Genomic DNA, 144,179 nt, shown 5'->3' on the forward strand with positions numbered 1-144,179 from the left:
TAAAACACATTGTCAATCCTGAGACAAAAGAGAAAAAAAGCAATTACAGGGCAGAGACACGAGATACCAGTTGGGGCAATGAGCGGTCTTGAACCCTACCAGGATGGGGCTCGCGGTGCAGCAGAGTACAGCGGAGCTGCTCGGGAGAGAGTATGGCTCGGACATAAAGTTCGCAATGTACCCCTTACTTACAGAACAAGACTCAAAGAGTTCTTGAAATATTTATGTGACAAACAGGTTATTCAACCTTTTGAGTCATCATGATTGGTTTCACGTGTTGTAATTTCTTTTAAGCATTCAGGTGAGCTTAGATTATCGGTAGATCTTAGAAACCTTAATAATCAAATATGGATAGATAGATATCTATTACAGAATTTGCTTGAGTTAGTTTCCAGGTTATCTTGATCTATTTGTTTTCCACTTTAGAACTTGGCAGTGCTTATCATCAAGTTGAGTTGGATGAGGAGTCCAGACATTTTACAGCTTTTGTAACTCCTCAAGACATGTTTCAATTAATGGAATGCATTTTGGGTTAGCCAGTGCAACATCTGTTTTCAGACAGTCAAGGAAATAAAATTTAGGAGGCATTGATGGTGCCATTGCATTTCAGGATGATATTTTAGTATTTGATAAGAGTTTGGAACAGAATGGCTTAACTCTCAAAGAGTCGAAGTGTCAATTTAAATGTGAAGAGGTGGAATATTTAGAGGATTATATCGCCAGAAATGGGATAAAACCTAAGCACAACCATGTACAGGAAGTGGCAGATGCTCCTGTGCCACAAATCAGAGTACAGTCACTATCATTTCTGGGTTTAACAGAATTTTATTCAAAGTTCATTGACAATTATGCTGCCAAAGTAGAACCTTTAGGATGCTTGATGAAGAAAACAAAATTAATTTGTATTGGGTGTAGAACAACATAATTCTGTCATTGATCTTAAAACTGAATTGGTAAATGTCCCATTTCTTAGATCTTTTTAATTTGACAAAGAATGTATTGTTGTGGTGGATGCAAGTGGATGTGGTCTAGAAGCAATTTTGTTACAGAGAGATACGTCTAAAGAATGGATGGTATCTTATGCTTCAAGGACAGTCTGAAATAAACTATTTTGTCATAGTGAAGGAATTTCTCAAATGTACTTGGACAGCTGATAATTTTTGACAATTCTTATGGGGTACCCGGTTTGTTTGAAGACCAGACCATAAACTGCATGTGTATGTTCTTTCTCCAGGAGGGGGGAGGTGTTTGACTGCTAGATTCGCTCTTTTGGCAGCAAAACTTCAATCTTATCACTTTAAGATTGAATGTGTGCCAGGGAGAGTTAATGAGCATGCTGATTTATGTCACATTTGCCGGTGGCATTGAAGTTGGATGAGGAGGATGTGGTGGAAGAATGTGAAATGGCATATACTGTGGATGACATCAATGGTTGGAATAACATGGATAATGAATCAAGTGTGGTTTCTAAGGATATGTGGTTGAGTCAAATGGATAAGGATGTTGAGATGAACTTGGTTTGTGATTCCTGTGGTTGGCCAGAAGAGAGGAAGTTGAGTGGAGAGGTAGCTGTGTTTTGTTAAGTTTAGGATGAAATTATGTATGATGGGTTCTGTCTGTTTCATAGTGACAAGGTTGTGCCACCTGTCAGTGTGAGAAGGAGAGTTTTTGCTATTGGTCATGATGGCCATTTTAGGATGTGGCAACTAAGAGGTGACTACGTGAAATGTACTGATAGCCTGATATTGACAGGATGGTTGATGAGTGGGTGAGAAATTGTAGTTTCTGTTCTAATAGTGACAAAACAGCTAAACCTTTTGCAACCACATGATTGCCAATTGAGTTTGCTTTGGGTCCATGGAATAAAATGGAGATAGATATTTTAGGTTCATTTTAATTATTCCCAGTAAATAAACTTTTGCTATAGTGTTAATTGATTATGTTTCTAAGTGGCTTGAAGTTACAATGACAGAGAAAGTGAATTCTAAAGTTGTGATTGAATTTTTTGAAAATGTATTCTGAAGAGAAGGTTAGCCTGAGGTGATGGTATCTGATAATGAGCCTTGGTTTGTGAGTAAGAGGTTTGAGGCGTGCCTATTGAGATGTGGTATTAGACAGAAGAATACTGCTAATTATTATCCCCAATTTAATGGCCAAGTTGAGAGGTTTAATTGAGTGGCCAGAGAATTAATTCAGTTAGCTGTAAAGGATGGATTATCTTGGAGAAAAGCTTTACCGAGGCCACTTTGCTGTCATATTGCACCATGCTTAAAATGGTTACTGGATGTTCTCCATTTGAATTGCTCTGTGGAAGGAAGCCTGGTACCAAATTGGCTCCTTGGTGGTTAAACAAAAGTGGTGGAGAGTCTGCGGTTGTTGGTTACAAATAGATTTTTAAAAAGTGTAGAACATTATCAAGAGAAGATGAAAGAGATGATGAACAGGAGAAGAGGAACAACTTCAAAATTAAGATAAATCCTGGAGATTGGGCTTTTATTGAAAAAAACAGGGGTGTCAGGTAAAGAGTTACCTCAATGGTCTGATCCTATGAAAGTGGTAGGAGTTTATGGTAGATCGGTGAAAGCCATTGGAGGGAAAATTCAGAAGATAAGAAAAATTTCTGTTGGCAGAGGTTCTGAAGGTGGTAAGTTAAATTAAGTTGACCATCCTATAGTTTCAGATATTGACGAGAGAAAAGTATTCTTGGACGTTCCTGTGCTAGAGCAATTGTGTAAGCCAGATGTTAGTGGTAAATATGAGTCTACTCCTGAGAGTGTGGATGATTCTGCAAATGCTGGTGAAGGTTTGAGAAGAAGTTCATGTCTGAAAGGTTCACCTGTACAATTTCAGGATTACATGAAACATTGGCTGTATTCTATGTATTGCAGGTAAAGTGTCTTCAGTTCAATTCTATGGTATTTTTATAATTAATATTGTTATTATTACAATTGTTTAATTTTTATATTTTGTTTTAGTTTTTCCAACAAAAGGAGATGTGTTGTACTATGGCTTAACGAGAGTGCGGGGAAACGGTTGGTAGAATGATGGGGGGAAGTTGGTAAGATTCCAGGAATGTCAGTTGGAGTCAGAGGTTGCTTGGCAGAGGTTGAACTTTTGTCTGCTCCTGATTTATTTGGAATAAAGATTTACTTATAGCAGAGTACGGCGTCCAGCAATTATTTCACCTTTGATGGTTAGACTAAAAGGGGATAAGGAATTAAGAAAACAATTCAGAAGTAAGTATTCATATCTATTTCTGTTATTTCTTCATCTGTTTATGATGGAAAACCTTAATATTGATCTGCTAAAAAGGAAAAGAAGTAGTGTACGTGCACAGTCATCCGTTTCTGAATGAACATCTTCAAAGAAACAGCTTACAATCAATGTTCCATTTTGTAATGCTAAGAGCATTAAACAAGACCTTCCATCACCAGTTAATTATGCAGCTGGTTAGCTCTGGAAATATTACTTCTGGAAATATCTTCTTTAAAACATTTTATGGAAGAAACCAATGCACATACTACAAGTAATTAATCATCAATAGTTTTTGATGGATAAACAAATCCCTGAATTTAAGCATAGTGTCATAAATGGTGAAGATTTGGCCCAAAGAGTTACTGCTTTGGAAAAAGAGCATGCTCTTCTTAAAACCCATGCCGAAGATTTAGAAAACAGAAATTGTAGAAACAATCTCAGAATTTATAGCATCCCAGACGGGGACAACATTATATCCTTTCCAGGTATAATTTCTTCTGTACAAGATTTGGTCACCCAGACCTAGCTAATGTTAACATACAGATAACTGGGCAGAAAAACGTATTCCATGGAGAAGATTAATCAACTTAAATGAATGATTGTTCTTTTTTAAGAATATACTTATGAAATAATTGTTGTGTCTAAAGATCAAAGATCATATTATTTACCTCTCTCAAGGTGTATCAAGAACCACATCAATTAAGATAAAAGAATTGTTGGATTTTCTTTCTACTCTGAGATATTTGAATTCTGTCAAGACCTTTATGTCTTTGTTCATTAAAGTGACTCATAATAACTAAAAAGTTACTATAGTTATTCACCTAAACTTAAAACTTACATTTTCTGACAAAGAAATAAAAAATAAGAATATTTATAGTGGATACTTCTTTTTTAGTCTGTGCATTGGTATGAGCATGTTTTTGATATTATAATAGTCTCTATTTGCTCTAAATTATTTTGTTCTTTTTCTACAGAATTGGCTTTATGTATCCTTGATAATGAATGTCCAACTTGTATTATGTAACTGTTTTTATCTGCCATAGTAGGGAAGTACATGGAGAGCGGGATTCAGAAAACTTACATTTTTGTGTAAATTTTGTATTGTTTGCTATTCTCAAAGGTATTTTACTAGTAGTATCTTTACAACTGCGGAATCTCCACACATAAAAAGATAGGACAGTCCTAAAGATGCTACTAGTAAAATACCTTTGTGATTAGGAGTTAATTGTAAACTTACACAATAGTGTAAGTTTACCTCAGGTGATTCGTTGTCTTCATGAAGCTCCTACCACTTTTCTATTCCTATCTCTTCTTAACTGTTAACTATTATCTCCTTTTTAAGCTCTTAATGTAGTTTCCCTCTTGTCTACAGACCTTTTTCTTTATGTCTCTATATTCTTATGTCCTTGTTACGTAACTTATTTCTTTTTCATGGTGTTTGGATGTTTGTTTATGTCTCATTCCAATGTTATGTGTAATTTTGCAAAATCTGTAGTGATTAAATTATTAGAATGTAGAATGTTTTGTCTTATCTAAAAATACCAAAGGGCAGTAAAATAAAGCTTTTTATGAATCTCATTGATCAGGCAGAGAAGCTCTGAAATTTAAAATAACTTGGGCTGGTGATGTATTTTCATCTCCATCTTTGGAGAAGAGAAATGGTGTCATAATATTGTTTTACAAATCCCTAGAGATAAATAATATATCTTGAGAAATGGATGATCAAAGACTTTGGTGTTTGTTAAACTGACATAGTAATGGGATTTCCTCTATATTCTAGATTTATGGCCCTGGTGCTCACAATACACTTTTCTGATCTGCAGAACTCTTAATTCTTGTTCTAATACTACCTTAATTGCAGGAGGGGTTTTTAACCAAGTTTTAGATCCTTTTTTAGATAGGAAATCTAAATTAATGTATGTACCCAATAACATACAGAAGCATTTTAAAATGAGGATGCTCTTGCCATCTTTGGAAGACTCCTGGAGGACATGTCATTTTGACATGCAAGAATTTACATTCTTGTCATCAGTTCATTATTCACTTTTAAAAATTGATTGCATTTTTTAAATAGGTACTTGACTGTTAATCTAATTCACATGATTGTAGCACTTTGATCAAAGGTGTATGATTCATTTTAATACTCCTGTTAAGCTCCAAAAATGTATGTTCAGAAAAACATTCCACCCCATGCGGTTGCCAGTGCCTCCCTCTCAGTTACTGAGCAGTTTCTTTCAGGTTTTCTAAAGCAAGTGTACTGCTTACCACCATGAGTCTATTAGATGGTGCATGCAATGTGAATAGCACTGGTGTTAACCATGAAACAAATCTTCTTGATATCAAAAAGCGTCACAATATTAGTATATTCTATGTTTTCTTTTATGACATAAAAAGTATTCTGTTGTGGAGTCCCTCACTCAAACCACCTCCCGTTGCACAGCAGCTCGTCAGTTCTATCAGCAAACCCCCTCGCTAATTTTACATAGTACTCTAATCAACCCATGAAGATCTCAACTGAACCTTGTTTTCAGAGATGGCTGCACCTCTAATGGAAGCTCACCTAGTCCCTCTTTGCTCTGGTCCCAGTAGCATAAATCATGTATCCCAAATATTCAATTTCTTCAACCAAAAAAACAAAAAAATCATAATTCCCACTTCAGACAGTTTGTCTAGCCCCTACATTAACATCAAGTTGTGCTTTTGATGTTTTTACAAAAAATTAGCACATCATCCTGAAAGAACATGATTTAGTCAATCCTCCCATAACCTGTGATCATCCTCTGAAATACGTTTGCTCCTGAGGCAAAACCAAAAGCCAACTTAGTAAATTGGCAAACTCCCTTAGGCATGATGAAAGCTGCCACAGATTTGAAATCAGGGAGCAGCTTGGTCTGGTGGTGAGCACTCTTCAAGTCCAGCTTCAAGAAGTACTATACACCTTCTAACAACAATATAATCTCATTAATATTGGGAAAAGAAAATCTGCACATCGCAATAGTCCTATTCAGACATCGTAGATTGACAGAGAATCGTAACTTGGCATTTGATTTCTTTATAATAACAACAAGAGATAGCCACTCTGCTGCTTTCACAGATTATATCCCTCCTTCTTTCTTCATCTACTTTAACACCCCCTTTTTTGTGCTGTATTTTTTTATTGAAACAGAGCACTGCAACAAATACACACCTTGATTACATCAAACCAAAGAGTCAAACATACACTGTGCATGAATGACCGTCATAAGGGCTCCATAGGGCAATGCACCACCAGACAAGCAAATAACGATTGGGTTGAGCGAGTATAAGGTGCAGAAAATTAGAAAATAAATCCTTGAAAAGGGTAGGATGTGGACGGGAGGGAAGAAAATCAGCATAGATGTATGTTTATCTTGTAAAAGGGAGGGGGCATGGAGCATGGGGAGGAGCTGGGAATGGAGGGAAGGGGCAAGCGGGCTAATCCACAGCAGGGCAGGGGGGAGTAGTGAAGAAGAGAAAAAGAGGAAAAAAAGAGGGTGAAGGGAGCAGCAAAGGGGGAGAAGGAAAGGATATGGAAGAAGGGCCTGGAGGGGTGAGAGATCCGCAGAGGAATGAAGGAGAAGACATCCCCCAATGGAGAAGAAGGGGGCATTCTGACAGCAAGTGTCGTAGCACACAACTACAGATATCAGCTCTCTCTCAAGAAAGAAGACCAGATGAGAAGAAACCTTTCAGTCCTGTCAAGCAAATTGAAAATGATTCTCTCATTGGAGGAAGCTTTATTCACAGCTGTGAGCCATTTCCCATGTGTCTGAAGCTGCAGGGATTGCGAGTGATGCAGGATGCAGATCTTTGCTACTGTCAGGGTGGTGGTGAGCAACCGAAGGGCATGATGGGGTATTTGGGGATAGTCTACCAGGTAATGGAGTAGGACTAGCAGGCATGACAACAGAACAGGAATGGTCAGCTTCATTGATCATCCTAAATAAAATACTTTATGCCTTTGTCGATCTGCCGCAGGGTCGTAAGGGTGTCAACAGAGGGAGCATGCTCAGAACATAGGTAAACTGTGGGAGATTCACCATCTTCACTGCCTGTGACCTCCCCACAATGACAATGACAGATTCAAGTGGGTCCAGTTCTGGACGTCTAGCTGTATGTGAGGGGTTATTTGTAGAGCGCGACGTTCGCTCCGGAGGGAGCATCTTGGCGCTGAAGATCCTGACTAATCCATCCTGAGGTTGAAGGGGGGTTTAGATGGCCGCTTTGGTGTAATCATCGGAGAGGTTGAAGATCCAGGTCTTTAAGAGCTTTCTGAAGGATTTTTCAAGCGTCTGATGTCGGAGAGTTTTGGGCAAGCTGTTCCATGCTTTAGTGGCCAGAGAGCTTAGGGTTTTGCCGCCCTTAGTCTTTAGGTTATATTTGGCAGGGAGGATGAGATTGTCAAGAGACGAGCGGAGGGAACGGCTGGGGGTGTAGTGGGGAAAGCGTCTGGAGAGAGCTGTATCCACTCCAATAGCGGGTCCAGGTTATGCGCTACCATGAGCTCCAATCCCCTGTTGACATAGATACCCAAATACTTAAGCCAGGAGGATTGCCACAGAAAACAAACCCATTGATAACGGTGTTGGTGGTTACTCTAGAGAGCGGCAAGGCCTTGTTCTTTCCCCAGTTAACCTTATAACCAGAAATGCCTTTGAAGGCATTGGTTGTCTCCAGCAACACAGGCAGGGAGATGGCAGTGCTGAAAGAGTGAGGAGTATCAAGGCCCCCCTGATGTGGGGATGCCCCTGATTTGTGCCTCTCGGTTAGGCAGGGTGGGTGGACTGAATCAAGGAAGGTAGCAACCTATCCCGAGTCCGGGACCGTTTCAGGGGAGTAGAGAGCCCATTAATAGGAAGTGAATGTGTCCACTATATCTTGCAGTCAGCTAACAAGACCCCTGGAGGCGGTGGCGATGACAGGGATAGACATTCCTGCTTCCCATTGCTGTAGCAGCTCTGCCAGGAGCCTAACCACCTTCTCTCCTTGCTTGTTGTGCCTATACCTCAGTTTCTAGAGTGCATACTCTGCTTTGGAAACGATGAGAGTATTAGCATCCATTCATGCCTTCTCGAGGCTGTGTCTAGTGGCATCAGAGAGGTGTGCAGTGTAGGTGCACATGAGGCTAGCTACGTTCCCTCCAACATTTGTTGCTGCGCCTCTCTTTGTGTGTCACTTTCAATGCCGCCCACAGGGTCAGAGATGAGTCAACCGACCCCTTGTTATGCTCCTGGTATGTGCAAACGAGGGACTTAAATTGTTCCTTACCCGTGAAATAGATGTAGCAGGATATGTTGAGGCACAAAGACTTGCGAATCTGCCTTGCAAGACCCAGGTCAGCCAGCAAGAGGATCAAAGAGTGATCCAAAAGTATTTCCTGCAGGACTGAAGCGTCGCTCATGAGAGGGAACATGGGCTGTGTAATCAAGAAGAAGTCCAACCTCAATTGGGTACTAATTACTGGGGAGATATATGTGTGTTCCTTATCAGTGGGGTGCAAAAGATGCCACACATTCAAGAGGCCGTGGTCCTCCCTAATATCTTGGGAGAGACTCCGGTCCACTTTATTGGACATCTCGATTGGGCCAGTGCAGGCCATGATCGCATCCCAAGCTAGGTTCCGGGGGCGCCAGCTGCCCACTGGCCAGCAGCTGTGGATCCCCTTGCCCACCCAGTCCTGCCAAAGCTTTTTCACCTCTGCACTAGTGTGGTACTTCTCTTGGAGCAGGGCTATATTGACGTGCGTAGAGTTGGAGGTACGTGAGAACCTTTTTACATTTGTTGTAGTGCAAAAGGCCGTACACATTCAAATAGATGATGTTTAGTACTTCCTGTCTGGGGATCCTGAGAGTGTGGTCTAAAGGGGGACAGGGATGGAAGGAGAGTGGTTGGAGGCCAACACAACTCACCAAGCACGGCGTGTATGGTCTACTCAAAGCTGGGCAGGGGAGGGGATAACTCTGGGATCCAGGGAAAGGGTCTAAGGGAGGTGGGGGAGGCAAACAAGGAGGGCAGGAAGGATGCAGAACAGAAAGAAACAGAAATAACAAAAAGCACAGGACAATGGTAAGAAGAGAAGGAAGAAGAAGGGTAAAAAAGGATTCACAACAAAGAAACCTACTAGAACTGGTGAAACACTCTTGTACTTGCCAATATAACACAAAACTGTAATCTGAGCCGGGGGAGGGGGAATGTGACCAGTGGTGATCCTGGAGAGTATATCGAGTGGCGGTGGCTATGAGTGGGTGGGTGAAGCCTGGCGAGGGGAGGAGGGGAAAGGGGGGGTCAAGTGGCAGGGGGTTCAATGATAGAATATCGATGCCCAAAATATCCCCATACTCAATTATTGAGTCATAAATAGATATCGACATCCTATATTTATAAGTGTAAGTATAAAAATATTGGGGAAATAATATTGATTTAAACAATATAGATGTACAAAATATCAATTTTGTAATATATAAATAAAATAATGATAAAAATATAAAATAATAAAATTAACTTAACATTTTTGGGGGATTTAATATACATTTTAACAAATATCAGAAATACATTTCATTTAATAAAATGTAAACATACATGTATAAAGGGGCCGATTCCAATCCTGGAAAAAGGCTGTATGAATCCTTGTACGGAGCGTTTTCTCCGTACGACTCGTACCCGGTAAACTTTCCTTACAACCTAGGAAGTACGATTCGTACAGAAAGCCTCTTTCCGTACCAATCGTACAAAAGACCGTACGGGTAAAAAAAAACAACGATTCGGATCCGGAACAGCCTGTACGCGACGTCCGGATGTATTTAAGCAGCGGTTTCTGGCCCAGCAAGTACGATTCGTCCCTACAGCACTCCGTACGGCTCTTTTCTTACGGGAGCCAAAAACAGCCATAAAAGGTCATACGCAACGTTATCCGCGGTACGAGTCGTACTCCGACACGTTCCCAGGGGTACGAGTCGTACAGGGGTATGAGCCGTACATACGAGTCGTACAGGGGTACGAGTCATACAGGGGTATGAGTCGTACATACGAGTCGTACAGGGGTATGAGTCGTACAGGGGTATGAGTTGTACAGGCATACACCCCCATGCATTGTGTATGTATGGTGCGTACCCCAACATTGCGTATGTACGGTGCGTACATACATGTTGTTGTAAGGTGCGTACATATGCATGGGGGGGCCTGTACGACTCGTACCCCTGTACGACTAGTATGTACGACTTGGACCCCTGTACACTCGTACCCCTGTACGACTAGTATGTACGACTCGTACCCCTGTACGACTCGTATGTACGACTCTTACCCCTGTACGACTCGTATGTATGACTCGTACCCCTGTAGGACTCGTACCCCTGTACGACTCATATGTACGACTCGTACCCCTGTACGACTCGTATGTACGACTCGTACCCCTGTACAACTGGTACCCCGGGAACAACTTTTCCCGGGATACGAGTCGTACAAAGTTCGCTTCCTAACGGGTAAAGTCATTCCCCGTGTACGGGACTTTTTCCATACGATTCGTAAATCGGAAAGCCGGTCCGGATCGTACTTGGACGGTCGGACTGTATTTTTACGATTCGTACGGAAAAGTGTCCGGGTCCGTCTCGTACAACTTTTCCCGATCCGATTCGTACGGATCGCGCCGATCTGTATATATTTTTCCTGTACGAATCGTACTTCAGGGGTCGGACGGGACTTGTACGATTCGTACGAAAAAAAAAATACAGGATCGGACTCGACCCCAAAATGTTATATATATATATATATATCCAAACGAATCGTTACGCCGTTTTTTTCAAGAAACGATGCAATGGCCACAAAATTTTCTCAGCGTGTATTTATTTAGATGGTTTTGTCACTCTACGCGTTTCGGAGAACACCTCCTTGATCACGAGTGAGAGAGAAAAAATTTTGTGGCCATTGCATCGTTTCTTGAAAAAAACGGCGTAACGATTCGTTTGGAGTCGCTTTCCCGCCGTGGCCTGCTACTGCAAGTGGCTTTGGTCTTCGTAGCGAAACAGAAGAAGTGGATATATATATATATATATATATATATATATATATATATATATATATATATATATATATATATATATTCACTTTAAAACAATTAATAAACTTTTAATTTAAATTTATTTTTACATTTTATAAATATATAAAAATGTACAAATAAATATACATATATACATACACTTATAACATAAAATCTAATAAAAAACTAACATTATATTATAAATTAAAACATTAAAATATTTAATAATCTTTAAATTTAAATTGTGCACTCCATTGAGTGCAACAGTAGGGAAAGTGTTGGATAGCAAAGGGGTCAAGCTTAACATTCCCCCTCCAGTGAGTGCAACAGTAGGGAAAATGTTGGATAGCAGAGGGGTAAAAATTACTATTCCCACTGCAGTGAGTGCAACAGTAGGGAAAGTGTTGGATAGCAGAGAGGTAAATCGTACTATTCCCACTCTAGTGAGTGCAACAGTAGTGAAAGTGTTGGATAGTGGAGGAATAAAAATTACTATTCCCACTCCAGTGAGTGCAACAGTAGGGAAAGTGTTGGATAGCGGAGGCGTAAAAATTACTACTCCCACTCCAGTGAGTGCAACAGTAAGGAAAGTGTTGGATAGCTGAGGGGTAAAAATTACTATTCCCACTCCAGTGAGTGCAACAGTAGGGAAAGTGTTGGAAAACAGAGGGGTAACATTTAATATTCCCATTGGCGTCAGTTCAAAATTAAAAACAAACAAAATATCAACTGCAACGAAAAAGATTTGAAAAAACAAAAGAAGAAAACATATATAAAAATATTTAAAATTTACAAAAGATAGAAGCATATTATAATGTTAAAAAGATCTAACAAATATCCTACGAAGATTTTTTGTTAAAAATGTAAAAATTATTTACAAACAAATAACTATTTTTAATACAAATTATTTATTATCAAAAACATTAATTATTAAATGCTAGCAATATGGGGTATTAATTAACACAAGAAAAATGGCGCCTGCCAAATAACGTAATGTAAACAAACAATTTTGTAATTCTTGCGGTGCAACAGGTTCCTGGTTGGATTAGTTACAGCCCTGAAGAGGTCAAGGGCTAACACCCTAACAACGAAACACGTGTTGGCTTGACTTTGTGTTGTTTTCTTGAATGAAGACAAACAGAAAATACGTCAAGAGACATTACTTGCCTCCATCTACTTATCTACAATTGATGAAGTTTCATTTAAACGGAAGCTTGTGCATAGGAATCGACACTATTAATTATTACATAAATTTAATCTTTTTTATTTCCTACCCTATGACACCACACAATTGACTACACACATCTACCAATTAAAGAAATATTATTAATTAAAAAACAAACTAAAACAGATAAAAATGAATTTACTCCCCAAACATTACCCCTATAAAACCGAAAGCCACACACAAAATAAAAATAAACAATTACCATAAATATTTATGAATTGATAATATTAATGATCAACTAATTATTAATTAATTAAACATAAATTACTTTCCCCTCTCTACCGAAATAAACACCACAAACCACACCTAAAAATCATTACACAATTTCTATAACTAATTTTACAATAATAAATTAATATCTATTAAAAAACAATGTAATTAGTTAAAAAGAATTTAGTTCCCACCCTTTACCACTATAAACCCCACAACTCACAGCTTAAGTTAATTAGACAATTGCCACATTTAGATTTAATTTAATTAATTAGCATCAATTAACAAATAATTATTAATTAATTATAAATAAATTACTTCCCATCCTATTTCCCTATAAACACCACCACCCACTCCTAAAAAACCCACAATTGACATAATTAATTACCAATTAATTAATTAATATCAATTAACAAGCAATTAATAAATAATGATTAATTCCCACAATTAACACTATAACATATACATTAAATAAATATTAATAAATAAGAAATATTAATACATGTATTATGATTAAATTACTTCTCACCCTATACCCCTATAACCCCACAACCCACTCCTAAAAAAATGACACAATTAACATAATTACCAATTAATTAATAATAAACAACCAATTAATAATTATTTAATAATAACTTAATTCCCACAATTAACACTATAAGATCTAAACTAAATAAATACTAATAAATAAATAAAAATAATAATTTATTATAATTAAATTACTTCCCGCCCTATTCCCCTATAAACCCACAACCCGCTACAGAACTATAGAACGCAAAATGTAATTCAAATAAAATTAATCACTACTAAAAATTTAACACATATATAATAAAAATCAAAAGCAATATAGCTATACAAAAAAATAGTTCACATACTTTTAAAATACAAACTAAAATACATAACACAAATCAAAACATCAATATTATAAACAACAATATTTTTACAAATGATATTAATGACTTCGATATGTTCATAAACTATATTTCTTACCTCCAAGTCGATATTCTTCACCACGATATTCTTGATGTCTATATTTCTGCATCACGATATTTCCAACTCGATATTTGTGTATGTCGACATTTCAAACTCGATATTCTGTCTGTGCACCGTGGCGGGGTGGGCGGAAGCAACAATGATAGGGCCATTATGAGGGGAGTTGAGGGAGGGTGCAGGTGGGCCCAGTGTCTGCCACAGAGGAAGAGTGCTCAAGATCCACAGGACAAAGGGCCTCTGCTCGGGCCAGGACATCTCCAAGGGAGAAGGGGGCCCAGGGGGGAAGAGGAGGAGGGAGAATAAGGAGAGGTGGGCCCATGGAGAAGAACCAGCAGTGGGCATCTCCACCATTCGAAGGAGAAGTGACCCCAGTCCCAGGGAAAGAGGAGGTGGAAGTGCCCTTAATCTGCGGGCCATGGCTAGAGAGGTGGGGGAAGACAGGGGGAGCCCATGCTCTCAAACCCCCACAGTACAAAAACCCACCCACCTCTTCCCTACCCCCATAATAGGCCGTGCAGGGATCCGCCAGTGGTAGAGACAACTGGGTGGAAAAATCCAAGCCAAAAAAAGGAGAGGGGGCAAGGAGCCCCCCAGGGGGCCGGGTCTGTGCCTGCAGATGCAAGCAATCAGCAAGAAAATATGCACGTGTGCATGGGGTGGTACCTGGGCATGCCGGGAAGAGTGGACATGGAACCCTAAACATTCAACATTAAACCAACAGTAAACCATCAACAGGGAGCAGCCATGGCATACATAGCCTACGGGCTCAAGTGTACAAAGGGTCCAGCATGCAGCAACAGACACTGGGTTCCTCAGTCATTGGGTGGCAATGACTTCAGTAGTGAAGGGGACTTGCCTCGACCCCTGTCCTGTGTCAGCTCCGCCATGGACTTAATTGCTATCTCCCTGCTACTTTGCATGTGGTCAACCTGTCCTGGTGCCTGGGCCACTGGGGCTAGATGTATGCAGCCCTCAGCAGCACCGACCTCAGGGCTGCTGTGGAGGGAGTGGGAGAGATTGGGCTGTATCCATGGCCCCATCGCACAGACCCTCTAAAATGATTGTAACACTCTTGGATCGTAGAAGTCCTTGGACTTGCCGTCCATCATAATCCTCATGCGCATCGGTTAAAAGACGCTAAGCGTGATATCCCACTTGTGTGGTTGTGGCCTGAGAAACAGGAAGGCCCTCCATTTCTCATTCGTTTCTCGGGAGAAGTCAACCGCAATTTGTATCATGTGGCCCTCAAAATCATAGGGTCCATGTGACTGTGCCGCCACTAAGATCTGCCGGGCCTGCTCATGGATGAGGAAACAAGCTATGATGGCCTCAATCCCAACAATATTCTGTGAGCCCTCTGCATCTGCGCAGCTCGAGGTTCAGATGGCCATTTTCCACTGCAACCAGCACACTGCCCCCTTTAACACCCCCTTGACATCCTCCCTTATGGCAATGGAAATTCTCTTTTCATTGCATCTCACTAGAATAGCTCTTTCTTTCGATATTATTGTGTGAATGTAACCTTTGATCACACCAAACTTCACTTCAAACACCTGCCCTGCACTATCCAAAATCTCTTCCACATTAGTATCCTCAACTGCCATCACTTGGTTGGGAGTTCTATGGTTCAAGATAATAGATAAATCACATTACTGAATCCATCCTAGTGTTGGTGGAAAATCAGCTGTGACTCACATTCCCTTTGACAAGCGTACCCTTAAAGTTGCTGTTGACCTACATGTACCTCACTGCCTCAATTTTGCTCTTTTGATTACCCTGAGGGTTGCTATCCTAGGGATGAAGTTTTACTACTGGCAATTGACCTGGTAAATAGACTTTTGAATTATTGCATCCATTGATCAAGAATCAACAATCAAATTCCACCACTCTTCCTCTAATGGTAAACTCAACACTTGGAAGGCATATCTGCCCCTTTTCTTTGTCATTGTCATCTTAAATCAACACCCTTTCCCAACTATCTGAACTCTTTGTGTACTGAAACTATTTCTACACATATGTGGGACATGCCATTTCCGCCCATATCGACTTTGTTCCTTTCCAACAGCAAAACATGACGTTGATTCTGAGCTATGATAAATACTATCACATCAGTGATACCTTTTGGGATGGTTCTTTGCAACCTCTATAGTCAATTTATATGTTCTGTTGTCTGTGTTGGTAATGTTGTTGCTCCTCCCTGGTTTCTTATGATTGGCAGCTACATTGTTGGTATTCTTTCCAGGATTGCGACTGCTGCTCCTGATTTAATTGCTTGCACATTGTACAATTAGTTGGTCCTTAATGTGCTCATTGTTTCAAAATGGCACTTTATGGACAATTTTCCAAGTCTAGCCACGACCTAATCAACAGATTCTTTGAGTCTTCCATTTTAAGTATAAAACCTGTGGCATGTCATGGCAATGGTTAGAGCTTTAGCTTCTTTGTTGACATCTGGTATTATAAAATCTTGGATGTCCACTGCTACTGGTAGGTATTTGAAGACATGCTGGATTTTTTCCCCAAGATAGTAACTACCAATGCCTTTTCCAGGCAGACTAAACACCCACGCCATACGGTGCCTTGATGTAGTTTACAAAGATTTAAAATAATTTTCCCTTCAAAGGACCAGAATTTTGCAGGAATTATGGAGGTGCAATTATGGATTGTGATGTAGACAGTGCAATATTTTGTATGATATCTTTTAAGATAGCTAGGGGTGGGCCTATGAAGAATTAATTGTTTATATTTAATTGTTAAAAAGTCAAGGATTATGTTAAACACTGTAGAAACACTGGAATGATCAAATCCTAATGCAAATAAAGATGCATAAAGAAGCAAATAACTGCTTTACACCACACGGTGGAGATACTTGTGCGCTTTGACTCAGGGTAGTTCTGTATTGTAGCAGTAAGTAGTGCTCACTGAAGAGTTGGCTTCACGACTCTGTTCAGACTCTATGGGGTTTTTCCGGTGCTAGTGGCCAGAGAGTCACAGAGTATTGATCCACAAACACACTGCACAAGTGAATAATGGTATTCAGTGGGGTAGCTTATGGTGTAGCTAGCAGAGCCGATGCACAGTGCTGTTTGAGACAGCCATTAACTAGTTGAGAACATGCAGTGCATAAAGTGCTCAATCAGAGGTGATGCATTCACGTGGTGAGGTGTATTCCCTAGAAGACTGAAGAGGCTTTTGTCGGATCAGTACTGGGGGTAGTGCAGTGGTAAAATAAATAATAGAATGGGGTGGAAGGGATAAAATATTTATCTAATAGAATTTATTGACTGACCTCAGTTAGTTTGCTCAGTTAAAGCAATAGTTTCATTCTAGTTTGAGGGTCAGTCCTGTCATTGTCTGAATTTTTACAGCAAGGATAATTAAGATTTATGTAAGCATAACCCGAAGGTGACACTTTGGTTGCCAGTCAGCTCTCTAACTGACAAACAGGAACCATCCAAAATAAAAAATAGAACCAGTCAGATTTCACTTATAAGCCGAGAGAAGAGAAGGCTGCACTCCACTAGTTAAATTCCCTATCATAGCTATTACTTCCAAAGCTGAAAATGACCCTTTTAAGTTGGACTTCATCTTCAATGTTCTTAACAAACCACAAGGCTAGACTGGAGTACCTGACTCTTTTATGGGTATGTGTTTGTATTAGCATGTCCCTCCCTGAACCTTTCCGTAAATGCCGTTAAACCAGTTGGAAGTAGATCTTCCCCTTTTTCCAACCACTCCTCCTTGTCCTTTCTACATTTACTATTGAAACGTATACCTATGTGTGGGGAGTTCACCACCACTGTGGCAGAGATCTCTGCACAAAAAAACATAGTAAAGGTGGGTGCCTGTGCTCCTAGGTTTGTGAATAACATTTTGTAGTATGTGGCTAGTGCTATTGTAGTACCATTTTATGTAGAATAATTACAACAATTTTATCAATCTGGGCACAGATTAGATTTTGTCTATCTTTCAAATTCGTGAGATTATAATGTACAATCTCTGTTTTTTTATTGAACTTTTTCAACAGAAGCATGTTAGTACATACAGTTCAGCAGTGGCATCAACAAATTACAGTGGATCATTGATACATATACAGGTGTCCGAGGTACCTAGCGGCAGTTTAACTTCGTGATACATTCACAACAAATGATATTATTTTTAAAAAACGAAAGGAAGGAGTCATACAGAGGCAAGTTAGATCACAATGATAGTCATATACTATATAGCTATGGGCACCTCAGACCGGATGTATGACGTTACAACGCATGCTTTTATAACGCATGCTGTTACAACGAAAGTTTTACAACGCATGCGATGTTATAACGCATGCTTTTACAACGCAAGTCTTTACATCGACATACACTAGATGGCGTGCTGACATTAGAAATGTGTAATTTACTATTCTAACTCCAGTCGACGTTGCAGTAGGGAAGGTGTTTGGATAGTAAACTACACTATTTCTAATGTTAGCACGCCATCTAGTGCAAGTCGATGTAAAGACTTGCGTTGTAAAAGCATGCGTTGTAACATCGCATGCGTTGTAAAAGTTTCGTTGTAATGGTAGTGTGGTGTAAAAGTTGCGTTGTAAAGTTTGTTCCCCCCTCAGACCTGGCATCGGTCACTCGTGCAAGCATGCGTATCGGACTGCCCATGGGGGTGTTATTGTCTGAGGCACCCTCAACCAGGCCGTGTAGGTAGGTAACTATGGTCCCGAAATATCATGCAGCCTGCTCGCTGTCGGCATAAGATTCCAAAATTCTGTTAGTTGTGTCTGACAGTATGCCACGTCAGCGAGCCAGGAATTAAGCATTGGTGCCGGTTTCTGCCCCCAGTGTATTGCAACTCTACGCTTGGCCAGAGCCAGTAGCATTGCCACCAAGCGCCGGCAGGCATCAGGAATTTCTTTAACGTGACCAAGTAGGCAGAGAAGGGGATTCGGTGTGAGGTTGATTGAGGTAATAGCGCTTATGGTCTCGTATACCTCCAGCCAATAGGATGGCACTTTAGGGCACGACCAGGCCAGGTGCATGAAAGTGGTGTCAAGCGCCGAACAACACGCGCAGCACGTGCCTGCAGTGAGGCCCATCTTGTGTAGTGCGAGTGGGATACGTTATAGCCTGTGAAGAAATTTAAAGTGTATCTTCCTCAGCCTATAGTTGGGGGAGAGTTTTTCTGTTTGGCAGCAGCAGTATTATTGCCATTGCTCAAGTGTGAGGCTGTCCAGCAAGTCCGCCCACCACAAGCTGCGTGCCCACTCAGCGTTAATAGGTGTAGCTGCCATGGATGGCGAATACAATCTAGTGACGTGTTTTCAATGTGAAGTAGCTGTGTGTATATATTCCAGTGCCTCTTTAATGGGAGGTGGAGCCGGGAATAAATATTTGCGCTTTTGCATGTTGCACGCATCGGATGGTATAGTAGGCTGTCCAGTAGTGTGGGTGTTGAGCGGTGCGCTCAGGGAAGGGAAGGAACCGACAGTCTGGGTATAATCAGCATTTATGCTGATTCCTAGCGCCTTCGCATGGCACTCCATAGCTTTATTTTGTAATGGAGGAAAAGGGGGATTTTCTGCAAGTTGCATGGATGGGGCATATAGGGTGTCTGTGCCAGAGTATGTACAAAGTCCCTCATATGCCCATTGTAGACATTCAACTGTGCTGATTTATTTTCGGGGATTTTTGTTGGGCAGGAATAGCGCAGTGCTAAGTGGCCAAGGAGAGGCCAGTTCAGCCTCTATCACATTATGCGGATGGAATTGTGTCGGGTGAAGCCAAAAATCTAGAAAACTAGCCTGGGCGCAGTAAGCGTATAGCTTCAGGTTAGGGGCGCCAAGACCGCCACGTAGAAAAGGGAGCATCAAGATATCATAGGCAATACACGGCTGGCGTCCTGCCCATGCCAAAGGGATTAAATTGGATCGCAGTCTATTGAAGAATTGCATTGTGAGAGGAAGTGGTATGTTTAGAAACAGGTAAAGTTATGCTGGCAAATTAGTCATTTTAGCAATTGTGATGCGGCTTGACAAGGAAAGCGGAAGTTTATTCCAGATTGGGATTTTGGCTTCTAACCACTCCATGGCCATACCATAGTTCGTGGACCAGATTTCGTCTGTGTCTCTGCTGAGCCAAATGCCCAGGTATCTAATCGGTTCAGTTGCCCATTAAAGCAGACTCTGTCGAGCAAGGTTGTGTAGCATGCGTAAGGGGAACAATAAGGATTTGCTCCAATTAATGTGGGCACCCGAGTATCCCCCAAAAGTATGACTTCTCTGGTCATTGGATTCAAATTCTGGATGGCTCAAGGATGAATAGTGCAACATCGTCCACATACATAGAGGTGACCAACGCTCTGGCGGAGAACCCGATGCCACGGTGGGTGTGGTGTTGACGTAGCTGTGCAGCAAGGGACTCCATGGCGATTGCAAAGAGCAGTAGTGAGAGTGGGCAACACTGCCGTGTGCCCCTAGTGATTGTGATGGATTCAGAGATCTGTCCATTGAGTTTTATGCGTGCAGTTGGTAGGGTGTATAGCAATCTGATACTTCGAATTAGACCCTCCCTGACACCAAGGCGGGCCAGCAGAGAGAACAGAAGGAGCCATACGAGGGAGTCAAACGCTTTAGTTGCATCGAGAAGGTTGGATTAATTTGATGCATTACCGAAAAAATGGTTCTGAGGTTATGTGAGGTGGCGTGGCCTGGGATCAAGCCAGATTGGTCTGGACGTATTATTAATGGCATGAGGGGGAGTAGTCGGTTTACTAATACTTTGATCAGTATTTTATTATCTGTGTTGATGAGCGAAAGAGGGCGATAGGAGTCGCAAGATGTTGGCGGCTTTTCTGGTTTCAGTATTAGAGCGATGAGCACCTCAGGGAGTGATGGGGGAAGGCGGCCGACCTCAATGGATTCGTTGTCCATCTCCACTAGGTGATGTATTAAAATTGGGGAATACACTTTGTAAAACGTCGGCGTAAGGGCATCCGTACTGGGTGCCTTATCCGCTGGAAGCCCCGCAATGACCTGGGTAATTTCCTCATTTGTGAACGGAGCATCAAGATATTCGCGGTGGGCCCGGCTGAGCCATAGGAGCTCAATCGAATTGAAATATTGCTTTAGAGAATCATGATCCAGCGGTATAAAGTTGAGAGTAAAAAGTAGTAATTGTTTTTATGATATCATCTGGTGCAATGATTCTGTCTCCCGAGTCATAGCATAGCTCTGTCATATAAGTGGATGCATGGGGTTTCCGTAGCAAATTATCCAGAGTTCTGCCCGGAAGCTCGCCTTCACCGAATCTGCGGGCCGTCGCCTCGCGGCCCAGGCAGCTGACCTCGCGTTCAGCTTCTGAGTGGTATTTGGTGGTTTTAACCTGAATATTTGTAAGGGAATAAAGCGTGCCCTATAGAATTACATATCTGCCAGCAGAGTTGGTGTGTGTTCGCTCAGTTTACCACAGTAAGCCACGTCTGATTAGAACAGTGACCCCACTGGCTTAGTTTTAATATACAGTCAAGTAGGACTCCCCCAATGCCGGGCCTTAAGCCTAGCCATGTTGGTGGAGACAAGATGCGTTTCTTGTAGGAAGCATATGTTGGTGTGATGTCTGGCTAAGTAGGCAATGATAAGCCTGGATTTCCTGTGATCATTGATACCTCTGATGTTTCAGGAAATAAATGTTACCTCGGCCATACTAATGAGTTGTGACAAGTGTAGATGTACCATTGTTGTTGTGTCCACCGGCGTCTAAGCGGAGAACTCCTCTGCCAATTGTGTTGTTGTCGGTTATGACAATGGATGTCACCTACTGATCATACTGAACATTTAGAAGGAACATAAACCCATAACAGAGCGGTGTATTCCCAGCCCCTGTCTACAGCTACCCTAACCCTCCCACCTCCCACTTCAACCCCCAATCAGGTTGAGAAATATTCCCCCCACCACCCCCAAGCAACAAAAAGAGGAGGAACAGGTAACAAGTGGGATTCATCCCGAGTGGGAGTGAGGGCTCAACCTGACCTTCCCCCGCCCGAGGACGGGGTGACTGGGCAAGAGTGTACAACAACAGCTATAGGCCCAATAGACACATTCGAGTTTGCCTGGGAAAGCAGTGAAATATCAATTCAGCAGGGAACAAGTAACATCAGACAAAAAAAATCATCCCAGTGTTCATGCCCCCTTGAGGACAGCAAATACAGTAGAAGAAAGGAGGCTAATCCTTGTCACTTAGATGGTTATTCTCACCCTCCGGTGGTAAAGAGCGTGGGCAGTCTTTGTTCAGTTGTTTGGCAAAGGATGTGGTCGCCTTGGGGTCCGTGAAACAGCGGGGTATGCCCACTGTATCAATTCTCAATTTGGCCGGGTACAGGAAGGCATATGTGATGTTGAGCTGCTGCCACAGCCACTTAGCCGATAGGAAGTCTCTTCGGGCATTTTGGACACGGGGGTGAAGTCCGGATAGAAAAATAGGGTGTTACCCTGATGCCATACTTCCTTCATCTCTCTCGCCCTCCTAAGGATGATATCGCGGTCGTGATAATTTAGGATGCGGGTGATGGTTGGTCTTGCCGCAGCTCCAGGAAGAGGCAGGGGCCCCAGAAAGTGATGGGCTCACTCCACTATGAAGCATTCAGATAATGCTGGGCCAAAGAGTTCAAATAGCAGTGTTTGTACGTAATCCTCCACCCTCCCCATCGCTATAGTCTCCGTAATGCTTGTGATGCGCAGGTTGTTCCTACGGGATCGCGCTTGAAGATCTTCATTTTTGGTGCATATGAGGTCCAAGACCTTATCCAGTTTGAGCAGTTTATGTTGTGTTTCGGCTATGGAGTCATTGGCATCTGACACTCAGGCTTTCCAAGTGCATGACTCGGTTGTCGTGGGAGTTGACGGGTTGCTTAACCTGGTCTAGGCACAGTGCCAGGTGATCAATTTTAGAGTCAAAGGTCTTAAGTCTGGTTTTGACTTCCATAATTAATATCATCATCCTGTACAGTAAGAGCCTCTGTTTGAGTAGCCTGATCGCCTGCATCTTGCTGTGCGTCGCCACCGCGGCGGCCTGTGCGTCTGCCCTCGAAGTTCAATTTCGGCTGTTTCTGGTCAGTTTTCCCTATTTCGAGCAAAGGGCAGAGTCCTGGTTCAGGGGCGGCCCAGGCAGCGTACCCCGTCACAATCGCAACCTCTAGGTTCTAGTGGGGGGCCCAAGGGGAGGCTGAGAATGCCGCATGTTCAGCTCCACCAGCTGCCACGCAGCCCAAGGGGACCGCCAGGTGCACCCGCCAACAGGCCTTGCAGCACACACGAAGGCCGCATGGACAGTCAATTATTATGTGTGCTGAAGGGTGGTCTTCTTCACAGGTCATGCCCTTCCTTTAAATCGTGGGGATCCCCCAGCGCACAAGCTCTCATACAGTCGGGAGCTCCAGGATGCTACGCAGCCCATAGGCCCAGCGCACAGGGCTGCAGTGTTTTGTATGCTCTTGTTTGGCTCTGTGGCTTCATTCTAAGTCTCCAGTGCATAGTCGGCAATCCCCCGTCTCAGGGCAGGATCGGAAGAAAATATTTCTTGCCCGTGGCGGTGCCCGGCAACAGCCCCTTGGACCTTATAGGATCAAAGTTTAAAAGGGCTGGAGAGCTAATTGGCAGTCCACTGTGTGCCAAATTAAGGGGGCAAAAAATTGTAGAGCCGCTCTCTGTATACGGGCCACAGGCGTCCCCCTCCATCGCTGCTGGGGTGCCACCCTATCACACAGCCTCCCGGGGGATTCAGGCAGGCGGAGCAGCCCGAACCAGGACCGCACCACAGGAAGCAGCACCGTCCACAGTAGGCAGGCAGTAGATGTTCCTGGCGCTATTCACAGGGAATTCTCTCAGGGTTCAAAGTGACATCAACCCGGCCTGGGGAGTCTGCCACCAGGCCCCACAGCCACGCCGCCTCGGGGTAGGGTCACAGAGATTCACAGAACAGGGCAGCCGATGGAGTCACTAAGTCTGGCGGCCCACACCCCTCCCGCAGGCGGGAAGGGACCCACAGATTACAGCGGAGGCAGGCCAGCTGAAGCGATGCCCAAGTCCGGGCCCGCCCGGCCAGTCATAGCCACGCTCACCTCACTCAGGCGGTCCCGCCATCTTCATTCAGGGTCTCGTAATCGGAGGCCTCCCAGCGACACCTTCTTCTACCAGCTCAGGCAGCACAGATAAATTTGGTGTCGGTCAGCATGAACTGCACCGCAGTCGTCACCGCCACATGCCGCTAATCCAGCCTCCACGGCTTCGCAGCCCACCGGGCCCGGGCAGCTCTGCGTCTCACAGGTGGATCGAAGCAGGCAGTGGAGTGTCTTGTGCCACAGGCTAATGTTTCAGGCCACTTTGGTGGGCCTAAAAGCAGGATATTGACAGATAGTTCTCATCCGGTCGGCAGAGCTCACTCATTTCTAACACTACTGTCGAATCCAAGTTTTCTCCCTTCCCTGCATTTCCCCTGTGCACCCCCTCTACCCTGCTGAATCCTCAGCAACCAGCTCTCTGCCCTGCCTGTCCTTTCCAATATTGGTTGAATGCTTCGGTCTCTTACTGACACAAGCTACTACTGACCTTCTTAGTTTCATATTACCACTCTCACTGTCTTACTCTCCTGTGTGTGCTTAAAATTGTTGCCGATTATGGATCCCTTGGCAGAAAAGCATGGACTGTTGACCACCGTTTAGGTTTCCCTCCCACTCCCCCCCGATTCATCCTCTTTCCCTTACCCTAATTTTACCCTCACAACCTTCCTCTAACTCTCCACTCCTCAGCCCTGTCCCAAAATGCCCCCCGTTAATCACGTGCACATCCCCCTTGACGACAACCTCTCCAGACAGGGCACCAACTCCTGGTCCATTCTTTACCCCCCTAATCTGTCTAAAAATGCTAAGAAAAATTCCCTATGGATTTAAATTATCCACTACTCCCTCTCCGATCTTTCCTGGTGAAATCGACATCTCCATCTTCAAAACGGGTAACATCCTCATACAAGCCGCTGAACCACACCTCATCATCTTTGAGCACTACTTCTACACCCTGTCTCTCCACCTAGACGAATTCCACCCTAACCTTCTGAATACCCAATCACTCAACACCCCCCACTCTCTTCCTCTCCCCTACCCTTTTCTCCCCCTCCCCTGTCTGCCCTCCTACCAACACCATACTCCAATCACATACTCCCCACACCCCTCTCATCTCTACACCCAATGACATCTCCCAACCACTGTCACCCGTTCTCTCTCTCCCACCTTATTCCCGCTCTTCCAGACATCCCTACTGCACATTTCCTCTCCCTACCGCTTACATCCCACAATGAACTGTTCCCCCTCCACCTCTTCTAAAATAACCAACCCCCTCCTTCCCTCCGAGATATCACAGCCTGATTCCATACCTCTCCTCCTGGGTTCTCCTTTCATACCACCTACGGCCCCACTTTCACCCTCTCCTAACCCTCCTTCGCAACCACTGAATCTCCCTCCACCGCTAATCCCTGACACAGTCTTTCTTCACACTCTTTATGCCCTCAATTTATCTCTATCCACAACTCCCGAGTTCTCAGATCTCTTGTCCTCCATCATGACACCTCCTCTGCCTAAAAACAGAACTCCTCCCATGCTAATAGCCTTAACTCTACTCACTCCAACCCCATTGACTTCACACACCTTACAAATAACCGCCCCCTGTCCACAACAAACACTATCCATTCCCTCTCTCCTCCCCTCCAGATATCCCCCTCTCGCCTATAACCCTGCCCCTACATAACATTGAACCCAATCTCTCCTTACTGTCAAACGAACTCTCCGACTTAGAGAAGAGGTTAAATCCCTCAGCCCAGGAACTCGACTCTCTCGTGCCTATGCCCCGCAACCCCAACCGTAGAATCCCCGCCAACTACAATCATCTTCATTGGAATACTTTCCCCCTCCACAACCGTATGTCTAGGCCTCGCGGCACCTCGAACGACCTCTCCCCATCCGACCTCTCCGACTTATGCAATTCCTACCTTCCTAGCACTACAGTTAATAACCCACCTCCCCCTTACTCCTACAACCCTATTATTCTGGGGACCAACAGAATTCCCTCTTGTTCCGCCCCCCCTAGACCTTCCCTCAATTCATCTCCATCCACACATCCCCTCCCTCCCAAAATAACCCTAATCCTCTCGCCTGCATGCTTCTTAACTGCCGATCCGCTGTCCGACACTGAAATCTCCAAATCTATTCTTAATGAATCCATTAACATAGCGTTCCTCACGAAAACCTGGCACAATGTACACTCAACAAGCATGCTTGATATACTCACCCTCCCCCCAGATACTCTATCCTCAGAAAAGACAGACCTGACAGAATAGGAGGCGGACTGGCCATAATCTTCAAAAATGAACTTCAGCTCTCCCTTGTCAACAACTCTGACCACTCCAACTTTGAATACCTTGAAGCTGAGCTTAAAATACTAGGCGCCCACTCCATTCATTTAGATACTATCTACCACCCTCATGGCGATCTACACCCCTTTTTTGATGAACTCTCTGACTTGATTACACAATCCTCATTATTCAACTCTAAAAATCTCTTTCTTGGGGACTTCAACCTCCATTTGAATGACCCCAATGATCCCACTACCACCCTCTTCACCAACCTTCTTGAGATCAATGACCTCAAACAACTCTGTCAATCTCCCACCCACACCAAAGGAGCCATCCTGGATGCCATCATTACTAATAATGACTTAGCCGCCCTGTCCAACATCATCCCCATTGACTGGTCTGACCACCACCCCATACTGTTCACCATCTCCATTACACAGCCTCCCCTCATCTCGAAACATAGTAATCCTATGAAATGGACCAGAAATCTAAAACGTATCCCTCCTGGTGAACTCGAGTCCTAACTCCAAGCTCAACTGCTCTGCACTCTTCTCTCACAAAACGTAAATGAGCTTACTGATCACTTTAATAAAGCCATCATGGATGTCCTTGACCAATTGGCCTCTCCTAAACTTAAAACTCTAAGAAACATCCCTTCCAAATCTTGGTTTAACCCACAACTTAACAACGAAAGACGCTCATTAAGACGAATTGAAAGAAACTGCAGACAACATCCCTCCCACTCACACCTGACACTCCTAAGATCAGCTAGATCTACATACAAAAAACAAATTTTTAACAAAAAGGTATCCTTCTTCCGTACACAACTCGATCAGGCCAAAAACAGACCTAGAGAACTGTTCAACATTATCCAGCACCAAACCTCCTCAGCTCCCCCCAACCCGATGGCCTCAACCGCTAGATGTGAAGAAATCGCCCACTTCTTCTTGGAAAAAATCGCCAAAATAGATCAATCATTCCTCTCAATGCAGATCCCAACTAGCCCCCTACTTTCCCCTGACACCACCTCTAATTCACACTCCACTCTCCTGACAACCCTAGCTCCCCCTTCAGACCCACCCGTTACCTCACCTATACCTAACCCCTCCTCACACATTCCTTCTCCTATTCCCTCCCTAAACTACCCCTTACACCCTCTCACCCTTACTCCTCTCACACCCAATCTTCCAAACTCACGACAGAAAAACAACGCCACCTGGTATAATTTCCTCCCCGTAACTGAGCACAAAGTCCACAGCATTATTACAACACTAAAACCATTCTCCCATACCAAAGACCCCCTCCCTTCAAAACTTGTCCAAGACCTAAAGCACATCATTGTCCCATCCTGGACCACAATCATTAACACCTCCCTTGCTACGGAAAATGATCCTAGCTCCCTCCAACTTGGCCAAATCTCCCCCATTATCAAAAACGCTAATGTTGTTCCCAATGACTTAAACAACCTCCGACCATCACCAACCTCCCCCTTCTCTCTAAAGCCCTCGAAAAATGTGTCTAACTCCAATTAGACAAGCACATCGAAAAATTCAACCATCTTGACCCCTTACAATCAGGCTTCAGAAAAGGCTGCAGCACTGAAACTGCCATACTAAACATTGTTGATGACATCCACCACTCCCTTGATAATGTGAGACATCTCTTCTTATCCTCCTTGATCTCTCCGCAGCTTTTGCCACTGTCAACCACTCAGCCCTCCTTAATGTGCTCAAATATGCCTTCGGCCTCAATGGTACTACCCACAAATGGCTTGTCTCCTATCTTCAACATCGAACCCAACAAATTAAAATCCATGACTGTCTCTCTAAACCCACCCCGGTCAACCTAGGAGTCCCCCAAAGATCTATTCTCTCACCCTCACTCTTTAACCTCTTTATGGAACCCCTCACCCTCATTCTTAAGCAAGCTGGTATCAACTACCATCTCTATGCTGTTGACACCCACTCTATTACAAGATCAAAACCCACACTGACATCATACACCTTAATAACACCCTCACTAAAATCCAATCATGGTTCCACCTTAATCATCTCAAACTCAACCCCCAAAAAACGGAGATCATCCTCTTCTACCCCAAAAACAACCCTCCCCACATTCAAACTTGGATCTCCGACCTCAATGCCCTCAACTGCTCTCTCTCCTTGTCCAATTCAGTTAAATCTCTTGGTATTTGCCTCAATAACAGTCTTAACCTCAACGTCCACATCCAAAATTCAGCTAAAGGAGCCCTCTTCACTCTTCGTCATCTCAAGAAAATCAAGCCCTTTCATCCTACTGAATATTTTAAATTAGTGATTCAATCCCTGGTCCTTTCACGAATCGATTACGGCAATGCCGTCCTCACTGGAATCCCCAAGGTCCACCTAGCCCCACTCAAATCTGTACTCAACCTTGCAGCCGGGCTCATCACCAACTGCAAACAGTTTGACCACATTTCCCCAGCTCTCAAAACCCTAAAATGGCTCCCCATCGAAGGCATATCTGCCTACAAAAACGCATGCATCACACACAAAGTCCTCCATCAAAATGCACCACCTTACCTCACCAATAAACTCTGCAAAGCAGGCAGCACTCGACCCCTAAGAAGCACCAACGCCCTCCTCCTTGTCCCACCCCTACTAAAAAAGAAATCCACTCAATCCCGTTCCTTCTCAGGAAATACCCCTTACATCTGGAATGGCCTCCCCAAAGACCTACGATGCAACCCTTCCTACACCAGCTTTAAAAGAGATCTAAAAACTCACCTCCTCAATAAATATTGGGGCTCTCCTCCTGCGCCTTAAACCTACTCCTCCACATCTTTAGGTTTTTCAACACCTATCTCCAAGTACTTGCTTTACATGATATGTACTACCTCAAGCCTCTTGTTATCCCCTGTCTTAGCTGCCGTTTTTCCTTTTTTGATGCTGTAAATGTTGTAAATTTTGTAATTCTGTTTTACCATGTATGTATCTCAGCCTTGCAAAGCGCTCTGTTAGTTTGCTATTCATTGATGCTGTAACTTGTTCTCTCACTGTAACTAGCTCCACCATGTAATGCGCTCTGATACCTCTGGGTCCAGCCAGCGCTATATAAAACCTCTAAAATAAGGTGCAGCCATCTTGCCGCCAGCGAAACCTCACCCCCATATTATGAACCTTTAAAGTACTGCTTATATATCTTTTCTTTTTGTTGTGCTGATACATGTGGAAATAGTGGTTAAAATAAATTTACAATGCAACGTGTGTCTCTACCAGGGCACAAGTCCTAAAAAACAGAAGTGGGGGGACTAACCAGGTTAGGAGGTATGCAAGTGAAATCATGATGCGTGCCATCACAGTGCATGATGTCACGACGCATGACATTGCACGTGACCTAACAGGAAGTGACCTCACTGGATGTGACATCACAAGAAGTGACATCAGATATTAGGACCTCATACATGTTTATCAGGTATATCATGAGTACATTTAAGCACATTATGAGATTTAACAAATGAGATTTGGCGTCGGGGTTGTGCCAAACATCTGGCGCAATCCCGACGTGAAATCTGGGCCTCAACTAATTTTTTTAAACCGTTTCACAAAGAAATTGGAAACAAGGAGAAGCAGGGCAGTAGACTTAATTTGTTGCAAAGTGTGCATTTTTAAATATTTTATGGGTTAAGGCATCTGCTGTAAAGGTGGCCAGTAAATCTCAGAGAATAGTAATAATGGGAGTTTAATGCATTTGTTGGTGAGATCTGTGTTTTGTGAAGTCTTAGATTTGAATCAAAGTAGCCCAGCTGGAGGTCAAAAAAAGCTCCGTCACTGCCCGCACGTTGCTACTGGGAATGGAAAGTAGACAACATACAGGCGTTGGTGAACGTGTCCCGGTGTCTGAAAATTACACCGGTACACGTTCAGCATATTTCAGTGGGGCCCAAGTACTTGGCATGAGGGGCGTCGTCCACCCTGTGAAAATAGTGGGTGGACGCCGTGTACCTGTATGTACCCCCGACTTGTGCCCTGGTCTCTACCACTGGGTACTTTGTATATTGGCCCAACCTTGAAACAGTCCTGCTTGAAGAGATACACTCCCCGCTTGCCTTCTCTGCTCGTCTCTTAATGACCTTCTGTACATTGTAACCACTCTAAAGGTTAGCCAGGGAGGCAGAGACTTTTTCAACTGCACTGATAGATTATTAGCCATCTTGCTTCATGCCCTCTCTGCTTCTCTTAAACATAACATGTTCCTTAGGCTTCTGAGGACCTGGCAGGACTTTCTTTCAGCACTCGATAAGCTCCTTGCTTTACACGGCCCATAAACTCCAAAGGAGATTAGTGGAAATGGAAAGGTGGAACCGTGATCCCTTTTGTCTTCCTGTGTGCACCATATAACTCACTTCTCAGTCAGTCATTCATTAAAAAGAACTCTACCACTCAATGAAATGTTGCATTAACCTGCCTCCAGCCTTTTGGAAAGAGGTCTCAATGATGAACCGCACAACAAATTAGGAGGCGTTTGTATGAAATGTGTTTTTGGGAATTACCCGGAGTATAAGCACCATTTGCAACAGAATTTTGAACCAAATATTTTGTGACTCTGGACAATGTTGTTTGTAACCATGGCAAAGAAGCCCAATTTATGTTTGTCTCTATTGACTACATGGAAAACTGGTCTTTAATTGTTGATATTTGCCCTGGGCCCGTCCATTCACTGCAACATGGTTGCTTATTGTGGGCTCAGGTTTTTTTTTACATAGTAAATAATGAACACATTTCAACCATATGCTTTACAAGGCTGGGAGAGAATGTTGCAGAGACTAGGCAATGATATTCTATCCCCCTTTTTTAAATGTCTTTATTAACTTCTCATGTTGAAAACCTGATACTAGAAAATATCGATGGAAACATCCTTTAATCATTAAGGCATCTAATGCAGCTCAGAAATATACAAAATCTGTCCTACAAAAGTGAAACAAGAAAGCATAAAGGAAGGGTGGATAAAGGCGCTGAATGTGTAGTGTTTCTTTTCCATGTGCTCAACGTACCCCGGTGCATTCTTCGTGGAAATGCTGGGATCATAGCTTGCAAATAACATTTTCCAAACGAAATGTCATGCCAATTTAAGTTTTTGTTTGAGCTGCCGAGCTTTCCATGAACGTGATGGGCCAGGTAGAGCCGGACAGCTTCTTGAAACTGAAAGAGAATGATGGCGTGCATATACTCGGCTCCAAGGAGGGAGGCTAAGAATAGAGGTCAGAAAATACTCTTGCCACAAAGTGATCCTGCTGTGGCACGCTCTTCCGGGGAAGTACTGCAGGCGAGTGGCTTAAGAGGATTCGGAGAGGGCTTAAATAACTTTATAGTGCACGGCGGTATTCACGGCTCTGCCAGCTATTTGGTTACTGGGCAGTTCAGTGGTTCACACAAGTAAAGGAGGTAAATGCAAGGCAGTCTTCAGCCCCTGGACTTGCTTGGAACTTATGAATGCAAAAATAACAATTTATTAATGTTAATGTGTGGCTTGTGGATTGGAAAGGGCACCAAAGCCTTTTCTGCGGGAAGGTCTGAGAGTGGGGTCCTGTGGACTGGCTTTTTGCAGAGTTTCTAGAAGATAATTTGAGGTCTGGCAGAACATGCAAGTATCTCAGTTAAAATGAGTAACCTTTTACAATGCAGGCCTTCGGTTGTAAACAGCTCACCTACTGGAGTTTTTAGGTCTGGCTTGACAGCATGGCAGGTCGACTAGACCTGTTTACAATTCGTAAACGTGGGCTTTGGCACCAATCATGGTAATTCCCTCTCATGCTATTGGCTATTTGCTGTATCACTCACCTTTGATGGAGTGCTTGCATTAGAGGGCATGATGGACCATTTTACATCTCAAAAGTACACTGAATCAAGACAAATTATATTCATTATCTGATAGGTGCATTGAGTACATTAGACGCAGAAAGCCGTAGTGTTATTTTTACCTGCAGTGTTTTTGTTGTTGTATTTTTTAAGGATGCAAAATGCAACTTTAAAATGCGGCTTTACTAATGCTTGTTTTTACATTTGGACCTGCAAGTGAGATTCTTTCCCTAGAACACAATTATGCAACAAGAAAGGACTTGAATGTAACTTTTTCAGGAACTGGTGGCTAGTACGTCTTCTCATGAATAGGTAGCAAGGGGTTTGTTTTTCACTTTGGTTACATTTCTAGCTGCCAATTTTAAAGCGCTTATACTCTAGTAATTTATATTTGCGGTTTCTGTATTCCACATCATGTCAGTCTTTACTGCACCTTTATACCTGTCACTAACTACAAGACGTTCCTGAAAAAAGGAAGAGAATGAATCAAAATAAACGATAGAAGTACTGCGTTCTGGTTCAGACCATTTTGAATGCATGGCTTCAGATGAACTGTTTCTGAAATTCTCAAATCGGGACAAGTTTACCCCATCCTAAAAAAAACTACAGCGGACCCCACGGACCTAAATAACTACTGACCAATTTCCAACATCCCAACTCTGGCTAAACTCCTAGAAAAATGCGTTCTCAGCCAGTTAGACAACCATATCACCAAGTTCCACCTGCTCAACAAATTCCAATCTGGCTTCCGGGCAGGGCATAGTACTGAATCGGCTATGACCTACATAGTAGATCATCCACTAAGAATTGTAGACCAGAAAGAAACCTGCCTACTTATCCTGCTTGACTTATCTTCGGCATTTGGCACCGTGAAACACCACTAGATCTCTTGCAATGCAGAATGGGCTTATCAGGGTCAGTACTAAATTGGTTTACCTCTTTCCTCCTGAATAGATCCCAAAGGTTCAGGGTCAACTAATCCCTATCCACGACCGTCCCAGTCACATTACGAGTCCCGCAGGGCTCCTCCCTCTCACCTACACTGTTCAACCTATTCATGGAGCCGCTCACTGAGATTCTTGTCTCCTCAAATGTCCACTTTCACATGTATGCAGACGACACGCAACTATACTTAAAGATAAATTCTCCGGATGACATCAAATCTCTCAATCTAACTTTACTAAAAACTCAATCATGGTTGACTGAAAACCACCTCAAACTAAACACCCTCAAAACTGGATTCTTACTAATCACCCCACCTAACCAACCAGTCACCATACACGAATGGCTTAAACAACTTACAGCGCTCAACTGCCAACCTCTTATAATCGATTCAGCAAAATCACTGGGAGTAACTCTGGACAGTAACCTAAACATGCAAAAACACATCAGTGCCACAGCAAAAGGAGCAAACTTTCAGATGAACACTCTGAGAAAATTAAAACCCTTCCTACCACTAAATTAATTCAAGCTGGCAGTCCAAGCACTAGTAATTCCCAGACTGGAATATGGAAGTGCAACTCTCTGTGGTCTCCCTAGACCTACAACAGCCCCTCTAAGAGCATCACTCAACTCAGCGGCCAGGCTCATCACAGGTTCCAAAAGAAATAGCCACATCTCCCCTGCCTTCAAAGCGCTCAATTGGCTACCCTTCAAAGCAAGAATTCAATAAAAATCGCCTGCATAACGCATAAAGCGCTACATCACAACACCCTGAGGTATCTGGCCCATAAACTGGAGCTTTCCTGTGGAAACAGATCACCCAGGAGCACCAGCAACCTTCTTCTAAAGCCTCAAAGATTTGCCAAGATGAAAACTTATAACCGCGCCTTCTCTGGTATTGCCCCAAGGATTTGGAATGCACTACCCCCAGAAACCAGACTTAACCCCTCAACTGCCTCCTTCAAAAAAGAAGCCAAATCTCTTCTCATGACGAAATTCACTTAATCATTGAATCGGACTCTCAGAACAACCAGCTGGAACATAAGACATTATTTCGAAATACTATGTTTCTTTTGTCCATTGTCTCTTTTGTTTAATTACCTCACTTGTAAAGCGCTCTGATACAAGCAAGGGTCATGTTCGCGCTATATAAAACCTCCAAAATAAATAAATAAAATAGATGCTCAGTATGAGGTTAAAGAAATACCTTATTGTGTGAATTTCATGGAGTTTAATAGAGCGATTCCAGATTCATGAAGCCATTTTCATGCCTTTCAACATGATTTTAGTTATAAGATCATCTAAGGGAGGGACTGTATAAGGGAGAACGTCCCTAACTATCGGTGTAGCTAGTTCATACCTTACATTAAACTTTCCTGTACTGGTTTTACAATATTTGTTGGGAGTGGATGAAAGACTGTGTTCACGATCAGTGCACTTGTCAATCAATCAAATCATCTATATTCGGTCATTGTAGGATCATAAAAGCACAGAATAAAACATTTACATCTTCAGAAATATAAAAACCACTTCAAAAGCACCATAAAACAAAAAGTCATTAAAGTGCATAGCTTCTTCTCAATTTGATAGCAGCAATGATATAGCTAAGAACAGAAGTGCAAACATCACATGATTGTAAGCTTTGCAGATAGATCAGGCCCTCTTTATAAGAATCAAGGAGCTTATGCAGTAGGGCAGGACGTAAGGCGCAATCTAAAAGAGTTATATAAAAGAACATTAAATGTTCGGTGGATTAGGCAGTAACACAGTCACAGGGGCAACATGGTAGCAAAGGAAACCAGGAACCCATTAGTGGGAAAGCCACAAGGAAATGATCTGTGTTTCGTCTTGATCTAGTGAGATAAAATCTATACTTTCTATTTGCAATCCAATTCAGGTAAGGCTCCATATCAGATGATGTACATATCTGCATATATCTTGTAACTGTAAGCATATGAAGGGACATTCGAGTCTAATTCCCTCCTGCACTTGTCATTGGATGCATCATTAAATAACTGAGAGCATCTTTTCAGCATGATATGCAAGATGGAGGGTGGGTGCTTCCCACAGACACACACAAACAGATCTATGCCCAACTTCTACTTTTTTCCTTCTGCTTTGTCTTCATGTCCTGTCTAAAATGATTACCCAATGTTTCTAGACAAAACAGGTCCCTGGAAATTGTATCTGCCTGGAGCTGATGCCTTGTAGGCACTAATCTACACACTGTATTCTTGATAAGGAGCAAGGTCTGCTCTACTCAGAAGCTCCTATAAAGATGGAAGCTCTGCCACAACGTGGTTGGTTTTGAATTCTAACATTGTGCCTATACTGGCACTTACTGGCAGTGGGCTGCAGTGGCGGCTAGTAGGGAATGGGGTTGGGGCGGGTGGGAGACAACAACAGTGGGGGAGGGTTGAAAATATATATTTTTAAACCGCACTTACATTTTCTGCACCGGCCAAATCGCTCCTACGCTTCTCTGCACTTCTTGACTCCAGTCTGAAAGAAGCTGCAGAAGCTCCCAATCACACAGGAACCCCTGAGTTAATCACAATGCTGCAATGCAGCGTTGTGATTGGTCTGAGCGCCGTGGATCGGTGCTCAGATCATGACAGGGAGCCTCTGCATATTCCCTACAAGGCTGTTCATTACAGTCTGGTAGGGAATATGCAAAGTGCATAAGACTGATGGGAAACTGGTATTTCTCCTTACTGCAGAATAAAAGAGGACTATCAATATGAGTGCTTGAGATGCCAAGTGGTGGATGTGACACTAACATTTCTGAGGATAGCTCTTTCAAGTGTCTAAGAAGAGCATTTTATTTTAAAATCCAAATTATTCCACCAACAATGGTGATGAAGAAGATAATGGTGAAAAAGTACAACCCGTTTATTCAGACTGGTAGAGAATCTTGGTAGTGATGCTAATGGTCTTAAATAAGTCAAATCAGAAGATAGAAACCAATTTGTTTTCTATGGGGAGCACTATGAAGGACTTTAGGGGGCCACCACTAAGACAGAAATAGAAATGGAAATACATTAGCTGAGTGTCTGGACACTGTGGTGCCAATTCCGATCCGGTAAAAAAATTCCCCGTCCGACTCGTATCCGGATTTTTTTCCGTCCGAATCGTCAAAGTAGCGTACAAACTGCCAAGTACGATTCGAACGGAAAAAAGTCCATACGAATCGCATTGGGAAGATTTCCCCACACGTCCTCGGGTCGGGAAAAGTCACCGACACGTCCCCGGGCGAGAAACCCACCGTGCGGAAAAATAAAGTCCGACTGCGCAAGTACGATCCCTCCCGTCCTCCCCATTTCACAACCGTACGCAAAAAACACCGTCCGAACCGAACTCCCATAGCAACCATGGAGACATGTGCCCGCATACGCGCCGAACACCCCACCACCCCCCGCCCGCGTATGTACGCCCCGAACCCCCACCCGTGTATGTACGCACCAAACACCCACCCGTGTATGTACGCCCCCGAACCCCCCCCAGCCGTGTATGTACGCACCGAACCACCAGCCGTGTATGTACGCCCCCGAACCCCCCCCAGCCGTGTATGTACGCACCGAACCACCAGCCGTGTATGTACGCACCAAACCCCCCCCCCAGCCCTGTATGTACGCACCGAACCACCAGCCGTGTATGTACGCCCCCGAACCCCCCCCAGCCGTGTATGTACGGACCGAACCACCAGCCGTGTATGTACGCACCAAACACCCACCCGTGTATGTACGCCCCCGAACCCCCCCCAGCCGTGTATGTACGCACCGAACCACCAGCCGTGTATGTACGCACCAAACCCCCACCCCAGCCGTGTATGTACGCACCGAACCACCAGCCGTGTATGTACGCACCAAACACCCACCCGTGTATGTACGCCCCCGAACCCCCCGGGGCGTACATACTCTGCTGGGGTGGGGGTTCGGTCCGTACATACACGGGTGGGGGTTCGGGGCGTACATACTCTGCTGGGGTGGGTGTTAGGTGCGTACATACACGGGTGGGGGTTTGGTGCGTACATACACGGCTGGGGGGGGTTCGGGGGCGTACATACACGGGTGGGTGTTTGGTGCGTACATACACGGCTGGTGGTTCGGTCCGTACATACACGGCTGGGGGGGGTTCGGGGGCGTACATACACGGGTGGGGGTTTGGTGCGTACATACACGGCTGGTGGTTCGGTGCGTACATACACGGCTGGGGGGGGTTAGGGGGCGTACATACACGGGTGGTGGTTTGGTGCGTACATACACGGCTGGGGTGGGGGTTCGGTCCGTACATACACGGGTGGGGGTTCGGGGCGTACATACTCTGCTGGGGTGGCGGTTCGGGGCGTACATACACGGGTGGGGGTTCGGGGCGTACATACACGAGTGGGGGTTCGGGGCGTACATGCACGGGTGGGGGTACGGGCCGTACTTCCACGGGTGGGGGTACGGTCCGTACATACCCCTGCCCACGCTCTGCGTGCCTGGGTACGGGCCGTACCCATGCCTTTGGTGTGTGGGTACGGTGCGTCCCACCATTGTTGCGGGCCGTGGGGTCCGCACCGTACACAGGCCTTGGGGGCGTGGCTACGGGTCGTACCACGCGTACCCCTACATGACCCCAGCAATGCTGGTACGAGCTGTACCAAGGCCTTTCTGACGTGGGTACGGGCCGTACCGCTATTGTTGGAGTGACGTAGGGGGACGCGTGGTACGTTCCGTACCCACGCTCTTGCGGCCTGGGTAGGGTACGTACCGGTTCGCGTGACCATCCACTTCCGTTGTGGCGGACGCTTGCGTTGCTGGCCTTGCCCCCACCCCCTGGAAGTGACCAGGCCCTGATGGTCAGGTATGTCCAGGCCATGTGTGATTTGGTACCATGTGTTGGTGTTGTGTGTCCTGCCCCTGCCCCCCCCTTTGCCCCTGGTTGTTGTGCTGACCTTCTGCGGCGTCTGCGTCGGTTCCTGTACGCCAGGTGGACTGCTAGGAGGGCAGGGATGGCACGTAGGTTCGGGTCCATGTCTGTTCGTCGCGTCCAGCTGCTCCTTGCGTGTGTCGTCCTGATTTCCCGGCAGTTTGTGGCAGCCGGTAAATATTTTCCGTGCGGGATGACGTCGGTTCGAATCGTACTTCCTGGTTCGTGAAACGTAGGCTGGATGCGTACCGACGTCACGTCGGCTCCTTTCAGGATCGGAATTGTGTTTAGTTTCTGTTCGGTCGGTGTTTTGTTCGAATCGTACGGAAATGGTGTTTCCGTATGAATCGTACTTGCATTTTCGGATGGATTTCGCACCGGGTACGAGTCGGACGGAGAAAAGGCTCCGTCCGACGGTTCGTACCCGGTTTTTACCGGATCGGAATTGGCACCTTCATCTTGAGCATTTCAACAGGTCTCATCAAGACCCACCTCACTTCTTTAAACTCAGTTTTACATTGAGCAGCATGACCACAAAAGAAAAAGCAATGACAATATCTCCTCAATGCTTGTCACTCTTCGCTGGATCCCCAAAGAAGCGAGGGTGATTGATAAGACTGCTTGTATCACCCACAAGGTCTTGTATACATCCACTCTTCCCTACCTAGCGAACAAGCTGAAGTCTTAGGGAGGCACCAGATCATCGCAAAATGCAGAAAATATGTTTTTAGAGCCTCCAACATTTACAAAGGAATGACTCATGGCACAATCTTTCTCAGGTAGTGAGACTAGAATATGGAACTTCTTGTCCCCCAAAACTACATACCACCACATCACTGCCAATCTTCAAAACAGATCTGAAGACCCATCTTCTTCAAATACATTTTGGCCAACAACATCCCCCAAGATAATGTACCCTCCCCAAGACTGAGACTAACTAGACTACTTGTCTCACCTTACTTAACATTGCTGCTACTACCTAAACCACCTACCTCCTCTTATGATCTGTATATAATCCGTGCCTCTGTAGCTGTCCAAGCAAGCAAATATCCCTATGATTTGACCTGCTACTTTGTACCTTTTGCAATGATCATAACTAGCAACTGTTTATAACTTTGCACCTCTTGTAATGGACCCTGTATTATTGTAAAGTGTTCTAACACCTTTGGGTAATGTCCACAGTATATAAAAATTAATGAATAAATACATATGTAATCAATTGTCAAGGCCCATAGCAAACACAGCTGGACATCAGGGGATGCACACCAGGCAATGACAAGGCAACATACACACACAGCACTGCATGCACAACAAGCAGTGTGTGCACACCAAGCATACCAGCCTCACACAGACAGGAGTGACAGAACTTCAACCCACACAATACCAATCAGCACAGCACAAAGACAACAGCACACCCAGGAAGTGAAGCAATAACACAGTCAACACACATACATCCAACACAACACCAACATATGCACAAATATGGGACAGAAAGGGGGAAACAACTTGACCAGAGGACTGGGCAGCACACACAATTGAACTGCATATGAGCAACCATGACTGCCAAACAGCACAAGAACATCACATACAACCCATTGGGGAAATGCCCTGAGTGACACATTGATCCTGGCCAAAGAACTGCACCACAAAGCACAGTGTCACAAATGAAGTGATGGGGAGGCACACACACATGTAAACCAAGGGGACAGCTGACATCAAAGTGAAGTGTACTGCATATCAGTAGGGGACATGGCAGGAGTGTACCATACACAAATAGACGGAGTGCAGACCCACAATGGGTACGCATCTGAAGCACAGATAGGGGATGGTATGACACCACACACAATATGCCACACTGGAGGCAAGAAGGCACCATGTGACAGCAATGCATGAGAAAACACAACCACAATGGCAGTGTGGAGCAGCAGGTCTGCACAGTCACCACAAACAGTAACAAGATACATGGATGATCAACAAAACAGAACATTGACTTGCCAGTCACACACTCCGCATACTCACAAGTGACAAAAACAACAAGTAGGAGTCAGACAGAACTACAAGGACACACCAACACACTGCACAGTGCACAACATACAACTCACACATGTGCATACAACCGCATCCACAGGGCTGAACAATAAAAACAACAGGCATACAACTCCTGGGTGACACATGTGTGTAGTTGACAATGTAGGGGCATGCACACATCAACATTCCCCACAAACTCACCCCCTGTACACTGCACACTTCCTGGCCATCCAAGAGCACACATGGAAAATAAGCCATGGGACTAAGATGACTGGCCATCACAAGATGACCACACACATTCACCACTGGTGTACACATACACATACATGATGACCCTGTACAGCCTGCCTGCAACACTGTGAATAGAATCCCACTCTGTGCTGGCAGTGTCCTCCAACCTGACATGGGTATAATATAGCCAACATGAACAAATCTGGATTCTTACTAATGACAACTGCTTTCCATAAAAAATTGACATCATTGCCACCACAAGTATCTTGTTCAGGAAGCACTGAAGTTCCTGTCACCCCTGTAAACAATTGAGTAAGTGAGCCAAAACATTGACTATGTTGAAGTGCCACACAGACCATGCGGCACAGTAAACCATATACACACAGAAAAATAACTTTATTCAGTAAGGACACTGACAAAATAGACAACAGGGGCAACTCTCTTTATTCACATATTGCACAGATAGGCACCATGAGAAGAGAAGAGCAAGGCACAAAATGCAGAGCATGTCCAATGGGCAAACAAGTCCATGAGAAGCTGCACAGGCAAGGGCAAAACAGCAGTGAACAAGGCCAGTGGCCAGGGCTAAGTGCAAAGTATGTCCATGAGAAGCTGCACAGGCAAGGGCAAAACAGCAATGAACAACAAGGCCAGTGGTCAGGGCTAAGTGCAGAGTAGGTCCATGAGAAGCTGCACAGGTAAGGGCAAAACAGCAGTGAACAACAAGGCCAGTGGCCAGTCCAAAGGGCAGAGTAAGTCCATGAGAAGCTGCGCAGGCAAGGGCAAAACAGCAGTGAACAACAAGGCCAGTGGCCAGTCCAATGGGCAGCGTAAGTCCATGAGAAGCTGCACAGGCAAGGCAAAACAGCAGTGAACAACAGGGCCAGTGGCCAGGGCGAAGTGCAGACTATGTCCATGAGAAGCTGCACAGGCAAGGGCAAAACAGCAGTGAACAACAAGGCCAGTGGCCAGGGCTAAGTGCAGAGTATGTCCATGAGAGGCTGTACAGGCAAGGGCAAAACCGCAATGGACAACAAGGCCAGTGGCCAGGGCTAAGTGCAGAGTAGGTACATGAGAAGCTGCATAGGTAAGGGCAAAACAGCAGTGAACAACAAGGCCAGTGGCCAGGGCTAAGTGCAGAGTATGTCCATGAAAGGCTGCAAAGGCAAGGGCAAAACAGCAATGGACAACAAGGCCAGTGGCCAGGACTAAGTGCAGAGTAGGTACATGAGAATCTGCATAGGTAAGGGCAAAACAGCAGTGAACAACAAGGCCAGTGGCTAGTCCAATGGGCAGAGTAAGTCCATGAGAAGCTGCACAGGCAAGGGCAAAACAGCAGTGAACAAGGCCAGTGGCCAGGGCTAAGTGCAGATTATGTCCATGAGAAGCTGCACAGGGAATACTTGAACACAGCAAAGAGAAACAAGGCCAGTAGCAAAAACGAAGTGCAGGGTTTGTCCCGGAGAGGCTGCACAGGGAATATGTGCAACTGTACCTTTCCATGTTCAGCAACACAGTCAGGGGGTAACAATGTGCAGTAGAGGTCCACCTGTGTGAGAGACAGGTGTGTGAGGGTGACTACCACTCAGACTTGGCTACCAGACGGACTAGGAGCTGGCTGTGTCTTGGGGACTGTCGGGGCACTTGAATGGGAAGAGAGCGGACCAGCTGAGGTAGAGCTATCAGTGGCTTGGCAAACTGGAGGGCTCCTTGGACCAGGTGGTGTAGTGTCACATGGAGCCAGAGTCATGCAGATGGGAGACACGGTGTGGCTGGGAGATTGTGGAGGGGTGTCTTTCCACTTCTTGGGGATCCTAAATGGCTTGCCTGACTTTGGATCAATGGGAAGTGTTGTGGACACAACTGGAACACTCACCACCAAAGCTGCATCAGGTGCAGATGCTGGCACCCCCTCTGGTGATGTGCTGGATCCGGCGGAACACTTTGCCTGGCTTCGCCTCTGCCCCCCCCCTTCCCCTGTTTACTAGGTATCACCCCTACAGTGCCCTCCTTCTCCTGCTTCACTGGGCTTGGAATGGGAGTCGAGATGGTGGGTGAATCTGTCTTGGAGCCCTTCCTAGGTGTACCCTTGGCATGCACCACCTCCTCGGTGGGCACAGAAACGGTATGCTGCTCTTTGCGAGATGCTTTAGGGACAGGAGAGTCCTTGGATGGGGATGCCTCTGAGGCATGTGTGCCTGAGGTCTGCTGCTTTGCTTTTTGTCCCCTGGTGTCGCCTGACGGGCTTTTCTCTCTGTGCTCTGAGGTGGCTTTGGTCTTCTGTGGGGAAGGTGTCTGCGCCCGGGACCGCTTGGGTTGCTGCTGCTGTGTGCTTCGTGTGCTGTATCGTGACTTTGATGTATGTAGACCGTGGTCACTGTCATCAGACATGGCCAATGCCAGGGGGGTGGACAAAGGGACCGGAGCTGGACTGTGAGTATGTGCCTGTTGAAGGGCTGACATCACTGTGGAGGACAAAGCCTGGACAGTCCAGAGCAGCCCACCCACGTCTGAATGTATGTCCTCCATGAAAGTAACCACCTGTGCCAATTTTTTGTCGTGGTCTATGAAGGCATTGAGGACCTGGCCTACACACAGCTGGCGCAAAAGGTCCACAGACTCAGCACTGATGGCAGCAGGGGGGGCAGGGGCAGGGGTGACAGGGGTGAAGGACACTCTTCCCCTCCCTACTGAGGCGGACACGGGCAGCACCAGAGGAAGTGGCTGGGAGGGTGGGCACTGGCCGCTGTGTGGTGGAAGATGATGCAGAGTCCGTTCCCTGTGCCCGCCAACATGGATGCATCCCCGCTGGCATCAGATGATGTGGTACTTTGCGTCTCAGGCTGGGATTCCTCCAGCAGACTCCTGTCCCCCTCTGAGGCGCTGGTGACATCTGTGTCACTGGCTCCTATGCAGCTTTTGTGCTTGTTTCACCCCCACTGGTGTCGGTCTCCTGTCTATCCGTGACCACAGGAGATGCTGCATGAGAGAGAGAGATGTAGGGTCAGGTCAGTGGCAGCAACAGAACAAACATATGCAAGCAATGCATAACAAAAGATGATTAAATCTACATGTTGCACACCACCCTGTGCAACACATTGTGCAACAATCACTATATTGACTCAAACAGTGCATGGGAACTGGAAATACAGGCATAAGTGAGCCATGTGATGACCACACAGCACTACACACTGCTAGTGGCTCCGTTCAACCAGACACACAGCTAGCTCTGAGCACACCTAGTGTCAACCTTCACTCACCTGAAGTCCTGAGTGCTCACCTTGAGAGACGTGAAGATTTTTCTCAGCTGCCCCCAAGAACTTACCTCCAGAAAACTGAATATAAAGACAGTTTACTAGACGCAAAAACTTAAGGGAAGGGGGAAGTGGGACAAAATAATAAAGAGAGAGAAACACTCCGCTCTTCTATTCAGTCGTGGTTATTCGGTCAATTGCAGTGATGTATCTCTAAGTATCCAAAAAGAACATAAATACCAAGTATTAATCATATACCTTAAGCAATGTAACAGAGTATCACTTTTGTCTATTTATCGCACTTTCAAATTATCATACCTCTTAGTTCTGGTCTTTTCTCCACCAGAACATTTTATGATCTATATGCTGTTTTACTAATGCGAAATCACGTAATGTAATCTGAAAAAAGAATGAACACACTTTAACATTATTCTCACAAACCTAAACTGAATGCTGTTGCATATTATGTTGGATTCACATCTCAAACTTACTAAATAGATCGTCTAAATTACATTAAGCAAGTGTCTTTCTCCTGTTTTTTCTTTCAGACCTGCAGAGAAAAGATGCTGTTCTCTTTTCCGTGAAGTTGGTGCCAAAACCAGTGAAGATTTGCTGAAAGATAAGTTCTATTCCTTAACCTTATGTTCTTTGTCTTGGTATAATGTCTTTCCTTATCCGTTTAAAGGGAAAACCCAAAACTTACTTGTATTCTTGCATTGTTCTGAGCGCGATCGCTAACTCACTCTGCTTTGTTTTTTCTTTAGGTCGTGGCCCCTTTAAGAGCTGCTCTCGGAACGAAGAACCAGGTCCTTTGCTCGTTGCCGGTGGGGAAGATGAACCGAAGGGAACAGGAAGCCTGAGCCGAGCATCCGGAAGCAGGAAGATCGCCTGGAATGCTGGATGAGCCCGGAGGAAGAAGATGAACTTCAGGTAAGCGGGGAAAATGACGAGCGCAAGCAGGTTCCTGAGCTCGCATAGGGTTTAAATAGTCTTGGAACAGGGTGGGGTTGCCTGACAACGCATCGGGGAAAGACACGTGCCAAACCAGTGTTCGTAGCAGTGAGCCGCAGTAGATGCTGTAACGTGCCAACTGCCTCAGTGTAACGTGACTCTAGAGCGTATGATCAAGCACGTGAAAACAAAGTGTTATGTTCCAAAAACGTGCATTAAAATAGAAACGAGGTACAAACAATGTTCTAGAAAACCACGTGATTAAACATTGCACACATGATTTCCAAAGCGCCTGACTAATCATTTACAGAGGGGATGTCTTAAACAAAATGCTCTTTTGAAACACAGAACGCAAATAGCCATAAAATACATAATGAAAACAAAAGTAATATTACAAAGTCACATGGCACATGGGGATAAGAAGCAATATTACAGAGTCACATGGGGTTTAGCATGATTTTGAAGGCAGACCCTAACAGTCGCTCCCCTCAAAGGCCCCCCTACTGGACGTGGTTTGTGTGGGAATCTTATATAAAATTGTCTTAATAACCTAGGAGCATGAACAAAGGATGCTGGCTCCCAAGAGTTCTCAGAAGCATCATAACCATTCCAGGCTATTAAATAATACAATTTTCTTTGTATTCGTTTGGCATCTAATATCTTTCGGACTTCATACTCCAAATGTCCATCAATGGGAAGAGGTGGGGGTGGGGGTTCTGATCTAGTTTCTGGGTTATATGGTTTCAACAAGGAGACATGAAAGGTAGGATGGATTGAATACTCTGGAGGTAATTCCAATTGCATAGTCACTGGATTAATTACCTTGTTTACAGAAAATGGCCCTATGTACTTAGGTAATAACTTCCTAGATCCCAGTAGTTTTAAATTTCTGGTTGAGAGCCATACTTTCTGTCCTATTTGATACTCTTGAACATCAGTTCTATGTTTGTCTGCCTGCTTCTTCATTACCTCTTTGTACTTGTTCAGATGTTTTGTTGCTTTTTCTTGAATTCTTAACAAAGAGGAGAGTCTTTCTGTGACTTCTGGAGGTGAAGAAAGACTAATTGTGATTGGTAGAACTCTAGGATGGTAACCGTTCAGGAAGTAAAATGGAGTACACTGTGTTGCTGAATGTACGTTATTATTATAAATAAATTCAGCGATAGGTAATGCTTTATCCCATTCGGAAGTAAAGTCTGCCATTAAACATCGTAAGGTTTGTAGTAAAGTTTGATTCACCCTTTCAGTTTGGCCATCAGTTTCTGGGTGGAAGGCGGTAGAAAGGGCAATTTCCATTTTTAGAGCTTTACATAAATGTGTCCAAAATTTAGAAGTAAATTGACTCCCTCTGTCCGAAATAATTTTTGAGGGCAAGCCATGCAATTTTACTATGTTTTTAAGAAATATGTCTGTCAACTCTGCAGCAGTTGGAAGTTTCTTTAATGGTACAAAATGTGCCATCTTTGATAAATAATCCACGACTACTAAAATGGTTGTGTAAGAATTGGTTTCAGGTAGATTAGTAATAAAATCTAAGCTTACTGTATGCCAAGGATGGGGCGGAGTAGACAATGGTTGTAACAAACCCATAGGAGCCTTGTGCAATGATTTATTCCTAGCACAAGTAGCACAAGCAGCAACATACTCTTTAATATCTGCAATCATGGAAGACCACGAAAAATGTTTCTTACAATTATCCAGAGTTTTTTGGTACCCTGGGTGACCGGCCAACAAAGAGTCATGATGCCATTCCATAACCTTTTCCTGTAACTCTTTAGTAGGTACCAACAACATTGTTTTGTGATAAAGTAACCCATCCTGTATAGTATGATGAGAATCTTTCAGCCACTCTTGTGCATTTATTTGTAAATGTTCGACCCTCAATTTTGCCATAAATTCTTGATAAACTAGCGGGGCTACTATCTTTTGTGGAGGGATTATGGGAGGTCCTGACAAATCTTTTTTAGAGTCCTGTGTAAAACCGTACCGGGATAAGACATCTGACTGTACCTGTTGAGTTCCTGGTCTATAAGTGATCACGAAATCAAAAGCACTAAAAAAATTTAACCATCGCATTTGTCGTGGTGTTAATGCTTTTACGGAGCTAAAAAACTGTAAATTTTTGTGATCATTAAAGATAGTGACTGGGAATCGTGTCCCCATCAAATGATGTCTCCATTCTGTGAATGCCAACTTTATAGCCAAGAGCTCCCTTTCAGCTACTGTATAATTCTGCTCAGCAGGAAGCAATTTCTTTGAATAAAAGGCTACAGGATGTAACTGCCCATCTTGAGTATCTCGTTGAGAAAGCACTCTTCCTACTGCCATCTGCGAAGCATCTGCCTCCACAAAAAACGGAAGATCTGGATCTGGATGTTTTAACAGAGGAGCAGTAGTGAACTTTTGTTTAAGAGACTCAAATGCAGAAGCTGCTTGTTTAGACCAAGAGAATACCTGACCTTTGTGCAATAACTTAGTAAGAGGCAAGACTGTTTCAGCAAACTGAGGAATAAAGCCCCTATAAAAATTAGCAAACCCTAACACTTTCTGTACTTCTTTTACAGTCATAGGGTCTGGCCAATCTCTTATGGCGCTCACCTTTTTTGGATCCATCATAATTCCATCAGGTGACAAGCAATATCCAAGAAAGTCAACTGTATCAACATTAAAAATACATTTTTCCAACTTTGCAAACAAGTGATTTTCCAACAATTTGTTTAATACAGCTCTGACATGGTGGACATGTTGTTCCTTATCTTTAGAATAAATCAAGATATCGTCAATATACACGATTACACACACATCAAGGAACTCGTGCAACACTTCATTAATAAAATATTGAAATGCTGCAGGCGCATTCCACAAACCGAAAGGCATCACTGTGTATTCAAACAAACCAAATTTAGTTTTAAAAGCTGTTTTCCATTCATCATTTTCCTTTACTCTAACAAGGTGGTATGCCCCTCTCAGATCTAACTTTGTATAAATGGTTGAATGACGCAGCTGATCTAACAGGACAGGTATAAGAGGCAAAGGATATTTGTTTTTAATAGTAGCTTTATTTAATCCGCGATAGTCTATACAGGCGCGAAGACTACCATCAGGTTTTGGAATAAAAAACAGTGGCGAAGACACAGGCGATGTTGAATGCCTTATGAAACCTGACGCCAAGAGTTCGTCCAAATACGTTCGTAAATATTTAGCTTCTTCCTCAGTAAGGGCATACACTCTACTACTGGGCAGGGGCGCCCCAGATATTAAATCTATGCGACAGTCATATGATCTGTGTGGAGGTAAAAAGGCTGCTTTTACAGGATCAAAAACATCCTTAAAGTCCTGATATTCTGTTGGGATAATAGGAACAGAAGTTACTGTCTGTGCACAATGCAAGATAGTCAGGAAGTCATTTGATGCTTCCTGATAACATAATTCCCGACATCTTGAGGAATCTAACGTTACTGTTCTGGAAGACCAATTTATTTTAGGGTTATGCAAAGACAACCAAGGCACTCCTAAAATAAGGCCAAAGGTAGGTGTATCAATTAAATCAAAAGATATTTTCTCAGTGTGACCGTTTTGACACACCATGATAAGAGGAGTTGTTCTTTTGGTTATCATACCAGAAGATAGTGCGGAACCATCAACTGCACACACGGATTCAGGGTGGGTTTTCCACTCCGTAGGTATTTGTAAGTTTTGAGCCAATTTTATATCTATAAAATTACCGGTGGCTCCACAATCCAACAAGACTGGGATTGAATGACGCATATGAGTGCTAAGTATTAACACTACTTGAATAACAAAATGTCGAGGTATCTTTGGTACCATATTGGTCATGTTGGAGATCTGTAAACCTTTCCTACTCGTGCAAGTGACCTCCTAAGTAAGAAAGTACAAATGCCACCTTTAAGAGCTGCTCTCGGAACGAAGAACCAGGTCCTTTGCTCGTTGCCGGTGGGGAAGATGAACCGAAGGGAACAGGAAGCCTGAGCCGAGCATCCGGAAGCAGGAAGATCGCCTGGAATGCTGGATGAGCCCGGAGGAAGAAGATGAACTTCAGGTAAGCGGGGAAAATGACGAGCGCAAGCAGGTTCCTGAGCTCGCATAGGGTTTAAATAGTCTTGGAACAGGGTGGGGTTGCCTGACAACGCATCGGGGAAAGACACGTGCCAAACCAGTGTTCGTAGCAGTGAGCCGCAGTAGATGCTGTAACGTGCCAACTGCCTCAGTGTAACGTGACTCTAGAGCGTATGATCAAGCACGTGAAAACAAAGTGTTATGTTCCAAAAACGTGCATTAAAATAGAAACGAGGTACAAACAATGTTCTAGAAAACCACGTGATTAAACATTGCACACATGATTTCCAAAGCGCCTGACTAATCATTTACAGAGGGGATGTCTTAAACAAAATGCTCTTTTGAAACACAGAACGCAAATAGCCATAAAATACATAATGAAAACAAAAGTAATATTACAAAGTCACATGGCACATGGGGATAAGAAGCAATATTACAGAGTCACATGGGGTTTAGCATGATTTTGAAGGCAGACCCTAACAGTCGCTCCCCTCAAAGGCCCCCCTACTGGACGTGGTTTGTGTGGGAATCTTATATAAAATTGTCTTAATAACCTAGGAGCATGAACAAAGGATGCTGGCTCCCAAGAGTTCTCAGAAGCATCATAACCATTCCAGGCTATTAAATAATACAATTTTCTTTGTATTCGTTTGGCATCTAATATCTTTCGGACTTCATACTCCAAATGTCCATCAATGGGAAGAGGTGGGGGTGGGGGTTCTGATCTAGTTTCTGGGTTATATGGTTTCAACAAGGAGACATGAAAGGTAGGATGGATTGAATACTCTGGAGGTAATTCCAATTGCATAGTCACTGGATTAATTACCTTGTTTACAGAAAATGGCCCTATGTACTTAGGTAATAACTTCCTAGATCCCAGTAGTTTTAAATTTCTGGTTGAGAGCCATACTTTCTGTCCTATTTGATACTCTTGAACATCAGTTCTATGTTTGTCTGCCTGCTTCTTCATTACCTCTTTGTACTTGTTCAGATGTTTTGTTGCTTTTTCTTGAATTCTTAACAAAGAGGAGAGTCTTTCTGTGACTTCTGGAGGTGAAGAAAGACTAATTGTGATTGGTAGAACTCTAGGATGGTAACCGTTCAGGAAGTAAAATGGAGTACACTGTGTTGCTGAATGTACGTTATTATTATAAATAAATTCAGCGATAGGTAATGCTTTATCCCATTCGGAAGTAAAGTCTGCCATTAAACATCGTAAGGTTTGTAGTAAAGTTTGATTCACCCTTTCAGTTTGGCCATCAGTTTCTGGGTGGAAGGCGGTAGAAAGGGCAATTTCCATTTTTAGAGCTTTACATAAATGTGTCCAAAATTTAGAAGTAAATTGACTCCCTCTGTCCGAAATAATTTTTGAGGGCAAGCCATGCAATTTTACTATGTTTTTAAGAAATATGTCTGTCAACTCTGCAGCAGTTGGAAGTTTCTTTAATGGTACAAAATGTGCCATCTTTGATAAATAATCCACGACTACTAAAATGGTTGTGTAAGAATTGGTTTCAGGTAGATTAGTAATAAAATCTAAGCTTACTGTATGCCAAGGATGGGGCGGAGTAGACAATGGTTGTAACAAACCCATAGGAGCCTTGTGCAATGATTTATTCCTAGCACAAGTAGCACAAGCAGCAACATACTCTTTAATATCTGCAATCATGGAAGACCACGAAAAATGTTTCTTACAATTATCCAGAGTTTTTTGGTACCCTGGGTGACCGGCCAACAAAGAGTCATGATGCCATTCCATAACCTTTTCCTGTAACTCTTTAGTAGGTACCAACAACATTGTTTTGTGATAAAGTAACCCATCCTGTATAGTATGATGAGAATCTTTCAGCCACTCTTGTGCATTTATTTGTAAATGTTCGACCCTCAATTTTGCCATAAATTCTTGATAAACTAGCGGGGCTACTATCTTTTGTGGAGGGATTATGGGAGGTCCTGACAAATCTTTTTTAGAGTCCTGTGTAAAACCGTACTGGGATAAGACATCTGACTGTACCTGTTGAGTTCCTGGTCTATAAGTGATCACGAAATCAAAAGCACTAAAAAAATTTAACCATCGCATTTGTCGTGGTGTTAATGCTTTTACGGAGCTAAAAAACTGTACATTTTTGTGATCACTAAAGATAGTGACTGGGAATCGTGTCCCCATCAAATGATGTCTCCATTCTGTGAATGCCAACTTTATAGCCAAGAGCTCCCTTTCAGCTACTGTATAATTCTGCTCAGCAGGAAGCAATTTCTTTGAATAAAAGGCTACAGGATGTAACTGCCCATCTTGAGTATCTCGTTGAGAAAGCACTCTTCCTACTGCCATCTGCGAAGCATCTGCCTCCACAAAAAACGGAAGATCTGGATCTGGATGTTTTAACAGAGGAGCAGTAGTGAACTTTTGTTTAAGAGACTCAAATGCAGAAGCTGCTTGTTTAGACCAAGAGAATACCTGACCTTTGTGCAATAACTTAGTAAGAGGCAAGACTGTTTCAGCAAACTGAGGAATAAAGCGCCTATAAAAATTAGCAAACCCTAACACTTTCTGTACTTCTTTTACAGTCATAGGGTCTGGCCAATCTCTTATGGCGCTCACCTTTTTTGGATCCATCATAATTCCATCAGGTGACAAGCAATATCCAAGAAAGTCAACTGTATCAACATTAAAAATACATTTTTCCAACTTTGCAAACAAGTGATTTTCCAACAATTTGTTTAATACAGCTCTGACATGGTGGACATGTTGTTCCTTATCTTTAGAATAAATCAAGATATCGTCAATATACACGATTACACACACATCAAGGAACTCGTGCAACACTTCATTAATAAAATATTGAAATGCTGCAGGCGCATTCCACAAACCGAAAGGCATCACTGTGTATTCAAACAAACCAAATTTAGTTTTAAAAGCTGTTTTCCATTCATCATTTTCCTTTACTCTAACAAGGTGGTATGCCCCTCTCAGATCTAACTTTGTATAAATGGTTGAATGACGCAGCTGATCTAACAGGACAGGTATAAGAGGCAAAGGATATTTGTTTTTAATAGTAGCTTTATTTAATCCGCGATAGTCTATACAGGCGCGAAGACTACCATCAGGTTTTGGAATAAAAAACAGTGGCGAAGACACAGGCGATGTTGAATGCCTTATGAAACCTGACGCCAAGAGTTCGTCCAAATACGTTCGTAAATATTTAGCTTCTTCCTCAGTAAGGGCATACACTCTACTACTGGGCAGGGGCGCCCCAGATATTAAATCTATGCGACAGTCATATGATCTGTGTGGAGGTAAAAAGGCTGCTTTTACAGGATCAAAAACATCCTTAAAGTCCTGATATTCTGTTGGGATAGTAGGAACAGAAGTTACTGTCTGTGCACAATGCAAGATAGTCAGGAAGTCATTTGATGCTTCCTGATAACATAATTCCCGACATCTTGAGGAATCTAACGTTACTGTTCTGGAAGACCAATTTATTTTAGGGTTATGCAAAGACAACCAAGGCACTCCTAAAATAAGGCCAAAGGTAGGTGTATCAATTAAATCAAAAGATATTTTCTCAGTGTGACCGTTTTGACACACCATGATAAGAGGAGTTGTTCTTTTGTTTATCATACCAGAAGATAGTGCGGAACCATCAACTGCACACACGGATTCAGGGTGGGTTTTCCACTCCGTAGGTATTTGTAAGTTTTGAGCCAATTTTATATCTATAAAATTACCGGTGGCTCCACAATCCAACAAGACTGGGATTGAATGACGCATATGAGTGCTAAGTATTAACACTACTTGAATAACAAAATGTCGAGGTATCTTTGGTACCATATTGGTCATGTTGGAGATCTGTAAACCTTTCCTACTCGTGCAAGTGACCTCCTAAGTAAGAAAGTACAAATGCCACCTTGGTTGCGTCAGTAGGAAATAGCTGTGGTTTACAGATAAAATGTAATTGGCATTGACTGATAAATACACTAAACTTATTACTATCTCCAAAGAAACGCTCTGGAGCAGATAGTGGAACTACATTAGGTACTGACACTGTGACTTGTACTGGAGTTGCATTGGTGTCTGAATCTAAAAAACCCCTAGAAGGTTTAGTTTTCTGGTCATACTCAGACGGCCCCGGGACAGAAGGGGAAAAAGGAACATCCCATAATGACTCTCTAGGCCTATAACGGACTACTTCTTGTCGCAAAACCGAAATTTCTTGCTTTAACTTATCTATTTCCAATTGCATGTTATGCATCATTTTTGAGATTGTGTTATTCCTTTCTACATCTTCATCTAAGGCCTGAGCCATTGCGTGACTATCGATTCCTTCGTCTTCCAAATCCATGTCTCTCAAGGAGAACCCTGTTTGTAAAGGCTTGCGCTTCTGTCAAACCTTCACTCACCTGAAGTCCTGAGTGCTCACCTTGAGAGACGTGAAGATTTTTCTCAGCTGCCCCCAAGAACTTACCTCCAGCAAACTGAATATAAAGACAGTTTACTAGACGCAAAAACTTAAGGGAAGGGGGAAGTGGGACAAAATATTAAAGAGAGAGAAACACTCCGCTCTTCTATTCAGTCGTGGTTATTCGGTCAATTGCAGTGATGTATCTCTAAGTATCCAAAAAGAACATAAATACCAAGTATTAATCATATACCTTAAGCAATGTAATAGAGTATCACTTTTGTCTATTTATCGCACTTTTAAATTATCATACCTCTTAGTTCTGGTCTTTTCTCCACCAGAACATTTTATGATCTATATGCTGTTTTACTAATGCGAAATCACGTAATGTAATCTGAAAAAAGAATGAACACACTTTAACATTATTCTCACAAACCTAAACTGAATGCTGCTGCATATTATGTTGGATTCACATCTCAAACTTACTAAATAGACCGTCTAAATTACATTAAGCAAGTGTCTTTCTCCTGTTTTTTCTTTCAGACCTGCAGAGAAAAGATGCTGTTCTCTTTTCCGTGAAGTTGGTGCCAAAACCAGTGAAGATTTGCTGAAAGATAAGTTCTATTCCTTAACCTTATGTTCTTTGTCTTGGTATAATGTCTTTCCTTATCCGTTTAAAGGGAAAACCCAAAACTTACTTGTATTCTTGCATTGTTCTGAGCGCGATCGCTAACTCACTCTGCTTTGTTTTTTTCTTTAGGTCGTGGCCCCTTTAAGAGCTGCTCTCGGAACGAAGAACCAGGTCCTTTGCTCGTTGCCGGTGGGGAAGATGAACCGAAGGGAACAGGAAGCCTGAGCCGAGCATCCGGAAGCAGGAAGATCGCTGGAATGCTGGATGAGCCCGGAGGAAGAAGATGAACTTCAGGTAAGCGGGGAAAATGACGAGCGCAAGCAGGTTCCTGAGCTCGCATAGGGTTTAAATAGTCTTGGAACAGGGTGGGGTTGCCTGACAACGCATCGGGGAAAGACACGTGCCAAACCAGTGTTCGTAGCAGTGAGCCGCAGTAGATGCTGTAACGTGCCAACTGCCTCAGTGTAACGTGACTCTAGAGCGTATGATCAAGCACGTGAAAACAAAGTGTTATGTTCCAAAAACGTGCATTAAAATAGAAACGAGGTACAAACAATGTTCTAGAAAACCACGTGATTAAACATTGCACACATGATTTCCAAAGCGCCTGACTAATCATTTACAGAGGGGATGTCTTAAACAAAATGCTCTTTTGAAACACAGAATGCAAATAGCCATAAAATACATAATGAAAACACAAGTAATATTACAAAGTCACATGGCACATGGGGATAAGAAGCAATATTACAGCGTCACATGGGGTTTAGCATGATTTTGAAGGCAGACCCTAACACCTAGGGACATGATGGGGGCACACTACTTGTTGCCACTGACAGATCTGGATGGAACAGGAGGAGACAACACAGACACACACTACAACATGACATTCCACAATGGCAATGAGCCCATTCCACCCACCATGTTGTACTTTGGGGCCCAAAGACTGGTGCACATTGTTGTCAGATGTCTAGACCTCCCAAATCTGGGTGCATGCAATGGACGCATTGATGAAGGCACATTCAGCAGTTCCCTCCCATGGGATTCCCCAGACTACCCCAATGGAGAGGAAACCTGAAGAGCATGACTCAGAATGCAATGGGAATGCACAGCATTCAAATTACCTTCGTAAGTACAGGTAGGGCAAATGTGTAACACCGGCACCCAGCCCAGCAGCCACTTACATGCCACTGCACTAGCAACATCACATTGGCCAGCGCTGCCACAGGCTCTGGACACATGCAGCCACTCCCAGCCAAAGTCACCCTCACCGAATGCTCACCCCTGGCTTGCTGCTGATGCTCCTTCAAACGTGCATCCAGCTCAGGCTGTGTCACCGCCAAGATGCGACCCATGTGTGGTGTCATGCTGCGCCATGCCAAGCGCCCAGTGCGAGGAAGCAGCCCCACGGTCATCTCTGCCACGTTCTTTGCCAGCTGGCTGATGTCGTCCCACCTCTTGTGGCAGTGGTTGCGCCGTCGGTTTGAGACCCCCGGAGCTCGCACCTTGGCCGCAATGGCCCTCCACACGGCCTTACGCTGGTGTACCTTGAGCTGCAGGCATGGGAGACAAGAGGGGGAAATGATCAGTGACACAGTGTTATGTACCGACATCTATAAGTATAGCAGCAGGATAAAGACTCATCACAAATCCAACGATATGTCTAACAGAGACTAGAATACATCTCACATGGTACATCTGCATGCCATATATTATGTGCCTCTTCCGGTCGCGCAGCGGACGAGCGCAGCGGGCGCGCCGTCTGCGCGCCGAAGGCGCGCTTAAGGCAAGCCCGTCTGCGCCCCTCCGCACCAGCTCCGTGCCTCGGGCCTGCCATGCGGCCGGTTCCCACCCCGCAAAGAGACAGGTCTGGACTAGATCACAGCTTATTGATCTAGGAAAGTCAACTTGCTCCCCTATAGCTCAGTGCAATCTCTCTCTGACTAGCCCTCTCCTGTTTAAATGTAACATTTGTCCTTTCACTCTCTCCCCTCATACACAATGCCCCCTTGATCCATCAGCCAGCCATCCTCTACCCATAATCACATATTCTATGGGATTGTTGAATTGTCGCTCTCCACCATGCCATGCAAGTGACATTTGGCTGCTGCTGTCTTCTATGCCCTTGAACTTACTGTTCCTGACGGAGACATGGATTAAAGACACCTCCAACCCTGACATTTCCCTTGCCTTGCCCCCGGGCTACTGCCTTACTGGCATTAGCCGCGAAGGTTCCAAGACGGGCGGCGGCATTGCGGTAATTTCACAGACTCACTTGCTGATTACGTCGAGAAAAATCATGAACATAGGGCCCATAGAGGCTTTATATTTTTCCATCTCCGAGTCTACTACAGCCATCTTTTCAGGGATCCTGGTTTACAGCCCCCCCAACACCCCACAGTCTGCCATTTCCGAACTACTGGCAGTAACCGCAGATCTGTCCCTAAAACACCCTCACTTCACAGTATTGGGAGACTTTAACCATCATGTTGATGTAATTGGCTGCAGCCGCTCCACCCATCTTTTAGACTCTATGCAAAGTATGAATTTAACTCAAGGAGTTAGGGGCCCCACACATGTCGCGGGACACACCCTTGATTTAATTTTTTCCAATTGCACGAAACTTAAGATTCTTCCCTCCACACCTCTGACTTGGTCTGACCACTTCTTGATTCCGTTCGAGGTGTTCTTACTCCAACCTCTTAAAAAGGAATCTGCCATTAGAGCTCAAGGCAGAAAATGGCACATGATCTCAAATACTGCCCTAGAGCAATTTTACAAAAATAACTCACCTCCTTTCCCTGACGATCTCAATGAAGTGGTCCTTACATTTAATAACGATCTCATAACCGCCAATGAGAAAGTCGCCCCTTTACAGATCTTTACCTCCCGTAGATCAAAACCGTCAGCCCCCTGGTTTACTTCGGAACTAAGGGAAAACAGAAGCAGATGTAAAAACATGGAGCGCCTTTGGCGTCGGACCTATGACCCTGCTTCCAAATCTCTTTACAGACAGGCCCTAAAAAAAATTCATAAACTTAAACGCAATACCAAGAGTGTATACTTTGCAGAAACTATTGCTAATGCAAAAAATTCCTCTAAGGCCCTCTTTAACATAGTTAAAGATTTTACTAATCCGTCTGCTCTGTCTGCTCCCGTTACCTCCTCCCAAGCACTTAGTGAAGACTTATCTGATTTCTCTGCGGAAAAAATTGCCAATATTACGACTACAATTCTGCAGAATCGTACTGAAATCACCTTAGATCTGGACACCACTTGTCCTAAGGCATTTACTTCCTTTAATCCACTCACCAAGGAGTACACCCTGAATCTATTTTTAAAATGTAGATCAGGCTCACCAATGGATACAGCCCCGGCCCTGATTTTGAATGAGATTGCCCCGCTAGTTATACACCCTCTGCTTGAAATCTGGAACTCCTCCTTATATTCAGGAGTTGTTCCTTCTGAATGGAAACATGCGTTACTAATCCCCATTCAAAAAAAAGCCGGTGTCGATCCAACATGCTTGAGCAACTACCGACCGATTTCACTCCTACCCAAGCCAGCCAAAGTGCTTGAAAAGGCGGTACAGGAACAACTGTCCAACTACCTTGAGTCTAATTCGCTGTTTCATGACTCTCAGTCAGGATTCAGGCCGGGCTTCAGTACTGAATCAGCCCTATTAGAAGTATCAGAGTCGATTCGTGAGTGCACGGATAGGGGAGAGGAGGCCATGCTGGTCCTCCTCGACCTATCCGCGGCATTCAACACCATCTCCCATGAAACACTACTCATTTGTTTGCAAGAGGTAGGAGTTGGCGGGACCCCTCTCACCTGGGTCAAATCATTCCTCACGGACAGATTCCAACAAGTGATGTTGGGCTCCTTTTTTTCCTCCAAGAAACCATTGACATGGGGAGTTCCACAGGGATCTGCCCTTAGCCCGCTCCTGTTTAATGTATACCTGAAGCCTCTGGCAAAGGTGGTCGAATCATGCGTCAGGGTGATCTTCTACGCCGATGACACTCAGCTGGTGTTCTCCTTCAAAGATCATTCTGAAAGCTCCTTGTTAAACTTTCGCCATTGCATGGTGAATATCGCCTCCTGGATGTCCTCTAATAATTTAAAACTGAATACAGATAAGACGGAAGTCTTATTCTTCAACCAGAAATCACCCATCTCTTCCAGCCTCTGGTGGCCGGCTAAATTAGATCCCCCCCCCTGTACCTGTCCAAGCCGCCCGCAATTTGGGCTTCCAATTTGACACCGCTCTTTCCTGCAAAACCCAAATTAACAAAGTCACAGCGTCCTGTTTCGGAAAGCTTCGCATGATTTAAAAAATCATCCATTTCCTGCCTTTAGACTCACGCAAGACTGTAGTCCACTCCCTTATTACTTCCCATTTAGACTACGCAAACAGTCTGTACACGGGAGCTCCGGCTTATCTTATAAATCGATTACAGACAGTACAGAATTCTGCGGCCAGGCTGATTTGTAATGTCCCCTACCGTCACTCTATTTCACCCCATCTGATCAAACTTCACTGGCTCCCAGTGAGACTACGTATTCAGTTTAAATCCCTGACCCTCGGTTTTAGAGCTCTTAATGGTCAAGGCCCCACTTACCTGAGACACAGACTGAAGATCTCACAAGCATCACGAAATCTCAGATCTAACCATCTTCGTCTAATGATCTGTCCCCGCTTTCGTCTAGTGCGAACGGGTGGAAGGGCTTATGCTGTAGACACTTCCAGACTGTGGAACCTCCTTCCAACAGAACTGAGATTCCTGACTTCTGAGCCTTTGTTCCGGAAGAAACTTAAGACCTGGCTCTTTTCCCGTATCTAACCTACCTCTTTCCTTCTGAACTTCTATGAACCTCACGAGTTATTGTCTTCAGCGCCGGGACACCTCCATCGGAGGTAGCTGTGCGCTCTACAAACTTCTAAATAAATAAATAAAATAAAATCTCACATGGTACATCTGCATGGGAAAAGCTGATGTAAATGCATGCAGGTGTGAGGGGGAACACAGTCCCTGCACATCTCACCCACATGCAGGATGCCAGCACTGAAACCCCTATGTAGCCTGCCCACATCTCCAGTCCATTGTTGGGTTGAGTAACACATACATCACATATCAACCTGTGCTTGGGGGTAGACTCACTGTTTACAAGACTGCGCAGCCCTCAATGTCTCTGTCCTGTGAACAGATAACTGTGTCATGGATGTCACATTGAGGGACATGATCTCACAAATCCAAAATCCTCATCACAAGGCCGGTCGTGGGCAATCTACAGAGCTGAGATGGCCCATAGCTGCAGTGCAATGAGAAAAGACTGATGTAATACTCTGTAAGTGAAGTGATGTGTCCTTGTCTTTGTGGGCGGGGACTGTGCAGCCCAGCTGGGCTCACACTGAGATGGACAACAGGGGCACACACAGCCATTCAGCCAAGCAATCACTGTCCTGACTCCTGCATGAACAACCTTCTGCATCACTGCATGGCTGACAACACAACACAGGTCACTCATACATACATGTGCAGGCAGGGAAACCTGTGGCATTGAGTACACACACCTTCCCCCTGGAGACAGCATGTTAGGCAGTGCATGCCACAACCCCACACTCACAGGCACATACTGCATCAGTCCAACTATATGTTTGCCCACCCTGCACTCCCCCCCAATGTTGAGGACTTACCACGACATTTGGGGCACCATATAGCCTTGGGTACTGTGTGAGCACCTCGTCCACTAGGACCTCTAGCTCCTCGCTCATGAAGGGACTGGCACGGATCTTCTCTGTCCTTGCCATCACTGTGGACATGAGACAACAGCGGTGGAATTGGGGGGTGAGGGGTCTCGGGCAGCAGTCCCTGGATGCAACAGCAGGTGAGGGGTCTAAGGCAGCAGTCCCTCGAGGCAGCAGCAGGTGTGGGGTCTCAGGGAGCAGTCCCTGGAGGCAGCAGCAGGTGAAGGGTCTCAGGCAGCAGTCCCTGGAGGCAGCAGCAGGTGAGGAGTCTCTGGCAGCAGGCTCTGGGAGCAGTGGAAATGTGAGGCTCACTCCCACACATATATAGCCCCCTGGGGTCATTTCAAAGGTGCCAAGCTGCAGCAATTGGTGGTCCAGGTCTGCCTCTTTCAAATGCATCCAATGACCGCCTCTGCAGTGGCGGAGCACGCCTAGCACGATTTTCAACATTGCATCATGCCACCGCAATCAAGGTTCCCATTGGCTCTAGGGCATGCTCCATGGCGGTGACACACTGCAGGGGCCCGGTGTGCGCTACCACGATCTTGGCGGCAGAGCATGCCAACCGCCATTTCCCCATGTCTCCATGCCTATCACTACTGCACTTGTGTGAATGGGGGGGTGCTGGTGGCACACCGCTGGGGCCAGGCGGTAGCTACCGCGATATGGGTGGCAGAGCATGCCAACCGCCTTTTCCCCATGTCTCCATGCCTATCACTTCCACACTTGTGTGAATGGGGGGTGCTGATGACACACCGCTGGGGCCAGGTGGTAGCTACTGCGATATGGGTGCCATACATTGGCACGAGGCACCACGATTTAGGCAGTGGAGCATGCCAACGGCCATTTCCCCATGTCTCCATGGCTGTCACTTCTACACTTGTATGAATGGGGGGTGCTGGTGACACACTGCTGGGGCCAGGCGGTAGCTACCACGATATGGGTGGCGGAGCATGCCCACCACCATTTGGGCATGTCTCCATGCCTATCACTACCGCACTTGTTTGAATGGGGGGTGCTGGTGACACACTGCTGGGGCCAGGCGGTAGCTGCCGCGATATGGGTGTTATACATTGACATGATATTTTATACAAACAAGGGAACCCGAAAAATGGCTAAGGACCACGGGTATCAATTATATATGTAGAAAACAATGGTCCTGAGCAGACACAAAATTTTACATAAAATTAAATATATACCACAATGGGTTACTATACACATCCGATGTCCAGCCGGACAGGGGATTTTTATTTTTCAGATACTAAAGGATATGGTCAAGGATAATGAAAACACTACATTTATCGTGGGGCACAATCCTGCACCCTACAGCATGGGGAACGTGCGGGGGGAAAAAAGGAATAACAATGCAGACAGTTTAGGACAAACAACAGTTACAGGCAAAGACTGAGAGCCGTTGCAACTTGCAGGCATAAATGAAGTTGTAGCAAGTTTGACAAAATAGAGACCACAACGAGTAAGCACAATGGATATTTGTGGCACTATTTTTAAAAAGTCGACGTTTCGATCCCAAGCTCATTGATTAACGGGATCATCTTCAGGACTAAATTTATAACATTTGCCTGGTTTTTAACGCCTGTCAGAGTAAATAAAACAAAGAAAATAGCTTGTGTGAACAAGGGAAAACTTAGAACATATTAAGATTACTCGAAAGTTATAGCATGTCAGAAGGTCAAGGTTATCAATTGTGCACATGGAGTTGTGGTTAAAACGATCGTGCTCGGGCCTATTCCGGTCAAGTGAGTGGGGATTTGTTTGTGAGTGTGCTATGGCAAGCAGGATTTAATAAGTGACATTCAATGGGGGAATGATGAATGACTGGAGGTGTTTGGAAGTTTAAGGCATCGGCGGGCTAACTAGTTTCTACGTAAAATGGTTTAAAAACTAGAACCACGTGAGTTATTAAAGGTGTGTGAATGTGCATTCCGATCGTGAGCGGCATGGGGACAGTCGTATTTATTAAAAAATAAGAACCGGTATTGGGAGGACGTGAAGTTATGAGAAACACGTAACCGGGGGTGTTAACCATTACGGAATGGCGCGTGACTCAGTGAGAAAAGTAAGTGTAACATGTATGCTTACCCCAATTGAGGACATAGGGGTATCACATATGGCAGGTCAGAGCGGAAACTGACAATGAAGAACAGCGTTGTTGCTTTTGGTTTGGTCGCTGTGAAAAAAGTTACATTGCGGTTGGATTTGGTGTGTCATAATCGATGTGGGGTTGGGATGTAAATGAGTCTAGGGCACATACCTTGCAGTTAAGGTTTCTATAAAACTTAGTGGGCGCTGGAGCGTGCTGCTCCTTGCCTGGATCGGCTGTTGGGTAGTTAGACTGTGGTGCAGATGGGCCACATTTCAATGCGCCAAGGTATTGCTTCAATATACTAATATGTTACAGTCCAAGCTTGAAGGAATTGAAAATAAGGGGAGGCTTTAGTCAAAGGCTGCCTCAGTGAGGAAAAATCCTTAAAACAGTCAATTACATCGGGGTGAGGGGTTGTCTTACCTGTGGAGAGATACAACAATGGAGATCTCTGTCCTCAGCAACAATGTGCTGTGTAGTAACCGGATCAATGGCAGGCACTGGGCGCTGGTGCTTAGTGCTCTCATTTAAATAGAGCAGGAAACCACTGATGGACCTCAGAAGGGTGCCAAAAGGGAGGAAGGACTATGGATGGGTGATAGCTGTGTGTAACAGCGGTGGCCATCTTGGGTGAGTGAAAAACCAAGTGCGGTTAGTGTGAAGTGCAATGCAAGGGCGTGCGTAAGTGTCAATGTGTGACAAAAAAGGAGAAATTTACGCATTAACTTATTACAGTTATTTACAGAACATGCTTGGGATAATGGCCTGCACAATTGGAAGTAAAATTTGAACATGTACTGACGAATGTGGTATATACAGTTGAAAGTCACAGTTTGTGGCATATACAGGTACAAGTCAAGGTTAAGAATATTCTCAAGAGATCAGCCAGAACAACCAATTAAAATCCAAGGTGTTGCAGTATGGTATTAGTCAATTCATAAGAGGGTAGTCCAGTCCTCATTCCTATTCAGGCCATTTTTGATTGTATCAAAAAGGATTATTGCTTTTAGTTCTTCACGGTTTAACAAATGGGTCATGTTGCCTCCTCTCTGTGGCAATTTGAGTACCTTCAGAATCGTCCAGCGGATGTCATCTTCGTTGTGTTTGGCATCCGTGAAATGTTCCACCTGTGGTGCGTTGGGTGTGTTACACCTGATACGACTTCTGTGCTGTCCAATTCTTGTCTTTACTTTTTGTGTAGTCTGGCCAATGTACAGTTTCATGCAAGGACAATGTATTAAATAGATAACATTGCAGGTATTGCAATTAGAGAAGGCATTCGAATTAACTGTAATGTTATTGGCAGTGAAACTTTTGCCTTCAATCGTAAAATCACAAACATTACAACCACCACATTTGAAATGTCCTAGGATAGGAGAAAGACCCCAAAAAGAATCAAGTGTTACATGGGGGACAGTGGTGGGAAGAGCTGCTCTTACCAAGTGATCTTTCAAATTTCTGCTTTTACGGAAAGCGAATAGCGGTCTTTCAATTCTAAGACTACCTGCATTAATGACAATTATAGACTTTCTTATTTGGTTGGATACTGGTGAAAAGGTAGTGACGCAGGCTATTCTTTCCAGTTCACGTTTGGGTTTGGGAGTCAGAAGTAGGCATGGTACTGCCCTCGTGATGTACTTCTGACTCCCAAACCCAAACGTGAACTGGAAAGAATAGCCTGCGTCACTACCTTTTCACCAGTATCCAACCAAATAAGAAAGTCTATAATTCAGCACTGGCCAGTCATTAATGCAGGTAGTCTTAGCATTGAACGACCGCTATTCGCTTTCCAAAAAAAGCAGAAATTTGAAAGATCACTTGGTAAGAGCAGCTCTTCCCACCACTGTCCCCCATGTAACACTTGATTCTTTTTGGGGTCTTCCTCCTATCCTAGGACATTTCAAATGTGGTGGTTGTAATGTTTGTGATTTTACGATTGAAGGCAAAAGTTTCACTGCCAATAACATTACAGTTAATTCGAATGCCTTCTCTAATTGCAATACCTGCAATGTTATCTATTTAATACATTGTCCTTGCATGAAACTGTACATTGGCCAGACTACACAAAAAGTAAAGACAAGAATTGGACAGCACAGAAGTCGTATCAGGTGTAACACACCCAACGCACCACTGGTGGAACATTTCACGGATGCCAAACACAACGAAGATGACATCCGCTGGACGATTCTGAAGGTACTCAAATTGCCACAGAGAGGAGGCAACATGACCCATTTGTTAAACCGTGAAGAACTAAAAGCAATAATCCTTTTTGATACAATCAAAAATGGCCTGAATAGGAATGAGGACTGGACTACCCTCTTATGAATTGACTAATACCATACTGCAACACCTTGGATTTTAATTGGTTGTTCTGGCTGATCTCTTGAGAAAATTCTTAACCTTGACTTGTACCTGTATATGCCACAAACTGTGACTTTCAACTGTATATACCACATTCGTCAGTACATGTTCAAATTTTACTTCCAATTGTGCAGGCCATTATCCCAAGCATGTTCTGTAAATAACTGTAATAAGTTAATGCGTAAATTACTCCTTTTTTGTCACACATTGACACTTACGCACGCCCTTGCATTGCACTTCACACTAACCGCACTTGGTTTTTCACTCACCCAAGATGGCCACCGCTGTTACACACAGCTATCACCCATCCATAGTCCTTCCTCCCTTTTGGCACCCTTCTGAGGTCCTTCAGTGGTTTCCCGCTCTATTTAAATGAGAGCACTAAGCACCAGCGCCCAGTGCCTGCCATTGATCCGGTTACTACACAGCACATTGTTGCTGAGGACAGAGATCTCCATTGTTGTATCTCTCCACAGGTAAGACAACCCCTCACCCCGATGTAATTGACTGTTTTAAGGATTTTTCCTCACTTAGGCAGCCTTTGACTAAAGCCTCCCCTTATTTTCAATTCCTTCAAGCTTGGACTGTAACATATTAGTATATTGAAGCAATACCTTGGCGCATTGAAATGTGGCCCATCTGCACCACAGTCTAACTACCCAACAGCCGATCCAGGCAAGGAGCAGCACGCTCCAGCGCCCACTAAGTTTTATAGAAACCTTAACTGCAAGGTATGTGCCCTAGACTCATTTACATCCCAACCCCACATCGATTATGACACACCAAATCCAACCGCAATGTAACTTTTTTCACAGCGACCAAACCAAAAGCAACAACGCTGTTCTTCATTGTCAGTTTCCGCGCTGACCTGCCATATGTGATACCCCTATGTCCTCAATTGGGGTAAGCATACATGTTACACTTACTTTTCTCACTGAGTCACGCGCCATTCCGTAATGGTTAACACCCCCGGTTACGTGTTTCTCATAACTTCACGTCCTCCCAATACCGGTTCTTATTTTTTAATAAATACGACTGTCCCCCATGCCGCTCACGATCGGAATGCACATTCACACACCTTTAATAACTCACGTGGTTCTAGTTTTTAAACCATTTTTACGTAGAAACTAGGTAGCCCGCCGATGCCTTAAACTTCCAAACACCTCCAGTCATTCATCATTCCCCCATTGAATGTCACTTATTAAATCCTGCTTGCCATAGCACACTCACAAACAAATCCCCACTCACTTGACCGGAATAGGCCCGAGCACGATCGTTTTAACCACAACTCAATGTGCACAATTGATAACCTTGACCTTCTGACATGCTATAACTTCCGAGTAATCTTAATATGTTCTAAGTTTTCCCTTGTTCACACAAGCTATTTTCTTTGTTTTCTTTACTCTGACAGGCGTTAAAAACCAGGCAAATGTTATAAATTTAGTCCTGAAGATGATCCCGTTAATCAATGAGCTTGGGATCGAAACGTCGACTTTTTAAAAATAGTGCCACAAATATCCATTGTGCTTACTCGTTGTGGTCTCTATTTTGTCAAACTTGCTACAACTTCATTTATGCCTGCAAGTTGCAACGGCTCTCAGTCTTTGCCTGTAACTGTTGTTTGTCCTAAACTGTCTGCATTGTTATTCCTTTTTTCCCCCCGCACGTTCCCCATGCTGTAGGGTGCAGGATTGTGCCCCACGATAAATGTAGTGTTTTCATTATCCTTGACCATATCCTTTAGTATCTGAAAAATAAAAATCCCCTGTCCGGCTGGACATCGGATGTGTATAGTAACCCATTGTGGTCTATATTTAATTTTATGTAAAATTTTGTGTCTGCTCAGGACCATTGTTTTCTACATATATACATTGACATGAGGCACCACGATTTAGGTGGCGGAGCATGCCAACCTCCATTTCCCCATGTCTCTATGCCTATCACTACCGCACTTGTGTGAATGGGGGGTGCTGGTGACACACCGCTGGGGCCAGGCGGTAGCTACCGCGATATGGGTGGCGGAGCATGCAAGTCGCCATTTCCCCATGTCTCCATGCCTATCACTTCCGCACTTGTGTGAATGGGGGGTGCTGGTGACACACCGCTGGGGCCAGGCAGTAGCTACCGCGATATGGGTGCCATACATTGACACAAGGCGCCGCAATTTAAATCACGGCGGAGCATGCCCACCGCCATTTGGGCATGTCTCCATGCCTATAACCACCGCTCTTGTGTGAATGGGGGGTGTTGGTGACACACCGCTGGGGCCAGGCGGTAGCTACCGCGATATGGGTGGCAGAGCATGCCCACCGCCCTTTGGACATGTCTCCATGGCTATCACTACCGCACTTGTGTGAATGGGGGGTGATGGTGACATACCGCTTGGGCCAGGCGGTAGCTACCGCGATATGGGTGCCATACAATGGCAATGGCCATTTGGCAAACATCAACAGTGCACAGTGCCCACATGGTCAATGGCACATCATTGTGCACACAATGCCAATGTTCCATTTACTCTACTGGTGACTACACATGACATGTTTATGTGTGTGATTTCGTAGATTGGCCTGTAGTCACTCACATGTCACTTATGAATTTGATGGTCGTGTAGGCAGCACAGTGTTGTTCTGGACTCTACAATGTGTACACATGTCAATGTGTTGAGGTGCAGTGACAATCACAGCAATGCTCGTCTCATTGAATGATGATCTTTTTTGCATGGCCTTTTATGTCTGCTCATGCACACATTCGTCATTTCTGCACCGACTGTGGTCATTGTGTTGTGGATGTGTGCCAGGTTGAATTGATGCATGAAGGTGTGACAGGTACCGCAGGTAAGTAGGAGACAGTGGGTTTGATTTGTAACACATATGCTGGATGCTATACTCCCAGGCGTGCCCATGTGAAATGTGGCCATATCCCTATGTGCATTCACATTGACCAAGGTGGTACTTGTTTTGTGTAAGTTGACAGGTGTGCCCTTTGTGTAGCTGAAGATGTCCCTACATGTAAACTGGTCTGTAACTCAATTTTGAAGGCAGTCATTGTTGTTTTTGTGTCATCCAGAACATGAGATGCTGTGCCCATCTCATGATGTATTGTATTGACATGTGCCCACTTTCATCTCAACTAAGAGGAGGCCAGACCTGATTCGCCCCTTGACAGTGCTGGAGGACATGGAGGATGTGGCGATCATCCAGAAATGTCGTCTGGATAGAGCCACCCAAAAAACCCTTTGTGATATGTTGGAGCTCCACCTGCAGCTTTGCCGGACATATCCAACAGCTTTCACCCCAGCTTATAAGGTGATGGCGGCCCTGCATTTTTTTGCCACTGGATTGTTCCAAGAGACAGTGGCCAGTGCTGGTGGTATGTCACAATTGATGTTCAGCATGGTGCTGCGTGAGGTTCTGTCGCCATGGTGATATACAAGAACAGATATATCCATTTCCCCAGGGGTGTTGAATTGCCAGCTGTGAAGGGAGACTTCTATCCCCTTGGACACATCCCCCATGTTGTTGGTGGCATTGATTGCACCCATGTCGGGCTTGTGCCACCACAGGCAGGTGAGCACATTTACAGGAATCGCAAACATTACCACTCCATAAATGTGCAAGTTGTGTGGCTGGCAGATATGATCATCTCCCACGTGTGTGCCAAATTCCCAGGCTCAGCCCATGACTCCTACATCCTGCGGATCAGCATTGTGCCCCAGCTGTTGGCTAATCTGCTTCCCAAGCGTGCATGGATTGTGGGAGAGTATGCCTAGTCGTATGGCGTGCTGGGTGTGTGACCTGCTGCCCTCTGCCGCAGCGACATTGCAATGTCTATTTGTGTTTGTCATACCTAGGTGACTCTGCATATCCCAACCGTCGCTGGTTGATGATTCCACTGCGGAATCCCAGGACCCCGGCTGAAGTCCGCTGCAATGAGGCTCATGGGAGGACACGTCGTGTGGTGGAGCGTACTTTTGGTCTGCTCAAGTCACGTTTCTGCTGCCTGGACAAGACCGGAGGTACACTGGCATACTAGCCTGGAAAGGTGAGTCAGATTGTAGTGGCATGCTGCATTCTCCACAACCTAGCCATTCACAAAGAGATTCCCCTGCTCCTGGATGATGATGAGGACCCAAGACATCCGCCTGCAAACCAACCTGTGTCCAGTGATGAGGACAGTGGAGAGGAGGAAAGTGTTGACCTGCGTGAACAGTTCATCACCCGCTACTTCACTTGAAGGTGGCTGACAATGTACAACATACCCATTATCTGCTGATATTGCTGTTGTCGTGAAGGGGTATTTGAGAATTGTAACAGCAGCCGGTTATAGACTCAGCAGAGGTTGGCAATGTTTCTGGGACAGGTCATTTGGGAACATCTACAGGACGTGTATGTTGACACTTGTTGCCCATTGTGATGTGTGCATGTTGGGTTATCTTGATGGTAGGTGTTGTGTGATGTCTGTGATGCCACATTCAGACCAGTGAATGTTTTCCCTAGGTGCCTTCAACTTCTCCTTGCCTACATACAGTCCATACTCCTGGTACATTGTGATCATGTTGAAGACTGTACATCCTGCAATAAAGATGGAGCAGACACAACAACATGTGTGTAAGGATTTTTTATTTACAATGGTGACATGTGAGGGGGGTGTACATTTCCATTGAGGTGGTGGTGGAGCAGTGAGTTGACAGTTATGGTAAATGAGATAATCGAGTAGCCACCACATTGATGTGGTGACACAGTCCAACAGACAGATGCCATTCACAAGGCAGTGTGGGGAAGGACAGTCCAAAAAGTCAATGCAGTGGTGAAGAGGGTTGCCATCAGGGCCGGCTCCGTGACTGGCGTTTGGCAGGTGCTTTGCCTCCAGATACTGCCAGGGTCTTCTTAGGACAGTCCCTTCATCGCTTGACAGGGGGGGGGGCCTGTTGTAGGGCCAGTGGGGTCTGAGGATTCACCCCTCTATGTGGGCGCAGGGGAGGATGGTGAACTGTCATCCTGTGGCCCACCAGAGGGAGGTGGAGGTGTTGGTTGTGGAGCAGGCCTGTCCCTCAGAACCGCCACTTGCTGGCCCAAGAGGTCCACAATTTGTCCCATGCGGGTGTCGATGGACCTCATCAGCATGATGAGCTCACGTAACACCTACCCTGCTGCCACAGACCTGTTGCCTCACCACTGTGGGCACCCGCATCCTCTACCTGCCCTCCTCAGTCGGTGGTGTGGGGTGGTCATCCTCTGGGACAGGGAGGGTGTTGCAGGCAACACTGGTGGTGGTGGTGGTGGTGGCGGTAGATGCACAGGCCGTAACAGCAGGGGTCTGCAGTGAAGTTATTATTGCAGCAAATGTGGTGGGGGGGCGATGGGGTCCTGGGACCTGTTGTTCCCTGGCACACCAGATGGACCGGCTTCGAGCTCATCGTCCAGAGAATCCTGGGAGTCAACATCCGAGAGTCCATGAACCGGGGGGAAGACTGGCTCAGCAGGTTGCTGGTGTTGTCCTCTGGAGTGAGTTCTTGGTCACCTATGGATCAGATGGGAAATGGCCATTATAGTGCACCCCGCAAGCTTTGTATTAGCTGTGTGTCATTCACTGTTTGTACATTACACAATTGACTGATCATCACATTGTTTTCTATGTGCACTACTGTGCCTCCTGACATGATGCAGTGGTACATGCATTAATTGTCCATGGTGTAAGGTGTCAATGCATACCATGCAACCCGTGCATAATTTATGATTACAAGGACCTGTTGCTATCTAGGGACTTGCACAACATGTTTTTCATTGAGTATTCTTTGTTGATTTGTCTGACCTGGCAGACGTCACATCTGGCCATGGACTGGCCATTGTCATCTCCTGCATACGTTTGTCCTGTCATGTGCATATCTTGATTTATACCACCACACATGCTTTCTTATTTTTCGAATGGTCCTTGTTGCACTGGCCCCATGGTGATGCACATGTCAATAGGTGCTGTGCATGATTGTGCCCTGACTTTCCTCTACATGTGCATTGGTGTGTCACACTTTGGTAGCTGTGACAGTTTCCTTTGCTTACCTGTGTGCACACTGTGTGTGGCAATGGGGTCGGTGTGCATATTTGTGCAATGAGAGGGCTGGTGTTGTCATATGGCACCATTTCTTTTGTGACAAATGTGTGGGTGCACGTACTGGCTACTTGCCTGTTACGTGCTCACATTTGGCTTTGTAATGTGACACATCTGTGTATGCGTGGTGGAGGCTTACATCCTGCTCAGTGGTGTCATAAGACAGAATAATATGTCTACCTACCAGTTAGTTTGTTTGGTGTTCTGCAATGGCTTTCAACTGCTTCTGGGTGGGGGAGTGCTCCATCTTGCTCAGGTGGTGTTAAGGTTTGTGGTATAAATCATGCGCAACCTCAACCTCACCTACAATCTTAAACGACTAAAACACAAATTAGGTAACACTTCTCTATTATATGTATGTAATTCTGAAATTGTGGCCACACTCATTGTTTATTTATAACATCATTGTGGGTAAATGAGAAACATGTGTTGATGATTCCTTCATATTTGTACTGTATAATTGTGTTTGTCAATGCTTTTTGCAACTTAAGGCTTCTTTCCAGAATACATCCTACACGAGTCACGTTGCCCTTTCAAACCTCCGCAAACACGTTTTTGTTGGAGCACGTTTTGTATTAAGCAGACTTGAGTCACGTTGATTGTGCAAACGGTTAGATCAGGTGTTACACGTGTTATTCCTTTCACGCCTGTGACAACCCCACCCTTTCTGGAACTCTATTTAAACCCCAAGCGAGCGCTAACACACGCTTGCGCTCGTGAATGCTTTGCTTATCTGAAGACAGAGGATCTTCGTCGGAGCTCCCTCTTCCATCATCCTGAAAGTGCTTCCGTGTTGAGCAGTAGTTCCAGAGTCCGGTCTGAACAATCTTCCCCTCCTCATCCGGGAATCTCTTTCTTGTTCTTCCGGTGCTTCATTTAAAGGCGCGCTGACCTGAAAAGAGAAAACAGAACTGTGAGTAGTGATCTTGAACAGAAGGTGCAGAGAGCTACAGTAAGTTTCTTCGTTTTAATTCTGCTTTGCACAACGGAAATTCTTTTTTTTTTAAATTCTGCTTTGCACAAGAAGAAATCAGGAAAATAACATTGAATAAAGCAAATAAAGGGCATAATTGTGGAACTTGAAGCTGGCATAATTGTGGAACTTGAAACTCGAGCGAGGCACGCTACGATAGGAACATTACTTATCTGTATTTGTAGACATTTGGCATCTTGGTAAAGACTTCAAAGCGAAGGACCTGTGTAAAGAAAAGAATATTTTAAAACTTCTGGACACTTAAGTTAAATGATGAATCGAAATAATTTCTTTAGTAAGTGTACAACCGACATCAATCGCAAATTGTGGTTAATTGCATGAACAACATAAACTTGATTTCCGGTTTTGCTGATTTCGTTACAGAAAGTTAATTTGCTCTTGAATTGTTACGAATGGTATTCTGATGGAGACACAACCAGAATTAGGAGGTAACACTACTTGCTCTATAGTTCAGAGATAATTGCATAAGATGGTTTTTTGATTCATACGCTAATATTATTCTGTTGTTTTGCTTAACATTAGAGACACAACCCGAAAGAAGGCTGGTTATCCATAGCGGATGAAAGCTGGGATCTGGAGTGTTTTTTCTCCGTTTATTATTTTGTCCCTATTCCCCCTTCCCTTAGGAATTTGCTTCTGGTAGGCTGTGTTTCCAAATTCAGTTTTGTCCAGACGCAAACTCTTGGGGGAAGCTGAGATTAATCCTCGCATCTCTCAAGTTGAATGCCCCTGGATTTCAGGTGAGTGAAGGTCTAACAGAAGCGTAAGCCTTCACAACAAAAGAAAGGTTCTCCTTGAGAGATATGGATTTAGAAAACGTAGGCATAGATGGCCAAGCAATGGCGCAAGCTCTTGCGGAAGATTTGGAAAGAGACAAATCTATAACTGATATGTTGCATATAATTCAATTGGAAATTAATGCATTAAAACAAGAGAATTCAACCTTGCGACAAGAAGTCCATCGTTACAAGCCCAGAGAGTCTTTATGACGTGCTCCTTTTTCATCGCTAGTTACAGATTCTTCCTCTTTTGGAAGTAAATTTGGCAGTAAACCAAAATTGTCTAATGTGTTTACGAGTTCAGATAATACTTCACCTCCAGTACAAGTTACTGTAGCTGTGCCTAATGTCGTTCCTTTGTTGGGGATAGTAATAAGTTTAATGTGTTTATTAGCCAATGTCAATTGCACTTTATTTGTAAACCACATTTATTCCCTACAGATGCGACAAAGGTGGCTTTTGTACTATCTTATTTGGGAGGCACCGCTGCAAATTGGTCCATACCATATATTGACAGAGATGACCCTATCTTACATAATTGGCATCAGTTTAAAGGCACTATGACTAAACTATTTGCAAAACATACTTACATTCAAGCTAGTGACAATGAGTTGCTAAATTTAAAACAAGGCAAACAAGATTTGTTAACTTATGTCACCATGTTTAACCCCTTCAGCGCGGCGCGGATTTCCGCGCCACGCTGAAGGTTCTGTGCGTGGGCGGGGCCATGACGGAGCGGTTCCGTCATGCGCACAGCGCAACCGACGTGCATGACGGAACCGCTCCGTCATGCGTGTCGAAGGGGTTAATAGACTTCTGACCGAAACCCAGTGGCCTGAGGAAAAGCGCACATCTTTGTTTTATAGAGGTTTGCGAGACGATTTAAAAGATGCCTTGGCTCATATTGTAGATCTTCCAGATGATTATTCTGAATTTGTGGATTTAGTAGTAAAACTAGATCATCGTTTAGGAGAAAGAAAAGGAGACAAAATACTTTTTGAGACAAGATTTTCAGTACTAAAAAATGATAAAAAGGAATCTAATACTAAAGGGCAAGAATCTGAGCCAATGCAGATAGGGACAATCAAGGGACCTTTGTCAATAGAAGAGAAGGAAAGACGGAGAAAACTAAATTTATGTCTATACTGTGCTCGGTCTGGGCATTTTGCAAAAGATTGTCCCATAAAACCTAAGGTGTCAAGGAAGGTAAACTCCGTCATGATAAATTCTTTAGAACAGGAAAACTAAGAGACTCGTCAAGAAGGGAGATCTCTTGCACGAGTGAAAAGAATTTACAGATCTCCAACGTTTTAAAAAATACAGTACCAAGAATACCTCGACATTTTGTGATACAAGTAGTCTTGATAATTAGTGCTCATGTAAGACACTCAGTCCCAGTATTATTAGATTGTAGAGCTACTGGAAATTTTATGGACATTAAAATGGCAGAAGAATTACAGATACCCACTGAGTGGAAAACTCAGCCTGAATCTGTTTGTGCAGTAGATGGTTCTGAACTATCTTCGGGAATGATAACCAAAAGAACTAGTCCTCTTATCATGGTATGTCAAAATGGTCATACTGAAAAGATTGGTTTTGATCTGATTGATACGCCAACTTTTGGTCTTATTTTAGGGGTACCGTGGCTAACTTTGCATAACCCTAAAATTAACTGGACTTTACGAACAGTAACCTTAGATTCCTCACATTGTCGGGAATCTTGTTATCAAGAAGCTTTAAATGAGTCTATGACAATTTAACATTGTGCAACTACGAACACACATGTTCGTATCATACCATCTGAATATCAGGACTTTAAGGATGTATTTGATCCTGTGAAAGCTGGTTCTTTACCACCACACAGGACATATGACTGTCGTATAGACCTCATACCTGGAACCTCTTTGCCAAATAGTAGAGTATACGCCCTTACAGAAGAAGAAACTAAATATTTGTAAGACATTCCACCTCTCCTGTATCCTCGCCACTATTTTTTATTCCTAAACCTGATGGAAGTCTCCGTGCATGTATAGAATATCGCGGTTTAAACAAGGCCACTATCAAAAATAAGTATCCGTTGCCTTTGATACCAGTTCTATTAGACCAATTGCGTCATTCCACTATTTACACAAAACTGTATTTAAGAGGGGCATACCATCTTGTCAGAGTAAAAGAAAATGATGAATGGAAAACTGCCTTTAAAACTAAATTTGGTTTGTTTGAGTATACAGTGATGCCCTTTGGTTTGTGTAATGCGCCTGCAGCATTTCAATATTTTATCAATGAGGTGTTGCATGAATTTCTTGATGTTTGTGTAATAGTATACATTGATGATATACCTATTTATTCTAAAACAAAGGAAGAACATATTCATCACGTCAGAGCAGTATTAAACAAATTGTTAACAAATCATTTGTTTGCAAAATTGGAAAAATGTATTTTTAATACTGATACAGTTGATTTCCTTGGGTATTGTTTGTCTCCAGCAGGAATAATGATGGACCAAAAGAAGGTGAGTGCCATTAAAGACTGGCCAGAACCCACAACAGTGAAAGAAGTACAAAAGGTCTTGGGTTTTGCCAATTTTTATAGGCGCTTCATTCCGCATTTTGCAGAGACAGTAGTACCCCTTAGCAAACTATTGCACAAGGGGCAAAGATTTTCTTGGTCTGAACAAACAGCTCAAGCGTTTGAGTTACTTAAACATAAATTTACCTCTGCGCCTTTGTTAAAACATCCAGATCCAGATCTTCCGTTCTTTGTTGAGGCGGATGCTTCACAAACGGCGGTGGGAGCTGTACTCTCTCAAAGAGATAGCCAGGATGGTCAACTTCACCCTGTAGCTTATTATTCTAAAAAATTGTTACCGGCTGAACAGAACTATACTGTAGCTGAGAGGGAGCTCTTGGCTATAAAATTGGCATTCACAGAATGGAGGCATCATTTAATGGGAACAAAATTTCCTGTCACTATATTTAGTGATCATAAAAATTTGCAGTTTTTTAGTTCTGTAAAGGCATTGACACCAAGACAAATGCGATGGTTAAATTTCTTCAGTGCCTTTGATTTTGTAATTACTTATCGACCAGGAGCACAGCAGTTACAGTCGGATGTGTTATCCAGATATGGTTACACCACTGAATCTAAAAAAGAAGTGTGTCAGGTCCCCCCATAATTCCACCACAGAAAATTGTGGCGCCAATCCTTCATCAAGATTTTTTAAAAACAGTAAGGGAGGAGCATTTTAAGTTACAAACCCAAACCTGGTTAAAAAATCCTCACAACTCAATACAGGATGGTTTGTTTTATCATAAATCCCTGTTATATGTGCCAACCAAACGGTGACAAGAACAGGTTATGACGTGGCATCATGACTCGATTTTAGCTGGCCATCCGGGTTATCAAAAGACCCTGAATAATTGTAAAAAGCATTTCTGGTGGTCCTCAATGATCACTGACATTAAGGAATATGTACTTCTTGTCCTATTTGTGCAAGAAATAAATCGTTACACAAAGCACCTATGGGTTTATTACAACCCTTACCAACTCCTCCATGTCCCTGGCATACAGTCAGTTTGGACTTTATAACCAATTTACCAGAAGCAAGTGGTTATACAACTATATTAGTGGTAGTGGACTATTTATCAAAGATGGCACACTTCATATCATTGATCAAACTTCCTACCGCTGCAGAATTGACTGATATTTTTCTTAAAGAAATTGTGAGATTGCATGGTTTACCAACCAAGGTCCTTTCGGACAGAGGAAGTCAATTCACCTCAAAATTCTGGGAAAATCTGGGTAAAAGTCTTAAAATGGAAATAGCTCTTTCCACAGCTTTTCACCCTGAGACTGACGGTCAGACGGAAAGGGTGAATCAAACATTATTACAAACTTTACGCTGTTTAATGGCAGAATTTGCGACTGAATGGGATAAGGTGTTACCCATTACTGAATTTATTTATAACAATAATGTACATTCTGCAACACAGTGTACTCCCTTTTACTTTTTACAGGTGTATCATCCACGAGCATTGCCCATTACAATAAATCCATCTTTGACCCCTGGTGTTACTGATCGCCTTTCCACTCTATTGAATATTCAAGAAAAAGCTATAAAACATCTAAATAAATATAAAGAAATGATGAAAAAACAAGCAGATGAGCATAGAGTAGACACTCCGGAATATCAATTGGGAGATAAAGTATGGCTCTCAACTAAAAATTTGAACCTAATGGGACCTAGAAAGTTGTTACCCAGATATATAGGACCGTTCTCTGTAAATAAGATTATAAATCCAGTAACAGTGCAGTTAGAATTACCCTCAGAATACGCAATACATCCCGCTTTTCATGTTTCATTGTTGAAACCCTATAATCCTGAAACTAGACCGGAACCCCCACCTCCACCCATTCCCATCAATGGTCATTTAGAGTATGAAGTACTAAAGATATTAGATGCAAAAAGAATGCAAGGCAAACTTTATTATCTCATAGCATGGAAAGGATTTGATGCTACGGAAAATTCATGGGAGCCAGCATCCTTTGTTCACGTCCCACGATTACTGAGACAATTTCATTTGCGTTTCCCACAAAAACCTAGCCCAGTGGGGCGGGCTTTGAGGGGAGCGACTGTTAGGGTTTGTGGTATAAATCATGCGCAACCTCAACCTCACCTAGAATCTTAAACGACTAAAACACAAATTAGGTAACACTTCTCTATTATATGTATGTAATTCTGAAATTGTGGCCACACGCATTGTTTATTTATAACATCATTGTGGGTAAATGAGAAACAGGTGTTGATGATTCCTTCATATTTGTACTGTATAATTGTATTTGTCAATGCTTTTTGCAACTTAAGGCTTCTTTCCAGAATACATCCTACACGAGTCACGTTGCCCTTTCAAACCTCAGCAAACACGTTTTTGTTGGAGCACGTTTTGTATTAAGCAGACTCGAGTCACGTTGATTGTGCAAACGGTTAGATCAGGTGTTACACGTGTTATTCCTTTCACGCCCGTGACAACCCCACCCTTTCTGGAACTCTATTTAAACCCCAAGCGAGCGCTAACACATGCTTACGCTTGTGAATGCTTCGCTTACCTGAAGACAGAGGATCTTCGTTGGAGCTCCCTCTTCCATCATCCTGAAAGTGCTTCCGTGTTGAGCAGTAGTTCCCGGTCCGGTCTGAACAATCTTCCCCTCCTCATCCGGGAATCTCTTTCTTGTTCTTCCGGTGCTTCATTTAAAGGCGCGCTGACCTGAAAAGAGAAAACAGAACCGTGAGTAGTGATCTTGAACAGAAGGTGCAGAGAGCTACAGTAAGTTTCTTCGTTTTAATTCTGCTTTGCACAACAGAAAATTCTTTTTTTTTTTAATTCTGCTTTGCACAACAAGAAATCAGGAAAATAACATTGAACAAAGCAAATAAAGGGCATAATTGTGGAACTTGAAATTGGCATAATTGTGGAACTTGAAACTCGAGCGAGGCACGCTATGATAGGAACATTACTTATCTGTATTTGTAGACATTTGGCATCTTGGCAAAGACTTCAAAGCGAAGGACCTGTGTAAAGAAAAGAATATTTTAAAACTTCTGGACAATTAAGTTAAATGATGAACGAAATAATTTCTTTAGTAAGTGTACAACCGACATCAATCGCAAATTGTGGTTAATTGCATGAACAACATAAACTTGAATTCCGGTTTTGCTTATTTCGTTACAGAAAGTTAATTTGCTCTTGAATTGTTACGAATGGTATTCTGGTGGAGACACAACCAGAATTAGGAGGTAACACTACTTGCTCTATAGTTCAGAGATAATTGCATAGGATGGTTTTTTGATTCATACGCTAATATTATTCTGTTGTTTTGCTTAACATTAGAGACACAACCCGAAAGAAGGCTGGTTATCCATAGCGGATGAAAGCTGGGATCTGGAGTGTTTTTTCTCCGTTTATTATTTTGTCCCTATTCCCCCTTCCCTTAGGAATTTGCTTCTGGTAGGCTGTGTTTCCAAATTCAGTTTTTTCCAGATGCAAACTCTTGGGGGAAGCTGAGATTAATCCTCGCATCTCTCAAGTTGAACGCCCCTGTATTTCAGGTGAGTGAAGGTCTAACAGGTGGGGGGCAGGGGGCATGTGGGGAGTGGTGGTACAGGCCTCCCACACCCAGACACCCTCACTGTGAAGATGGCTACCTCCCTGTAAGTTTGTTAGGTGTACTGCAATGGCTTTCAACTGCTTCTGGGTGGGGTGTGGGGAGTGCTCCATCCTGCTGAGGTAGGGGGCAGGGGGCATGGTGGGAGTAGTGGTACAGGCCTCCCACACACAGACACCCTCACTGTGAAGATGGCTACCTCCCTGTAAGTTTGTTAGGTGTACTGCAATGGCTTTCAACTGCTTCTGGGTGGGGTGTGGAGAGTGCTCCATCCTGCTGAGGTGGGGGCAGGGGGCATGGTGGGAGTAGTGGTACAGGCCTCCCACACACAGACACCCTCACTGTGAAGATGGCTACCCACCTGTAAGTTTGTTAGGTGTACTGCAATGGCTTCCAACTGCTTCTGGGTGGGGGAGTGCTCCATCCTGCTCAGGTGTGGGCCAGGGTGCATGATGGGATTAGTGGTACAGGCCTCCCACCCACATACACCCTCCCAGGGAAGATGGCTACCTACATGTAAGTTTGTTATGTTTACTGCAATAGCTTCCAACTGCTTCTGGGTGGGGTGGGGGAGTGCTCCATCCTGTTGAGGTGGGAGCCGGGATGCATGGTGGGAATAGTGGTAGAGGTCTCCCACACACTGACACCCTCACTGTGAAGATGGCTATCTACATGTATACATGTAAGTTTGTTAGGTGTACTGCAATGGCTTCCAACTGCTTCTGGGTTGGGTAGGGGGAGTGCTCCATCCTGCTCAGGTGTGGGCCAGGGTGCATGGTGAGAGTAGTGGTACAGGCCTCCCACCCACATACACCCTCCCATGGAAGATGGCTACCTACCTGTAGGTTTTCATGGGTGTACTGCAATGGCTTCCAACTGCTTCTGGGTGGGGGAGTGCTCCATCCTGCTGAGGTGTGGGACAGGGGGCATGGTGGGAGTAGTGGTACAGGCCTCCCACCCACAAACACCCTCCCAGGGAAGATGTCTACCTACCTGTAAGTTTGTTAGGTGTACTGCAATGGCTTCCAACTGCTTCTGGGTGGAGAGGGGAGAGGGGTCCATCTTGCTAGGCTGTGGGGGCAGGGGGCATGGTGGGAGTAGTAGTGCAGGCCTCCCATCCACAGACACCCTCCCAGGGAAGATGGCTACCTACCTGTGAGTTTGATGTGGGTTGTGTAATGGCTGACACATGCTTCTGGGGTGGGTGGTGAGGAAATATGAATTTTTATGATCAATTGTGTCCCCTATCTTAGACCCCAACGGCTCCATGTACATGCTACAAGTACATGTATGTTCCCTCCACTTCAAGCTATGAAGACGCAAATACAATTGCGTCCAACGTTAACATGTCCTCTTTCAGATCTGCCATAAATGGGTCAGATATTCCGTTCCTAAGTATGCCTTGCCACCGTCTTTATATGGTATACTTTTCACGTTTTCCAGCTCTGGCAAGGTAGGCCCTGAATTCTGCCATCGAGCTTTTCCTGCCTTCTGCCTCTGAATGCTCCAGCCTGGACCTGCATCTGTATCCATGACCTTTGTCTTACTTCCTGCGCGGCTAATGGTGCCCGGCCCGGCCTGTTGCCTGCCAAAAACTGTATTCAGCCTTCAAGTTATCTGCTCCGCTCCTCGAGAAATGCATTCGTGTCTAGTAGTTTAGGTAAACATTCTTCCAGCTACAGAGCAAAGGGCCCGGCCTTACTGTCTCCGTGCAAGTAATTCATGACTTTCGTTACCATGGTAGGCCCATGCCCCCTCGCATCTCATGTAGACACATAGACGCTTATACACGCACTAGTAGTTAGTATAGGATGGCCTCTGCCTGAGAGACCTTTCCTTCCAGATAATATAGTTCCTTAAACACAAGATAATAGATATTAGGTTGTCCTGACATCCCAGACTTCTGTCTCCTCATGTAGGGCTAAATGTCAAGTCCCCTTCACCCTCTAGTTACACGTCAATCACACGTCATGCGGCTGCGCACGCATCTCTGCCATGTATTTCTGCTGACATTGCAGGATTCTCTTATGGATCCACCCACCTGTGACATCCTCTTAATGACGTTTCTAGTATACGCCTTTATGCACGCCTATTGTAACGCCTTTTTTTATTACGTACGTGTATTCTTATCTTTCCTATCAGCTGTTACGCCTCCTGCATCTGTCTTTACTGTAATGCATTTACTATATATATTATAACCTGTCAATAATGTATTGCCGATCCCTTCCTGAACCTTCGTGGTGACGGAACCCGATTGCCTGGTTCGAACCATAATTCCTTTGTAAGGAATAAATTCCCTTTTATAACCTCAAATACCACGGATTCTGCCTCTTATTTTTACTGAGTTATTCTTATTGAATTTTACCGCATAAATTAAGTCTAGGTAATTTAAATTTACCACATAATTGGCGCCCGAACAGGGACACCTCTCACACCCCACGCGCCGGAGGTGCGTTGCAGACCCGGTCTCCTGCCACAGCCGGACGGACAATTACGCGTACCCGCAGGATTTCCTGTATCTCCCTCAGGCCAACGGGGGCGACTGAGGCTGCGATCAACACCCAGACGAGGCGGTGAGGAGTGCGGAGAATCCCGACCAGAGCCTAGCTGAGAGAGCAAGATCCGAGGTATACAGAGGCCCACCAGATTCCGAAGTTCCGAAGTATCTATGTCACGAGTCGAGTCGAGTCGAGTCCAGTCCGATCCAGTCCAGTCCAGTTTCCGAGGCCTTCCGTTCCGTGCTTCCCGGTGAGTACCGTTGCTGGGGACGCATCTAGACGTGCACATTAGTTTGTGCCGGTCAAGACGGGTTTGGGTACACAGATCCGGTCTGCACTGTTTCAGCAGTGTATCTGTACTGTTTAGCAGTACATCCAGTACATCTAGTATTATGCAGTTAACTAGTTTTATTCTAATTATTATTGTTTGTTCTAAAATGTTTTGATATGTTTTAAATGTCGTGGTATGAGTGATTGTTCGATCTTCATTACTGTGTTTATTGTATAAATTGTGTTCAAGTCCGAGTAAGACCAAGTAGCAAGGTTCAAGATGCCGTTATTTTCAAAATTAAGACAGATAAAATCTAGAAAAGGGATACTCGAGGAAGCTGTTCCCATTCCACCTAGGGACACTCCAGGGTACTTTATGTACCATAAACATGGCCTAGATGCCGTATTATATCTTGATTTATGGGTGGACTACACCAAGGATTTAGCAGAGAATCAGAGATGGCCCGTTGCTGGGACATGGGATGCAGATTGCATCATGAGAATAGAAGAAGTATTATGGAAAAAGAAAGCCAGACAGTCACAGAAAGATGCCATTGAACTATGGCGTAAAGAATCGCATAGACGCACAGAGAAAGCGCTCAGAAAAGAAGAGAAAAGTAGGGAAGATTCAGAAAGAGCCCGAGAAAACATATTAATTGACGAAGGTATCCGAGTAAAAACAGAACAAGTAGACAGACAACGAAACACTCTTATGAATGGTATGTATCCTCTTCTGGCCGAGGGTTTGCCTAAGGCCACCCTGGAGGTACCAAAAGATCTGCCACCTCCATTACTCCCGATTAAAGTACATCCCAAGACCGCAAAGGACATTTTCCTTTCTTCCTATTTAGATGATGCAGCCCCCGAATATTCTAATGGTGCGCAGCCACGCACACCACCTGTTGACAATGCTCAACCCCAAGATCATCTGCCCCCACCTCCGCAGCAACAAACTCCTCCTCACGTTTTAAACGTTCCACCTGTTTCTACAGTCCTTCCTGCATCTACACTCTCTACCCTACATCCAACAAATCCTTTTGGACTTGGCACCTCAGGAGGTGCGACAGGAGGTGCGACAGGAGGTTTTTCCACGCCACCACCAGCACCTAGGCTGACTTATAGGGATTTAGCACACCAACGTACACCCCAAAGAGCTAATGACAATATATTTAATGAGACTCTTACAGATTGTAGATATGATCCAGTACCAGGTAAACACGACAGAATGTTGCTATCATCAGTACGTTTACGACGAGTTGCAAACTATTTAATGACATTACCAGGAATGATTGAACATCTAGACAAAATATATCACTTTATCCAAACAGGGCAAAGTCCTGAAAGTATTGGCGAGGCCATGGAATACCAGAAAGTGGACATGCAAAAATTATTGTTACGCTTCTTCATAAACTGCTTGATCAGAAACAGAGATAGGCCTGAGGTAGATCCGGAGGAAATGCAAGTACTTACCAGATGGGGTCAGAATATAGCAGACGGAAAACATGATAAACAGAAGAGTATAGAAGTTATGTACCGAAAGATCAGAAAAGAAGTAGAACGAATACATGAAAGAAGAATAGAAGCAGATAAAACTGAATCAGAGGGAGAGGAGGAGGAACAGACAGAAATGACCACAGGACAATTAGAATTACCAGCTAGAGAAACGATAGCTTATGTAGGAAAAGGAAGATCTTTTAATAATACAATGCGTCCGATACGTCCAGAATGTAACAGAATTTTTCAAGCAGCTATCTCAAATCCAAGGACCCCTGAACACTTATTCCAGGCTACTGATAAATTACTTCGAGAACGAAGGGGGTACCATGTACTCGATTCTATGGATGAACAAGAATTAGCCAGGTCAGCAGTACAATGGGCTGACAGTTCTGAGAAATACAGTGATGATGCGCTAGCACACACGTTTCTGAATCTTACACCCGACGAACAGCGTTTGGGTGGTATATACATGATACAACATCTCATTATATTATATAAAGGCCAACACTCCGATCCTGGTCCCCTACCTGATATACTGATAGAACTTCTCCTGAATAAATGGAGAGGTCTAGGTACCGATCTAATTAAAGTAATTCTAGAATATCGACACAGATATAGTGCCTTTTTGTGTCCAGAACATGATCCAGCTCCCTCCATGGAAAGAAAGACGTATTACATAGACAGACAGAATCCCTTACGCGAAGTACACCCAGTTAGGAATGATGATAATACTTTTAGACGCGTGTTCATGTACACGCCTATAACTAAAATAGAACTATTGGAAATGAAAAAATTAGTGCCCAGCCATGACAAAGATCCAGCAGGTTTTCACCGTGAACTAAAGGACATGTTACTCATGGGTGAATATACCTATCCTGACATTATGAAAATATTGAAAGTATTATTGCCTGCCGGTATTTACGAGAAACTCAAGGAAAAGGAATGGGAGGTGGGAGACCAAAAGATTGATTGGACCGCATTAGAAAACGAAGAAAATGCCCGAACTGCAGGCGTAGGGCTTGGGGACAAAACTAAAGCATTACCAGGATTATTAGTACAAGTATTGCCACGTTTATTAACTACGAAAAAGGAAGACTGGGGAGCAATATCAGCTTGCAAACAGAAACCCGATGAAGACACTAGTGATTTCTATTCCCGATTTGAAAAATGTTTTGGTATTAATAGCGGCCTAAAAGCAAATAGCGAGTCATATCCACATCTCTTTGTAACAAAACTAGTCGAGAATTCCCTGCCACAGGTTAAAAACAGAGTATTTAAAAGTTGAGAGCACTTGGCAAGCTAACACTCCGTCACAAATGTTACAAATGTTACAGTATCACCAGAATAGAATTAGAGAAGAACAAGAACACGAACAAAGACGTATGAAAGACACGAAAATGAAAATGCTCGTCGCTCAGTCAGTTCCAGCTGACGGTCATAAAAAGGGTGCGACACAGTCCAGTAATTCAGCGGTTCCCGTTAAAGGGACATGCTACTATTGTAAACAACCAGGTCATTATATAAACGATTGTGCAGTTCTGAAACATAATATCTCTACGGGTAAAACGAAGGAGAGACCACGTCCGCCTAGACAGGATCAGATCCAACAACAAGCACCTCAGCATGTACAACCTATGCAAGCTGCACAACAGACCGTAGCGGTACCACAGCCACAGCCTATTGCCGCAACACAAAACACGACACAACAGATGTACCAGTATGCACAAAATGACTATCCAGATTATCAGCGATACACATGAAATAGCCTAGAGAGGGAAGTTGGCTTACCCCTTATTTAGGTTCCTGTAGATCAAGAGGGTCCTTATGTACAGAGTCAAGTATTAGGGAAAGACAGAAAGTTTCTACTTGATACAGGGGCAAGCAGAACAACTATAAGTCACGACGAGGTTCCAGGGGCACCCCTCTCAGGCTCACAAAATGTTTCCCTTGGTTTTTCAGGAAAGCCTACTATTAACGAAGTATCGCAACCGCTTCCTCTTACAGTTGGTCCATTGACACGGACTACAGATCTATTGCTTACAAAATCATGTCCAGAAAACTTGTTAGGTATAAAAGCATTGAAAGCTCTAGGAGCTATAATATGTTGTTCTCCGGACGGAGTACGACTATTTTTGCGTGACTTTAAAGGTCACTACGTGTCAAGAGACATGGATCACCGGTTACAGAATCTACCTGCACATTTATGGGCGCAAGGCCCCACTGATGTAGGTTGTATGCACATTACACCATATCGAGTCACACTCAAAGCAGGAGTGGTATTACCACGAATGCGACAATACAAGTTACCACCAGATGCTGTAGTGGCTTTACTGCAAATCATTGACGAGCTCATTGCACAAGGAGTGGTTGTGGAAACCGACTCCAATGTATGTAATTCTCCGATCATTCCGATTCTTAAACGAACTGATCCAAAAGCACCCCCAGTATATCGATTAGTTATTGATCTGCGCGAATTGAATAAATGCATTGTACCACAATATCCCGTGGTCCCAGATATCTCTTCATTACTGACAGCTATTGATTCAGAAGCAACGTTCTTCACTGTAATTGACCTCAAGAACGCCTTCTTTAGCGTCCCAATCGATCCGGAAAGCCAATATTTGTTCGGATTCTGTTTAAATGGACGAAGCTTTAAATTCACACGCGCACCTCAAGGATTTACAGAAAGTCCTAGCATCTATAGCCAAGCACTGAAAAGACAACTTGACAGTATCCACATGCCAGTTAACACTGCACTGCTTCAGTATGTCGATGATCTGCTGATCACCGCCCGAAGCGAACCCGAATGTGAAAAAGCATCACTGACGGTTTTACATTTTCTGGCCGACAAGGGGCACAAGGTGTCCCCTTCGAAGCTGCAATTCTGTGTTCAGCAAGTTGTGTACCTTGGGCACTTGCTGTCCAAGGGGGGGAGACAGCTCACACCTGACCGCATCCAGTTAATTGTAAACATGCCACCACCAAGACACAAAAGGAGGTACGGGCCTTCATAGGCCTCACTTCGTACTGTAGGCAGTGGATTCCCCAATACGCATTTCTAGCAAAACCACTCATTCAGTTGACAACCCAGGAGGCAGCGACTTCGACTGTCCTCCCTTGGACTCCAGAACATACACAAGCTTTTGAAGACTTAAAGAAAGCCTTATGCCAAGCACCTGTTTTAGCGACACCATGTTACAGTAAGCCTTTTACACTTTTTGTTACAGAACGTGAAGGTACTGCCTTGTCAGTACTCACTCAGGAACAAGCAGGATCACACAAGCCGTGTGCTTACTTTTCTAGCACATTAGATCCAGTAGCCCAGGCTCTTCCTGCGTGCCTGAAATCAGTCGCAGCGACAGCTCTAGCGATCAGACAAAGCGATTCCATAGTATTAGGACATCAATTGACAGTACAAGTACCACACGCAGTAGAGGTTCTCTTGAACCGGACACAAACACAACACTTGACTATAGCACGACTGACGGGTTATGAACTAACATTGTTTCAGCCACACATAGAAATCAGACGTTGTAGTACATTAAATCCTGCCACACTTTTGCCTTTAAGTGGAACAGACCCACTGGCACATGATTGCATTGAAGTCATTACTATTACGACAAAACCCAGACAAGACTTGACAGACATTCCATTATCAGATCCAGACCTGACATTTTATGTAGATGGTTCATGTATGAGAACAAGTACAGGAGAGTTAGTGGCCGCTTATGCAGTCACGACAGACACCGAAGTCATTGAAACAAATTGTATTGACACATTATCAGCTCAAGCAGCAGAGCTCATCGCTCTGACACAAGCCTGTATTCAAGCCAAAAATAAAAAAGTTAACATATATACAGATTCACGTTATGCATTCGGAGTTGTCCATGACTTCGGAGTCCTTTGGCAAGAGAGAGGTTATTTGACTTCTCATGGTGCCAACATTCAACACGGTCCCCTCATTCAAGCTCTATTAGATGCAATACATCTGCCTACTGCGATATCTATCATGAAGTGCAAGGCTCATACAAAAGTCACCGATATCATTTCCCAGGGTAACGACCTAGCAGACCGAACAGCTAAACAGACAGCTCAGAATCGGAATCACGCAACGGACGTGACAAAGACAATAGTTCCGACATCGACACACTGCATGACAGTTAGGGATCCCGCCCTTGATGTAATTGACATACAGACACATGCTACACCAGAGGAAATCAAGAAATGGACTGAACTAGGAGGGATCCAAACAGATCAGGGATGGATGACGAAGGGAAAATCTATATGGTTTCTCCCCGACTCCATGGTTCAAGTTATCATTAACACAATACATAGTCCAGCGCACTTAGGAGAAAAAGCTATGTTAGACAGTATTCAAAACATTTGGTTTAATAAACACTTACGAGCTGAAGCCAAACAGAAAGTCCGAACTTGTATGATTTGTTGTCAGTTCAACCCAGGTAAAGGTGTACCTGTAGAGCAGGGTGGATTTCAACCTCCCGATCACCCTTTTGAAGTCCTCCAGATGGATTATATCCAGATGGAACGATGTCGAGGATTCAAATATGTCCTCGTAGTTGTATGTGCTCTTTCCCGTTGGACAGAGGCATATCCCGTCTCAGATTACACTGCCCCGACTACTGCCAAACAGTTAGTTCGTGAATTCTTCCCACGGTATGGTTTGCCCCGTATCGTGTACTCAGATAACGGCCAGCCGTTCTCATCCGAGCTAATGAAACACATTTCACTCTTGTTAGGCTATCAATGGAAATTCCACTGTGTCCGACATCCCGAGGCAGCAGGTCTCGTGGAACGTCACAACCAGACTCTGAAAATTCGACTTTCTAAAATCTGCAGAGAGAAAGGCGTCGACTGGATAGTAGCCTTACCAGTTGCACTCTTTTACATGAGAATGGTAGCACATTCTCGCACAGGGCTATCCCCGTACGAGGTGGTCTTCGGTAGGCCACCAAATATGTGGGGGACGCCTATACCTCGTAGAATCACTGATGTTGATTGTAATATGCTGACAGATTACCTTGCTTCCTTGATGTCTGCACTACAATCTTGCCGTTCACAGGTAGCTGCAGCCTTTCCCGACAACACCGAGGTGAAGCCCCATGAAGTGGTTCCTGGAAACTTTGTTTTCATAAGAAATTTCGACAGGAGGAGCCCGTTGGAGCCTCGCTGGCAAACGCCAAAACTGGTACTTCTGACCACGAGGACAGCAGTGAAGGTCGAGGGTCGCAAAGGTTGGCTACACTCGAGCCATATCAAGAAATTTCATGGACTACCGTCTGATCTGAACTCTCAGCCCTGCCCCCTTCCACAGACTGACTCAAAACTCCCCCTGGTTGAGAAAACAGAATCGCAAGAATACAAACTGAAACTAAGGTCTAGCAAGTCAGACAATTTGATTGTTTAAGTCCTCTCCTAGGTGAATCGGTTGAATTAGTCTCTGACATGTATCCTCTAGACCGAAATCGAGAGAGAGATAGACAGAAACAGCTCAAGAAACGTGCATATTGTAAATCACTTCATAGTCACTGTATAGTGACATTGTTGATTATGTTTTTTCTAAGTCTTTTGATTATTGCTGCAAGTATACTGTTGCATATGTACTATCCTATTTTCAAGCGTGCTCATTCTGCTTACAATGTTACTGCCGAACATTCTTTTAGTGAATTACCTCCACATGAGTTGTCCTACAGATTTGCGCTGCGCAACAACACATTCATTAGTATGTTACATCATTCCCATCAGACCAGCAATGCGACAAATTGTTGGATATGTGGCCGACTCCCTCCCTATCAGAAATACAAAGGAGTTCTGCCTCTCTTTCCGTACCCGTTCACACACAATGGTTCCTGTGGGGCATGGTTTAGTTTGATTAATTCTTTAGATTCAAACACTGTAGTTTACCAGAGCAACTGGGTATGGGGAAACCTGAACTTAGTTTTACTTAAAGTCTGCTATCCTAACAAGGAGGGACTTCCCAAAAGAACAGGAACTGATCTAGAAAATGAAGTATATGGATTAGGTAACTTTACACTTAACTTCATGATTCTGAATGTTGAATCCGAAGCTGCACCAGTCTTGCCCGCTATGTCAGTATTTCCAGTTAAAGGTGAATTATGTGTAAGAAAGAATGGTTCAGTACACCTGGGTCATAGTAAATGTGCTACTGTGATCGAATTCAGTGATAAAGGCAAGTCTACATTTAGAGCTTCCCGTCATTCCTACTTCATATGTGGTCATACCGCATATATCCGTTTACCTCTAGATTGGGATGGTACCTGTTACATTGCATTCCTTCTGCCACCTGTTTTCCTAGCCCCTCCTGATTATCATAGAAATACCGATTTAGTACACAATAGACCCCAGAGAGATATCCCGATTGTTGACTACACTGAAACAGAATGGGAACAATATACAGATTTCAATAAAGGTCTCTTTCCTTACATAGGTGTTGTCTCAAATAGTAAACTGATACGTAGATTAACCAGAACCCTTGAAGCAGTAGTGAATGAGACTACCTCTGCCCTAGGCAACTTAACAGAGGAGCAGTCTGCGATGCGGATTGTTGTTCTTCAAAATCGTCTTGTCCTTGACGTCATCCTAGCCGATAGGGGCGGAGCCTGTAGGGTCATCGGATCAAGTTGCTGTGTTTTCATTCCAGAAAACGCGCCATCAGTATACAAAGCCATAACTCGTCTTCACAAGATTGCAAGCCAGATACATCAGAATCCAGGCACCTGGACATGGTCCGGTTGGCTCTGGAGCGTGTTGTCAGCCTGGGGATGGAAAGTCCTATCCTTCCTAGGTATTGGCCTTCTCATAGTATTCAGTTGTTGCCTGTGTCTACAATGTGGACCAGCGATTTGCGGCCTGTGTGCCACATCATGTATTCCACGTTCAAGTTCTCATTCAAAATCCCGGAAGAAGAAAGAAGAGCAAATGATGTTACATGAACAGATTGATGGATTCCTGAGGATCGATATTTCATGAAGGGTCCGTAGGGGACAAGGAGGGAATAAGGAAATATGAATTTTTATGATCAATTGTGTCCCCTATCTTAGACCCCAACGGCTCCATGTACATGCTACAAGTACATGTATGTTCCCTCCACTTCAAGCTATGAAGACGCAAATACAATTGCGTCCAACGTTAACATGTCCTCTTTCAGATCTGCCATAAATGGGTCAGATATTCCGTTCCTAAGTATGCCTTGCCACCGTCTTTATATGGTATACTTTTCACGTTTTCCAGCTCTGGCAAGGTAGGCCCTGAATTCTGCCATCGAGCTTATCCTGCCTTCTGCCTCTGAATGCTCCAGCCTGGACCTGCATCTGTATCCATGACCTTTGTCTTACTTCCTGCGCGGCTAACGGTGCCCGGCCCGGCCTGTTGCCTGCCAAAAACTGTATTCAGCCTTCAAGTTATCTGCTCCGCTCCTCGAGAAATGCATTCCTGTCTAGTAGTTTAGGTAAACATTCTTCCAGCTACAGAGCAAAGGGCCCGGCCTTACTGTCTCCGTGCAAGTAATTCATGACTTTCGTTACCATGGTAGGCCCATGCCCCCTCGCATCTCATGTAGACACATAGACGCTTATACACGCACTAGTAGTTAGTATAGGATGGCCTCTGCCTGAGAGACCTTTCCTTCCAGATAATATAGTTCCTTAAACACAAGATAATAGATATTAGGTTGTCCTGACATCCCAGACTTCTGTCTCCTCATGTAGGGCTAAATGTCAAGTCCCCTTCACCCTCTAGTTACACGTCAATCACACGTCATGCGGCTGCGCGCGCATCTCTGCCATGTATTTCTGCTGACATTGCAGGATTCTCTTATGGATCCACCCACCTGTGACATCCTCTTAATGACGTTTCTAGTATACGCCTTTATGCACGCCTATTGTAACGCCTTTTTTTATTACGTATGTGTATTCTTATCTTTCCTATCAGCTGTTACGCCTCCTGCATCTGTCTTTACTGTAATGCATTTACTATATATATTATAACCTGTCAATAATGTATTGCCGATCCCTTCCTGAACCTTCGTGGTGACGGAACCCGATTGCCTGGTTCGAACCATAATTCCTTTGTAAGGAATAAATTCCCTTTTATAACCTCAAATACCACGGATTCTGCCTCTTTTTTTTACTGAGTTATTCTTATTGAATTTTACCACATAAATTAAGTCTAGGTAATTTAAATTTACCACAGTGGGGGGCGGGATCCATCTTGCTGATGCTGTGGGACAGGGGGCATGGTGGGAGTGTTGACCCACAGACACCCTCCCAGGGAAGATGGCTACCTACCTGTGAGTTTGATGTGGGTTGTGTAGTGACTGACACATGCTTTTGGGTGGGGTGGGGGAGGGATCCATCTTGCTGATGCTGTGGGACAGGGGGCATGGTGGGAGTGTTGGTGCAGTCCTCCCACCCACAGAAACCCTCCCAGGGAAGATGGCTACCTACCTGTGAGTTTGGTGTGGGTTGTGTAATGGCTGACACATGCTTCTGGGTGGGGTGGGGAGAGGGCTCCATCTTGCTGATGCTGTGGGACAAGGGGGCCTGGTGGGAGTTGAAGTGCTGGCTGCCTGTACACATGCCCTCATGGTAATGTTTGTAGCTACGTTTGGGGTGAATGGGAGTGGGTGAATGTTGGATCTGTGAGACATGTTTTTGTGAGTGTGTGGTGCAGATGAATGGAATTTGTCCTACGTGGTGTAGCTTTGTAGTTGTGCAAGACAGCACATATCAGTGTGGTGGTAGTCATTTGTTTGTACTTACCAGCCTCCACTCCCCCAGCTACTCATGCGAGACTCTCTGGATGCAGTATGGCAAGCACTTCCTCCTCACATGGTGTGAATGGTTTTGGTGGAATGGGTGGGCCACCGCCAGTCCTCTCAGCCAGCTCATGGTTCTTGCTTCTCCTCTCTTTGACAACTCTCTTCAGATCATGCCACCACTTCATGATCTCCTTTTTGGATCTTGGGGTGGTCACTACTGCATTGACCCTTTGGACTATCCTTGCCCACATTTGTGTCCTTGTGGCTAATGGTGTCTGTTGGACCAGGCTACCAAGCAGTTGTGGTTCCACTCTGACTATCTCATTTACCATGACTGTCAACTCACTTTCTGTGAATTTTGCCATTTTATGTGTTGACATAGTGTGTGGTGTGCAAAGTGGTTGTGGGTGCAGGGGTGTGAGTGGTGGGTGTGGTTGTAATGTGTATGGTGTGTGATGTGCAGGGGGGTTAGTGGTGCAGGTGTTGAAGTGGTGGTGGTGCTGTGTGTGGTGTGAGTAGTGCTGGTGTGTTGCTTTGCCCATCCTTTGTTGTGAGGGTTGGTGGCCTTCAGTTTTGGAATGTTGCAAAGGATTGTGGTCAGGGAAGGGGCTGGTTATATACTCAGCTATGTGGGTGTGTCCAAATGGGGTATTGCTGTCAGGTGTGTTGTGTGTGTTGTCCTGGGAATTGTATTTTTCTGTTTGCCATGTGGTTGTGTCATTGGGGTGTGTTTTGTGTATTTGGGGGTCATGGCTAGTTTGCTGTGTGCACTTTTTGGTCTTATTGTGGGTTTTGTGCTTCGTACGCCATATTTGTCACGGATAATCCGCAGCGGTGGCTATGCTGCAGCTCTTTCGCTGGCTCTCCCATTCATCTCAGTGTGCGACCACGGTGTTCGGAAACAGCAGAACGTTCCACGGGACCATCGGGGATATCCTAATTTCCCGTGCGGTGTATCCGCTATGCTTGAGGCAGGTTGGTGTTTTTCCGCTGCGTATCCGACCGTCGCGGACAGATTTTGAACATCACCGCCTGCTATGGGTGGTTTTTCTTGGCCCCGTTCCGCCGCGTTCGGTGTTTTTTGCCGGATGATCCTAATTTGGCCGCCGGTTTTTCCACGGTACAGACGGGCCATCCTAATAGGCCCCTAAATCTTTGACTTTCTCAAAGCTGTCTTTGTAAATTGGGCTTTTTGTAATGAATAAAACAGCTACCTGCACTCCTGCCTCCCCTAACTGCTTTAACATTAACCCACTCCTCTGCATATTAAACCAGCATTGTCAAAGCCAATTGGTCTCACCAATGCAAGATCTATTGGCTTCGTCAATGTTTTTTTAGCAATGTTGCACAGCAGCGCAGTTACTGTGCAACATGTCTGAAAGTAAAGAAAGTAAGGGTTATGATACGGGCAACGCTGATTGTGTCAAAGCGCTTTTTAAAATGTATTTATTTTAACTTTCAGCCATTTTAAAAATGTGCTATGATGTAGCAGCACTCCACACCACCAGCCTATTGCATTTGCTGATGCTTCTTCTAAGGATGCCAGAGCATACATGCTAACAGACCCGATTTGTAGGAAGACTCATGATTTTTTAAGCTCAATACGTCTTTATTTTAGGTATCTCCCACCTAGAATTGCATCTGCATCCATGTAAGTCTATAGGAAAAATACATTCTCCAGACTTTTTTTCCCAAATCTCCTGATTTGCTAGTTCAAAATGCTGGCAAGTATGCCAGAGCCAGCTTCATACACCAAACCATAATGATGATTTGAGGCATTAGTTGCCGTCTTGCCCATGAGATTACCTGGGTAGCAGAGAAACAGCCAACATCACTATCGCAGCCTTTCACCCCTGAAATGTAAACAAAGGGCTCTGGGAGAGGCTGAGAAGACTCCACCGCACTGGCTCTAAGTTCACTAGATTTCCAGACAATGACGCAAATGTGCGTTACTTTTGAGAAGTTAACATTTTATCATTTAAACCACACGTTTTGTTCCATATCAATAGCGCGAAACAAAATGTACTTCACGCTGTGTGGTCATTAAAGTGTTTTAAGAATCGGGATCAGAGGGTGAACTGAAACCCCCCCACCCACACCAATAGGGGAATAAATGAAAGAGTAATGAAAGAAAGGCACCACCAGCGCCCTACTCTGCAAAGAGCATACGAAGTGCGCACGTCACACAAGGATCCAAGATCGCACCATGTGCCTGCAGAGGGCGATCTGTTCCATCACACAAAGATCCAAGATCACGCGGTACACCTACACTTTGGAAGTGCTGTCATGGTTATTTTAACACCCCTAGCCCTAACCAATCATAAAGTAGCCCAAATGTAGTGGAATGGTGGTCGCACAAGGAAAGAGGGGCAGAGGTGCTGTAATACAGCTAGAAACGAACCTTAATGGCTCCACTAGCATAGTGCTGCAGAGCGGGCCGTCCTTCTCGTGGTGCCCGTCTCTTCTCCCTCCAATCTGCACACAGAGTGTTCACATTATCTTCATCATCAGGCCCTCGTCATAGATGGTGGGGGAAAGGCTGTTAGCAGGTCCAGAAAATCACCTGTCACGGCAAGTCTATATATTGGTAAAAAGTGCGACTCACAGCAGCACTTCTTGAAGTGAGAAGAGGATGTGCTGTTATGGCTAGATCTGCAGGCTTCAGAACCGGGAAGCAGGTTCGAGGCTCTGCGTAAACCCAATATCCTACCATAATAATAATCTCGCCATGGCAACACAAAAAAAAACAAGGCGTACAAAATGGTAATGCGTATATGTGACTCAACACAGGATGTCTAAACTTTTGTCATGTACAGGACACTGAAATAGCAGATCTTTTAACATCGTCTGACTGTAGTAAGTCAAAATGCTACCTTGTTGCCGTTGCTTTCTCACTTCTTAACAAGTCTGACACAAGAACGTCTGCATTCTTTGGCCTCCCAATCCCCCTGAGAACAGTTTGTGTAATTTAGTTGGTTTAGGAAAGGTTCCTCCTTTTACGACATGTGTTTTCTGTTTGAGGTTGTTGCTCTATGCCCTCTTGCTACAAGATTCAGTTTTGTAGAAGCTTGCCCCAAAGCTGTCTTTTGTTATCACATGGCCAGAGGAAAGACAGATGAAAAAGATGTGTTTCACAATCAATCACTTTTCGAAGGGCGACAATCAAAATAAAAGGGTGCAAAGCATTGACTGCCTCTCTGAACACACAGAGCCCTTGCCTGCAAGAAAAAAAAAACAGTCAGAAATGTAAACAAGATTTACAACCCTGTTTACAGAAACGAAGCAGTGGAGCTCGACTGTGGCACCCAGAGACTTTTTAAACAAGCGATGAGGGATGGAGAGGGCAAGTAAGGAGGGGGGCAAGCAGCAATGGATGGGGAGACAGGTTCTCTCACTTTGAAGTTAGACCAAGAAAACTAAACAGGTGCCCTCAGGGAAACAGCATCTGACATTTGCTCTTGCTCTTTAAATGAACAGCAAATGTGACGAGATAACAAGAATTACAGCCCTGTTTACAAAAATGGAAGTGGGAGCTCGAAGGGACTGAAAATATTGAGCGCTCATGTCAAGCGCTCTTGACAAAGGAAATACTAGTCCCTTTTACAGTTGCTAAAATATGACAAGTTGAAAGATACAAGTAATGGGGCACTTCTCGTGGGAGCGAACAACTGATGAAAAGGAAGAACAAATAGGAAAGATTTTTTTTTTTTTTTTTTTTTTTTGAAAACGTTTATTACAATCTCAAATATATACAGGTATGGGCCTACAACCTTCCGGCCAGCCGCTAAAGTGACAGAAATAAATGACATATATACAATAAGGCACTTGGCGTTACAGAGACGCTAAAGCAGGAGGTATCAACCACGTGGGCCACATGACTCTGAGCCCACAATACGGTTTCATTTTATACAACACAACAACATAAAATCACACCCGCAAGGCAACCCGAGAGCGAAAGTGACAACATATGCTCCTCAAATGGGGGGACCCCAACCATACACTAAAATCGAAGGAGGGGAAGGGGAATAGGTCCGGGACTGGGAAAACACTGTGCCCGGGATTGAGGGAGGGGGTCATCTAGGGGGACGGAGCTGGTGAAGCGGGAGGCAACAATGGCGGCTCACAAATACCCCCGCGGTAGGCGTTCCAGGGGCCCCACACCTTCAGCCACGCCCCAGGCTTACCCCGCGCCACATACACCACCTTCTCTCGGAACATGCACCAATCTATGTGTTCTTTCCAGGCCGACACTGCCGGGGGCCTCTGGGATCCCCGCAGTTGAGCGATGTCACGTTTAGCAATCATATAACCCAGCGTCACCCATCGCGTCTGCGGAACCGAGTAGTCGGTCGGTTCCCACACATTCAGCAGGCATCTCCTCGCTTCAGGCACCAGCACGACATGCGTAACCGCTCGCAGGACCTCATGCACACCACGCCAGAATCGCTCCACCCTCGGACATTCCCACAGAATATGTAAAAAAGTCGCCAATGCACCGCACCCACGCTTACACAGTCCATCCTCGGCATAGCCCATACGCAGAAGCCCTGGCCCCGTCATGTACACCCGGTGAAGTATCTTAAGCTGGACGAAGCGAAGGCGAGCCGGGATGGCCACCTCCTTCGGGGAGGCCACCGCGGAAATCCAGTCCTCGTCGTCCAGCTCCAACCCATCGGCAACCCAAGCCTCGCGGAGCCCAGTCAGTAAGCCCGAGCGGTCATTAATCAACTTCTTGTAGATGAGGGAGATCGTGCTGTCCGGAACGTGGCCATCTAGCACTCTATCCTCCAGTGGGGAGGACTCCGGGATGGCGGCCACGTCTGGGAAGACAGAACCCAGTGCGTGACGGACCTGCAGGTATCGAAAGTATTCACTGCCCTGCTGCTGAAACTCCGCCTGCAGTGTCTCGAATGTTTTGAATCCTCCCCTCGTCCAGAGGTCCCCCACTGTACTAATGCCTATCGTGTCCCACCTATCGAAGCCCTTCGAGGTCCATAGGGAGCCCAACCTCTCAGACGCATACAACGGTGACGCCCGGGTCAAACGGTCCTTCCATCCCATAGCTGCATTAGCCGCGTGCCATACTCGCACCATGACACGCGTGGGTCCCGTCAGGCGGGAATCGGGCACGCTAGTGTAGAGCGCTCGATTGTAATCGCCACCGGGCAGGAGCATCTTGTCCATTTCAAATGCCGGGTTTAAGGCGGGCCCGTAACGGCCGTGATTAATTGCAGCTAGTTGGGAGGCCCAGTAATACCGCTTAATATCCGGGAGGGCAATCCCTCCGTCATACCACGGGAGCGTCAACTTTGCCAGGGCTATACGCGGCCTCCCGTCCCAGAACAGGCGGCGCTGCAAACTCTCCACCTCACGGAAGTAACGCGCCGGGACCAGGTCCATCGAGTTCTGGAGAGCGTACAGAAAGCGCGGTAATGACATCATCTTGAACAATGCCGCCCGGCCGAGCGGCGAAAGCGGCAAGCGCCGCCAGCGCGCGACGTCCTCCTTCAAGCGCTGGAGGGGGGGAAGCAAATTCCGCTCGTAGCGGGCCACCGGGTCCAGCGTAATATAGACGCCCAGGTAACGAAACCCCTGCGAGGTAATCTGGATCGAGCAGCCCCGCGGGAGAACAGGAGCCTCCCCGGAAAGCACATAGACACAGGATTTAGCCCAGTTGATGACAAGACCTGAGTTACGGCCGAAGGAGCGCAGAACATCGACCAGGACAATCAGTGATTTACGCGGGGAGGCTAAGTACAACAGGATGTCGTCGGCGTAGAGGGACACGCGGTCCTCATACTCAGGGGTCCAACGGAGACCACGGATAGAAGGGTGCCACCGCAGCCACTCCGCCAGGGGTTCCAAGGCCAGTGCAAACAGGAGCGGCGACAGGGGGCAACCCTGTCGCGTGCCCCGTCCCAGCACGAATGGGGCCGAGACTCGACCATTCACCACCACCTGCGCCAATGGGTCAGAGTACAACAATTTGACCCAGCTGATGAATCCCGGGCCAAATCCAAATTTCGCCAACATCGCCCAGATGTATGGCCACTCGAGCGTGTCAAACGCCATGGTGGCGTCCAAGGACGCCAAGATGGCCGGCTCCCGCACGAATGGAACACGCGCGAGCACCCCGTGCAAGCGCCGCAGGTTAAGGGCAGTGTTGCGATGGGGAATAAAGCCGGACTGGTCTTGGTGGACCAGATCGCCCACCACGCCGACCAGCCGGTTGGCAAGCACCTTGGCGAGGATTTTAGGCTCCGCATTCAAGAGCGAGATCGGCCGATAGGATGTAACCCGGTCTCGCGGTCTCCCCTCCTTGTGGATAACCACGATGGTAGCTAGACGCTGGTCCGGCAGGAGGGAGCCCCGCGAGTGGGCCGCAAGGAACATCGCGCGGAGGTGAGGTGCCAGTACATCCGGTCGCAGCTTATACAATTCGATAGGAAGGCCATTCGGGCCCATGGCCTTGCCCGAGGCGACCGAGCGTATGGCGAGGGCGATTTCATCCGAGGTGGGAGCGGCATCCAACGAATCCCTGCCCTCCACTGAAAGCGAGGGCAGCGCGATGTCCCGCAGCAGGGCATGGGAATCCTCCTCCGAGCAGGGAGAGACCGGAGAATATACCTCGCGGAAATAATCCGCGAAGCAGGAAACAATGCCTTCCGGCTCAGTAATTCGTACACCATCCATCCTCTCAATCAGCGGGACCACACGACTAGCTCTCTCCTTCTTATCCAACCACGCAATCAGTTTGCCATCCTTATCACCCACATCGTACAGTCGCCCCTGTTGCTCTCTGCTAAGGCCCCTGGCCGCCTCCGTGACGAGGGCCCTATAGGCCGCCTGTTTAAGGTGTAGAACATGCAGCGCCGCGTCAGTCACCCCACTCCCCAGACCACCCTCCAATTCAGTAATTTCAGCCTCCACCCGGGTCACCTCCTCCTGTGCGCGTCTGCGGGCATGGGAGATAAAGGAGAGGGCCTCCCCTCTGAGAACTGTTTTGAAGGCTTCCCACAGGGAGATAGCCGACGGAACGGACCCCACATTCTCCTCAAAATACCGTTGCAATGATTTAATCAGGTCAGCACGAATAGTGGGGTCACGCAGGTACCAAGCATTGATTGGGGCTACCCTGCCCTCTCCCCTCGGGAAGACACCCAAGTGCAATAGGAGCGGGGAATGATCTGAAATACCCCGCGCCAGATGGCGCACCTCTCCCACCCTCCCAGCATAGGCCGCAGGGACAAGGACATAATCAAGCCGCGAGAGGCTACCATGGGCACCCGAATGGAAGGTGTACTGCAGCTGGGTGGGATGCTTTAAACGCCAGCATTCCACCAATCCCAGTGTGTCTAAAAGGCCCGCTAACCACGCCTGTGCCCGGGGGAGGTCCCTAGGGGGATGACGATCCATAGTCCCAGAAGCCACCGCATTGAAATCCCCCCCAACCACCAGAAGCCCCCCCGGGAGGTCAAGGAGGAGGCGTCCCAGATCTGCAAAGGTGGTGGACTGTAGCCCCGGTGGGACGTACACAGAGACAAAGACAACTACCTTGCCCTCCATCCTCCCCACCAAGACAGTGTAGCGTCCCCTCTCATCATGGCGCACCTCGTCTATTTCTAGCGGGAGCGAGGTCTTGACCATGATGCCCACCCCCCGTGAGCCTGATGTGAAGCCCGAGTGGGCCACCAAGCGAAAGCCACGGCGATTCATGGCACAAAAGGAGTTACCAATAAGGTGTGTCTCCTGCAGAAAGACCACATCAGGCGAAATCCGTTTCAGATACTGCAGGACCACACCCCGCTTGATCCTATCACCCAGTCCGTTAACATTCCAGGACAACAAAGTCAAATCCCTACCCCCCATCACATAACGAAGCCATCATTTGTCCCCCCCAGAGCATCTCAAAAACAACAATACAATAACGGGTTTGCCTTGCGGTAGAAACGAACCACACCCCACCCCAACCCACCCAACCCAACAGAACTCCCCCCACCCTGCACCCCTGCATGAGCCCAAACAGCCCCCCCAAAGTGCAGTGTGCCTGTCGCCCCATTGATAAGAAAACTAACTAGTCCCCCAGAGGAGGAGGGAGATCCCCCAAGAGACCCCACACGACCTCCACAGGAGGGGAACTTACCCTAACAGTCAATAGTGACAACAACGCAGTCCAGAGCAAGGCCTACCATTAGTCCCTCAGTCCTGATCCGGCGGGCCCTCCCCACCAACCGCACCCCCCCCACCCCCCCGGCCCCGATCTCCGGGCAAAGTGTCTAGCCAGTCCCCGGCCACCTCGGGTCGATCAAAAAAGTGCGTGTGGCCATCCACCTCCACTCTCAGCTTAGCTGGAAAAAGCATCGCATATTTGAGATTCAGGTCCCTTAGGCGACGTTTAACACCAAGAAAGCTCAGTCTCTGCTTTTGGACTGCCGGAGTGAAGTCAGGATAGAAATTGATGTCCATATTGTCAAGTTTGACCGGCCCTTGTAGCCTGGAAGTCTGTAGGATAGCGTCTCTGTCCCGAAAATTGAAGATCCGGGCGATGAGAGGCCTCGGAGGGGCTCCAACCTTAGGCCTACCCCCGGGGACCCTGTGGGCACGCTCCACCGCAAAGAATTTACTCAGCCCCCGAGGCTGGAGATGGGTGAGAACCAGGTCCTCAACAAATAGATCCGCCGCCTCCGCCTCGCGTCCCTCCGGCACCCCGATAATGCGAACGTTGTTCCTCCGGGCCCGACCCTCGGAATCCTCCAGCCGACGATTCATCAGGGCGCTCGCCTGGCCAAGCCTGCGCATCTCCTGTTGGAGGGCCGCCACGTCCGTTGTGAGGCCCGTGGTAGAGTGGGCCAAAGAATCGACCCGGTCGTTGGTTTTAGACAAATCAGCCCTCACGAGGCCCACGTCCACGAGGACCGAGTCAATCTTCTGCGCCAGAGTGTCGAAGCGCTGGTCCACCGAGGCCTTCATCTCGGCGATGACGCCCATGACGTCTCGGAGGGTCAGGTCCGTGGGCAGAGCGGAAGCATCAGTCGGGCCCGTAGGGGACCTACGCGGCGCCTCTGGGGATCCCTTCTGGAGGGTGTAGCGGTCCATACTGTTGGATTGCTGGGCCGCGCCACGGCGGGTCGATTTTATCTTAGCCCGATCGCCATCTTGTTTTGTGGCCATGGTTTCGATCCCCAAGACGAGTCAGTCTCCTCAAGAAAGGGGGGGGCCGACAATCCAGTTCAAGGGGTCCAGGGGGGAGCGACCACCGCTCCGCAGGACGGACCGCAGCTGGCGGACCGGCAGGGCACCCCAGCGAGACCACACCACCGCACACCGCCCCGCAACCCAACCTCGCCTGGCAGCAAGGAGGGCGCAAAAGCGAAAGTGAAAGTGCGGGGTACGCGAGTCACCCAGCCTTGCCCGCCGCTGTTGTTCACTTTGTGTCCGGATCGCCCCACAACTCCAGTACGGGGGGCCGGTGTGGAGAAGGCCGCAAACCTCAATCGATGCTCCTGCCGGTGTCCGAGGTCCGATTTAAAAACGGAAAACGGGCGTCACCTCTGCTCGGGCTCACAAATACAGTCCCCTCATCTGGGACAGGATTCTGTCAGGATTTATGCAGGAGGTCGCGGAGGTCCTCGGGAGCCTCGCACCTACGCGGCCATCTTGGTTGCGCGCTAGGCTCCTCCCCCTCCAAATAGGAAAGATTAACCAATTTGAAATCTGTATTTTTAAAGGACACTGAAAGAAACAAATTAAAAGCAATAGGCAGGCTGTAAGCTGACAAAGTATATACAACATGCCTTGAATAGCCAGTGCATGCTTGATCTTCTGTCAACTCTGTGGAGCCTTCTTCTCATACAGGAACTGTGACACCATATCAGGGTCCTGTCAGTTTAGGGTTTCACTGGTATTACCAGACAACTGCCTACACAATATGCTTTCGATGGAAGCTACAGACCACATACCCAATGGAGCACAATGCTTCATGCTTGATCAAAATGCATATCACTTGCATCATTTGTTCTAAAACCACACACTGCTATACTATATTAGACTGAAAGGTACACTACATGGCATCTACTTCAATGTAGTCCATGAAGCAGGCATAAATATATACATATGGAAAAAATATGTAGAGTCCGCTTCAGTAAGAAATACTATATAACTTGTAGCTACTTCCCACTATAGCTTTACTGTTATTTGGAATTCATCAAGTTCTCAGGGAATCTGCCTAGCAATCTGTGCCTGGCGCAGGTTTCCAGTGCAGATTCCTTGGGAAATCACAAGATTTCTTTATAGAAATGTATTTTGTCTGCACAGAGTAATCCTGGTAGAGAAGGTCACAAGTGGGAAATGGATTCCCCAGTGCAAATACATATTTGTGTTTTTTTTCTCTATGTAGAAACCCCTTTCAGTACACCCTCCCAAATGTGGGGTGATCAATTTCCCTTCCCACCTTGAAAGAGTATTTAAACCAGCACTTGGCTGAAATAAAAATACGACCCTTTCCAGGCTGGAAAAGGAAATGTTAGTTGTTTGTGGGTGTCAACAAAATTACAAGGCTAACCATGCTTTTGAACGGCCTCAGTTCCACGCCTTGAGTGGGATTTATGGGGGCAGGGATCTCCGCATTCATGGAAGACATCTCCACACCTGTAAAAGGGCTTACTTCTACCAGGAATTCCCTAATGACTTCCTGGTAGTAGTAAGTGGGGTACATTTGGTTGAAAAAGTATGTTAATGACCACATTTACCTTGTTAATAGACTGTCCTCCAAAACACACACACGCACACGCACACACACACACACATACACATTCTCTCTCACTTCCCACACACACACAAATGCACATACAAATCACACACATACTCTTTCTCTCCCTCACTCCCCATCTCTCTCGCTCAGACACCAAGCACAGACACATACTCTGTATCAATCCCTTTCTATATCTCTTTCACAAATGCACTCTCATGCACATTCAACTGTGTCTCTGTTGGTTCTCATACATTTCTCCACTATCATTTTTTATTCACGGGTGGAATGACAATTCGATCGACATTGCTTATTATTTACACATAGGTTATCTGTCAAGACAAGTAGAAGGGGGCTGTTTTGGCGCCCCCTTTGCACCGCAGCCACCAGAGCTGTGGTCTGACGTTGCCAGGGTGTGTTATTTCCAAAGGAGCTCTGCAGCCCCCCCGCCTGAACAGTCTTTTATTGGAAGGCTGTACCACTTGCACTGTTTTTATGAACGTTAATAGGAAATACAAAGGAGAAACCTGAAAAATCTCCAACTGCAGTATAATAGTTTATAAATGTCCATAAATAACACACGGGGAGAGGCAAAGCCCTTGTTTTCGGGGTCAAGGAAAGTTCTTCTTCATAAAATGCCACATATATTTCATTTCCCAACATTAAGCAACGCACTGTAATTCTAAGTTAAATAAGCATCTAAAACCTGACCTTAACAAGAGTGTTTCTAGAAAAGCAAAAAGGCTGCAGCTGAGCTAATAAATGTTGCCAGACTGTTTTCTATGTTTTGGGAAGGGACATGATAATACAAACATAGGTCTTGAGCTGATGATCGCTATGGTGTACAAGCAAGAACCATAAACGATCCCTAGTTTGAGGAACATAAAATGAAAAGTAATTGAGTATATCAATCTTTACGTTGTATTATAGTCATATGGAATATTTCTTGGGTCTCTGTAGGATAATTAGGTATTTGGGTGAATAAGGAATCCTCCAAGACCTTAGCTAGAAAATAAGTGCGAAAAACAGGACTATTTTTCTGTTATTCACTTTAATCCTGATGAATGGCAGAGAGCATGATGTTGTTAATGAACAGACTGCATGCTAAATCCAGGAAACAACTTTTCAAAGTTTTTTTCTCAAGGACAACGTCTGGGGTGTAACATAAGCTCCTGCATTACTAAATATTCACTGTATTATTGCAAGCTATATTTACATTTAAATAGCGCTAGCATACCTCCCCACTAAAAGTAAGTGCAGTAAAAGCTGTGCTCATCTCTAATGTTGTTGTTCAATTAGCTATCTATTTCTAAAAAGCTAAGTAGATCCTAAACATTATAAATGTTATCGGGACCTACTGAAAGGACCCGTCTCAGGAAGTTATTTTCAGCTATTTTCAGGACCTCCAACCAAATATGACCCCATATCTCACTCCCTTTGAGATGCATTTGGCTTTATAAATCTTCAAAAGGGCCCCTATTGGTTTCCCCCCTACTCTCGATGCAAAGTTAAAAACAGCTGCAGTTGCTTTGACTAGGTCCCCTTTCTTACGAGTGAGCAAGAGGCCCCACCTCAGGGTGTCGTCAAACACTACTCCCAGATAGGAGAAGACATTTGTCTTCGGTATTGACATGGTTCTTAACTTAAAGGTAGGCTGCTTAGCTTTGCGGGATCCCACCTGCAAGACAAAGGATTTGGTGTGATTAACCGTCAGGTCCAAATTCTCCAGAAAGTGATCAAAAGAGTTCAACAGGAGTTGTAGCCCTCTGGCTGTCCTCACCATGAGAACAGCATCGCCTGCATATAGGAGGACAGGCAGGCTACACTTGCCTACCTGAGGGCAGTCAGCTTTTGTGTCCAAGAGGGCCTTCTCCAGGGAATTGATATATACGTTAAAAAGGAAGGGAGCTAGTATGCACCCATGGTGCACCCCTCTCTTGATGTCAAATTTGCGGGCCAAGTTGAGATCTTTTGAGTAACGGACAATCTCTTTTGAATCTCTGTGAAGGTCCCTAAAAAATAAAACGATATCCCTATTGATGGCAATAGAGGACATCCACTGCCACAGTTTTGATCTATTTACACAGTCGAATGCTGAGGACAGGTCCATAAAGGCTTGGTGGATAGAACTGGAGCAGGCCACAGTGTACTTGTTCAAGGCCACATACAGATTCAGACATTGTTCCACCGTGGAATGACCTGGGCGGAAACCGTATTGTATCTCAGCTAGAAAGTTGTTTTCATCTGCCCAGGATACAAGTCTATCCAGTACCATACAATCCACCACCTTCACCACAGAATCTAAAAGAGAAAGGGGCCTGTAGCAAAGAGTGCAGTACCGATCCCCCTTTTTAAACACCGGGCTATGGTCGATAAGGCCCAAGAGTCTGGGCGGCCGACCTGGACTGATGCGTTAATAACAGCAGTAAGTACAGGCACCCAGGTTTTCACTTGAGCAACGTAAAGATCTGGCAGAATCCCATCTGGGCCTGGGGCCTTATTTTTAGACAGTCCCAAAATGCTGGCTCTTACCTTGTATTTTGTAAAGACGAGTTCTGCCTTGCCTTCCACCCTTTCCAGCCCTTCAGTCAGCGTGGTGTCTGACTGGAAGATACCCTCAAAATGGTTTTTCCAATCGTCCTCTGTAATATGGGCATCCAGCAGGTTGCCACTATCTCCAGCAAGGAAGGGATCTTGATAATACTCCAGAACTTTGAGGTATTCGTCAATGTGCTGGCCTCTACTGAAACGGTCCAGGCATCCTCCTTCAAAGCAGACCTGTAGTTTGCTAGAGCAGCCTTGTAGGCTCTCCGTAGACTTTTGACAGCCACCTGATCGTAATTACAGTGATGACATATTGGTTTGCTGCGCTACACAGAAGGAGCATGACAAAGCTCTCACTGAAGTGTCAGTTCCTCACTGATTGCGGTTTAACTTTGAATGCCGAGAAATGTGAGCTCCATAAAACAGAGTAAAAATTCTTTGCCCATATCTTTTCTGATAGTTAGTATGACACCTAAATCTGCTAAAGTGTTACGACTGTCAACTGCCAGTCCCCCACAAGATGTTTCCATTTTACGTTCATTCCTTGGCATGGCCAGCTATTTCTCTAGATACATATGAGAGTTTGCCACTGTCAGTCCGCGATTAAGAGGCTTAACTAAACAGAATGTTTGTTTTCTTTGGTCACATGAATGCGAGTAAAGGTGATGGAATATCAAGCAAACTACTGAGAATGCTACTGAAATGGCATATTTTGATCCAAAGCTTCATACTGAGGTTGTTGTTGATGCTAGCCCTGTCGGGTTGGACTCCACTCTTACACAGCACACTTATGCCAGCCAAAGTTTGTCTCAAACTGAACGTGCTTACTTACAAGTTACAACCTGAGAATGAGAGCTTAGCAGGGGTGTGGGCTTGTGAACATTTCCATGTATTCTTGTATGGGAAGCCCTTAATGCTTGCGCCCAATCATCAAACATTATTGACTATCTCTGGGAATCCAAACGCAAAAATGCCTCCTCGCATTCAACGTTGGGGTCTGAGATTGCAAGATTATAAATACACCATTGTGCACTGCCCAGGGAAAGATTAGAACCCTGCTAACTACTTTTCACGAGTGCCTCTGTGATGCCCTGGCATCCATTACAAGATGGCTGAAGCCTACATTAATTTCATAGTGAAATCAAGCACTCTAGCTGCCATTTCAATAGAACAAATTGCCACTGGCGCAAGTCAAGATAGTGACATGCTGAAACTGAAAGACATTATTACACAACAATCTTGGTGCCAGCCTCCTCGACCTCTTACCAGTGACAGTAAATATCAAACGTTTAAGAATGTCAAAGAGGAACTGTCCATTACTCAGGAAGGTATTATTCTATGAGGGTCGAAAATTGTTATTCTGGAGAGTCTGCAACAACAGATAATTTAAGTGGCCCATGAAAGACATAGCAGAATTGTTGCTATCAAATGAGCTCTCTGAGACCAAGTCTGCTTTCCACATCTCAACGAAAGGGTTGAAAAGGAATTAAAGGCCTGTCATCTATGCAATGGTCTGTCATCAACACTCATTAATCATGTCATAGACTTCTTCTGTCCTTCTAACAACGGACATCACCTGATGGTGATCATTGATGAACATGCCCATTTTCTATTGGTCAAAGATCTCTCACTCAAGAAATGTGTAATTGATAGATTAGACAGCATCTTCAAAACCTGGGGTCCTCCTGACAATGGACCACATTTCAAAACTCTAGATTTGAAAGACTTTCTAAGTCATCTTAAGGTGAAGCATCAGAAGAGCACTCTTGTGAGGTCACAGGCCAATGGCCGTGTCAAACGATCCATGAGAACGAAAGCTGTCCAGTGTGCTGCACTAGAAAAGCTTCACCTTAAAGCTGTTCTAAATTCCACTCTTTGATTTACCGCTCAACCCCTTACTCAACCATAGGTGAAAGCCCTGCAACCTTGATGTTTGGGTGAGCATAGATGAACAAGTTACCTCAGTGGACCAACAGAAGAGCAAATACCGAGGAAGAAACACACATGAAGGACTTGGGTCATACAAGGAAAATAAAAGCCTACGCAGACAAATATCAACATGCACAAGATGTCAACTTCATGAAAGGAGATCGAGTTCTTGTGCATCACCATAGAAAATTAAAGCTTGCTGCTCCTTTCGATGCTGAATCATATAATTTTGTGACCAACAAAGGACACATAGCGACTGCCCAGCATCTTGAGCAGTCCATTAGGCGAGATTCCTCGCATTTTAGACGCGTGGCTCGTCGCTTGTCAGGCATTGATGTTATTGCAGACACTGGGTCTGAAAAGACAAGTGAAAAACCCCTGACTGCTTCTGTCTCTCCATCACTAACACCAGTCATTGACATTTTTATTGACAGTCCCCAGTTTAGGCAGACATGGTCAGGACATGTAATACACATGCCACGAAGACTCATTGAAGAGCTCTTATTGTATATATTTGTTAAAAAAAAAGTTTTTTATGTAACAAGGTGGGAGATGTAGTGTCGTGTGAGCATGTAATGAGGCAATGTTTGAGGCTCCTGATGGACTCCGTATAACTGTGACATCAGCACTAGAGCGTAGTAAATTGAATGCCGATTTAGAATGTTGATTCACAGCTACACACAGAAGAATAAAGGTGTGTTATAGTAAGCTCTGCGTGTGGCATAGTCATTGGCGAGGACCCGGGCTGGGGAGGATGCAACAGTATAGACATGATTTAACTTACTATTTTTATAAATCTTTCCATGTTGGCAAATTGCACTATGATAAAAATCTAAAATCAAAAATAAATATCAATCCTTGTGAAATATGGGTTTCATCATCTATGACATCCCCAAATCACTCTGGAGAGATTTACCATTGTCAAGGCTACTAAAATTATGTGGCAAAGGAGGACTAAATTATGAGAGTTATGGAAAAGGAAGACTAAATTATGAGTCAGGGTGAACTAAATTATGGTTCAGAAAATGCAAATTATGACGCATTATTTGTTACATATTATTTTGATCCATTTGAGATAGAAACAGATTTTTTCTTGAAATCTTAAAATGTGTGGCAATTTATGTAACAAGAGTTGAAAATCCATAATTATCCATGAAATGCTCAAGACTCAGACTCAGAATGCTGAATCAGCATGAGGTACACCCAAGATGGTATCACCTATTATATCGCATTAATATGGTAGTGAATTGCAATAAGTGTAGGAGCACACTGACTGGAACACAGTCAGCAATCTTGCTCTTGTTATTCCCTATTGGTAAGGATCATCAACGTTCTTTTATTCTGTTTTGCAATGTACAAACGCCACAATATAATTTTATTAGTTTCTTGTGATGTGCTTTTATGCAGATTGCGTAAACACTAAGTATACAAACTATCTTCTTTTAAGATATTTGTCCCACACTATGATTTCAGATATCAATTTTATCTACAAATGTTGCTCTTTTTTTATTTATTACTCACTTAACACGTCCACACAGCATTCAATATATGGTATTCCATTCATAGAAACTCTTCAAAACATTTCTGTGGAAAATCAACTTTGACCTGTCACATTGAATTATTCAAGGTAACACTCATGTGTAAACACACCTTTTTTGAGGTTCTAAAAGAATAGAACTTACCTTAGATATAATTCATGATACCCAAATAATCTACATTTTTAACATATTTTTTATGTTTGTTGAGACCATCAGCACTATCATGAGTTTAACTTTTAATACAACCATGTGTTTCCTTGATATGGATTAAGATTTGATTACAACCTGTTCCATTAAATTAGTGAAGGTAACACCTTATATGCTGCTCAGCTGATATGGAACTCTAAGACTAATTTGAAGTACTGATTGATTTTTAGGACTCTAATTTATTATTATTATTTTTGAATTCTCTTTTTATTGAACAAAAGTGATGGTACAATGGCGAGTCACATAAAAGCATAGTATTGACGGATGACAGTAAAGATTCAGAGGCAGGTACATACATCCAATCATGGCTCCATACCACCTTAAACAGTAGGCAGGTCAATGTCAAGGGCATGTTTCCGCAGTTCAATTGAAGGAGATATACAAATGCCCCCCGTGATGTATCCCATTTCGCCAATTTGCTGTCCCATTTAGTGGGGCAACCTCTGTGTTTGAATACATCATTTTTGGCAACCATGGCATTGTCCATATCCTTGGCCCATTTTGAAAACCTGGGTATATCGCCGGCCCCCCACCCCTGAGCAATATTCCTTTTTGCAAGAACGAACCCCACGGACGCCCATGCACGTTCTGTTTGAGTTAACCCCTTCCCCGCGGCGTGAATTTCGCCACGGTGCGAGGAGAGGCGGGGTTGGGCACCACGCCGCCGTGCTCATGACGGCTCCCGGCCGTCATAAATCACAGTGGGTATGCGCCTATGACGGCCGGGAGTCGTCCGAACCCCGCCCACTAACTAATTCTCCCACACAGGGGGGGAATTAATTGCGCGTGGGTGGAGAGGCAATGTTCGGATGGCTCCCGGCCGTCATGAGCACACGCCTACTGTGACTCATGACGGCCGGGAGCCGTCATGAGCATGGAAGAGGTTAAGTCTGTGGCCTCCCTCACATTCAGCAGACAAAGATGTGAAGAGTGACCAATCATCTTCCCACATACCCGCTCTAAAGTAGAAACAATTTTCACCCTGTAGGGCTGGAGCTGCGGACACTTCCATATTGTGTGGAAGAAAATACCTTCCCCATTGCACCCTCTGAGGCACCCAGGGTCCAGGCGCCTGCCCATCTTGACCAGTGTATGTGCTGATAAGTATGTTCTGTGTAGGGTTTTGAGTTGTATAAGGCGTTGGCGCATTGGGATGGCAACTTCCCTGGGGGATTAGAGGGCCTCCTGCCAATCATCGTCATCAAGGTACCCTAAGTCAGTCTCCCAAAGGTGCCGAGGCGCACCAGGGGGTCGGGTTTATTGTTCATCACTTTGCAGTAGGAGAGTGAAATCACTTTGCGTGTCAGTCAGAAGTCGATCCTCCAGTGGGGAGGCCTCCGGCAGAGCCCCGTCACTGTCGATGGCGGAGGTGAGCGCATGTCGGATTTGGAGATACCGGAAGGTCTCAGACTCTGCCAGCTGGTATTCTTTTTCGAGAACTACAAAGGGAACCATAGCCTTACGTTTCCAAAGTTCCCCCACCGAGGAGATACCGATTAGGTCCCACTTATCAAAGCCCGGGCACTTGCTCAACCTGCCGAGTTGTTCGGATTCCCATAGGGGAGTAAGCAATGTTAGTTTCTTGTGCCACCCTAATTTTGTCGTGGCATGGTGCCAAAGTGTCACTGTGTGAGCCGTGGGGCTGGTAAGATGTTGCCGTTTTGGGTTGGAGGACAATGCACGTTGGTAACCTCCCTTAGCCATGACCCACCGGTCCATGCGATATGCCGGCTTGGATGGCGGGGCGAAAACCCATTGGTTGACTACCGCCAACTGGGAAGCCCAATAGTTCTGTTTCAAGTCAGGAAGTGCGATCCCACTATCGTACCACCCCCTAGTCAATTTATGTTTTGCGATGCGTGAGCTTTTCCCGTTCCACAAAAGTGTCCTGACCTCGCTTTCCACACTAATAAAATAGGCACCCGAGACCCTATGGGGGGAATTCTGCAGCACATACAAAAACCAGGAAAGAGCCAGCATTTTAAACAGTGCCACTCTTCCGAGCAAAGTGAGGGGCAGCGACCGCCAATGTGAAACGTCGTTACAAAGCCTGGCCAATGGGGCTCGGAGGTTGGCATCATAGAAGCAAACCGGGTGCGGGGTGATATATATGCTGAGGTAGCGGAAACCATCAGATGCAACAATGATTTTGGTATCTTTCGGCAACCGCGGTGTAGGGCCCTGCAGCATAAACAAAATGGATTTTGTCCAATTAATGGTGTACCCTGAATGGGCACTAAAAATGGCAAAAATTCTATGGATGGAGGCTGAGGGTGCTGTGACGTAAAGCAGGATGTCGTCAGCATAGAGTGATATTCTATCCTCGTGATGGTTGGTCCACATCAGGCCCCTGATCATGGGGTCGCCGCTGACCCAGGTCACCAGTGGTTCCAATAGCAAAGCGAATATGAGGAGTTATAGGGGGCAACCCTGAGTAGTTGCTCTCTTTAAGTGGAAGCTTTGCGAGGTATGTTGGTTGACCACCACCTGACCAGTAGGACCTGTGTACAACAGCTTGACCCACTAGAATAAAGTTGGGGATGAACCCCAGGAGCTCGAGAAGTGCAAATAGATAGGGCCACTCAATTGTGTCAGACGCCATTTTGGCATCTAGCGACAGCAATGCCGCATCTTCAAAGATAGTATGGACTCTCCCCATCACCCCATGGAGTCTACGAAGATTAAGGGCCGTGTTATGGTCAGGCATAAAGCTGACTGGTCAGGGTGCACAATCTTGCAGATAACTGGGATCAAGCGATTGGTCAAGACATTGGCCAAGATTTTAACTTCGGCTGTTAACAGTGAGATGGGACAGTAAGATTCACATCTCGTAACTGGTTTGCCTGGCTTATGAATGACAACAATGGAGACCAGCATCAAATCTGGAGGCAGCGATCCAGCTTGACAACTCTCTAAGTACATGGCTCGGAGAGTAGGTGTTATTTTGGAGTAAACTGACTTTAACAACTCTATGGGGAGTCCGTTGGGGCCCATTGCTTTGCCTGATTTAATACCATTGATGGCGATCGCAAATTCCTCTTCTGTAAGGTCGCCCTCCAAGGATTCACTGTCTTCTTGGGTAAGTACAGTCACTGGGATAGTGGCCAGGAGGTCTCTGGAGTCTTGTAGGATAGTGTGAGTCGTGGAGGAGTATATGGTGATGAAATGGGAGGCAAATGCCTCAGCAATGCGCATTGGGTCTGTCACTAGATCACCCTCGTCCGTCTCAATAAGGGACGCCCATCTCTGAGAGGCCTCCCGCCGCTCCAACCAAGCAAGCATTTTACCCGTGGCATCACCCTGCTTGTAAATTCTATGACAAGTCGCAGTATATTTCGCCTTGACAGTCTCTGTTGCTAATTGTCGGTAGTCTAGACGCTTGATACTCAGAGAGTGGGCGAGTGACTCATCATTGCTGATTATCATCTCGTCCTCCAACTCCTGAATATCCTGCTCAAGGGACTCCAATCTAGCTATTTGTTCCTTCTTTTGTCCCATCATTAGGGAGGGCGCCTGTCCCTTGATGACCACCCGAAAGCCCCCCATAGCTTGGACGGGGATTGGACAGTGTGAGTATTTTCAACAAAATAGTGATCCACCCCTTCAAGCAGAGCACTCTTGCCCTGGGGAATTTTCAAGCACCAGGGGTTAATGGAGAGGGTGAGAGGGCAGTGTGCCTGGGGCAGAGTCAGCTGTGTGAAGACTAGGGAATGGTCTGAGATACCACATGTCAGGGTTCTAGTATCAGTAAAATAGGAAAGGTCATCGGTGTGTGTGAGAAGATGGTCAATTCTGGTTTGACTGCCATGTGCCCGGAGTAAAAGGTAAAAGTCTGCGCCATGGGGGGAGATTGGCACCAGAGGTCCACCAGTCCAAATGCCAGGAGAAAGTCCTTTAGGGGGGAGGTGGCATGTGGGTCCTGACGAGGGGGACGGCGGTCGACCTGGCCATCTACTATAAGATTAAAGTCGCCGCCCAACACCAAAAGACCAACTGGAAAACCCAACATGAGGGTACCCAGGTCCGACAACATGGCGGTCTTAAGCGCTGGGGGGGGGACATAGCCTGAGAGTATGTTAATGAGAATGAGAAAAAGTGGTGCAGAAGGAAGTGCAATTTTTTCTAAAAATGACATCACTGAAAGGTTTGCTGTACTAAGATAACCATGTACTCCGCTTTCAGAGTTATAAAAAAAACAGTTTTCCCATGGTTTTTGCAAGAGATGGTACTTGTTTTCCTAATTTTTGTGGTGTCAACCGTCATTCAGTTTGTGGTGGAAACAAGTGAAAAAATCCATGGATGACCCTGGAAAGCTACACATTTCTGAAAAGTAGATAAAATTACAAATTCAGTGAGGGGTCACTTGTGAAGATCCTTCAACATTTTCAAAAAGACACTAATCGTTGAAATGGAAAATAATGAAAATAAGTAGCCAATGGTGACAACATTTTTATGTATAATTTTTTGTCACGGCGAGCAATTAAGAAAAGCAATGTACTGTTACATCCATTAGACCTTTCTGATCACAGGGATATATAGGGTTTGTAGGTTTTTCAAAAATACATAATACCCAGCCAACAACTGACCTGCAGCCTAGAAGTGTTTTTCATTGTGTACCAACCATGCAGCAATTGATATGATAACATTTAATGAATAAAAACTAGCATAAAGGAGGCCTATGTATTTCTGAAATGACAGTTAATTATTTGAACACTTTTGTACACCTTTGGATTTGGGGCTAGGGCATTTTTCAAGATGTGCTCTTTCTTTTACACTGACTTAATGACTTACATTTGCAAGTCAAAAATGAAGAGAAATCCAATTGGTGATAACATATCATCTACTATTCCATGTTCCTACACATCGTCCAATAAAAATGGTACCCCACTAGCGCGGCTGGGTCCAGTGGTGGCAACACAATGCACACCAAAATTTGGCTGGTGATATCACATTTCACCCAGTAAAATCAACAGTTTTTTCACTAGATGCGTATCTGTGAAATTTGGAGCCTAGCCCAGATAACACCCATGGAAATTTACCAAACCCAGACATTATGGAAAATTAGATACCCAGGGGAGTCCAAGGTTGTGCAACTTTGTGGTTCTCATCAAAATATTCTACCCACAAGCCCTTGCAAATCTCAAACTTTGGGGAAAAGCATTACATTTACTCATATATCTGTGAGACAATGTTTGGTAAACTACAGGGTTCCACAAAATTCCTACCATCCAGCATTCCCACATATCTTCCAATAACAATGGTACCCCACTTTTGGGGCTAGGCCTAGCGCCTGCAACACAAACACCCTAAAACGAGACACAGGAACATCCCATTTAGTCTTATTCATTGGTTTGGTACCATAACTCTGCACCTATTATACTGAGCATAAGCTTTCTACAAAGTAACCAGGTGTGCATTCCTTAAATAATACATATGTACATATTTCCAGTTGGCAAAACAAAACCCTTACTTGTATGGGTTAACAAATATTATCACAGAAAAATCTTCTATCCACAGTGTTTGTCAGAGGGGGTGACCAACATCAAAACACTTGCTTAATATGGTGATGTTTGAGACAGCAACTGTAACAAAGGGTGACTACCTCCAACCAGGTAATTACAGACACTGTTTTCAATCCTGGACTTTTGTGTGATGACCTGTTGCAGTCTTGCTTTGCTTCCATTGAACTAATTAGACTAAACAATCTGAAAATAAAGATTTGTAGGTGAAACGTTTATGGCTGGAAATAGTGCCCGCAATAACCTGCTCGGAGAGGGTCACTTGGCCTGTGCAAAATGTAAATTATGCCACCTTCATTTGCATAATTTAAAGAATTTCAAGTTAAACTTGTTACATGTAATTTCAGAACTTTTGCCATTACACCACTTCATGTAATTACGTGCCATTCCCTGTAAACATTCACAGCGAATGGTTCAATTTGTAGTAAAAATTTACAGCGATCACACAGAACATCAGCACTTTAGTGGCTATTTTTTCTATTGTTTTATTTATTACGTTTTTTATAGGGCGAACTCAGGGTTATGAGAAGCTTTACAAAATTTGAACAGACATAATTTTACAAGGAATACACAAGAAAAACAGTAGACATACAGGGTAGTAATACACAATAAAAGGTGAAATAGACCATTTTCAGAGGTAAAGATTCTAGGTTTTTCGGTACTTGGAGGAATAAATGTTCAGTTATTTCCAGATATAGTGATGCTTGGGCTTCTTTTTATAGAGTGGATTCAGGTATTTATTCAGAAGAAAAAAATTAAGGTTTTTCCTGAAGCATGAGAACGACTGATTGTCACATAGATATTGGGGTAGAGCATTCCAAATTCTAGGCGAATTCCCATTCTTAAATTTAGGAGCAGAGTGTTTGAACTTTGTGTTTAAGTTGCTCTTGTTTAAAAGTATCTTTGTGCCAAACAAATTGAAACAAATAATGCATTTTGGGCTAAAATATAGTGCAAAGTGACATATTAGCATTTCTGGTAAATATGCTTAATTTTGCCTTAATTTTGAGCAATTACTCGAAAGCAAATTCCTTGAATTTTTCACACCCCTCGTCTACAAATTTCAGTTGGCAAAAAGATATTCCGCTCTTCCCAAAAAAACCTAACAAGGATTATCACTTCTACCACAACGTTTTATCACAGGGTGTACCCTTTAACAAAACCCTCAACTTCTACAGTAATCTGTAGGATTGCATTAAAGAAAATAACAGTCTATAGTCGTTAACACAATGGAACAAAAGTCAACTCTTTTAGGGCTATTGGCTTTAGCAAATGCTTTTTGCAATAAATATGTCAGATCTACTGCATTTTACATATTTTAAATACTAAACTCAGACAGATAGCTCTGATCATTGGCTTGTCACCATAACCAACTCTGTTAAGCTATATTGAACATAAGCTTTCCGCACAAGACAAAATGTGCAATACAAGCATTCTTCAGTGGATTCACACAACTGACCAATCATACGCTAAACGTAGGGTAATCAACAGGTGTGTGAAGTCTAAGTTTCTTTTTATTAACTCTCTTTTTCTATCGCTCACATAAGGTCTGGTGAAAGCTGCACTGTCCAGCAATGCCAAAAAAGGGACATTAGAGTCCAATCGCTGAAGGAAGGGTTTTTTCAGTGAGTGCTTCAGTGCCCCTGCGGCCTGCAGTTTAGTTGAATCTAAACTTAATCAGTTCAGTTTTTGAACTCTCCTAAAAAGGTGGTAATTTGGTTCAGTCCTAAAGTTCAGGTTCTGTGAGTTTCAATGTCTGCGCTCCTGGGCTGTCAGAGACATGCCTCAAGGTTTATTTGGTCTAAGGGCTCACTGGGAGTTAAGGTCTACTGTTCTTAATTGCCGGATTCTGTTTAGCCCTACTTCCATAGTTATCATAGGCTCATGTCCCAGTAAGCACTGGGTATGGCTCAAAGAACTTTAAATACTAGAAAAGCTAGAACGGGTTTTCTAGGTGCTGTGTGCGCGTCTATGCTCACAGGCTGCAATGTTTATCAAAGCAAACTAGTTTAGTACCAATGTAAACAAGACATTGATAAATAAATACTTTTTTCCATGAATAGAAATTGCTCAAATGAGTAAAGAACACAGAATAAACAAGATTTCCATTTTGAGTTCTGTATTTCATTAATTAACAATGTTTTTCACAAATGTTGTGATGACACATATATGACGTCCAGAAACAAAATTCAATATATATCTTGTATCCTTCCTTATAAAAACAAAACCCAATGCATTTCGGGTCAAGAAGACCCTTCTTCAGGGGTCATGACAAATAAATAAAATGTTCAATGATTCAGTGAACTCTTCAATGTTTTCACTGTTTTCTGTCAAGTTCATTACAAGACTCATCAAATAAAGATAATAAAACAGAGACATCTTATCAGTTGTTGCCCTGTTGAAAGGAAAGTAAAAATGAAAATGAAGAAAGAAAAAAGAAAAAAGGAAAAGGGTAAACTGTGAGAGCAACTATGCGAAACAATCGGAAGACTGAATGATCTGAACATGACTATATTTCCCAGCATGCAACTAAAGATCTACTGGTGATATTCTGTCGGCATGCACTACTGCCCGTAGCCAGAAGAACCTTGTAATTGAGCTTTAGCATGCTGAAAAAAATGTGCAGAACCATAACAAGCTCTAACCTCTGAAAACATCAGTCTACGATCAAAGTAGTATGTGAAAGTCTTTTTAAAAAAGACCAAACTCTAAAATAACAGAGAGAGATACTTGTTATTTATTGGTAACCATAACCAATTGAGAAGATTTATTAAGTGAATATTAATGTCCTGGTATTACAGCGCTTGCCGAAGGACACCTGGCAGAAAAAATCTCCATCGCTTTAGGCGTTTAAAGTAGGATGGTCCGAGTTGTTCCTAAAGAAAAGAGTGTGTTTGTGATAAATATACACTCGGTACGCCATTTTAAATGTCATGAAAAACACTTGCAGAGAGACGCACACACAGAGATTCTATAGTAACGCTTACCCATCTAGATAACATGTGAACTGAATCCTCCCTTCATGACCGGTTTGTGCAGGTGACGTCTCACAAGCATCTGTGATTGTTGGTAAAACGTGGCTCCACTTATGCACAGACGCGCCTGCTCATGCAATAGGCAGTGAAAAAAAACTGTCAAGAACAGAACAATGAAAAAGTTGGTTTCCTACAGATTCTATCGTGGATGGTAGCCTGTAGGTGCATATAAACAATACGGACAATATGGCATTGATGTAAGCCTGTTTAGTATCTAAGTGTAGCATGGGAGATGTAAAGTCTATGGTTTATTAGGTTTTAGGTGTGATATGAGATATAACAATTATCTGTTGGTAAACTCATACAAAACAAATTTACCTTGGAATCAATTAACCTCATCAATCTGTGAGGTCTACTACTGTCAGAAAAATATTGATACAATATGGGGGACGTACTACCTCCCGCTTAGGACACGCTTGAAAAGTATAACTTTCTTTGTGAATCCAAACAAAAGAAGATAACATGCGTGACAATGATTTAACAGAAACCAATTTTAATAAAGATGACAATAATGGAAAGGAATCAACAATGAAGCAAATTTCACCGCTCAGTTACAACATGTTTCATAACCTGATGAATTCAAAAAGGAAAATAACATGAATAATGAAATTCAAGACATGATAAGCCATAATGGTACATATTAGATGCTTGTAGGGACTACTTGGTCACTAGCTGATGGTTCCATATTATGGAATGAGGACTTGGTATGTAGTCAGTCCATGTTGGATGTGTTAATGGTGACTGTTTCCTAAATGCCGCTTTGAATGTGTGTGTAAGAATGTACATGTGTGTATCGGAGAATCAAATATGCATAACCCTCAACATAAAACTCCTGTAAGAGAGACATCTGCTCTCTACAGAAAACATGAAATTTCCAGTTTATCATTCAGACTTTTCGGTGAGAGGGTTTCCATGTATTTAATCCAATGTATCTCTCTTTGGGATAAAAATTTAGAAGTATCTCTACCCGGTTTCTCTGAGACTTTTTCTACAATTGTAAAGCGCAGTTGAGCAATGTTGTGTCCTCTATTATGCTAATTGGCCGACAGTGGAAAAATTGGGATTCTTGATGCGTATCGTGCTCTTGTGATTGGTCATCCAATTCTTAATTTTTTGCTGTGTCTCAGAATAGGTTTGTCTGTTCCTAGGTGCAAAATGCTGACTCCATCCATAACATTGTTGCAATGTGTACAATTGTGACACTTTGTCATCCCTTTGTGGGATGCTAAAGATTGTTCTTTAAGTGGAGACATGATGTCTTTTAGTTTGCTCATTCTGGTGTATGCAAAGAGAGGTGGTGAGATGAATAAACCCTTAATGTCTGGTTACGCTTGAAGAAGTTCCCATCTCTTCAAGATAATCTTTTTGATGATAGTGGATTTTGTTGAGAAGGTAGATACAAATACCTCTCTTCTCATAGGTTCTTTGCTTTGTTTCTCCAATAGTTTTGTACTGTCTAGGACTTCCACGCGTTCCACTGCTGAGTCCACTATCTCTTGTGGGTATCCACGCTGAAGGAATTGATATCTGTATTGTTGTATGCTACCGGTGTATTCCGCTGTTCAGATATGATGCATTTAATATGCATAAATTGAGAAAAATGCAGGTGTTTCTTCAGGGATAATGGATGGAAGCTCTTGAACAATAGAGTGTTGTTATGATCGGTTGGTTTTCTATGTACTTTAGTTTGTATTCCTTTGTCAGTGATTGATATCTCCACATCAAGATATGTGATTTGTCAATGGTGTGTGTGAACCTAATCCTTGGGATTTTTAAATTTAGGTATTCCACTTGACGTTGTATATCCTGTTTGGTGCCCTTCCAGAGGATAAACATGTCATCTATATATCTTTGATACATGATGAGATGTCTATACCATTCTGCTGATCCTAGGATGTGCTCTGTTTCAAATTTAAGCATAAAGATGTTTGAGTAGCTGGGGGCTCCCGAAATGCCCATGGATGTGCCATTTGTCCACATGTAAAAATTGCCATCCCAGTCAATATAACTGTGGAAAAGAATGAAGTGGAGTTAATCCTATAAAAATACGTTGTTGGCTTTTAGCTCTTGTGTGTTGAGTAGATACAATTTTACTGCCTCAATGCCTTCTTGATGTGGTATCGATGTGTAGAGTGAAACCATGTAAATTGTACAAAGCCACAGGTCCTGTGTGCCTTCAGTTTGTGGGCTCCTCCGTCATTTTAGAAAGTGCGTGGTGTCCTGAACACAGGAGGGGCTGGCCTATACCAAAGGCTGTAAAAAGGTATCTAGATATTTACCAATAGGTTCGTGAATGGAACCACATCCTAAACTTTTTGGCCTGAAAGGTGGTTTATGGAAATTCTTTGGATTTTCGGTAACATGTAGAGTGAGGGTCTTCTTGGATGTTCTGCATAAAAGAACTGCTGTGTTTTTTCACTGATCCACTCCATTTCGACTGCTCTTGCCAGAGTCGTTGAGAGAACCCATTTAAATTCCATCGTGGGCTCCTGCTGCAGGGGCAAGTATTTCATTTCATCTTTGACATGTTCTTCTACTTTCTGCTTGTAAAAATCGCGGTCCAGAACAACCAATGCTCCACCTTTGTCTGCTGACAGGAAAGTTAGGGATGTATTCAATGTTAAAGCTTTAAGCGCTTCATAATCCCTTCATGACATGCTGTTTTGTTTTCTCTGGCAGTTTGTGATTTTTTGGATACTTTTGTCCCATGTGCTAACTTTGAAACTTGCTCTTTGGCTTGATGGAGTTCAAGGGGAAATTAATCAGAGAAGTGGATAAGGACACAGCTCAGTGTTCCTATAGATGGAGTTACAGATATTGACACTTATTGACTCAAAGAAAAGGACGAGGTCTTCAAAGGGTTGTTAAATCATGAATAGGGTCTAGGCCTTCCCTTATACATTTTGAAGGACTACAAAGTTCGATTTGTGGCCTTACTAACACATTGTGCAAGGTAAACCCTTTTGGTCTATTTAATGACTTTGTGGTAGCCTCTCCTCTGCCTCCTAAAATGGCGATTATGTTAGTCTGACCTTATTTGATGCCATTGGCATTTAAGATTACAGGTAACTCTCTTGAGGTCACTTCACATGTCATTTAACCATTTGTTTATGTATTTTAATGGTGTCTTTGGTTTACTGGTTCAGAGTTGGGTAAATGTGTGCAAAGTGAATGAAATGTTTTCCAGCAGCACTTTGAGATCACAAATACCCAGGGAGGTAATCTTTATTCAGGTACATATTGCTTCAAACTCTTCAGCGCTTATGTTTGTAAGTGCCTGGCAATTATTGCTTGCGGTTTCTGGTTGTTACATGTATGGGTACAGCAGGTTGGCCATGTTGACATCGATAAAAGAGTGGTCTAACCATGAAAACAGGAGTATTGAAACTTTATTGTCAAAACTAGGACCTATGTCTAACTAGTTGTATGGCTCAGGCCAAGAACTGCCTGAGTACAGCCTAGAGACTCCATATTTTCAAGAAAGTCATAGGCTGGCTTTTGAAACTGGTCTGTCAATCTACTGGTTGAACTCACCCAAAATAAGTATTTTGTTGGCCACTATCTAGAATATGAGGGTCAGTTTGGGAAATACCTTCAACAACAATGAACTGTGACCAGGAGTGCAATATATCACTGTTCAACAAATGCTATTTGGGTTGACATTTGCAGTAGGCCTCTCTTAGAAATTGAGTTTCTAGCTTGCAGAGATATGCACCCGGTCCAAGTAGGGATCACCACTATAGTCAGGGTAAGCTAGATGCAGACTGACATATAACCTGTGCTCACCCTCTGGTAGCTTGTCACAGAGCAGTCAGTCATGTCTAAAGTGGCAATGTGTAAAGTATTTGTGCAACACATACACACACAGAAACACAATGAAAACACCACAAGGAGACTCCACATAGGTTTGAAAAAATGGACAATAATTGTATAGATAAATTAAGGCCAAAACAAAAAAAAACTATAAGTAGATGTGGAGGTATGAATTTAAGAGAATAAAAGTGTTTCTAGCTCTTAGAAGCAATAAAAGCCAATGGGAGTTATCTGGTTGCGCTGGGCCGATACAAAGTGAACAGTTCAAGCTGACCACGTTGGAGCGCTGGCCAGGGACAAGAGCCTGTGAACAGAGTACCTTGAATCTGGGTCGCAACAGCAAGATGCGGGGTGTAGACGAGCGTTGCATCAATATCGAGCCCCCAGTCGAGCTGATGTGCAGATTTTCTTCACGCAGTAGCGGTGATGCGTCGGGTCAATTGAGTTACGCGCTGGTTCCAAGTGCGGCGGCTCTAAAGATGATAAGCCGAGTTAATCCATGATGGAGGGGCGATGTGTTGATCTTCTCCATGCAGTGGCAGAAATGCATTGGTTCCGAAGCAGTGGTTCCAGATGCGATGCACCAGTACCGAGTGCAATGCGCAATACTACTCCCACAACAGGGTTGTTGCACCAGTTCTGCTACACACACACACTGGAGATGCATCTATTTTTCTGGTGCAAGTATCTGGGTCCACTTCCAGTTAACCAGGCACAGGAGCAGGCGTAGAGACTTTGATAGTCCTGAGTCTGAAGCAACAGGAGGCAAGCTAGCAAAGCCCTTGGAGATCATCTTGGTTTCAAGGCAGAGTCCAGCATTCCTCAGCAGGGTCAGAGAGCAGCAGGTAGCAGGGCAGCACAGCAGAAAAGCAAGTCATCCAGGCCAGTAGTCCAGCAGTGTCAGACCTTTGTGCAGCACAGCAGTTCTTCTGACAGAGTCCAGTTGTGGGTCCAAAAGTGTCTGATTTGGTGGGGTAAGAGACCAAGTACTTATACCCAGTTGAGTCTTTGAAGTGGGGGGTGACTTCAAAGAAGGAACTTTGAAGTGCAAAGAGATTATTTCTTCCCAGCCCTGCCTCCAGACTATCAGTAGTGGGTAATCAGCGCTTTGTGTGGGGACAGCGCACCTGCCTATTCAGGTATAAGTGTCAGCCCCTCAATCTCTTCCTGTCCAGCAAAAGCCATCAGAATGCAGATGAGTACTCAGACACACCTAACCTTCCTGTGTTTGTTTCTGTCTAAAAGAAATGCACAAAGTGTAGCTGTCACCCACCCCAGACGTGTATTGCAGACAGGCTGTGACACACAGAGCTGTATGTATAGGTAACGAATGCTAATAACAATATGTGACCAGAAACCAATAAATATTCAAAAAATATATTATTTTATTTGTTTTTGATATAAGAGGAATATTCTTAAAAAATTATTTTCATTGTTGATTGAGGAATCGAGGTTTACTAAAGTGTAACACAATCAACAAAGTGCATCAACTAACTAATATCTCATTTAGCCAATGAAAAATGGTACATATAGAAAGATGTAAATGGTTGCAACCATCATATGTACCTATTTATCGAATCATACATAACTATTTAGTATGTTGTATGTTATGTCAGGATTAGATCAAACACAGAATTAAATCAAAGGCTAAACAAAGACAAATACGTTAAAATAAATCAATACAGTTTTTGTAACAGACTACCAAACAGTGTGGTCATGGCTAACATGGTTAGAATCTAGGTGCGTTTCAGCAGCACACCTTCATCAGGTAGCCATATATCTCTAAAAAAGGAGAAAAACACATGTTGAAAAAACACACACACATATTACCTACTGGCGGTCGCCAATAGGTAGTTATAGTTAGGACCAAGTTTTCATAGGAAGAGCATTTTTTGTTTTGCTTATAACTATGGCGTCATTTGATGAATCTTCATGAAATTTTCAAACGAATTCTTTGTTCATATCAGCTCCTATGTGGGACATTTGGGGTGATTCGTCAAGGGGGGCCGAGAAAAAAGGCTACAGGTCGAACGGGTGAACGGAATTGCCCCAAATTTGGCAGGGTGAAGGGTCTTGGGCTAGAAAGCATGCTTTTGTTTATTTGGTGTAAATCCGTTCAGTAGTTTTGGAGAAATATCGAAATTTACAGATATCGATATTTGGGAATTCTGCCATCTGATTGGCTGAGGCGTTACGAGCACGAGCTTGCTGCTTATTGGTTGTGTAAATAGCAATCAACAGGGGTATACCCAAACAACCCTTTATAAACCTGGGTAAAGGACGTAGTTTTATACAATCAAAAAATGGTATAAAGGAATAAATTCAATTTTTTTTGAGTAGAGCACATTTAATTACTCTCTCTCCAATTATTATTTTAGAAGAATTATATCAAAACATATTTACACTCTACATAGATGATGGCACCTAATCAAGAAGAAAGCAATACATATATACACAACAAATGTACATATACAATAACATGACATAAATCACAACATACAATACATACAACAAAGACATCAATATATAATACAATAACCCTAAAAAAAAATAATTTCCACTAGTGTCCTCCTTGCAGCTCTGGAAGGACCACTAAGAGGTAGTCCAGATAGTACATTAAAAGTCTTTTAATTAATATAGGCCATCTCAGTGTACCATCATGCAATGTCAAATCATCACTATATTTACAACGACTCCTCCTTTTGAAATGTCGGTTGTGAGCGCTGCGAGCGGTTGCAACTAGGAAGTATTAGCCACCATTTTGTGATTCCATTGAAGCGAGTAAGGGGGAAAAAGGGCGAAAAGAGTAGGAAACAGGAGGATAGGAGCACTGTAACCTCTGTGGGGGAGTGTGAAGTGAAGTAGTCACACCTACCGGTCTGAAAGTGCAGTGTTGCTCAGAGTGACATGGTGCTGAGATGAGATGCTGCTACTGTCGGGTATGAAACCTAGAGCCTAAACCGGGAGGTCATTGCTGTAAACTGATGTGCTCTGGTGTTTGTAGGATACCTGTGGAAGTAGTGTTAGTAGGCGTTTATACCATACAGGCAGTGGGAAGCGAACTACTGAGCTCTACCGTGTGTTTATACTATACCGGAAGTGGGAAGTGAAGTACTACGCCTACCGGTGTGAAGACTCGGGATCAAACCGAGCTGATTGTTGTAAAATGATGGGCTGTGGGCGCTGTAGCATACTGGCCGCTGTAGTATAACTGTAAGTAGTGTTAGTATGTGTTTATACTATACAAGGAGTGGGAAGCGAACTTCTCACCCCTACTTGTCTGAAGACTCGGGGATTAAACCGTGAGCTCATTGCTGTAAAGTGATGTGCTCTGTGTACTATTTCAGTGTAAGTCATAGTACAATGTTAGTATGTAATGATACTCTAATGTACGTATGTAATGTTAGAATGTAGGGCTGTCATGAGGGGAATCTTGGGGAGTTTGTACACGGTGCTGGAGAAGACGGATACCTTGGTGTCTGGTCCTGTTGGTGGCTGTTTAAGCTGTCTTCTTTTCCTGCAATAAATCTACTTATCGGATCCATTGCTGTCTTCCTGTTCACTACATATATTTGGCGACGGGCGGGAGAAGGTGAAAAGAATGCAGCATTCACCAAGATTTTGCGCTTGCTTGCGTTGTGCTGAAGACCCGTTTTCTTGGTGAATCTGTTTCTACTCATCCCAGGGTCGTCGGCTGATAGAACTATGTGATCCTACCTCTGGTAGAATTTATATTTTTTGATTTTGGGCTTCCTCTGCCTCTTCACTAAACTCTGGTTGCTGTACCACACGTGTGAAAGTAGTGTTTGTATGCGTTTAGAATAATTCTGTAGTTATGCATTAAACAAAGCATCATGGTCCCATGTAGCGCCACCTCCCAGGTGCAGGTCATACAATGTCCCAGGGTGTGCAAGCGCGGGACATTTATGTTTGCTATTACAGGGAGGGAGCATTGCTTACACCCTGTGATAGTAAATTCTTGTTTGCCTCGTTGAAGCGAGAGGAGGAAAACCTCGTATCGTTTCAATAAAGCGGAACCGGATGGTAAAAATGGAGAGAAAAAAAATGAAGCGGGGTCTCACCCGTTCATTTAAATGAGCCCACTGGTGGGTAATGTTCCGGGCCAATCCTATTATTATATTGCGGGGTCTCTGCAGCACTTGGGATCTTAATCTCACGTGTAAATTAGGCGCGGTAGGGCACAGAGACGTTTCGCAGACTAGGGGATCGACACCTCCCTCGGTATTGTTTACAACTTGTTCGGGGGGCTTTGAGGCCAACTCAAGACCGGGGATCGGCAACCTCCGGGGCTTTATTTAAATATGCAGGGTGGGCCTCGCCAGTCCTTGAAGCCTCGGTGGCCCTATGCAGTGCCTTATTGGTTCTAAAATCACACGGGCAGTACTCATGGTGTTATAAAGTGATATACTCATAGAACTCTTGCCGTTGTAAAATTACCCTGGCTTCATTTATGTAATAGTCTGTTGGTTTATATTTGGTAGGTGCACCGGAAAATTAAACAAAATTTCCCTTATAACCTACTATCAACCGCCGCTTTTTCACAATAAACTACAGACAAGTGTTGTCAGAAAAAGAAGACCCATACACTCAGTTATTTATTGGTAAAAAAAAATTACTTTTATTAACACAACACAAATACATGAAAATGTAACTTTATTCGAACAACAGTAAAACATGAAAGAAGTGGGTGGGACTCCTCCGGAAGCAGCGTACAAAACCTGCAGGACAGAAAAGAAACATAAGTATGTGTGCCATGTCTAAGAGAAAAAGAAAGGTAGTGAGAATCAATGGAGGAAAGTGAGAATGGGACAAAGAGCGAGTGGGTGGAAGGGAGAAGGGAAGGGAGAGTGAAAAGAACAGAGGGAGGAGGAGACAGAGCGCCGGCCTACTGCACCCAGCCCTCACTGTTCACCTCCCGTCACCCGTGTGTCTGGGACGCTGGGGTCCGCAAGAAAGAGTGCGGTCCAGCAAGTCCTTAAAATGAAACAGAGATATGAATGAGGCCAGAGATTAAATTATTATCTATGGCAACATCGCTTGCCTGCACCTGTACACCCAGGCTGCTGCACCCCAGCCCCTTTCTCCGCTCTGTGCTCAATTGCAGCTCCTGCGCGCCGAGGCTTGACTGCTCACCTGCCACAACCGGTGTGTCCAAGGACGTGCCGGTGCGAGCTCCAACTCCAGAGCGGGTGGCCCAGCAGGTCTCCGGTCTGGGACGGTGTCTTGATACCACGGTGGAAGGCGTAAGAATGCCCAGGGCATCATCACAGGGTGAGCACCCACTCCGCCCATTTTGGCTCCACTAACCCAGTGTCTGAAAAGGGAGAAAAAATATAATGTTGGAAACGTCTTGAGGTAAATGAAGGTTTCTTTCAACGTTAATAGAGAACACCAGTTGAGTGCATCCTTCCTTCTTGAAGTACGATCTTCGAACTGTTAGTGGTAATCGTGGTTCAAAGAGGAGGTGGAGTGCATGAGAATACACAAGGTTAAATAATATTATGTTATGCCAACGTTCACATACAAAGGAACAAAGCGCATGATAGAAGCATAATGTGCGCCTGTAATGCAGTGGCGCAAGCCTGTGTGCATGTACACTTAGTAATCAGCTCACTACAGTGCCCCAAAAGCCAACGCCACGTGTCTGTAGGGCAGCACTGCCCCCTGGCTCAGGCCTACAGTACGGTCCAGCAGGTCCTTAAAATGAGACAGAGATGTGACTGAATGAGGTCAGAGATCACATCGTTACGCAGGGTAACATCGGTTGTTCGCACTTTTGCACACAGGCTGATGCACCCCACCCCTCCCGCAGCACTGCGCTCAACACGTGTCTGTAGGGCAGCGCTGCCCGCTGGCTCAGGCCTACAGTACAGTCCAGCAGGTCCTTAAAATGAGACATCAATGTGACTGAATGAGGTCAGAGAACACATTAAAGCAGGGCAATATCGCTTGTTTGTACCTGCGCACCCAGGCTGATGCACCCCACCCCTCCCGCAGCATCGCGCTCAATTGCAGCCCATATGCACCTAGGCCCCACTGCTCACCTGCTGTCATTGTTGTGTGTCCAAACACGACGAGCAGCAGTGTTCACAATTCAGGTGCAGTGTTGATTGCGACAATGGTGTATGCCTTATGGATCCCTTTTTTTATTGCACATTGTGATATGTGAGGTGGATGCGGCCATATCACCTGAGGCAGTGTAGAAGAACTGGGACATGTGGTGGTGGCTTTATCCTATTTATACGTCCGCCAAGTGGGCTGGGCTTGCATATGCCAGGCGAGCGTAGGGGTGTGAATAATAGTTCCGGGGACCTGGGCGTTGTTCAGTTCCTGCTTGGCCAGGAAGTGTACTTATGTGTGTTTCTATTGCAGTTTTGACGTCGCAGAATACGCAATTTACATTAATGTAGCATGTATCGGGAAGGCGGCAACTATCGCTAATGAGATGCTGTTCGAAATCATTGAATGGCCAACATCACATGTCGTTGTCAAGGTTGTGGATATGCGCAGACACTCATGTCAATGATGTGTGATATTATTGAAAGTGTTGCTAATGCGAAGCGCACACATGTGAATGTGCTCGGATGGAGGGAGGATAAGCAGTGAGGCTACATCATAAATAGTGATAACGTTCATAATATTCAAGCAATGCATGCCAAACGTGAATCTGAAAGTCTCACATATGACACACGACTATACTGGAAAAGCCTGACAACAGAAAATACAGCAATACAAATGTACATATTACTGTTTACTGTTTGTCATATGTGATCTAGGATGTGCACTATGCCCGTGGCTGATGATACCCCTTTGGGCCAGCAATACCCAGGCCGAAAGGCAGCACAATAATGTGCACACACAGACACCAGGGGCATCGTGTAACACACATTTGATTTTTGATGGAACGGTTGAGATGCATGGCCTTCATACGTGGAAGGCTAATGTACAGACCATGAATATTGATCAAGATGATCGTTACATGTTGTGTGTAGTAGAAGATATGTGTACACAGCAAAACAACTTTTCAAAAAAGCTCTCTAAGCAGAAGGAGTGTGTCTCATCAAACGCTGTACAGAGAATGACTAAAATGGGTGGGGTCCTCCAACTGTTACAATGGGAAATGTTATGAACTAATCAAATGCTTTTTTTAAGGTCACATGGCAATTGCGCATCAAGGGTGCAAGGAGGCCGCACCCGACAAGATTTTGAGAAAATATATTTATCATAATATAAGTTTATTACAGTTAGAAATATATAAATGTTTAAAATATTTTATCGCTTGCTCTCATATACAGTTTAAAGTTATTTAGATATAGTTTTGAGACATAAAAAAAATGAGGGAATGGTGTACCCGGCATGACACCATACGTCTATGACATAACACAGGGCCTGGCAGCGTGCACTCGTTGCATACGCATTGTGCAGCGGGTGCGACCCCATACGTACATGACGTAATGCGTGGCTTGGTTCTGCATACCCATCGGATACCTATGTAGCAGCTGGCGCGAACTCATATGTATATGATGTTACGTGGGATGCATTGCCACGAATCCGTCGGATACGAAATGCGCAGCCTTTACGAGTTTAGCAATATGGCGGATAGGATTTGCGTGGTGATGGAGCTTGGTTCACTACCGGTATGGGAGTGCAGTTTTCTGCCAAAAGAAAAAAAAAGATATACATATTTTTTGGGGAAGGTATAAAACATTACTTAATTTTTAAAGTTAAAAAAAAGAAGTATATTAGACTTCCAAAATATTACCAAAAAAATAGAAAAAATATAGGTTTTATAAACATTAAAATATGAAATTAATATCTCAAAAACCTTCGAAATTCACTGAAAAAAACATAGGTTTTACAGACGTTATAGTTAGGAATTAGCATTTAAAAAACCTTTGAAATTCACTAAAAAAACCATAGGGTTCAGGGACGTTATAGTTAGTTGGTCATTTGACTCATATAAAACCAGAGAAATTCGCCTGTTATAATTAGTTGAGCTAACTATAACTTGCGCGCCCGCAATGCACTGCTGATGATGTCACATATTACATCACTCATGACATGGTCAGTGACATCACTGATGACATCTCAAATGACATCACTCATGACATCATCCACGTGATAATCTGATGCACATACTGATGCCCTAATATAAACTTTGATACACCCATTCTAAAATGCAGACTACAATTTTTGAAAATCTACACACAACAATGCCATATACCACATACCACTCACTGTTTCCTAGGTCTACACACACATCCAGTCACTTATACATGTAGTTACTCATCAATACAGTAGTATAATATGCACTCATACATCTATACATGCAGTCACACTCCGCCGCTCATTCATAGAGTTACTCACACACCTAGTCAGTAATGCAAAGAATCAATCACATATCCATTTACTCATGTATACAGTTATACACAGCAAGGCCGTTATTTATAGACACACCATATCACTTATTTATAGAGATAGTAACACATAGTTACTGTCTTATACAATTACTGATACAAGCTGACACTCATTTATTCACAAACGCTTCAAATAACTTACTCTCATGTATAATCATTTATATACTCCAACACTCACATATGGAGCCTTAAAACATATGTAGTTAGTCTCACATAAAGCACTGAGACATTCATTCACTCACTAACACACCCATACACACAGTAACTCATCCATACAGCCCTTCCCAGATGCGCTTTTGAATCCATATAACCAGTGAATCACCCACTCAGACATCTATGCACAGAGTCATACACCCCCCCACCCACCCATACAGACACTCAGGGACGCATACCCCACCCACCCATACAGACACTCAGGGACGCATACAGATACTCAGACAACAAATCAATAACCCATATAGATAGTCATGTAGCTATTCAGCAACCCATGCAGTTGCTTCCACACCAACTGAGAGACTAATACAGACTTTCCCACAGTGTAGTCACTAACCCATGCATTCAGTAAGACACGTTTAATCACTCACTTATACAGTCAGTCACGCACCTACTAAATAATCCCTTCAGGCACTTGTAAATGCATTCTTTCTTCAATACACCTTGACGTGGAGAGGTGTGGCTCACTGGTTAGAGGCGGCAGACCCGTAAGCAGAGAATCGGCCAGGGACCAGGGTTCAATTCCCGACGCGGCAGGGTCGTGGACCAGGGTCAAAACGGACTCGATAATTCTCGCCTCGGTACCTACTCTAACCATGAACACACTCGGCAACTCTGGGCATTAAGCTTGCCTCATCTCTACAACGGCCCCCCACAGACGCCAGGGATGCCTGGTTTCACCTTGGAGATACCCAGAAAGGGACCATCTCACAGGGATAGCCAGGACGGGTTCCCCAGCGGTCTACAGCGCCGGGACGCCCCGTTGCTGGGGCAGCTGTGCGCTTTACAAGTCTACAACATTTACACATTTACATTTACATAGATATCTATGAAAAATATTTAAACTTTACAGAAACACACATTCACTGGATGATGTCATCAGTGATGTCATCAGTGATGTCATTTGAGATGTCATCAGTGATGTCATCAGTGATGTCACTGACCATGTGATGAGTGATGTAATATGTGACTTCATCAGCAGTGCATTGCGGGCGCGTGAGTTATAGTTAGCTCAACTAACTATAACAGGCGAATTTCTCTGGTTTTACATGAGTCAAATGTCCAACTAACTATAATGTCCCTGAAACCTATGGTTTTTTAGTGAATTTCAAAGGTTTTTTAAATGCTAATTCCTAACTATAACGTCTGTAAAACCTATGGATTTTTCAGTGAATATATATATACATACATATGAAATGAAAATAATTTTTGTACTTGTATAGCGCACTGCTGCCCCAGCGACGGGGCGTCCTGGCGCTTGTACTCATACCGCTGTGGAACCCTTCCTGGCTTTCCCTGTGAAATGTCCACTCCTGGGAACCCCCAAGGTGAAGCCAGACATCCCCAGCGCTGTTGGGGCCGTTGTGGAGATTAAGCAAGCTATTGCCCAGAGTTGCAGAGTGGGACCCATGATTAGAGTTGGCACCGAGACGAGAAATGTCAGGTCCCAGGAAATTGAGCCCAAGACCCGCCAAGGCAGGAATTGAACCCTGGTCCCGGGCCAAATCTCTGCATCAGGGTCTGCCGCTCTAACCATTGAGCCACACTTCTCCAATATCTGGGTACATATTGTAGATCCTACAGATTTATTCTGTCTTCTTTTAGATCAGACCTCTCAATTAAAAATTACATTGGATTAATGAAAAGGCAACGACACAATGAAGAGTTAAAAAGAAGAATTGAAAAGTATTGAAACGAAAGGCCCCAGATCACCAAACAAAGAATAGAACCTTAAACCAATGTGATACAGACCACCTGAAGTAGGTGTAGGAAGATGAAGAGGGTAGAAATTCTAGGTTCACGTATCGTAGCCAAACGCATGAGATGTTCTTCTCCAGAACAAAAGGAGGGAGTGATGTTAAAATATCCCAAGTGACAGGTATAGAACTCAATCATTCTATGAAGTGGGTGCACCTTATAAGATGTATTCAAAGATCTTCAAACTGGGAAGCTCAGAATATCGGCTAATAATGCCCGTGAATTTATCTCCTATTTCTGCAAATAGGAATACAGATTTTATAGAGATCATAAATGCTATTAGTCAGTCATTATAGAGAAAGATGGAGAGGATACCAGAGAAAATAAATAACAACAATTTGACTCTAACTGATGAGTTAAGTGTAATGATATGCAAAGGTATGTACCTTAAATTAAGGAAACTGTGCTTCAAGATAGATAATGGCTTGATGCAAAAGCAGATTGCTCAGAATTTGCTCCAGGATAACCAACAACTATAAGGGACATTGTGAACAGCAACTGGCACATTCTCAATGCAACCAGAGAGCCTGAAAATTCCTTAGCTAAACCACTCTTTGCTTACAGGAAAAATAAAAATCTTAAAGATTTAATAGTGCGCTCACGAATGCAAACCACACAAAAAATTCTATCCAAACATCCATATGTGGTAATGAATTCCGTATTGAGAATTTTAAGTGTATGTCCTGTGTTGCATGCCAGATTGCAATAGAAGCTACCAACTACACTATAAATGGCATTCACGTTAAATCGACATTGCTGACCAATTGTAAAACAACTAATATCAAATACCTTTTGATATGTCCATGCCATCTAGGATATGCAGGCGATACCTCGCGTACCATGACTACCCGCTTGACCGAACATAGGTCAGCCATCAGAACCAAAAAAATATCAGCCCCACTAGTTAAACACTATATGGAGGCAAAACACACTTCCCAAGATATACAGTGGTTTATCTTGAAAAAAATACACATCTACTCGGGTAACCAAAGTACCGAAATTCGTAAAAGAAGAGAGGTCTTTTGGCTCTGTTCCCTAGATACATATAAAAATGGGCTCAATAACGAGATCCCCTGGCATCAGGTGATCAAATACAACAGCTAGAATCTTTCTCCTACATTCTTCTCTCCACGTCGGCGCATATGTGCTTTTGACAGTAGCTGTAATGATTCTATATAGAGACACCGATTATGTTCAACTTCATGTTTCTTTTTTGGTACAGATACCAAATCATCGCAACTTACCAGCATGAATGCATTGCACCCCCAGATACACGCCAATAATGTTGTTTCATACAGCTCGTGCGACCATGGTACTTACTTCCTATTTGATAATCAATGGTCATTCCGGCAACAAGCCCCTTTGCAGGCAGTAAAGTGAAGGTGGAATGATTGATACCACCTACCCACACTCCCTGCTCTGTTTTATTCCCTGACCAAATAAAACCTTCCCTTACCCTTCTCCCCTTTTCCCACCCCTCCCCCTTTCGACACCCCCCCTTTGACATTCCGCTATTCATTTCCTGTGCACATCAGTAGGGATACTCTGCTCCCTATGAAATATGCCAGAAAGCTCAGTGAATACAGTCTGAAAAAAGTTGGTGCACAATAATATAAGATGACCCTGTCCATTAGTACTATTTCAGTACAACAATAACTTAAAATAAAAAGTATGTTTTTGAATCTGTACATTTAGCTTAGAATCATCGATATCATCTTACCTTTCATTATCCATATATGGTTAGCTCATTCTTAGCCCTACTGCTTCACTAATTATAGCTTTATCCCTATGGCTCTATATCGCTCGATAGTTATTTTATCACTGCAAAATGGCGGCCGCTACACACCCACACTTGGATGTTATAGCGTTGTCCGTCTTTTCTTTTCTCTTGTTATTTACTCGACCACATTCACACATTACCAGGAAGTACTCTCATATACGGGATGCACAAGTATATTTAAACGCCATCCCGCAACAGGCCCCTGTTCAGTGTTTTTTTGTCAAGCACACGAAGAACCACTTAGCAGCACGAATGCGGAGCCTGCAGGTGGGGATGGCGGCCTTTTTGACCGCATGAGCTGGCAGTGTTTCGGATCATCCTTCAGTTCTTGCAACTACCACTCCATTCTCCTTTAAGGTATGTCGCTGATATACAAGATAGTTATCCCTACACTACAAACCATTTCGGATTCAGTAACTTAGTAGTACATTTCTTTTTCTTGTCTGTAGTATCCGGTCAGTGAATTTTGTGGTGGCGCTGAAACCTTTTGTACACCGGGAACTGCGTTTTCACACATATTCAGGTATATCTCCGTAGGGTTATTTTCCCTATTTTTCTTTTCTATACAAACTGTATCATTTTAGACACTAAGGTGCCTTACTCAAGACTGACCTCAATAGACAACTGCGGTCTGTTTCTTTTTCTCTTTTCGACGCCTAGAAACTGTTTTCAAGCGGCCGGTGACAAATGACCCCAACTAATGTGCACATCATCTGGCCAGTTGAGAACTACTGTAGGTAGCATACCGATATTTATATAAGCAGAAATTAGGTTGTCAAATTATCTTGGGCTTTCTATAGCTACATGTTTTATTCTCTGTTTTCGTTAACAGGATTATTCCTGTGTCCCTTATAGTTGTTGGTTATCCTGGTGCAAATTCTGAGCAATCTGCTTTTGTATTAAGCCATTATCTATCTTGAAGCACAGTTTCCTTAATTTAAGGTACATACCTATGTATATCATTACACTTAACTCATCAGTTATATTCAAATTGTCGTTATTTATTTTCTCTGGTATCCCCTCCATCTTTTTCTATAATGACTGACTTATAGCGTTTATGATCTCTATAAAATATTTGCAGAAATAGAAGATATATTCACGGGCATTATCAGCCGATATTCTGAGCTTCCCAGTTTGAAGCCCTTTGAATACATCTTATAAGGTAAACCCACTTCATAGAATGATTTAGTTCTATACCTGTCACTTGGGATATTTTAACATCACTTCCTCCTTTTGGTCTGGAGAAGAACATCTCATGCGTTTGGCTACGTTATGTGAACCTAGAATTTCTACCCACTTCATCTTCCTACACCTGCTTCAGGTGGTCTGTATCACAGTGGTTTAAGGTTCTATTCTTTGTTTGGTGATCTGGGGCCTTTCGTTTCAATTCTTTTCAATTCTTCTTTTTAACTCTTCATTGCGACGTTGCCTTTTCATTAATCCAATGTAATTTTTAATTGAGAGGTCTGATCTAAAAGAAGACAGAATTAATCTGTGGGATCTACAATGTGTACCCAGATATGTATGTATATATATATGCGTGTGTGTTTTTTCAACATGTGTTTTACTCCTTTTTTAGACATATATGGCTACCTGATGAAGGCATCCCGCCGAAATGTGCGTAGCTTCTAACCATGTAAGCCATGACCACACTGTTTGGTAGTCTGTTACAAAAACTGTATTGATTTATTTTAATGTATTTGTCTTTGTTTAGCCATTGATTTCATTCTGTGTTTGATCTAATCCTGTCATAACACACAATATACTAAATAGTTATGTATGATTCGATAAATAGGTACATATGATGGTTGCAATAATTTACATCTTTCTATATGTACCATTTTTCATTGGCTAAATGAGATTTTAGTTGGTTAATGCACTTTGTTGATTGTGTTACACCTTAGTAAACCTCATTGATTCCCCAATCAACAATGAAAATAATTTTTTAAGAATATTCCTCTTATATCAAAAATAAGCCTGGTCAAAGCACTATGCTAGGCTCGCGTAGTTTGCGAAGTTTGCGCTACTTCGCACTACGCAAATTGCATGTAGCACAGTGCAAACATGCGTAGCGTAGTGCAGCGATCATTTTTTGCTTGCTCGCGGTCCTCAACGTCAAGTTGGCGACCGCGAGCAAGCAAAATGACATCCCGGCGAGACTTTTTCCTTGTTCGCGATCAGCAACATTAAGTTGGCGATCGTGAGCGTGGAAAATAAACCTCCCGGTGAGATTCTCAACGCGGGTAGGTCAGGTGATTCTCAACCCGGGTAGGTCAGGTTTCTCATTGCGAGTGGTCGCGTATGCTCGCGACCGCTCGCGATGAGAAACTACCAGTACTCCTCGAGCGGCAGAAAACTACAGCTCGCACTGTGCAAGATGCCATTTTTAATGATTGCACAGTGCCGGATGCTTGTCCGCACTGCGCAATCATTGAAAACGGCATCTTGCACAGTGCGAACAGGGTACTACGCAGTTCGTGAAGTGCTACGCGTAGCTCGCGTAGTGCGAAGTGAACTTTGCGTAACTACGCGTAGCGCTACTTCGCGAACTACGCCCAGGGTTAATCAAAAACAAACAAATAAAATAATACATTTTTTGAATTTGTATTGGTTTCTGGTCACATATTGTTGTTAGCATAGATTCACCTTGCATTCGTTTCCTATATGTTTTTTTTCCAAATATTGTTGTCACCCTGATGTAGGAAACTCATTTCAGGGGTACCCCCTTTTCCCTCAAATACACAGAGCTGTATGAGCAGAGAAATGTCCACTTTCTAAAAGTGGCATTTCTAAATTAGTAATGTTAAATCCAAATTCACTAGTAAAGAGGATTTATCATTACCATTCCAAAGATATAAATCACAATATAGCAACTCCTTTCTAATCAGGAATTACGGCTCAAAAGTATATTAAGGAATTCCAAATGTTAACCTATGAGAGGGGTAGGCCTCACAGTAGTGAAAAACTAATTTGGGTGTTTGTCACTACATGCAAAACCTAAGAGTACATGTCCTACCTTTATTTACACAGCACCCTTCCCTATGGGCTACCTAGGGCCTAACTTAGTGGTGACTAAAATATGTATTAAAAGAGTAGTTTAAGGCTTTGCAAAAGGTTTTAAATTGCAAGTCGAATTGACAGTGAACTGCACACACAGGCCCTGCAGTGGCAGGCCTGAGACAGTTTGAAAGGCTACGTGTGTGGGTGGCACAATCAGTGCTGAAGACCCACTAGTAGCATTTAATGTACAGGCCCTGGGTGCATCACTTTACAAGGGACTTACAAATACACTAAATATGCCAAACAGATGTAAACCAAGTACACTATGTTTAGAAGAATGAGCACATGCACGTTAGCACTAGTTACCAGTGGTAAAGTGCTCAGAATCCTAAAGCCAACACAAACGAGGTCAGAATAAGAGGAGGAGAAAGGCAAAACATTTGGGGTGGCCCTTCAGAGAAAGCCATTATCCAACAGCACCTGCTTGATTGAACAAGAAGTGGACATCTAACATTTAACACAATTAGCAATTTAGATCAACACAAAATTACTACAGGTGCCTCTAAATCATTCCTGTCCATTTAGCCTGCATTTGAGAAAGATGGAAGGTTAATAGAGAAATCCATCATTTCCTTTTCAAATTTGCCCTCTGTTATTGATCAGAATTTTTTTTTTTCCAAATAGTTTTTATTGAATAGAAAATAAAGAACCAAAGATAAATGTTGTATACGCAAGATAAATAACATGGTAATAAATGCAGGCAGATAAAAAATACAACCATTATTTAAAAGTTAAATTAGAAAAGGTTAAGGTACCTATTAATAAATTGGTTAAGCATTTATTTTGAGATAGAAGACAAGGAAAGAGAGGCAAGAGAGTAGAGAAGGAAAAAGCGAAAAGAAGGAAAGAAAGAAATGAGAAAGAAAGAAGAAAAGTGATCAAAAAGTTATTATTGTAAGAAGGAATGTGCAGATAGGAAAGTAGTAAAAGGTAACTATAATAAGTCAGATTACATTTTTTGATACAATGTTAAAGATTAAACAGTAGAAATTCTATGTTCATTGCAAATAAAATTCCACCATGTTAGCATACAGATTTTAGAATTGTCTTTCCAGAAAGAAAGGATAACTTTAAAAGCAAGAGCAATACAAAGGTCAAGTTATTTAAACTTGAATGTGGAATCATTAAAATCATAAAAATCAGCAGATATAGACCCAAGAAAAACATTGTGAAGTGACAATGGAGTAAAAACGGAAATATCTTTGAACATTTAGTCCAGATGGAATCCCAAAACTTGAAAACATTAGGGCAGTGGTATAACAAATGAGTCAATGTTCCATCTGCGGAAACACATGACCAGCAAAGAGGAGAAGAGGAAGGGTTGATTTTATGTATAAATATAGGTGTCCGAACTGCCCTACTACATAAGAAAAATAATGATTGGGTGATATTGGCAACCTTAGAGGTAGTAAAAACTGTGTGCCATAGTTTGTTCCATTTTTTTATTGAAAGAGACATGGAGAGATCCAATTCCCATGCTAACTCAGTTGATGATTTATGTCTCTCACAAACAGGGGTAGATAGAAGTTTATATATAAGAGAGACTTTCGGATTAGAATCAGGTGAAATATTATACAGAGGAGTCAAGGGAATAAATGGAATAGTGTTGGGAGGGAAATTTCAAGTCATTAGAAATGATTGAAGTGCCTGTGATAATTGGGAGTATTGGGCTAGAAAATGGGAGGGTAAATTACAAGAAACTTGTAATGTAGTAAAAGGTACAACAGAATTATGAGACACAAGCTGGTGAACGTATGTAATATTCTTCTCCTTCCAGTGTTTGAAGTAGAAAGATTTGTGGTGAAACTTAATAAATGTATTATTCCAAATAGAGGAGGCAAGAAAAGCTTTATAAAAATCAGAGCCATCCGTGAAGAGTGAATGTAACAAATGTTGGGAATATTTTAAAATGGGATGTTTGGAAATAAAAGTACAATTGGACATAAAGCAAGTGTCGTAGAAAGAAAATTCATGTAATAATGACTGTTCAAAAGCAATCTAACTAAGTATTGGCTCATCATTTATATTGTTTGTTCAAAGCATAAATTTGTCGTATTAAAAAAGCAGAATGATAAAGTTTAAAATGAGGAAATCGTACACCCCCTTCATCTTTTGATTTAAGTCATTTAGATAGAGCAATGCGGGTGGGTTTGTTGTTACAAAGAAATTTAGTACAAATGGAGTTGATTTGATTAAAATAATAATTGGGGATTTTGAAGGGTAGCATGGAAAGTAAAAATAGAATAAGTGGTACAATCATACTTTTATTAGTATCCAGTCTACCCCACCAAGAAAGGTATAGGGGGGACCAGGAAGAAAATAAGTTTTGTATTTTGGTTTTTCAAAGTAGTGAAATTGAAAGAGAGAGTTTGAGAAATACCTAAATATTTAATTTTAGGGGGAACCATTTAGAATTGGTATCTGAAAACATGAATTGGTAAAATAAGGAATTTAAGGGTAACATCTCAGTTTTGGTGAACTTCAGTTTATAAACAGATATTTTAAGAATATAAGTCAATTTCTTGTAAAAAAAGAAGGCAAGGAAGTTAAGGGTTTTGAAAGGTAAATCAAAATATCGTCTGCATAGGCAGATAGTTTAATTTCATGATATTTATATTGGAACCCAGTTATCAAAGAATTGCAACAAATGCGTTCAAGAAAAGGTTCAAGACATAAAAGGAATAGAAGGGGAGAAAGGGGGCAGCCTTGTCTAAATACCTCATCTGTAAATTAAAATAAGGGGATAGATAACCATTAACAGAAATGTATGCATGGGGTTCTGAATACAAAAGTTTGATAAAAGAGATACATTTCAGGCTGAAACCAAACCAGTGAAGAGTTTTGAGCAGAAATTGCCAGTTTAAATGATCAAAAGCTTTTTCAGCGTCAAAGGATAATGCAGCTAGGGACATAGGGAATCGTTTTGCCATTGTGAGGATATTGGAAAATATTCTAGCATTGTCTGAGGTAAACCTAACCTTAATAAAGCCATATTGATCAGGTTTGACGAGTAAGGGTATAACATCTTCTAATCTAGATGCAAGAATTTTGGCAAAGATTTTACAGTCATAGTTGATTAAAGAGATTGGACGGTAATTTTGAAAAAGAGAGTGATCTTTATCAGGTTTGGGAATGACTACAATGAGAGCATCAAGAAAGGAGCCTCCGTTTAGAATGTATTAAGAAAGGATTAAATAATTTGTGTAAATGTGGAGCAAAGATAGATGAAAAGGAAGAGATAAGTTTGATAAAAAAAAAACGTCAGGGCCAGGGGATTCAGCTCTCTTAAGGGATTTAATTGCATTTAAAATCTCCTGAAGGGTTATATCTTTTTTCCAAGAGGGTCATAGCATCCGGTATAGAACGAGGAGGAGGGAGATTATCAAAGAACATGTGGGTATTATTTTCAGTAGGGTATCTTCCAAATATAATTACTGATAGTAGGACTGAAAAGCAGTAACAATATCTGAGTCAGAGTGTAGTAGAGTATTGGTACATGTATTGCCAATAGGTTCAATCGCTTTCCTCTCCAACTTGATTTTTAAATAATTGACCAGCATTTTACCCACTTTATTTTGTCCCTCATGATATGTGGACTTTGTTTTGAGTAGAATGTTGCAGGCATCAGTTGTAGCTAATTTGTTTAAGTCAGATTTTGCTTTGATGAAATCTCTAAGGTGATCGGGGGACTTGGAGGTGTAGTTAGCATGTTTGAGGGTTTTAATGTGTGATGGAGTAGAACGGTAATGGGAGTTTAATAGCTTTTTCTTTCTGGCAGCATATGCAATGGTGAAGGCTCGAAAAGAGGCCTTAGGGGCATCCCAATTATTATGAACACAAGTATCACTTGGTTTGTTAATAAGAAATACTTATTTTATAAAAGAGGTAGCATCTGAGATATATGTTTGGTCTGATAATAGGGAATTATTGAATTTCCATCAACTGTGTTTAAGCATAGCAAGCAGCCGTGGCCCGTGGAGGGAGTTCCGTGGGGCGGTAAGGCGGGGTGGGGGAGGGGCAGGGTGGGGGGTTCTAAAACCGGAATATGGATAATTACAGGTAAGTACACAATTAAATAAATAAAATGAATTTCGTAGCGCGCGCTGCATCGCATTGTGCGATGCAGCGTGCGCTACGAAATTCGTTTTATTTATTTAATTAAATGATGCGCTTCATATGTTATAAGACATGCACAAATGGTGCCCTTCAGGCACCATTTGCAAATGGGGTGGGGAGAGTATGGATATTTGTTTTTTTTAAAATAATTTTTACCGTACGCGTACGGTAAGCGTAATCGCCGAAATTATCGAAAAAATTAAAATTCCGTTTTTGGCCTTAGGGGATCTTTGGGGACTCCCTCAACATGGCTAGGTGCTTAGGAGCTGTCTAAACAGCCCCTTTACATGTTTTTGCCCTTTGTTTTTTTACCCCCTCTCAGAGTGCGAGAGAGAAAATGGCGGCCGCCACTTCCTGGTTTCGACCGATTCGAATGTTTACTAAGATCTAACAGCCAATCAGATTCGCGCTCGCGCACGTCACCGTACGCGTACGGTAAGCTTACCGTAAGCGCACGGTAAGCGCACCGTAAGCTGGCTCAGATATATATTGATTTAAAGGCTATTTTCTCAGGAACTACTGAACAGACTTACACCAGACCTACAAAAGGCACTTCCTTGACCTGAGGACTACCTCTCTGCCAAATTTCAAGTAACTCTGTTCAGCCGTTCGGGCTGTAGCTGTGTCTAAAGGTCCTATGGAAAAATGCATGGGAAAAACGCGTTTTGGGACCCCCCTTTTATCTCAGCCCCCGCTTGACGAATCCCCCCGAGACTTTCAGGGTAGGAGCGGAGCGGAGCGCCCCACCTATTTTGAAAATTTCGCGAGGATTCGTCGACCGGCGCCAAAGTTATTCCAAATAGAATGTTGCGGTTTTCCTATGGAAACAGGGTCCCAACTATAACTACCTACTGGCGACCGCCAGTAGGTAATATATATATATATATATATATAACCTCCAAGACAGCGCTCCTTCCGATTGCTGGGACCCGAGAGAGCTGGCGCACACGCCGGCGGAGCACGCCGGAAATTAAATGTTCCAAATATGCAGATGTCGTGCGCTCTCAGGAACAGAGTGATCCAACACAGATGGCAGAACAAACGGGTGTTTATTCACAACGCGTTTCGACTTACAAAAGCCTTGCTCACGTGAATAACAGTGCTACAGTGAAAACAAACTAAATAAAGTTTGGAGAGCTGTGAATACAAACAATGGACCAAAAAATCATGGTGGCAGAAAACCAGCCCAATGCAGCAGCCATCTTGGAGTGGTTAAATAACCATCTCAAACATGAATGTAATCATATACATGTTGTCCAGATAAGCTATAGGCAATCAAATTGACCACAAAATCTTTTGAGAAGTAAGTACTAATGAGGCATGATGTTAAAATACCTGGCAAGTGCCTGTGACGTGTTTGTACAAACCACCCCATGTAACTACAATTCAACGGTGGTCAGAGGCAGAGACCTAACCCATATGTGCGGGATATCCTCTATCAACAGGTAAATTGATGGACAACAATCAGCAAAAAGGGGGGGGTATATAGTATGTGTTCCCCAAGTGGGGCTAACCGTATTGACCAGAAGAAGGACCAAGTCTTTCACACGCCCAAATATCCAGAACTGGTGATGACCTCGGTGAAGTGAAGGGGGAGAGAGGGAGAAACTGCCCGTGCAGAGTGAGTGTCAGTGTTGGGGCCCCTGCCTCTCCTCCTAGAAAGAAATAAACAAAATCAAATGAAAAAATATGGTTAAAAACAGATGCAAAAAGAATCTGCATCTTTACAGTTCTAGTACATGTTCTAAAAATTGGAAGAAGGGAGGAAGGGAAAAATGTATACTGGTTACACAGACATGACATAATGTAACTTGTAATACATCACACATATCAGATGCAGATAGGCTGGCGACAGAATACCAATTTTCACTCTCTGAGGTGTACGGCTAATTCTTCGTCCTGATTGAGACCGCCCGGGTCCTTGCTTTGAAAATCAACAATGTATTTGGATTCCCTTTGTCTCAGCCTCAGTACCCTATCTCCTCCCCTTGGATTACTGAGGACTTGTTCCAAGATGAAGTACCTAAGTAGAGTGGAATCAGAGAAATGGTGGTCCCTGTAGTGACGTGCGACAGGATATTTTTCGTCTCTGTGTGTTATGGCTCTACTATGCTCAAGTACCCGTTTTTTGGCTTGGAGGGTAGTGCTTCCTATGTACCACTTGTTACAAGGACAAACAATCACATAGATGGCAAATGTGGTGCTGCATGTTAGAAATTGCTCTATCTCCTTGTCAACTCCATTGTATGTGGTCGTTTTGAGGAATGTACTCTGTTTGCACGCTTTACAATGGCCACAGGGAAAAAATCCCTGAAGCCCATGTGTGTGTTTGTCAGGGTACTCTGTCACATCACTGCGTACCAACATGTCCCTAATGTTCTTACCCTTCCTGTAGGTGATACTTGGTCGCTTGGGAATACTGTTGCCAATAACATTGTCAGCAGTAAGAACATTCCAATGTTTGGTCAGTATGTGTTTGATATTGTCAGAATTAGTGTTGTAGGTCATGATGATACGTGTGACATCGTCATTCTCCTTAGATGTCTGAGTGGGTTCACTTTCCAACGTAGAAGTTCTAGAGATCCCGTTGGCCCTCTCTCTAGCTCTATTGAGTACCCAATTGGGATAGCCTCTATTCCTGAAGCGTTCAAACATCTCCTCACTCACTTGTAGATAGGCTTCTTCTGAATTGCAATTTCTTTTTGCCCTCATAAGCTCACCAAAGGGGATGCTCCATTTAAGGGTCTCTGGGTGACTGCTCAATGCATGTAGAATGCTATTGCCAGCAGTGGCTTTCCTGAAGAGAGTGGTACACAGTTGGTTGTTAATGATGTCAATTCTGACATCCAGGTATTCTGCCCTAGTGCTGCTAACCTGTCCTGTGAGAACAATATTGCTGGAATTTTGATTGAGGCATTGGATAAAATCCAAGGCTTCATCTTCATCACCCTCCCAGACAATGAAAAGGTCATCAATATAGCGCATCCATTTGATGACATGCGCAAACTGATGGGCAAGCTCCTGTTTGGCCAATATGGTCTCCTCCCAGTGACCCATAAATAGGTTGGCAAAGCTAGGGGCAAAGCAAGATCCCATCGCCGTACCTGTCGTTTGCCTGTAGAGTGTACCGTCAAATAGAAAAATGTTGTTGGAGAGACAGAACTCTATCATCCCCAACAGCATCCTGCTATGTTCCCTAAGTCTAAGAGGTCTTGCATTAAGGAAATGCTCACAAGCCCTCAGTCCTTGTTTGTGATCGATGATTGTATAGAGGGATTGCACATCAAGTGTGATGAGAAAGAATTTCTCATCCCACTGGATGTCCTGGATCTTGGTCAAAAAATCTTTCGTATCCCTCACGTAACTGGGTAATGCCATAACATACTCCCTGAGGAAGTGGTCCACGTATTTGGAGACATGTTCCGTGACACTGCCTCTTGATGACACGATGGGGCGCCCCGGGGGGTCGATAGGATTCTTATGCAACTTGGGCAAAAGGTATAGTACTGGGAGCACAGGATGATCGTTTTTGAGGTATCTGTACTCCTCCCATTCTAGAATCCCTTTGTCTTTCCATACAAGAAGTTTGTCCCATAAGTCGATGATGCTGCGGTTATATGTTTCCATGGAAACAGAGACATAACTGTTGGAATCATCCAGCTGTCTAAGAGCTTCCGCTACATACTTGTCTCTGCTGAGGATGACAACGTTGCCACCCTTGTCAGCAGGGCGTACTACCACACTAGAGTCATTGGCAAGATCATGGAGAGCTTGTCTTTGACCAAAAGATAGATTGTTATGTTTAATGTTGTTTTTCTTGGTTCTGTAAGTACATAACGCCTTGGCAACACAGTCATGGAACGTATCGATATTGTCGTGTGGAAGGGAAGGGAGAAACGTGGATTTCGGTTTGAAACCCGACAAGGCACTGTCATCCATGGTGACCCCATATTCTATAAGGGTCTGAGTACTGGTGGTAGGAGCACTGTTATCGTCAGCAATGATGGAATTGTGGATGTTAGTGTCAGTGGTACTTGTTGTTTCACATTCTAATTCAATGAGATTGATCAGGGCATCCATATCACCTGTGGTGATCTCATTGTGACGTCTTGAGATGGATGGTTTGGTCCCAATGGTATTGCCCAACCTTTTGAGCGCATGCCATTTCTTCAACTTCAATTTCCTAGTAAATTTGAACAAATCTATCCTGGTGTCAGTGAAGTTAAAAGATCTGGAAGGGCAAAAGGACAGACCCAAACATAGAGTCCGTTTTTCCAAATCGGTCATAACCCTATTGGAAAGATTAATGACAGTTTTGTTTACCATTGTCATATCCATTATCGCATCCTTCTGGAGCGGGTTCTGTAGCTTCCCACGCCGCCCCTTCCTCTGCCTCTCCTCCCATCGTTGGTGGATTCTCTTTCTTCTATTCCTTCGTTTCCTCGTCCCCTTCCCCGTCCTCGTCCCCTCCATCCTGATGCAGTCTTCGCCGGAGTCTCCTTTGTCGTCCGTCTGCTCCGGCGCAGGTGACGATATTCCTCCAAAAAATTCACTTGCCGTGTTGTCGTCTCAAGGCTGTTGGTTTCTTCTGTGGAGATATCAGATTCAATATCACTCGCTGTGGATGTTGATGGCGTTGGCTCTGTGTCTCTGTCTTCCCTCGTGAATGGCGGTTTTTCTTTATCCTCATAGAGATGATCATATTTCCGGTTGAAAGTGAGAATTCTACCAGACTCATAATCATTGTAGTCTCTGTTCATTTTTCTCTCCTTCCGCGCTTTG

This window comes from Triturus cristatus, chromosome 2_1, assembly GCF_964204655.1.
Source record: "Triturus cristatus chromosome 2_1, aTriCri1.1, whole genome shotgun sequence".
Taxonomy (NCBI): domain Eukaryota; kingdom Metazoa; phylum Chordata; class Amphibia; order Caudata; family Salamandridae; genus Triturus; species Triturus cristatus.